At 51.3% G+C, this 122871-nt stretch overlaps 1 protein-coding gene across 4 annotated transcripts; it reads left to right on the top strand.

Moving 5' to 3' along the window:
* The first annotated feature begins 956 nt into the window (after window positions 1-956).
* On the top strand, window positions 957-117022 carry MBP (myelin basic protein). 4 transcript variants are annotated; one of them, XM_057526979.1, is made up of 10 exons: window positions 957-1048; window positions 29036-29111; window positions 56005-56092; window positions 83167-83588; window positions 90227-90304; window positions 106290-106397; window positions 107673-107708; window positions 108112-108144; window positions 111302-111421; window positions 116934-117022. In XM_057526979.1, the coding sequence occupies exons 2-10, from the start codon at window positions 29061-29063 to the stop codon at window positions 116976-116978; spliced, it is 981 nt and encodes a 326-aa protein (XP_057382962.1). In that variant the 5' UTR covers window positions 957-1048; window positions 29036-29060; the 3' UTR covers window positions 116979-117022. The 4 variants fall into 4 exon arrangements, with proteins under 4 accessions (XP_057382962.1, XP_057382963.1, XP_057382964.1 ...); XM_057526980.1 differs by lacking the exon at window positions 108112-108144; XM_057526981.1 differs by lacking the exon at window positions 90227-90304.
* The last annotated feature ends 5849 nt before the right edge of the window (window positions 117023-122871 follow it).

Raw genomic sequence — 122871 nt, forward strand, 5'->3', positions numbered from 1 at the left:
CCCTGAAACCACACTGGGAGCTGGGGCCCTTCTGGCCGGCCCGGGGGGGACCAGGGCTGAGTGTCACCAAGCACCAGACTTCCCCTCCCCCTAATAACCAGGTTGGGTCCCCGCGGGTTCCGGGAAAGCGTCAGATTCAATTCCCTGACCTGGAATCTAAGCCGGGGTGCGGTGGGGGGGACGCCAGGGTCTCGGTCTGTGTCTCCCCTCAACCTCCTACTTTTCCACCATCAGGAGGAGGGTGAGGATGCAGGGGAAAGGACCACCGGACTGCGTGCAGGTGACTAAGGTCCAAACAAGAGGCTTCCTTTGGACCAGGAGGATGACACCGACCACAAGCCAATAGGTGCTTCAGGCCGCAGGCCCCAGGGCCGACCCTGCGAATGCGCGTCTTCTGGTCTGTTTTGCGAGCGCTCTTCGCCGGCCTCCTCGGGGAAGCCTGTGTCCTCCGGCGGAGCACCTGTCCGGGTGCTGGGCTGGACGAGGGCTCCCCGGGCGTTCTCCAGGGGCCAGGCGTCGCTGGGGGCGCCGGCGCCGGCGGCCGTGGAGCGGGGTGTGGAGCGGCTGCTCTCAGGGCTCCCTCCCCGCGCGCTCGGGCCGGGTGCTTCGGAGGCTCGGCCGCGAGCAGAGGCTCGAAGAGCCGCAGTTCAGCCCCGGCCGGAGTCCGCGCCCGCCTCCAGGGGCTGCCCCCGCGCGGGGCCCGTGAGTGCCGCCAGCCCGCGTGGCGGAGCCGCCCGGAGGTGGTCCCGGCCGGCGGGCGGCAGGTGGGGCGGCTCGGCCCGGCCCGGCCCGGCCCGGCCGTGTTTACCTGGCTCGCAGGAAGCCCGGGGGCCGGGGGAGGGGCGGCGGGCGCGCCCGGCGCTCGGAGCCGCCGCCGTCAGTCGTCGCCGCGCGCCAGCGAGGACGAGCCTGCCGCCCCGGCGGCCCGCGTCCCCGACCCGGAAGGCGGCGCCGGCGCCCCGGGACCCCGCGCGCTTGGGGCCCGGGCGGCGAGGAGGCGACCTGGACCCCGCGGCGCCCTCGTCCTGGGAGCGGCGAGCGCAGCGCGGTGGGTGACCCTCGCCGGGGGCGGGAGGGCCCTTTTGCGCCCTCGGAGCGGGGACCGCGGGGACCCGGGCGCGGGGCTCCCCCGGGCGGCGGCGCAGGTGGCGGCAGGTGGCAGCCGGGCGGCCGCCCTGCGAGGGGTGGGCGCGGGTGTAGACGCCGATCCAGAGCGGCGGGGCTGTCCCCAACGGGTGTCCAGGTGTGGGCTCGGCCGGGCCTGGCGGCCGGGGTCGCGGGCAGAGCGTAGGAGAGGGTGAGGGTAGAGTTTCGGGTGAGAGGTGACAGAGGTCAAGGAGGCCGCCCCGACCTCCGCCGGTTGGCCGCACCAACGCGCGCTGGTGGCGAGCTTTCGGGCAGGGGGGGGGTCCCCACCAGCGTAAAGTGCTTTTTAATGACACACCTGGAGCCGAGCGGACGACTCCTGCCGTCCCCCCCACCTCCCCACGAGCCGAAAACCAGTTTCCTTTTGAGCGCCGAGGGCGGCGACAGGCGACTCTCCGGGCTTCCGCCTTCCGGGGGCCCGTCCCGGCTCGGGCCGCGCCGCCTGAGCCCACCTGCGCCCACCTGCGCGCCTGGCCCCCTGGGCGCGAAGCCCCCTGGGCCCGGCGCCGGGTTGGGTGGCCCTTAGGGTGCCCTGTGATCTGCACGATTCCCTGACATTCAGTGGCTCTGGGTCCTTTGGGCTGCTGGTGGCACTGCCTCGTTTCTTTTAGCGTCTCCTTTCACCTCGTTTCAGAAGGCAGAGTGGGGCTGGGAAAAACGTTTGCGTTTCTTTGGTGATCTCAGTAGGAGTCTGGCAGGAAATTGGCGCTTTCTGGTTCCTGGTTCTCAGTTTTCCAAATGCTACAACGTGAGAATCGGCAACGCCTGTTCAGTTTGCCTCTGCAGCCGTGGAAGGCACGGGCCACGGCCGGGATGTGCTGGGAGAGGTGTAAACACGGTGCAGGGGGGCCGCTGGCCGTTCTGGCCACGGATACCCACACCTGACCTAGAAAGAGAGATTTTCAGAGGGAGGGAACTCTAGGGTGCGTCCTATTTAAGACCTGTGGGTTTTGGAGAAGACTTTAGCCCCCCAGCTCAGGGAGATAATTTACAGAGTGGCCCACAAGTCTGGGACGCCCCTGAATCAGGCTCAGTCCTGGCCGGACCACCTCTGAGTGCTGGGGGCCTCCTGGGACGTGGTGACCCAGGTGCAGAGCCAGCGGGAGCCTGGGACAGAGAAGCTCTTCAGGGAGGGATGGGCCCAAAGGACCAGCAAGTGGGCCGCAGCCTCACAGCTGTGTTTTCTCCCAACCCAGGAGAAGTGCCCATCAGTCGTCGTATTTTTTTTTAAGTGGGATAAACCAACACCTGAAGGGAGGGAATTCAGTTCAAAATTATTGTAAAGTGTTGGCTAACAGTCACTCCCAAAGGTTTAACTGTTCTGAAATGACTCCCTTTATTAACTCAGGGTTAAACAAAAGCTGTTTGGTTCAAATCCACTTTAGAAACCTTTTGTTGTTTGACTTTTAGTTTCTCTTTAGATTCTTTAAAAATTTGACACAGTATCAGCCACTGTCTCTGTGCCTTTTCCACCCAGGTGTCCAGGTAGCATTTTTGACCACTTGCAAATTGCCAGGCTGTCTTCTTAGAGCAATATATCACCTCACTGATAGGCAGCATGCCCGGGGATACCCTCATTTGATATAACTACCCTATCAGTGCCCTCATTTTTACTGCCTGGGAAACCAAGGCATGGAGACACCCAGGGCGCCCAGGACTGAGTTCTGGGAACCTGCCACCAGCCCTTTGTTGCTGCCCTGCAGGGCAAGTAGGACACCTTGCAAAACCCACAGGGCTACCTTCCACTTCTCTGTCTGTTAAAATTCCACCGCTAATGAGCGGCCACGCCCAACAAAATATGCTTCCTCTTCAGGATGATTGGCCTCGAAGGCCGCTGTCAGGTCTCTGTTAGTCATCTTTTCCTTCACTTCCTCAGTAAAGTTGACAGTAAAGGAAAGACAGTTCTCTAATTCCTCAGTACGCTTTTTAGTAAGTAGTCATTAAGCAGTAAGACACTTCTATTGGTCCGTTAGAGCCACTGAAGGAAGCTTAAATCAGCCTGAGTTTGGGGCCCCAGGAGGTGAGTTTAATTAATTTATTTATTTATGGCTGTGTTGGGTCTTCGTTTCTGTGCGAGGGCTTTCTCTAGTTGCGGCGAGCGGGGGCCACTCTTCATTGCGGTGCGCGGGCCTCTCACTATCACTGCCTCTCTCGTTGCGGAGCACAGGCTCCAGACGCGCGGGCTCAGTAGTTGTGGCTCACGGGCCCAGTTGCTCCGCGGCATGTGGGATCTTCCCAGACCAGGGCTTGAACCCGTGTCCCCTGCATTGGCAGGCAGACTCTCAACCACTGCGCCACCAGGGAAGCCCCAGGAGGTGAGTTTAAAGCAACAGTAATTATACACAGGGAGACCCTGGTGGTCCCACTCAGCAGAGATGAGCAGAATTCAAACTCCACCTAAACGTGTAGCCGTCAGGCTTCAGCCAGAGAAACGGAATCGATGGGAGAGGCACATGAGTGACTTATCGCAAGGAGTTGGGGCTGGAGAGGCCGACCAGACAGGAGGCTGGAGCTCTCAGGCGTGAGCTGAGGCCGCATCCAGAGGTCACGCTGCAACCAGGAATAGGCAACAGTGCATATTCTGAAGCTTCTAGCAATGTCTCAGAGTCAGTAATTGCTAAAAATTCATAAATATGGATCTGGACTCTGTGAACACCACTGAGTAAGTGTGAGGCTCTGTTATTAAAAAAAAATAGATGGATGCCTAGAGAACGAGGATAAACAGACTTAGGTGAGGTATCTGGGATGTATCAAACATTCTAAAATTCAGCGATATAAAACAAACTGCCCAATAGAAAAAGATGTGACTGAACAGGCTGGCCAGAAGAGAAAACCCAGACGGGCTAGTAAAATATGAAAAGGTGTTCAACCCACTAGTTATCAGGGAATCAAAAATCACATCAATGGGATCATTTTTCATATCCATCATGCTGGTAAAAATTTTAAATTCTGACTATACCAAGTATTGAGGAAGATGTAGAGAAGTGAGAACTCACATTATTGTGAGTAGGAGTGTAAATGAAAACAGACACTTTAGAGAAGAATCCAGAAAAGCTGATGACGGACATTCCCTATGACCTCGTGATTTCACTCCGAAGTGCACCCTCTAGGGAGAACCTGGTCTGAGTGCATAGGGCACATACAAAGGTTGCTCATGGAAGCAATTTTTTAAAACTTTTTATTTTATTTTTATTTTATTTATTTTATTTTATTTAAAATATTTATTTTATTTTATTTTATTTAAAACTTTTTATTTTATTTTTATTTTATTTTTATTATTAATTGTAGATTCACATGCAATTGTGAGAAATAATAGAGAGAGATCCATATATGCTTCATAACCTCTTGCAAAACTATAGACAATATCACATCCAGGAGATTAACATTGGTACAATGTGTTGAGATGTCAGATTTCGCTAGTTTACGTGTGTGTGTCTGTGTGTAGTTCTCTGTAATTTTATCACACATGTACAATCGTGTGACCACCCACCTCAGGTAGGACAGCTCCGTCACAAATTCCCTAGGGCTGCCCTTTATGGCCACAGCCAACTTCCCCCTTCCCCCTCCCTATGCCCTTGGCCACCACTAATCTGTTCCCCATTTTCTGTAACTTCATCATTTTGAGAATGCTATTTAAGTAGAGTCATGCAACCTTTTTTGATTGGCTTTTTTCACTGACTGCAATTCTCTTGAGATCTCTCCAAGTCGTTGAGTGTACCGATAGCTTGTTCTTTTTTTGTTGACGAGTAGTATTCAGAGGAATGGGTGCCCACCCCGCTCCCGTAGTTGTTTGGTTTTAAGCATTTGCCCTTTGAGGGTTTCCAGTTTGGGGCTATTTGAGTAAAGCTGCTATGATCGTCCATGTACAGGTTTTTGTGTGAACACAGTTTTCATTTCTCTGGGATAAATGCCCAAGCAAGAGTGCCACTGCTGAGTCAAATAGCAAACACGTATTCCATTTCATAAGAAACTGCCCTCCTCTTTTCCAGAATGGCTGCACCGTTTTACATCCTACCAGCCAGGTGTGAGTGATGCAGGATCTCCACGACAGCCTTTGACGCTGTCACTATTTTTTATTTGCGCCTCTAACAGGTGTGCGGCGATACTTCACCGTGATTTTAGTCTGCGTTTCCCTCACAGATAATGGTGCCAGTAGTCTTTCCATGTGTGCGTCTGCCATCTGCACGTCCTCTCAACTAGCAGCCTGTTCTCGTCTTTGCCCTTTTTCTGATTGGGTTGTTCGGTCACGTTAGTTCCTTGTATGTTCTAAATACGGCTCCTAGTTTTGGTTTGCAGTTATTCTGTCAACTTAGCTTGACTTCATCCTCTCCACAGAGTCTTTTGCAGGAAGAAAGTTTTTCATTTCGATGAGATCCAGTTTATTAATTTTCTCCTTTTATGAATTGTGATTTGGGTGTGAAATGCAAGAACCCGTCACCTAGCCTGAGTCTGGAAGATTTTCTCCTTTTTTTTTCCCCTACAGTTTTATAGTTCTACATTTTACACTGAAGTCTGTTGTCCATTTCCAGTTAATTTTATACAAGGAGTGAGGTTTAGGTGGAGGGTTTTGGTTTTGTTTGGTTTTTGTTCCTACCTAGGAATGTCGAATTGCTCCAGGACTGTTTGTTGAAAAGATGATCCATCCTCCATGGAATTGCTTTTGCATCTTTGTCAAAACTCGTGTCCCCGTGTTTGTGTGGGTCTGTTTCTGGTTCCCCTGATCTGTGCCCTTTATCGGGGTGTCTGTTGCTGCACCAGGACCACAGTGTGCTGATTTCTGCGGCTGGAGGGTGAACCTTACAATCAGGTAGCATGAGTCCTTCTCCTTCTTTCTTTATCAAAATCCTGTTAGCTGTGCTGGCTCCTGCACCGTTCCAAACGTTTTAGAATAAGCTTGTTTGTGTCTACAAAACCCTTGGTGGAATCTTTATAGGAATTTCATCAAATCTATAGATGGACTTGGAGACAATAGTTTTACCGTGTGGAGTCTTCCACACTGTGATCACAGGTTGTCTCTGTTTATTCAGATGTGCTTTTGTTTCTTTCATCAGTGTTTTGTAATTTTCAGCGTATAGATTCTGAATCTGTGGGGTTTTTTTAAGAGTATACCTAAATATTTCTCTTTTTTTGAGTTATTTTTAAATAGTGTCATGTTTTTAACTTCAGTTTCTACATGTGTGTTGTTAGTTTACACAAATGTGGATGATTCTTGTGTGCTGACCTTGTGTCCTGCGACCTTGCCTAACTCCCTCACTAAGCCTAGGTTTTGGGGATAGATTCCTTGTGATATCCATGCAGACTGTCATGTTACCTGTAAATGGGGAAGTGTTATTGCTTCCTTTCCAATCTCTATCCTTTATAATTTCTTTTTCTTGTTGTGTTGCACTGGAACTTCCAGAGCTCTGTTGAATAAGAGTTGCCGGAGTGGACATCCTTGCCTTGTTCCTGATCAAAGGGGTAAAGCATTCACTTTTTCACCACTAAATATGATGTAGCTATAGGGTTTTTGTAGAAGTTCCTCATGACATTGAGGTAGTTCCCCTCTATTCCTAACTTGCTGAGAGGTTTTGTCATGAATGGGTGTTGGATTTTGTCAAATATTCTTTCAGTCAATTGACAGGCTCCCGTGATTTTTCCTCTTTAACCTGTTAGTATGATGGATTATATTGATTAATGTTCAAGTCGGTGTTGAACCACCCTTGCATGTCTGAAATAAATTCCACTTGGTCATGTGTATAAATTTTTTATATGTTGCTGGATTCACTTTGCTAGTATTTTGTTGAGGATTTTTGCTTCTATGTTCATGAGAGAGATTGGTCTGTGGTTTTCATTCTTTGTACAGTCTTTGCTGGTTTTGATATCAGGGTAATATGAGCCCCATAAATATGAGCTGGGAAGTGCTCCCTCCTGTTCTAATTTCTGAAAGGGTTTATGTAAAAATGACATTAATTCTTCTTTAAATGTTTGGTAGAAATTTCCGGTGAAACCATCTGGGGCTGGAGATTTCTTTGGAAATCTTTGGAGGGGCATTTTCTAATTACACATACAGTTTCATTAATAGTTGTAAGATTATTCAAGTTATATATTTCATCTTGGTTGAATTTTGGTAGTTTGTGGGTTTTGAAGAATTGGTTCATTTCTTGTAAACTGTAGAATTCATGAGTGTACTGTGTTCACAGAATCCTTTATTATCCTTGTAATGCCACAGGATCTGTAGCGATATCCCTAGTTTTATTCCTGATAGTGATGATTTCTGTCTTCTCTCCTTTTATGTGAGAATCTTGCTAGAGCATGATCCATTTTATTGATTTTTTTCCCAAAGAACTAGCTCTTTGTTTAATTGATTTTTCTCTATTGTTTTCCTGTTTTTGGTTCCATTGGTTTCTGTTCTTTACTATTTCCTTCCTTCTACTTTCTTTGGATATATTTAGGTTTTTTTGTTTGGTTTGGTTTTCTAGTTTCGTCAGTTAGAACTTAGATTATTGATTTGAGTACCTTTCCTGTTTTCAATGTCAGCATTTTAGTCCTATAAATTTCCCTCTCAGCACTATTTTAGCTGTGCCCACGTATTTTTTTCAAATGGTTTAAATGTTTATTGAATCGAGATTTTGTGTGTCCAAGATCAGGTCAAAAAGTGAACAAAATGTGGAAAGGGTTGGCTGGTTGATGGCTCCCAGAAAGAGAGCTGAGGTTCAAGGTGTAGCTCTGCCAGGCTCCTTGCGGTGTTGGGTCAGGTCTCAATACAGGTCCAAATCAAAGCAATAACATTGAATGGAAAGCAGCCAAGTTACAGATGAATAAATACAGAATCATTCTATTTATTGAAAAATTTTAAATACACAAAAGAACACACTACCTGTTGTGATCACACAGAGATGGAGTAAATACAGAAATCACGCAAATTGGGCTATCCATCAACCTCAGGAAGCTGCTTACCTGTGTCTAGGGAAGGATGGGTTTGTATGAAGGGAAGGGAATTTGTTTTATTTCTGATACATTTTGAGATTTTAGACAAAGAAAGGAATGTGTCAGTTTTTTTGAGGGAAAAGGTAAGCCAGTTGTGTATTTTTTTCTGTACCTTTTCTTTGTAATAATTAATCACTTATGTTAACAATAAAGAAGCCAATGCCAAGTTTGGGGGGATGACACTAAAGAAGATGAAATGATGGAAAAGCTGGGAAGATTAATAGCCTCAAAGAAGAACCTGGAAGTAGGTTGGGGTGAAGTTACTAAAATTAGGTAAAAGCAAGAGCAAAGAAAAAGAGAGTTGGGGAACTTCCCTTGTCCCCATTATCATTTGTAAACGGGGTACAAACAAGGAAAACTAGAAGTGGAGTTAAGCAGGGTGATCTTAGAAGAAGGGCTGTGCCCTGTGAACCAGCCAAGGGCTGAGATTTCGGGGGGCGAGGGGGGAAGGTGGGCGCCGCGCCTGGCCTCCACTCAGCCTGTGAATTCAACTTGCGATCCGCTGTCTTTCTTTTAAGAACCATTTACATCTGCATAAACATGAAGGACGTGAGGGGGAACTAGCGCATTGGGACCTAGCTGGTTTTCCTTCTTTGCTGCCTGAATTTTTCCTGAGTTCCTCATGTGCATAAGTTTGGCCTCTAAGTACCGTCCAGCGTGTTTTAAATAGAGGTCAGCCAACCAGGGCCTCCCTTCTCGCTCCTCCGCCCGGTGGGAGAGCTGGCCCTGGACGCGTCTGCAAGTCCGCAGGTCCCCCTCCCGTGGGCACCGGACCGCCTCCCCGGCCCAGGGCGCCTCTGCTCCCTTCCACTCACCCCCTCCAGACTCGCCATGTCGGCACCAATGTCTGCGGGCCGGCGACTGGTCTACAGGGGCCGCTGGCCACAGGCAAGTGCAAGGACGCTGAGGTGGCCGAGGAAGGGTCTGTAACTGATTTCCTGTAGAATTATTTCACTTTCTTTAAGAGTGAGGGGATTAACATTCAGCTGACCCTTTTTCCGAGATAAGAGAAGGAAAATGAGGTTTTGTTCACAGTAAGTGATTAACCAAATTTCATGCTTTGTTCTATATTAGAGACTAATATACAGAGCGTGGAAAGACGGGTCCCAGAGGCAGCTGAGGGCCTGGAAGGTGGTCACCCCGACACACTCACACTCACACACACACACACACACACACACACCGCACGTGACGGCTGGTGTGGGGTTGGCAGCCCTGCATGTTAGGGCAGCATCTTGTGCGGTAAGAACTACCCCTCCTTCACCAAATGTAATTATGCCTGAGGTTTAATCCTCTGAACTTCTCAACCCAAGAGTTCATTTCCATGTGATATCTGTTGTTTCAAACATGTATATATATATATATATATATATATATATATATATATATATATATATATATAATGACGTATCTAAAACCCACTAAGAAGCCTAACTAATCTCTCCCACCACTCAGACAGACTTATTTTCTTCCTTTCTCTTTTTATGGTTTTCAGTTTCTTTCTTTTTTTAAAATTGAAGTAAGGTTGATTTACAGTGTTGTGTTAGTTTCTGGTGTACAGCAAAGTGATTCAGTTATGCAGATACAGACATATTCTTTTTCAGATTCTTTTCCCTTATAGGTTATTAAAAAATATTGAGTAGAGTTCCCTGTGCTGCACAGTAGGGCCTTGTTGTTTACCTATTTTAGATATAGTCGTGTGTATCTGCTCGTCCTAAACTCCTAACTTATCTCCCCACCCTCTTTCCCCTTTGGTAACCGTAAGTTTGTTTTCTGTCTGTGAGTCTGTTTCCAGACAGACTCATTTTCTAAAAGGACACAGAATAAATGCAGTGATGATGTCTGGACAGGCCCTGTCAGCGTCCTGGGGTGAGACGGTCTGCCCAGAAGGTGGAGGCCCTCCTGCCCCCGTGCTGGGGGGCCGGGTCAGGTCTGTTCCCCAGCAACCCTCTGAATCGAGTGACATCCTCACCCTGTTGCAGGCGAGGAAACGCGAGTGCTCAGCACTCAGCAGATCTGGGGGGTCGTGTGAAGCCCAGGGCGTCCTCTGCTCTGTCCAGCGACACGTGTGACGGCCAGCCATGCCCACCCTGTGCTCCTGAGCTCTCAGAGCACATTTCCAAATCCAGTCGTCCCTACACCTGTGTCAGACTACACTGTCTCAAGTCAGTGTCCCACGGCTGGGAGGGGCGTTGGGCCCCAGCCAGCCCCAGGCCTTGTCCCCAAGCTGGTCACGAGTGCTGGGGACCAATCAGAAACCAGGGGCTTTTTAAAATTATTATTTATTTATTATTTTTGGCTGCACTGGGTCTTCGTTGCTGCGTGCGGGCTTTCTCTAGTTGCGGCGAGTGGGGGCTACTCTTCATTGCGGTGCGTGGGCTTCTCATTGCCGTGGCTTCTCTTGTTGCGGAGCACGGGCTCTAGGCGCATGGGCTTCAGTAGTTGTGGCGCGTGGGCTCTAGAGCACAGGCTCAGTAGCTGTGGTGCACGGGCTCAGTAGTTGTGGCTCACGGGCTCTAGAGTGCAGGCTCAGTAGTTGTGGCGCACAGGCTTAGTTGCTCCGCAGCATGTGGGATCTTCCCGGACCAGGGCTCGAACCTGTGTCCCCTGCATTGGCAGGCGTATTCTTAACCACTGCACCACCAGGGAAGCCCAGGGGCTTTTGTTTTAAAATGAGCTCCTTTTTAAAGGAAAGAATTGGTATGAAAAGATGCAAAAACGGCGTTTCTCTTAGTGGTGATGTGATGCCGCACATCAAAACTGATGCTGGTTTTGAAAAGGGGTCAGTGGCTGACCCTGGTCTCTAATATAGAACAAAGCATGAAATTTGGTTAATCACTTACTGTGAACAAAACCTCATTTTCCTTCTCTTATCTCGGAAAAACTGATGCTGGTGACGAGGGGGGTGACGCCCTCCAGAGCGTGAGGGAGCTTCTCCGAGGCCCAAAACCGCAGCTTTTTACAGGAAATGAGTTTCTGCTCAGAGCTCCTTGGCAGTTGTTCTCCTTGGTATGTGTTGTAAATTTCAAAATGCAAAAAGAGTTGCAAGAGCCATTCAGTATGTTTTACTGAACACACTGGTTTTTAACATCGTGCTGATTCTGATTACATAGTAATTAGGGTTGGGTTCGGTTTATACCTCCCCACTGTTAAAACCATCTAGAAAACGGAGACTGGTGTTGATGCTTCTTCTGAAAGTGAGTTGACTTGGTTGCACTTTACATCAGGTTTTGCTTTGATCGGTGGCCAACATTCAGTGCTGACCACCCTGACGGCAGCTCTGAGTGACCCCCAGGGAGTGCCAGGCCATGCCCTGCGCCCTGCAGGCGACATCTGAGTGCTGAGGGTTCCGTGGCAGCCCAGGGTCCCAGCTAGTGAGGGTGGCAGCTCAGCTCGGGGGCCCCCGCGGTCTGCCCGGCCCCATGACCAGCATCTCCCCGGCTGGAGTGAGACTTTCTATGAGTCATGGCTGGAAGGGCAGGCAGAGCCACTGGGGTGACACGCCTCACTGTCATTTGGTTTTCTGAAATGTTTATTTCAGAGAGTGACTCCTGCAGTCAGATTTCCCTTTGTTTCATGGGACCTGGGGGCAGGAGGGTGGAAGCAGGTGAGGGTTTGAATTTTGTCAGAGGGTGGGGAGCCTGATGGCCCCATCCTCGATGTTTTGAGTAAAGAGAGGGCTTGTGCTGGCCTTGTTCACCACTGATAGCAGCGCCCGCAAGTGTCGGCCCCGCCTCTCGGGGTGTCAGGCGGCAGAGGATCTCCCCCCCGGCCACATCCGAGCCGCCCCTGCAGTTAGCAGCCCCTGTCGCCGCAGCCCTGCGGGCAGGAGCAGAAAGCCAGGTGCAAGAACGTTCCTCCAGTAAAGATGGGCAGATGCACGGCCTCGCCTACACCAGCCGCCAGACTAACCAGAGAGGAAGGAAGGCTCAGATGGCGCTCACCTCCATCCGGAGTCTGATTGGATACCTGCCCGAATCAGTGTAGCCGGCTGCAGGGCCGGGATTGGCTGGGGGGCAGGATACCCAGCGCCCCAGCAAAGTGTCTGCCGTGGCCAGCGCCTGGCTCTGAGCCTTCCACGGGGCTCTGGACTAGGATGACACCTAACGATCCCCCAGTGGTCTGCCAGCCACCTGCATGCATGTTGTCCAGAATTCTCATTAAATGCAGAGTCCTAGGCCCGGGGCTCTGGACACCACCCCACAACCTCGGGGCCCAGGCCCACGAATGTGTAATCTAGTGAGCGCCAAGTGATGAGGACCACTGCTCAGTGAAAGACAGAAATGGGTGAGGGGTGCCCGACGTGTGTCTTGGTGACACAGATTTACCTGAATGCACCTGCACGTGCTCACAAACATCCGCTTTAACATGATCAAGAAATTATACTTCACTGATAAACTGACTTTATGTTTGAAGAATGACTCATGGAAAATAACGTTCTATACTGATGATATGTTCTTATTTTTTAAATTATTTTTATTTTTTAATTAATTAATTAATTTTTATGTTTGGCTGCATTGGGTCTTCGTTGCTGCGCACGGGCTTTCTCTAGTTGCAGCAGGCGGGGGCTACTCTTCATTGCGGTGCGTGGGCTTCTCATTACGGCGGCTTCTCTTGTTGCGGAGCACGGGCTCTAGGCGCGCAGGCTTCAGTAGTTGTCACTGGCGGTCTCAGTAGTTGTGGCTCGCGGGCTCTAGAGCACAGGCTCAGTAGTTGTGGTGCACGGGCTTAGTTGCTCCGCGACATGTGGGATCTTCCCGGACCAGGGCTCGAACCCGTGTCCCCTGCATTTGGCAGGCGGATTTTTTTTTTAACATCTTTATTGGAGTATAATTGCTTTACAATGGTGTGTTAGTTTCTGCTTTATAACAAAGTGAATCAGCTATACATATACATATATCCCCATATCCCCTCCCTCTTGCGTCTCCCTCCCACCCTCCCTATCCCACCCCTCTAGGTGGTCACAAAGCACCGAGCTAATCTCCCTGTACTATGCAGCTGCTTCCCACTAGCTATCTGTTTTACGTTTGGTAGTGTATATATGTCCATGCCACTCTCTCACTTCCTCCCAGCTTACCCTTCCCCCTCCCTGTGTCCTCAAGTCATTCTCTACATCTGCGTCTTTATTCCTGTCCTGCCCCTAGGTTCTTCAGAACCTTTTTTTTTTTTTTAGATCCCATATATATGTGTTAGCATATGGTATTTGTCTTTCTCTTTCTGACTTACTTCACTCTGTATTATCGTTTGTTTTTGATGCTCCATTTAGAGGATGACATTCTCTTTCCTGCCTGTGAGCGCTAGCGTATCTGACAAGGAATATTTAGGGATACACATCGTCTCCATCCTGGCTTCTTGGTTAGTTGGAACCTAACATTTTTGCTAAACTTGCTTTGAAAGCAAAAAATACAGAGCTGTGTGGCAGGCTTCCCAAATAGAGCAAACGCACAATTGATTCTTTAAAATTCTCTCATTCTCTAGGATGGGCACAAGGCCACACCGTGCCTTTCCAACGCACCCACATAAAACAGACGCGTCTGGGGCCCTGAAAGTGCTGTATAGTATTATTAGGGAGCTCAGAGATCCACAGATAGGTTTCCCAAGGCCCAACATTTGCTGAACACACTGCAAGATGTATAAACAAAACTCAGGTTTCCCGATGAGGGGGCTGTGCTGGCAGAGGGGAGGGGACTCAGTAGCTGCTTCTAATCCCCCCAGCAGCCCCTTGCCTCCCCTGCGGCCTGTCTGGGAGTTCTCTGGGCTCTTCCCGGAAGTCCTGGCTGGGGTTAGGGTTAGGATGGACGGCTCCTTCAGGGCTGTTCTCTCACCCTGTTTCCAGGATGCCCACCTTCCCCACATGGCTTTTCACAGCAGTAGCTCTGTTCTCTGGTTCTGATCACGTTTAGTTTATAAGGGGTTAGATGTTCCATTCCGCACTTACGTTCTGGGATAGGTAAGTAAGTTTTCCTCGCCTCACGTCCTCTGCGTGGTGCTCAGGGGTGGTGTTTGTTGCACCCCCAGATGGCTGCTTCCACTGACCCTGATCATCACCATCCAGCTGACGCACATGAGAGTCTGAATTTTGCCTAAGTCATTTGCCCAAGTCTGTTCTTCAGCAACCAGGAGAACATGGGACATGATTTATTCAGCTCGCTGTGTTGCCTTACAAGACCAGATAAAGCAGGAACTTAATAAAATAAACAAAAATGACTCTCATATTTTAGGAGCTAGGTTTCTCTTGGTGTGGTAGGAGGGCAGGGTGTGCTTTGGTTGTTTTTATTCTGGTTCTTTCGGATGTCTGAAAACGTGATAGCCTTGGGCTACCTGAGACCAGGGATGTATGAAGTGGAATCCCCAGCTGCCGTTGTCTTCCTAGAAATAGAAAGAGGCTAAATTATATTTCAGAGTCAGGCCTAATGCATCTCTACGTTTGATGCATCATTTTATACAGCTCTAGGGAAGGCGCTGTCCCTTTTAAAAGGCAGACAATGATTCTTTTATTCCGTCATTATCTCTGTATGTCAAGGCTTATTTTTGAAGAGAGAAGGCTTTAAATCAGATATTAAAAGCTAGCCTGGGATTTCCTTGGCAGTCCAGTGGTTAAGACTCCGCCCTTCCACTTCAAGGAGCCTGAGTTTGTTCCCTGGTTGGGGAACTAAGATCCCTCATGCTGTGTGGCTCGGCCAAAAAAAAAAAAAAAAAGCTAGCCTTATTCATTTCAGACGTTGTTTGGAAATTGTTATGTGAAAGGACGGAGGGCACAGAGGTGCTGACCTGGCAGACAGCCTTTCTGAAAAGGCAGTGAAATGTCGTGTTTAAAGCCACATTTCGTAATAGTCCTAACACTGTTTTTTTTTTTTTTTATAGCTACTTTATTTATTTATTTATATTTATTTTTTTGGCTGTGTTGGGTCTTCGGTTCGTGCGAGGGCTTTCTCTGGTTACGGCAAGTGGGGGCCACTCTTCATCGCGGTGCGGGGACCGCTCTTCATCGCGGTGCGTGGGCCTTTCACTATCGCGGCCCCTCCCGTTGAGGGGCACAGGCTCCAGACGCGCAGGCTCAGCAGTTGTGGCTCACGGGCCCAGCTGCTCCGTGGCATGTGGGATCTTCCCAGACCAGGGCTCGAACCCGTGTCCCCTGCATCAGCAGGCAGATTCTCAACCACTGCGCCACCAGGGAAGCCCCCCTCTAACACTGTTTACACAGATATTTTTTACATAGGATTAGCAACACCAAAATAAAATGTGGGATGGGAAATTAAAGTGAATTTTAATGTGAAGATAGATTAAAACCTGGACAAATTTTCACACCCTTTTTTTTTTTTTAATTTTATTTATTTTTGGCTGCGTTGGGTCTTTGTTGCTGCGCGCGGGCTTTCTCTAGTTGCGGCGAGCGGGGGCTACTCTTCGTTGTGGTGCACAGGCTTCTCATTGCGGTGGCTTCTCTTGTTGCAGAGCACAGGCTCTAGGCACACAGGCTCAGTAGTTGTGGCACATGGGCTCAGTAGTTGTGGCTCACAGGCTCCAGACGCGCAGGCTCAGTAATTGTGGCTCACGGTCCCAGCCGCTCCGCGGCATGTGGGATCTTCCCAGACCACGGCTCGAACCCGTGTCCCCTGCATTAGCAGGCAGATTCTCAACCACTGCGCCACCAGGGAAGCCCCCACACCCTTTTTTTAAAAACCACATTTGTTCATGAAGGTAGAAAAGGTCCCAGGTGTCATTTCTGTGTGGGCTCATGTGGTACAATCATCACAGAGTCCGAAATCTCTGAGACTCAACTTCATTTGCTTTCATGACTTGTGCTGAAGAAGAGTTTGAAAAATGTGCCCTGGACTCAATCCAGAGTTTGCTCCTGACCTCTTTCCGTGGAGCTGCCCTTAGTTACCGTAATGCCCATAATCCAATGGGGCTCTGAAGGGTGGTTCAAATCCCACTATTTCCCTGTCCTTTTCTTAGGTTAACCTTCCCAGCCGCTCTCTCTGGAGTTTTCTGCACAGAACTGGTGTGGGTTTCGTGACTAATTACAGATGTTCTAGGGTACGTGATGGAGACCCCGGGGAGGCAGGTATAGAAACGCAGAGAGGAAGGAGGCAGGGGGTGTTCATTCATCCCTCAAAGCAGGTGAAGCGCGGACCCAAGTTGGTGCCCGTGGGCTTCATGAAAGAAGGAAAACAACACCAGGCTGAGGTCTGTGCACGGCGTGGGCCCGGCTGTCCGTGGAGACCCCGCGCCTGTAGCCTGTCTGCACGGCTAACCTGGCTGGTAACCAGGTAACCGAAAGGCCAGGCGCCGCGCCAGATGCTGCCCTGGGTTCAGAGGTTTCTATTCCAACCTTTGGACGCAGCTTACATCAGAGTGTAATTCGAAATCAGCGCTTTGAAAAGGTATCTAATTCATTAAGAACCGCCCTCCCCCGCTGCCCCAGGCATCTATGGGTGCCCTGTTTCCACGTATTTTAACTCAGGCTTGTTGTAACTGGTCACTCAGGTGCTGAGCGCAGATCCTTGCTTGTTTGATCACAGGTCTTCCTGCCTTCACGACGGATCCCCTGGCCGCCCGGGGAGGGTCTGCATTTGCCCTTAACGGCGGGTGCCCTTGGAGGGGGGGCACGTGCAACGAAGGCTGCTGGTCCAGCCTCCTGAGGGCCGTGTTCCGGTGTCTGGCGCTCGGGCCTCCCACCCTCCCGTCTGCCTACTGCTCCCCTGGGCTCCCGGCCTTGGAGGCTTCAGCCCAAAGTGAGGGACGACGGGGCACCCCCCCTGCCCGCCGCCCTCTGAGCTCTGCACCCACCCTTGGGGGCAGCGGCAGGGGTGCCGCCCGCGCCTCCCTTTTGTGGTGTCCTTGGTTCCTTCTGCGCAGGGGCTTCTGTTCCCAGGGGACCCTGCCCCTAGAGAGGCCCTCAGCCCCCGTGGCCCCTGAGCGCTCCTCTTGGAGGCCTAGGCTGCCCCCTCCGGCCACACTGGTCCTCACAGCCACGCCACCTCCCCGGTGCATACCTGGCTCTGGCCAGAGGGGGCGCCTCGATCCAGGGGTCGGTCTGGTGGTCTCAAACCCCACGTGTGGTCCATGCGTGTGCGTGTGTCTGGGCGCACGTGGTTTGGGGTGGAGGGAATAACTTCAGGGCTCTATTCTGCTTCTCCCATTCACTTCACAGGTGTTTACTGAGCACCTACTGTGCCCCAGTCCGTGGGGTGGGTGCTGGGGGCACAGTGGTGGACGAGTCACGGGTGCCACCTGTAGGGCCTTCATCCCCAGCGTGCTCCATGGGACAACAGTTCCAGCAGGGGGGGGATTGCGGAGAGGGTGGCTCAGGACCCGGGCTCAGCGAGGGTCCGGCCCTGCCCAGGGAGGGAGCAGTGGTCTCAGGGCTGCAGGAGAGACCCTGCAGGGTCGAGGGGAGGCTGGGGTGAGCCAGACAACTTCCCTGAGTTCCTGCAGGTCCCCTCCCAACCCTCCCTCCTCTCGGTGGTGGGGACAGAGCAGGACCGCACGGCCAGGGGCCCCAGGCGGGCAGCGTGCCCTGTGGATTCTGCTCTCCCCACTTCGGGGGCCTCTCCTGACCCAGTGTACGCTGGTCACATGTGCTCCCCCTGAGGACGGACCTCTGGGGACCAACCTGCTCTGACGGTCCTTACCCCCTGCCCCCTCCGAGAAGGATGGGGGGCAGAGGGGTGTTAGCTTAGAGGAGGATTCTCTCCCAGAGGAGAGTTCTCGTTGTTCTTCTGGCGCCACAGGGACGCAGAAGAGAGGTGTGTGTGTGTGTGTGTGTGTGTGTGGGGTTGCATCTGTGCACACTGTGCGTGCTGGAACCCAGCTCCTCCCCTGCGCTCACTGCATCCAGTAGACACTCAGGTAATGAGTCTGGTCCTGTCTTGTTTGGCCCCGGCCCCCAGCTTCGGGAACCCAGATGTCTGCGTGTCTGACACGATACGGCAGCTTCTCTTAAACTCCCGGGGTTACAGGTGTGAGGCACCCACACCATCCCTGTAGGAGTTAGTGCAGCCGCCCCCGGCCCCGCTCCAGGCCCCTCGCTTCCCCAGAAGGACAGCAGAGCCCGTGACCTGTCCAGGGCCGCCCGGCTGCCTGTGGCAGGTGAGACCAGGACTCAGCCTTCCTGTCCCGAATGCCCCACTTCCATCACCCTTTTTGGTCCTTTAAGTCGGTCCTGCACTGTCTTTGGATGTTACCATCCCTAAGCATCAAATAAGAAGTTATTTATCCACAAATGCCATGCTTTGGGGGGAATATGAGTGATTAAGACACTTTATTATAGTTTCAGCGTGGTCACAGTTTATCAGATAAGCACAATATTGTGAACATTCTCTGCCAGATGTTTTCATTTTTCATTTATTTCCTATAAAAGGCATTCTGGATAATCTTTATTTTGATGGAGAAATAAAATCATAAGGCCTCCACCTTGTGGCAATAAAGCATTGCCTTCTGAAAGGATACTGATCTTTTTTAGGCCTTAAAGGTACCACTTAGAAACTAAAAAGTGTGCAGAAAGCAGGTGAAAAATTCAGGGTCAGACTGCAAGCTTGTTGGCAGCCTCGTGTTCATCACACATGCTGTGCTCTGTAGATGTTTGTTATTTACCTATTTAAAAGAGATTTAATGTTATGATGTATTCCTATAATGCACCGTTGTTTACTGTTGCTCTGTGGCGGTTTCCACGTCAGAGGGAATGAGGCTCAAAGACTCCGTCCAAGTTGTCAGTAATGTCTTTCGAATCGTCAGAAAGTACATTAAAACATGTGATATAGGGCTTCCCTGGTGGCGCAGTGGTTGAGAGTCTGCCTGCCAATGCAGGGGACACGGGTTCGAGCCCTGGTCTGGGAGGATCCCACATGCCGCGGAGCAACTGGGCCCGTGAGCCACAGCTGCTGAGCCTGCGCGTCTGGAGCCTGTGCTCCGCAACAAGAGAGGCCGCGATAGTGAGAGGCCCGCGCACCGCGATGAAGAGTGGCCCCCGCTCGCCGCAACTGGAGAAAGCCCTCGCACAGAAACGAAGACCCAACACAGCCAAAAATAAATAAATAAATAATTTTTAAAAAACAAACAAAAACGTGTGATGTAAAGAAGCTGCTGCCCCTCTATCCTTTCCATGCAGCTCTGTTCCTTTAATAAATCCAAGACCGAATGCATCCAGAGTCCTTTTTCTGGAGAAGTGAAGTGCCCTGCCCAAGTCACCGGGTCAGCTCATGGCCGACCTTGAACCAGTGACTGTGAACTTGTGTTACCTGGTCTTTCTGAACCTCCCGAGTTTCACTGACTGTAAAACGAGGAGCATCTTAACAGCACCCACCTCAGCCTGGGGGCAGCGGGCTAGGAGGCTGGACTTCTGAAAAGGTCACGTCCCGCCTGGCACGGAGGAAGGACCGTCACACTGGCCGCCCTCTGAGGCCTCCAGTCGCGCCCTTTCCATCGAGTGGTGTTCTCTTGGGACGTGTCTCCCTCCCTTTGCTTTAACTGTAATTGTCACCTGCTCCCATCCTGCATCTTCTACAATGTCACACGCCCATGTGACGATGCAGCACCCGTTAGATCAGCTCTGAACCCTGTGCCTCGGGGGACCGTGATGGGCGTGATAACCACGCATGCGTTCTTTTCCCTGATCAGCACCCGGAAGGTTCTGGAAGGAGGTCACCAGGGAAAATGGTGCCAGATGGGAGATGGCCCCTCTCCCGTGGTGATTTGAAGTTGGAGAGTTGAGGTCAACCATTCCAGGAGTCAAATGTCCTCTGTGTTTTCAGGAAGCTCAGGATCATTTTAGTCAAGACTCAGGCTGTAGCTCTTTTGGCCGCAGGCCACATGCAAACCTGTAGTCTGAGTCAACGCGTTCCTTCCCCATGCGCAGCTCCCAGGAGCCGGCATGCCTGACGCCAGGGAACGTGTGAGCAGCTCTGGAGGTGGATTAAAATACACAGAGCTCAGCACGCCTTCTGCCCTTTGATCACTGGCTCTGGCCTTGAGCAAGGCCCACGATGCTCACGTTTCCTCTGCTACCAGCGGCAGCGTCCTGGTTGTGGGCACACGTGACCCCCATTGCAGGCGGTTAATAAAATATTAACCAGTCATTTTCACAACCCCTCCTGGAATTAACATTGGCCAAAACCTCAGAGCAAGCGGGAGAGAGACGACAAGAAGGGGCATGCCCTGGGCACCTCTGGGACCCGAGCTCTGGGACTTTCTCTCCGAAACCCCCACCTGCTGGGCCCCCCGGTGGGCGGCGTGTGCAGGGTGTGGCCAGTGGCACCCGGCCTTCATGCCCATGACTGAGTTAGGCCACCAGGACTGGGCTCTTTCCAGGTGGCCCACCTGGCGAGGGAAGGGGTGCCCTGCGTCCGAGCGTCAGGAAGGCCGTCTCCATGTGACTGCAGGCCTGGCGGGCCGCGGTTACCCAGCATCCCAGCTTGCCGCCACATTCTGTTTTTACACGGAGAACTTCCTCTCTCCTTTCAAGAGCTATGAAAAGCTAAACATGCTACCGAATTGTAGACTTGTGTGACTGTATTAACAAGAAATTCTAAAAGTTAATCTGACTTAAGCATTAATGAACTACTGTTTGATCTGCTGCTTTTTGCCTTCAAGAAAACGCTTTGTTGTAATTGAGAGGGGTGATGTTATAGCAACACCACGAGCTGGAACTCCAGAACGTCATTTGCTGCCCATTTTGGTAATGGCTTTATCTACAAAGCCAGCTGATGCCCCAAGGACCAGGCTCAAGGGACCACAGTCAGACTCCAACCAACTCCATCCGTCTGCAGTTCCGTAATTTTCTTTCTAAATGATTTTTGATAACTTTAAGGCAGTGCTCTTCTGCACTGTAAATCTGATAAGCCTGGGGAAAACAAAGGATGGTGATAGCTAGCTTATGAATATTATGTGATAACCCAAAGCAAAAATTCCCATCCCCGCCAAATCTAGAGGCTGATTTCTTCTGACGCTTTCCGCGTGAGTCCAGATTGGGTGTTCGGGTCTGTTCGTAAACGCCGTCAGGACACCAGCGCAGTGTGGGGTCCTGAGGACTGTTGAGGGGCCAGATCCCACCTCACTGTCTTGGAGAAGCTTTTTCTAGGATAGACATGGACTTCTGAAGTGAACTTTTACCCCGTCCTTCTCAGCACATTATGAGCTGTCTTAGTCCAGACTCAGGCTGCTGTAGCAGAAAACCACAGACCGGGGGCTTGTAAACGGCAGACATTCATTTCTCACCGTCCTGGAGGTGCGAGTCCGAGGTCAGGTGCCGGCAGATTCAGTGTCTGGTGGGAACCCAGTTCCTGGATCGCAGCCAGCATCTCTGCACTGTGTCCTCACATGGGGAAGGGATGGTTTGCTTTCAGAGCATTGTGATAAGGTCTGTGAGGTGCATTGGGTGGGACGGGAAAGCAGACTCTTTCTTCAGGTTCAATGTCGAGTTTGCCATATCGACCGACCGGTGAACTGGCACGTGTGACGTGGGGGGTCTGTGTGCTGTAAGCCAGAGGGCGGGCGGGAGTGTGGGGAGAGCCTGAGCATCTCGGAGGTCAGCTGTCACAGGCGTCCTGAACCTCGGTGTGACTTCTTAAGCTTCCCACCCCCTGTTCCAGTCGCAGAATGGTCTTTCTTTTTGTCTTGTGCACACGAGTGTGTGTGTGTGTTTATTTGGGGGGTGGTGGTTTTGGTGATGTTGGTAGCTGTTTACTACGTTCTGAACACAGAGTGTTACAAGAATGTTTTTGACCTGAGAAATAAAAATGATTGTCTACAGAAACCAGGCATAAACGCTTGGGCCCTGGCGGATGCTGAAGGGATGAAAGTCTCTCATTTAGTCTCATACTTCTCTCTCAGGTCCTTGTTTTATTTTATATGCGAGTTCCCTGCTCTTTCACATTTGCTCTCTGGGTTTTGTTTAAAGGTCAAAGAAGCAGAGTCACACTGTCCGTCCTTCCAGCTCTGTGCTACCCCCGCCCACCTTTTAGGGCTGGTGGCATCAGTTTGGTCTCTGCGGGGAGGATGGGCAGGGTCCACACCCCATGGCAAACCATACCCGGCACGGAAGGGCGGCCCGGAGGAAGCGATCGGCTGCCAGCTGTGGGTTCCCTGGCTGGTCTGGGGGTTGGGGAGGGAGTGCCTTTCAGCAGCTCAGCAGCAGGTTCATTCTGTCTCGCATTTAGTGGCTCCCAGGAAGGAAATGAGGGTGCCCCTTTGGAATGTTCACCGTCTCCTGTTTCATTACCTTGTTCAGTTATTCCATTCCGGGGACACCCTGTCTCATTACCTCGATCAGTCAAATTCTCCAGGTTCCCCTCAGCCTCAGAGGTTAAAGTGGCCCTTTCTGACTGGTGCAAATCCACAAGCGTCTCTGTCTTACTGTTCATTCTTCTAGAAGGTATGGTTAGGCCACCTCTAAACATAAACCATGCTCCTAAGTGCCTGGTGTCTCCTCAGAGGATGCTGGCAGTTGGTATATTTCATCCCCAAGGACCCATGAAGCCCCTTCAGCATATAATTCACCAGTAACTAGAGGCTGAGAGCCATTTGGGTCCAGCTAAGGGGTTAAGTACAAAGTGTAACAGTAAAGTTCATTTACCTTTAAAGCCTGGTAAAAAGCTACGAGGGTTAATGGCAAAGTACATGGAATTTTGAAAACATTGCTTTAGTGATTTGCGAAAGCAGAGAAGCAAAAGTTACCACCCTGGTAGTAGCAGAATTTTAATTCTGCTGCCAAAAGTACACATTAATCCACCTCCTGGCTGGGATGACTGTATGTGGATTAAGTGCGTAGATGTTAAAACACTAACCTTGGGCTCAGTGCTCCTGCGGTTTCTCACCTGACCTGCCTCTGTGACCCAGGGTGACCTCAGCCCCTGGATCTTTCTCAGCCCCTCCCCACAGATGCCATCCCGCTGGTGTTTGTACTGTCAATATTCACACGTACACAGGTGCAAACAGGACAGAGAAAAAAAATTACTCTAAGCTGCTGTACGTGAAAAATTGCACCCGAGACAGATGAGAAAGACAAATTGCCCTCTGGCTCTCTACTGATCATGAAGCAATATATTAATTGAACATTTTTATTACAAGAAAGTTGAACTTTGACAGTTAAGATATCTGTGGATGATTAGCCCTTGGGGATCATAATTAACCCCTTATTCGTCTCATTCTGCAGTCGGTGCCTTATGTAACATACAAGCCATTCTCTAAGGGAGGGAAGAGAAGGCCCTTATGTTGTCGATGGGTTGTCAGGGGCCAGGGGATTTCGAGTCTGTTACCTTATTGAATGCCTCAATATGAATGAATGAATGCACTGCAGGTATCATCATCTGATTTTACAGATGAGCAGTCAGAAGCTCAGAGAACTAAATTTCTAAGCTCTTCAGTAAATAGTAATTGGCAGGCATGGAATTAAAACCCAAATAATTCCTTGCATACACTTTTCACCAGCTGTTATGGCAAGACATTAGGCAGGAAATTAAGAAAGTCGCTGTCATTTTCCTTATTAAACTTGTGTATCCACATACAGGTGTTTATGAAGAATAAGTTATTGTAATTCAGCTATTTTCTCAAGGCTGCTTGTTAGAGCAAAGCCTTCTCTTTATCATGTTGATTAATAATCTAGAAATGGGTGACATCTTAGACCTACCGGAACACTTTTTTCCACGTAAGACATATTCATAATGTAAACAACGTCCAGCTGATCCCTATTTTTACCTATGATATATTCCTAGAGGCGGTGTTATATTCATAGCTAGATGAGTCTTCTAAACTTTACTTTCTCAACTGTAAAATGGGAATAAAGCATACAGGGTTATTCCTATAATTCCGTAACTCAAGGGATAAAGCAAATCACTGTGAAACTAACCCTGTATCTCCATAAAAACATTAATTTTTAGGGTTGCTTTTAGGAACATGGACGCTGAGCAGGAAAAAAAACAAAACAATACTCTTGTACAATCTACAGAATCTTCTGAAACCAAAGCCTAAAGAACTGTAAGTCTGTGAGAATAGTACACCTGTGACCGTTTCCTAGAACATGGGCATAAATACAACCACACAGGTTGGTTCCTAACGAGCCCAAACGTACAGTGAGTGCAGACACCATGAGGAACCCCGCCGCGTCACGCGTGTGACCACTTGTGTGACCACGCGGGTTACCGCCCTGACGCTCCTCCCAGCCCAGAGGTCAGCACTGCCCACGGTGATCCCCTCCCGTTTCCGAGGGTTTGGGGAGGCGGGTAGGATGCTCTGGGGGCCACAGCTATTGAGCAGCTATCTAGGGAGACTTGAACTGAGGCCTTCTCTCTCCCACAGTAAACCTACTGAGACAGATTTCATGATAATCCCGTTGCCTGTGGAAATGCACCCGAAGGTACTGGAGGAATAGCCAGCCTAGCCTGTTAGTGTCTGCAGCCCCCTCCGGGTCTCGAGTCTCCGCCTCACTTTTCCCTTCTCGCCGCCCACCCCACCCACTCTAGTCTGGAAACGGGAGAAGTCACGCTGCTTCCTGTGTGGGCCGTCTCTGAGAGAGCAGGAGCGTTGCTTATGGGCACGTGTAGGACGTCACCTCTGGGCTTCTCGGGCACCGGTGTTCTCACCCCTTTCTCCTCTCTTGACCTGGGAGTTTAAGAGTGGATGTCCACACATGGGGGAACCCACATAAAGGTCTCTGCAATAGGCGTGCAATCATAGATAGCTAGATGGCTAGAAGATGTTTTCTCAGCTGATCACCACCCACCCTGGGGACCCAGTGCAAGGGACGAGAAAGGCAGGAGCCGTCAGCCCTAGAGCTCACCCTGACCCCAACCTTGACCCTAGCCCTGACCCCAACCTTGACCCCAACCCTGACCCCCCCCAACCCTGACCCCCCCCAACCCTGACCCCAACACTGACCCTAACCCTGACCCCAGCCCTGACCAGCCCCTACTTCATTCTCACTGCAGCACAGTGAAGGAGATTTTATTGCTTCCGCTCAACAGGAAACTGAGGTTCAGAGAAGTGGAGTGACTTGCCCCAGGTCACCCCGCAGGAGCCTGGATTGGGACCAAGGTCTCATCTGCTGTGTTCACTCCAGAAGTCAGGACTTCCAGTAGAAAGCATGTGGTTAAAATGCTCAGAGCAAGGTGTTTTCACCTCCATGCCCCCGGCATTTCAGCGTCCCCATTCACACACCTTTCCACCCAACGTGGGTTTTATCTGTGACTCCTTCACAGTGTCCACCAAAGTGATACGAGTGGTCTTAGCTGCATTAGGGGCACATTGTTGAAAACAGATCCAAGCAGCTGTTGAGACTGGATTGCGTTCCAGTGAATCTGGGTTACTAACTTGCACTCACGTGCTTAATTTTTACTGCCCTCCCCACCCCACCCCCTGCCAATAACACAAAGTATGGGTGGTCATGAAAACATTATGGAAATTTTCACTAATCCCAGTGGCTGTTTCCAAATCACATCTGGGATTGAATTTCAACCTAAGGAGTATGGGGCAGGCCCAATATAACCTAAAGTCTATCCTAAAGGCTCCCAGCCCTGGCCCTCCACTTCCCCTCCCACCAATCTCCTGTCTTATTATTTCACCAAAAGCTTCTTAATAACCTGGAGATGCTTCAGAGTCAGCCTGAGTTCCAGGAGCATTCCACATGAATTTTCCTCTTGCTCTCTCTATTTGATTAATTGCAAAAAATGAAATGAAATAAAGATGACCTCCAAATGTCCAGCTCTTCTGTCTGCAGATGGTTCTTTTCAGCTTACTATGGAGGCCAGCTGCCAGGGCAGCCGTCTGTAACCCAACCCTCCCGTCTCTCCACGGCGGAGTCTGGCAGAGTTACCCCAAAACAAGTCCACTGCCCATCATTTTCACTACAGGACTATGCCGTACACCTCAAGTACTGATGATCCCTCTAATGAGGGGCCCTAAGCTGAGAATTGTCACTTTGTATTTCTTGTCTTTCTTTTCCTGCCGGTGCGCAAATTGTGCATTTAAGGCTAGAATCTGCCTACTTGAAATGACACATAAAATAAATTCTCCTTCTGTTAATCTGAGACAGGAGGGAAGAAAAGTCTGTACACACTCAAAAGTTTGACCCGGACTTTTGTTATTTCAATCTATTCTGTGTCCAGTAGTCTTGAGTTTTTTTTAATAGTGATTAAAATAGTTCATGAACAGTCTTCCCAAGTATACCCTAAAGTTGCGCTTTGAGGCGTGATAAAGTTCTGATCAGAGCACACTGGCTTGGAAGACGCGTCCCCTCTCCAAGGAGCAGTGCAAGCATCTTGTGATTAGATCAGCTGTGCCTCAAAGCCCTTGCTCCAAAATCAGCTCTCCTTTTGTCCACAAGCAACCCCCCGAATATTCACACGTCCCACACTATTTTGATTTAGGTTAAATCCTTAGAGATTTGTTTTCTGGAAGGAGGGACCATTGTATTGGGATTTGCCTAATACCTGGAGGGGAGGTGACTGAGGAGGGTGAGGGAAAGATGGAAACGAGAGGAGGTAAGGGATGCTGGGCTTGAGATGCTGTCCAGGTGAGAACAGAGATGGTAGCGTGCGCTTCTCTATGTTGGGGCTGGAAAACCCCAAGAGTCCAAGCTGTCAACTTGAAAAGAAGTTATCTATTTTTGCCCGTGTTTAGTTTCAAATACACCAATTTTTTTTTTTTGAGGTAACTTTTATTTTATTTATATATATATTTTTATTGGAGTATGGTTGATTTACAATGTTGTGTTAGTTTCAGGTGTACAGTACAGTGATTCAGTTTCATATGTACATATATTTTTTTCCAGATTCTTTTCCCTTATAGGTTATCACAAAATATTGAGTAGAGTTCCCTGTGCTATACAGTACGTCCTTGTTGGTTATCTGTTTTAGATATAGTACTGTGTATATGCTAATCCCAACCTCCTAATTTATCTTTCCCCACTCAAATACACCAATTCTTATTTCTTAAACAGGGATGTTTGATGCATTGTTATTCTGTGTATTACATACGCAGTGCAAGTTATCAGTACTTACTCAGAACCCCGCATGGGATCACAGAGAGATCGCAGTTCAGAATGACCCCCTCTACTCCCGGAGTTCAGACCGTCGTCCTGCACAGAGAACGTGCAGTCATGTTCTCCAACTGCAGGTCAGGCCCCAAGAGGACAAAAACGAGTCCCCTCTTTCCCTTTTTGTGGCCATTCTTATCAAGTAAACTACCACATGTGCCCCAAGACCTCCATTTTCCCAGTGAGGTTACCCCACAGAGGTTTTTTTGGGGGTGGTCCCATGTAAGTAAATTGGGAAGGTGGATGATAGAATCGCATTGAATACTGAAATTATCTGCAAAGGTCGACTTGCATTTTTAAAAGCATACATTTTATTTTTTTTTAAGCATAGATTTTATTTTTTAATTTAAAATGCTTCATTGCTAAAAAATGCTAACCATCATCTGACAATGCAGGGTTTCCACAAACCTTCAATTTATAAAATATGCAATATCCACAAAGAGCAATAAAGCAAAGCACAATAAAACAAGGTCTGCCTGTATGCAAACAGTATCGTTAACTATAGTCACCATGTAAAAGCATACGTTTTAAAGTATTGGTTTTTTCACCTTCATGTCATGATACATGGTGTATTCACGTGATTCTTCTAAGTCAGCAGTGTTTTTATCACCACTAGAACCATGTCTTTGATTCACCAGAGCACATAATCCCCACTTTGATCCAAGTCGTTTGAAGTACAGCAGTTTTTAACATCTCCCTCTGCGTGGGGCTCTGCTCCAGTCTCCATTTACAAAATACGAAGGCGGGAAAGGGTTTCCACTCCTCAGGTGCTTGGTCTCCACCAGGTAACAGCTCACTGTACCCCACACACTGGGAGGTGATGCTGTAAGACGCCATCGCTCCCTTTCTCACCAATTTGCCTGGGGAAGGGCATGGTTATCCTTTGTAGTCACCGAGGAGTCACCCAGTGATATGGGAGACTTTGGGAAAATTCAGATACTGGGCAATTCCTTCTTTGCAAAAGAGTGCCTTTGGGGAAACAAAACTTGCCTTTCGTCAGGCATGTGTAATATTTTAGAAATCCTTCCCATTTTTAGAAGACAGTTCATTTCGTTACCTTTCCAGGAGAGCCACTCCTTGTTCAGCAGGGAGCTACTACTTTCAGCTACTACTACTGAAAAGGATACATCGTGGATGATTGAATTTTGCAACGGCCCTTAAAGACAGGTCACCTGTAGCCAGCTGACAAGTGTACGGTGATGGTGCAAGGGTCCTCGTGGTTCATGCAGGTCCAGGGGTGTGTGTGGGATGAGGGAATCTGTGTGGGATGAGTTTGGCTAAATTCTTCAGTTTTGTGCCTTTCTGGAGGAAAAAGAAATAAATTTGCTGCTAAAGTTTGGGTTACAAAATACAAATGAGGAACATGTGCTTTTTTTTTATCCAACTTTATCTTCCTTACAAATTCTGCAGATTCTTGGGATGCTTGTCCGATAAGCAGCCCTTGGTCGGGTCTTGCTGTTTCTGTTCTCACAGGATTCCTGAAGCATCAAGCTTATTTTTATGTTTAGGAGCGTCGGCACTTTTCTGCATCTCTGTTCCTCTCGTTACTGAACATGAGGTGTACCTCCGTCTGTCCATCTGGACTTGTGCACAGTCTGTGAGGTCTCTGGACATGAGTTCATCTTCTTTATGGACAAGGAAACACACTGAACCGTGTTTGTCACTGGACAGAATCCGGGTTTGGGCAGCCGTCCCACTTTCTAGCTTTTTGCCAGGGCTCAGAGGACGGTGACACTCACTCTTGAGACTTTGGGGGCCTCTTGAGTTTGGGGGCTTTCGTTTTCTTTTCTCAGAAATGGGTATAGCACGTGGAACGGGATTGTGCTGATTGAAAAATAGCGTAGAAAACTCTGAAAGGACCAGTTTCAAGGCTAACGGCCTCTCTTTGTCTTTCAGCATCTGAAGACCTCCACGGCTCAGGATGGGGAACCACGCAGGGAAGCGAGACTTAGGTGCCGAGAAGGGAAATAAGGTAAGAAGTGAGCTGGCTCAAAAATCCTTCAAACACACAAACCCGCCTCAGGTACCCTGTGGCTACCAGGGGTTTCCGCTAAAACCATTGGCTTGTTACCCTCCTACCTTAGAAACTTCTAGGGCTTAGAACGCTAGTCCTCAGCAGACAAGCCAAGACCCGAATTCCTCGGCCAGGACTCCAGGCCCACTACGATCTCACTGTGACTGGCCTTTCCGGTGCCATCCGGCCCGACGTCCCTTCCCCCACCCGCATCATAGGGAGTTTGGAAGATACCGGAGAGCAAACAGGAAAAATGCAAATAAAAATCATCCGAGGGCTTCCCTGGTGGCGCAGTGGTTGAGAATCTGCCTGCCAATGCAGGGGACACGGGTTCGAGCCCTGGTCTGGGAAGATCCCACATGCCGCGGAGCAACTGGGCCCGTGAGCCACAACTACTGAGCCTGCGCGTCTGGAGCCTGTGCTCCGCAACAAGAGAGGCCGCGATAGTGAGAGGCCCGTGCACCGCGATGAAGAGTGGCCCCCGCTCGCCGCAACTAGAGAAAGCCCTCACACAGAAACAAAGACCCAACACAGCCATAAATAAGTAAATAAATAAATAAAATTAAAAAAAAAATAAAGCAAAAAATTAAAAAAAAAAATCACCCAAATCCCTCCAGTGACTTAGAATGAATCTTCTATGTATTTCTAGCCTCACATTCGCCCCTTTCCACCGTATTCCACGGACATCAGCTTCCCCTGTTCGATGATGATTCTCTGCATCACCTTTGATTCCCCCAGAGTGACTGGGAAAGTGGTTCTCAGCCTGTTTCCCCCTGAGCTGCTCAAACCGATGACCCGTCACCAGGGCACCTGCTGGCCTCATTCTCTGCCCACCAAAGAATCATTTCAGACTATGAGGAAATAGGCCTGATGTTGTGCACAGAACTGTGAATCCACCCTAATTTGTAGGGGGGAAAGGTTAATTATTCCAGTTCTTTGGTCCTTTAACTCAAGACAAATGACAGTTCATCAGAATGTCACAATGCTGAGGATGGGCCTCCACCAGCCCACACGCACACAGAAGTGCTTCATAAATGTCCACCGGATTGAATTACATTACATTTGAGCCCGAAGACCTCTTTGCTGAGGTTCTGTGCTACGGGTTTTATTTAATAATAATGAACTTTGCAGCCATGGGTCCTTCTCTGATCTGTACTTGGACTCAATTTCCGTATCAGCCAGGTGGGTAATTTTCCATAATTTGCTTTCAAGCCATTCACGTAAATCAGTGATTACATACTGTTTTTGTTCATATCTTATCTTATAAAGTGTTTTAAACGCTTGAGAGAAAACATTGTTTTATCTAAAACAATGTTATGCAGTTTCTTTCCTAATGATGTCAGGCCCAAGGTCAACTAGAAGGAGTTTACCTTTTTATAATGTTATTATTGATTTGGAATTCTCCTCTCCTTGTTGAAAGGAGGACCAATTTTCTAAGTGTGTAAAGTGTTCTGGTGAATGTTGAATGGGGAATCACGCGGTGTTTTCTATACCTCGTGCGTGAACTGTATTACTGGTAATCTCCCTGTGAAGGCACTAGTAACTCTGAGCTGTGAACGTGTTCAGTTACGATACAGACCGTGGGTCTGGTGGCATCTGCACCAGGAGGACAGAGTCTCAGCTGAGAGTGAAAGTGGAGATCAGCTCTTCTCAGAGAGCCCCATCCTATGAGCACGTGGTATTTTAAGGCACTGCTGATTTAAGTGACTGATTTGCAAGTCTGCTTCTGAAAGCCTCTCTGCGGCTTGCAGTGTCTTTCCTGTTGTTGGACATTGTAAAGCACCAAGACATAGTCTCACTGGTTTACTTTTACCAGCGTCAGATTCCTGAGCAGTGGTACAGCCATAGTGACGCTTCTGTCTTCTGAAAGCTAATTTTTAACATTCTGATGATTTTTTTTGAAATTGGGCGTTTAAGGCCACTGGTTCCTGTAAGAAGTTGTTACAAGTAACAGCTCTCTTCTTTTAATTGTTTGTCACTTGACAGAAAATATCTGAGGCCTTGTGGAGGGAGTGCCCTGGGGCAGCAGTCCCCAACCTTTTTGGCCCCAGGGACCGGTTTCATGGAAGACGGTTTTTCCGCGGAGGCGGCGGGGGGGGGGGTGGGAATGGGGGGGTTCAGGCGGAGATGCGAGCGATGGCAAGTGATGGGGAACGACGGGGAGACGCAGATGAAGCTTCGCTCGCTCTCCCGCCGCTCGCCTCCTGCTGTGCGGCCGGTTCCTAACAGGCTGCGCGAACCGGTACCGGTCTGCGGCCCGGGGGGTGGGGGACCCCTGCTTTGTGGTGTTAGCGTGGCGTATCAGCTTAAACCAGAATAGAAAAAATCACATGAGCTCGTGCCCTGCTGTTTAGCAGCCTGCATGTTTCTGTAGTCATTCTGGGAAGCTTGTTTTTCACGTACGAGGGAATGGACAGAAAGCTTTTGCCTGTGTCCGGGGGCTGATTGTTGACCTGCTAACAGGCGGGGGGCTGCAGGGAGCGGTCACCCCACTCACCTCCCCAGCTCTGGCCTCTTTGCGGCCCGCCCCGTACCACACAGGGGCCCAGACCCCTCCTCTGCTCCCCCCTCGCGTCCCCCATCAGCCCCGTGTCCTCACGCCCTCGCCCGCTGCCTTCCTGGGACCCGCAGGCCTGCGGAGGACGTGAGGAGGCAGTGGTCCTGCGTCGTGACCCCCTGCTCTGCCGCCCTCTCCCCCGCCCCGCTCGGCCCGGCTGGGGAAGGAGCCGCGGCGGCCAGGAGCACACAGCCTCCTGCTCCCAGGTTCCTCCCCGTGACGCCCCACTCTTCTCTCACTGGCTTCCCTCTCCTCCCAAAGAAGACGTGTCGCGATGTAGCAAGGAGCCTGTGGTGGAAGGGACAGCTCTGGCATTTCTCTGTCCCTGTTCCAGCCTTGCGTGTTAACGTGGACAGACTCACGTCCAGGCAGCGATGCAGCTGCGAGCGCGTCCTCGGGGCCCCGCCAGAGAGCAGGGTGTGGATGGTGGAGGTCAGGGAGGCCCATTCACAAGGGGGACCAGTGGCATTCAGGGAAGTTCTCATCCTCGGACACAAAGAAATCCCTGCTGGCCCCCGATTCCCTGCTTTTCTGAGCGTCTTGGTGGACTTGTTTCCAGAAAGCCCCGCTCACTAACTTACCAGCTCCTTGTCAGGCAGTGCATTTTCACAGTGGTCCTTTGGCAGAACCGGGGAAGGACGCGTCCCAGCTGCCACGTCCCCGGGACACATGGTTCTCAAATAGAGGCCCCGCCCTTGGGCAGGCTGTGCCCGGGCAGCCCTGGGAGCCCGGGGACCCCGCACAGGTGGATGACACGCTTGGCCCCTCTGGCTCCTGGAGGGGAGGGTTCACTTCCAGGTCTGCGCAGGAGTGGAGCTGGAGCCCTTCTTCCTCAGGAGAACCGACTGGGACTTAGGACGGTGTCCACACCCTTTACTGAGGCTCTGCTGGGCTTCTGTCTCGTTCAGCGTTGCTCTGACTGTTGTCAGTCTCTGACCTATGGGTTTGCTTGTTGGGGTTTTCTGGTGATTCTCTGTTGGACACCCCAGCTGCTATTAGCGCCCGCCGTGCCCCAGGCATCCGCGCCGTGGCTGTGTAGTTGCCAGGGCTGCTGTGACAAAGCACAGACCCGGGGGCTGAACGAGAGACGTGTATTCGCTCTCAGTCCTAGAGGCTGGAACCTGAGGTCCAGGTGTCGGCAGGCAGGGCTGGGTCCTCCTGAGGCCTCGCTCCTTGATGTGTAGACGGCCGTCTTCTCCCTGTGTCTTCAAGTGGTCATCCCTGTGTGTGTGTCTGTGTCCTGATCTCCTCTTATAAGGACACCAGTCCTATAGGATTAGAGCCCATCTTAGTGACCTCATTTTACCTTAATCACCTCTGTGAAGACCCCACCTTCAAATGCAGCCGTATTCTGAATTCCTGGAGGGCTAGGACTTCGACACGTGGCTCTTTGGGGAACACGAGTCAGTCCACAATGTCCATGGATGCAGCCGAGAAGTGACTGGGAGGTTTGAGAGGCCAGAGAGAGGAGTGTCCCCAGCCCTGCCTGGTGATCGCCACCAGAGTCTGAGCCTCACCCTCAGTGGGCACTGCCATTGCCCTGGACTCTCCCCATCATGAGATTTCGGCATTCGCTTCTCTCCTGTTAACGCCTCCCTCGCAGACCCCTTAACCTCTCAGGCCCCAGATCCATAAGCCAACACCCCCGCTGCCCCTTAGGACGTGGGGCTTGTCCAGAACCTTCCATGCCCGTGTGTTGCCCGTGACCATCTGTCCACATGGCACGGCGGCCTTGAGATTGTGTCCTCCATGTGCTGGCTGCACTCACGCGTTCAGCCCTTCTCCGCGCCCTGACCCTCTGAATATCATCTTCATTTTCCCCGTGATGGACTCTCAGAGTGGCCTGTGTGGTTGGCCCAAGGCCAGGTGGGTAGTGGAAGGAGGAGCTAGGCTTTAGGGCAGCTCTGTGTCCCTCTAGGTCGGCACCGAGCAGCAGAGATGGAAGGAGAGCCGCAGGTGGACGTTTAAATTTTCTAGTAGCCACATAGAAAAGTAAAGAGACAGGAAGAAATTAATCTTCATATATTTTCTTTAACTTAATATACTCCAAATATCATGTCAGCATATACCAACTATCAGTGAGGTATTTTACAATTCTTTTTGTCTCAGTGAATCTTCAAACTCGGGAGTATATTTAGCTTACATCCCAATACGGCCTGGCCACTTTTCTGGCCCCCAGTTGGCAGCTCCAGACCGGACAGCAGGCTCTACAGCCAGGCCCATCCCTGTGGGCCCTGCTGCCTCGCCGGGCAGTGTCCCAGGACACCTTCGTGGTGTCCTCCATCCAGGTCACGCCCCCCCACCCCCTGCCCACCGTGCCTCTCCTCCATCGCCCGATGAAGAGGAAAGAGAATTGTGAATGACCAGTATTGTCCGTTGAGAGATGATGATGGGTCTGATTTTGCCCTCGGATGGAGCGAGCTGGGGCTGAGGAGGAGAAGCAGGAGGGGGCGGGAGGGGCTGGGGAGGGGTGTGGATGAACGGCGGCCCTCTGTACCCTGGCTGGACCAGTAACCGCAGAGCAAGGGCAGTGATGAGTGAAAGTCCGGTGCAAAGGAGAAAGCAGGAGCGTCCTTTTTAAATCTGCCCAAATCCAGAGACCGTTTAGGACATCGGGAGTGCCTTCTGGTCTCGCGGCTTCCTCTGCCCTCCCCTGAATCACCCCCTAAGCCTCTGGGGCACCTTGAAGGGTCCGACCTGGGAGTCAGCCCCGGACTCCACACCAGGTGCTTCGTGGTGCTCCCACAGACACGTCAGGACACTCGTCACTTTGTGTTGCCCCCAGTTTTCTCTAACAAGAGGCAGGCTGTTCTAACTCGTGTGTGCACTCTGTCCCTTCAGAGTTCACAAGTAAGTTAGCTGTTTAGTTAGCTGTCTCAAATCTTTTAAGTTTTTAAGTTAGCTGTCTCAAATCTTTACTTATTCCTACATCCATTCACCCATCCATAGGCAGGTGCAGACTTTTATTAAGCACCTCCCCTGCGTAGGACTGGGCTGGACTCGGTGACGAAAGCCTGGCTTCCCCACCAGCTGTCAGGTGACCTGGGGCAGTTACTTCACGCCCCTGGGCTTCGGCTCCCTCGTTGGTTACAGAGATGAGAAGAGGGTGAACATTACATGAGCCAATGGATGTAACACACAGAGCAATGCCTGGTACCCAGCAAGTCCTGTGTGCTGTTGCTGCTTCCGTTCCTAATGTTCTTATTCTTGCTGTTGTTTTAAGAGAAAAGGTCATGCATCTTCTGTCAGAGTAGCTCCGAGTCTGATTGGAGAGACCAGCAGAATTCTGACCCTGTGCCCAGCGCAATGACGGGATACAGGAGGGAAACCGTGGGGACCGGGGGCCCTGGCCTGCCTGATGGTCTTTAACCAGCGTGGAGAACAGGCTGCAAGGAGCAGAGGGAAAGACCAGGAGTGGTCCTTCCCTGTGTCCTCGGGATCAGGGAAACACGGGCAAAATGTTTAAATACTGTAAACAGGATTTGACCTGGGGCACCCATTATACAATCCCTTTCTGCAAATCTCTCCCAGTTTCGGGCCCTCCAAAGGCTGTGGATTCTGAGTCCCCCAGGTACCAGCCCCACCATTTCCACAGCCTGACTCTGCCTGTCAATCAAAGTGTCCCCCTCACAGTGATTGCTGGGAAGAGGCATCCTTTTTGATGAATTTGCGTCACTGAGGGGAGGGCCAGTGGCCCCTTAGACATTCCATTGGTGTTTCCACTTCTGACACCATGCTGGACGGCCTTGGAACTTACTGGCACAAGTCAGAATACTTTCTGGCTACGTAGAGATAACTTTGGCTCAGCAGGACGGCCCTGGCCCCAGGCCTGTCGCCTATGCTCAGCAATTGTAAGCTGCTTCCCTCTTGAACCCGTGGGTGCCCTAAACACCGTGATTTCTGATGACATCTCCCAGAGCAGCAACGAATGTCCTGCGGGAAAGAGCTTTTGTGCCATTTTTTGTTGTGCAGAGGAAAAAGACTCCCCGGCAGAGACCGATATCAGAGAGGTAAGAGGAAAATCGGGAGAGCCACAGATGGGAAGGGTTCAGGGAGAGAGAGGGGTCCGAGGCGGGCAGAGCTGACGGCTGCCCCGCTGGACGCTCAGGCCCCGCCCAAGTGTCAAGTGTGGAGAACCGGGGCTCCCAGCACCTACAGACCAGGACCTTCAGAATCCACCTCAACACCTGTCACCTGGGGCTTACTAGTGCTGCCTGGCAGGGGTCAGTGGAAGGTTCTGGAACAGGGCTGGTCCCTGGGGACTCTGCCTCTCCTGCTTCCAAATTTCCTACTGACCTTGAGCGAGTGGGATTTCCAGCGTCCCTGAACTATTTCTTCTCACCTGAATTCTTCAGCTTTGTTTAATTTTCTTGTTTGGGCACTGACCTCAGTCCACACGGGAATGAACTTCAAGAAGTTTTCATATGAAACTAGTGAGACCATTGCTAATCAGAAGCATTACTACCAGGAAACATAAGAAACAAAGAGCAGTTTATATTGGCATCCCCACAGATTTTCCAAAATGAGTGAAATCAAGGGATGATGTATTACAATTTTCGAAAATCTAACAATAATAATTTTGAAAGCCTGCTTTTCACCTGTGGGATCTCTATACTTTTCTTGGCAGTGGTATCTGGCTCACAAAGTTTCTCCAAAGGCGCCCAGCCATGTTTCTGGAGTTTTCTATTTAATCAGCTTAAGAAAAAAGATACCACACTGAAAAACAAGGTCTGAGAGCAATTGCAGAATTTAGACTCGTGTCTGATTTTGCAGCGGGGAGTAACCTGTTAGTCTGTTTCGTGTTTCCGATTAAATCGGTTCGCTCTCTGAGCTGTTCTTCAAAGCCCAGTGTGTGCTGGCCGCGTCTCCGGGGATAATCACGCCCCGGGGAAGCCGTTCTCGTATTTACTCATCACGGACCCCGCTGTCTGATGAGCCCCTGGGAAGCTGTACCGGCAACGCTCTGAGGCATGAGAGGTGTAGTTTGCACATATACACAGAGGCACTCCGTAGCTCAGCCCTGCCCACCAGCATGGAGATGGAAAATGTAGATTTGACGGGAAAATACGTTTCCTTCAAAACGTCTGACGTCCCAGCTGTGGGACAGGCTGACATTTTCCCCCCGGGGGTTCACTCCTCTGCAGAACCGTAATCCAGCGTCCTGTTGCCCCAAGTGTGGCGTGTTGTCAGCAGTCTCCCTCGTTCAGGAGACCCCGTGCTTTTCACGCCAGCCTCGGGAAGGAGGAATCTTCCTACTTTAAACCACAGCCAGCTCCGTGCCATCCTCTGTCCTCCCACGTGGACATTAAGTGCTGTGAGGGCTGCTCGCGGATATTGTGCCCTTGTCCCCCGCCGCCCCCAGTGCTGCTGTTTGGGGGACCCTAACTGCACAGCCTGTCCGGGTGTCCAGGGCGCCCCCGACACGGCTGGCTCCAGGCCGGCTGGCTGCTGGCGGCCTTCACCTGTGGGCCCCAGGCCAGGGCAGGGTGTCGTGCACACGCCCTGCGCTGCGAACGGCACAGGTGGGCCCTTCAAACCCCAAATTCAGCGTTGCTTTTGCCCCACATCACGCTTCCTCCTGCAGTTCCTTGTTAGCACCGACCGCCGTCACCACGGCTACTTCGCAGAATGGGAAGCGGGTTTGCCAAGAAACTCACTTCCATCCAGTCGCCCAGACCCACCTGATAGGGCTGCCGCTGCCGTGTCTTCGAGCAGGGACTCCACCTGGAAAGTTAACGTTTCTGATTTGATTTTGCAGTGTGTTGGCAACTGTTAGACCCATACATGTGTCATTCCATTTTCTTAGGCCGCTTCCATGAACAATTTTTTTTGAGAACTCAGGTACTTAAGTTAATCAAATAATATACGTTTCAAAGTTTAGGGGGCTGAAAAGTAGAAGGTATTTCCCTGCAGACACTCACCAATCTAGTCGGACACATGGAAAGACCTAGTCAGCATCTAGTAAGGCCTTAGATTGCGAGGTGCAGGTGGACTTTCCCTTGTATCTGTCTTCAACAGTTGCAGAGTCCTTTCTCTGTCTGTCTGTCTCTCCCTCCATCTCTATTTGTATCTCCATCTCTGTCTCTCGCACACACCCATAAAGAATTCCCCTTCACCTCAACTGCACAGCATTAAACCGCCTTCCAATAGGCAGATGGTGCGCTGTACCAATAGCTGCCACGCGTCCGTTACGCACTGCGGACGCCCCGCTGCAGCGCCGTCCCGCAGGACCTTCTGCCCTGTGCCCCTGCCGCCCAAGAGGGCAGTCACGTGACACACGTGGCTAATGAGACTGGTACAACAGAAGAACCAAATCCTTAAACTTTAGATTTAAATAGCCGTGTGTTTTGAGGCTCAGTGCAGTTCCACTGGGTGCTTGGTGTGTCCTCCTAGTTCTAGGGTCCCCAGAACCCTGCCTGATAGGCATCAGCTCCAATTCTTGTTAAGGACAAAAACTGGGTCTTTCTCAAAGTCATATGATTGCGTACAAAAGTGAGCATTGAGTTCAGAAGGTAAAATCCTCTGGAAACACACCCTTATAAATACCAGCAACTGCAGAGGACAGCGCTGTGAGCCATGAGCTCCAGCAGGTGGAGCAGGTCTTGCCCTCACTCACCTCCCTTGGCTGGGAGGGTCTCATGGCCCATTGCTTACTTACAGCTCCCTCCGAAGGGGGCCACCTGCTGCAGGGTTGGGAAACGCGCATTGCAAACAGCATGCATTTATCTAACTGCTTCTGAGTTTCATGCACACACAGACGCCTACCCACCTGACTTGCTTAGTGCCTCCAGAAGAATTTCAGTGAGCTTCTAAAAAGAGAAATAAAGCAGTGTAGAAAATGCATCCTTTTAAAGAGGCTTCCCAGAATCAGTAACCTTCTGATTACAGTCATGGAGAAACCAACGTGGGATCTGTCCCTGACTTGAGAACGAGCCACGAGAATATAAAATGAAACATCTCATTAAGGGTTGGTTTGTGAAATTGCATTTGTATTTAAGAACCCAGGGCCGCCTCTGAAGGGGGGCTGTCTGTGCCCCGAGGGATGGCTGCGGTGCCCCCGGGGGATGGTGAAGATTACCGTGTTGGAGATGCAGCATTTCTCACCCACAGGCGAGCACGGTCTCACTAAGTCTACCTTTACAGCAGGTTCTCGAATGTGCTGAGTCAGCACTGATTTGCTCTTGGAAGGTACTAAAGACAAAGTCTCTCATCACGGTTCTGCACGGAAAGCACGACCCTAGCTTGATTCTGATTTCTAAGGACTGAGAGTGGGCATTTTGCTTCCTCTGGTAAACTGAGGACACTCACACCTTTGTCAGTCAGGTGGCAACAGGCCTCACAGACACACATGTGAGTGAGTAGTAAAGACGGGTGTAATTAGCCAGCAGACCCCGGCCCCTCAACAACCCTTAATAAAAATAATGGGGCACTTATGAATAGGTGCCCCAGGCAGCATAAATCCAGCGGGCAGGCCACACAGCAGCACGTGATTTATGAACTTGCCCGCTGCCTCCAGGCCCGGCTTCACTCCGCCCCGTCCCTGGCCCAGGCCCAGCCCCTCCCCATCCTAGGGATGGCCTCGTGGATCCCTGCTCGGGGGCCCCTCCCGGCTCAGCTGCTAAGGGAAGGGCCCCAGCAGTCAGTCTGCGGGGACCTCGAGGCCTCCGACTTAGGGTTGAGGGCTTGAAAACCCCAGGGGCCTCGGACTCCCGTGAGATGTGCAACTTCTGTGTCCTTTCACCCTATTTATTATAGGGTTTGTTAGGGTTGGGAGTTAGTTCGCAAACTTAGTTTTTATCAGAAACCGTGACCAACCTTGCAAGCAGCTGACTTTGGGCCACGAAAGTCGTTCAATAGAAGTGATATGTTTAACACTGGTCATTAACGTTATAAATGACGTGACAATAAAATCATTCTCTGGGTAAAACTACAGCAACAGTGGACCGTGCCCCCGAGGGGACGGCTCTTGGATATTCAAGCCACCCACACACGAGGCTTCTATCCTTACATCATGTTCTTGGGCCCCGGGCAGCTGATCACGTGGAATCCGGTGACCCTGGAACACACCCGTTCATCGTCTTGTTTTCAGCGGGACTCATAAAGCGTTCCTTCCGCATTCCTTCCCTCACCCTGTCATAGCCCCTAATTCCTCCGTCCCCGCGTCTGTAACGCTAAATCACTTATGAGAGCTGACAGGACGGGGGAAGGGAGGCCAGAAATGTTGGCCTGTCATCAGATGCGCAGCACAGAACAAGCAGAGGCAGCGCTGACTTCCGTGAATAGGTTTTTTTTAAGCTGGGGAAGTATTTGAGCTCACGGTGGATACGCTTTACGTGAAATAGTTTTCAGGCTCCGTTTGCGGTTTACGTTTGATCGAGAACATGATTCCAAGGGTGGCACGGCAGATACGTATTCTTGAATTCCTACTGGCTCGAATGAACGTGTTTAGATGGAAACTCTCCTTTCCAGGGGGTGGATGAGTTAGATTTGCTGGGAGTGGAAAGTAGTGCCCTCCCGTAGGTGGTTCAGGTTGACGGGCTGGGGAAAGGGCTTAGGTGGCGGATTGTTTTAAGCTCCAGTCGTTTTAGGGCTCGCCGCTTGGTGTGCCCATGAAGGCTCCCGGCCATTTCTCATCCCCTGCCAGGTAATTTCAGAAAGGCCACCATGTAATTTTATCTTTGAAGACAAGTTTATTTCAGACTCTGAGAGTGAAAAGCGTGTCACCGCGTATGAAAACTCTGTGTTTGTTTTGTTATTAAGGAAGAACTTTTTAAATATTTAATCAAACCCTCTTACAATGTTTTAAATGAAACAAAACCTAAAAATCCAGGTTTCAGAATGATGCTTCCTGTCTTTTCTCACTCATTACTAAGGCAATATGGTTTTTTTGGTTAACTTTTTTTTAAATGATTGCTTTTATTTATTTATTTTTGGCTGCGTTGGGTCTTTGTTGCTGCGCACAGGCTTTCTCTAGTTGCAGCAAGCGGGGGCTTCTCTTCGTTGCGGTGCGCGGGCTTCTCATTGCGGTGGCTTCTCTTGTTGCGGAGCACAGGCTCTAGGCACGTGGTCTTCGGTAGTTGTGGCACACGGGCTCAGTAGGTGTGGCTCGCGGGCTCTAGAGCGCAGGCTCAGTAGTTGTGGTGCACAGGCTTAGTTGCCCCGCGGCATGTGGGATCTTCCCGGACCAGGGCTCGAACCCATGTCCCTTGCATTGGCAGGCGGATTTTTAACCATTGTGCCACCAGGGGAGTCCTAAGGCAATATGGTTTTAAAACTTTAAATTTGGAAGTGAGAGATTTTATAGGCTGGAATAGATTTGTGAAAATTTATCTGTCTGTGTTTGTCAGTGTGTGTGTGTGTTTGAGTGTGTGGCATTTTTCTCACCCGCCAGCCTCCAGCACTGCAAAGTGCCCATTGGCAGCTGTGAGGACACGTTCTCAGGCTCAGCCCACGCTCTGCACTTGGATGATTCTAACACACCACTCTCCTAATTGAGATTTGGTACCCACATTAATTTGATTATCATACAGTTAAACAAAAGCCTCGATAAAATTCATTATTGTTTCTGTGGCTTTTGATACTTGCAAAACAGACTCTGTTGTTCAATACGTCCTAAATTATGCTTTAGCACAAGTCATATGTAACCAAACACAAGCCGTCAGTAAATAGATAAGGCAATTTGGTAGTTACATTAATTACCCGTGGCGAGTGAGGAAGACTGCAGCCTGGGTTATTCACAGACGTGCGTGCATTCATACTCTACTGTTTCAGAGCTGCATTAAGTCACTTAACAAAATACCAACATCTTGAAATTTAAAAGTAAAAGGCGAGCTTAAATGTTGGTTTCGACTGTTTGGGTAGGAATTTGCCTCTTTCAGGAATCAGTCTGAGACGTGTCCTTGCTGGCAAAGCCACATGCTGTCTCCATATCTGGGGGGCCTGGCCTCTGCCACCCGTACCTGCTGCCCTGCCCCCCTGCCCTCCGCCCTCGCCGCCCGGCCCCTCTCTTCCAGCGGCTCACCTTACTCTCCTCGAGCTGTCGTCCCACCCAAACCATTGAGTCATTTTCCTTCTCTGGCTGGTTTTGCCTCCTCACCCTGGAATGCAAACCCTGTGGGAACGGAGACTGACCCACTGGCACCCACATGTCCCAGGGCACTGGACACTGCACGGCCAGTGGGTGCTATCACCCCAGGGTCAGCTTATGTGGCATCTGCTCAGGGCACGGCGTCCAAGTTGGTCTTGGTAGTGAACTTCACACCATGCTGGGGCTGGTTACTTCTGCTGGAAATACCCGTAGGGAAGGAAACTTCTTCAAATACATCCCCCCAAATTGCCTCCTTTTGATTAAGTAAAAATAAAAGGTGTCACCTACCAAATGTAAAATAGCTAGCTAGTGGGAAGCAGCTGCATAGCCCAGGGAGATCAGCTCGGTGCTTTGTGACCACCTAGAAGGGTGGGATAGGGAGGGTGGGAGGGAGACCCAAGAGGGGGGAGGTATGGGGTTATATGTATATACATATAACTGATTCAAATTGCTATACAGCAGCAACTAACACAACACTGTAAAGCAATTACACTCCAATAAAGATGTTAAAAAAAGAAATAAAAGGTGTCAGGAGGCAACTTATTAATGTAGAGTCACATTCCGTTGCACTTCCTTTTCTGGAACGCAGGTGCCTCCCAGGAACCAGGAAAGTATCTAGAATGTCGAAAGCAGGTCCCATCGGTCGTATCTGCTCACCAGGGCCCCGCGGCGCTGACTGCCCACACCGGCAGGTATTTTAACTGGGGAGACAGATAATAAACACATCAACATGCGAATTAGGTACTTCAGATGGTGTTAGGGCTCAGAAGAAATATGCGGGGTTGGCGGCTAAGGAGGGCAGGGGTGAGGGCTGCCGGAGAGCCACCGTGATGGGACGACATAGAGCAAAGGCCGGGAGAGTGGAGGGTGGGAGCCGCGCGGCTCTCTGGGGACAGATGTTCCAGGTGGAGGATATCGCACGTGCAGAAACCGAGCCTGCCACTTCCTTGGTGCATCGGGAGAGGCAGGGCTGGAGGGGGTAAGATAGGAGGCCAGGTAGGCAGGGAAAGGCCTAGATCACTGAGGGCCTAGCTGGCTGTCAGGAAGCCCCGGGAGCTGTCCTTCTGAGAGATGATGGTGCCCGGCCGGGGGCAAAGGTAGATGCCTTGAGAAATGGTCAAGTTCCAGTTACCTTTGAAGCGAGAGCTGGTAGGATTTGCCGATGAACTGGGCGTCAGAGGGAGAAAGGGATGAAGGGTTGGGGTCTGGGCGTCGGGGGTACACCTGTGCACAGGTGAGGAAGCGTGGGCAGGGTAGGTTAGCGAAACAGGTGAAAAATCGCTGTGAGCTTGAGATGCCCCTTAGGTGCTCACCTTGCAAAAAGCGTGGGCAGAGACGTCCAGGATTCATAACTCTCAGATCAACTAAGGAGACGGGTTTAGAGAGGAACCCCAGGCTGAGCCCTGGGCTTCAACGTTTGGGGCCAGGAGGGTGAGCGGCCCCCACAAGGGAGACCAGGATGGGGTAGCCACGAGGTGGGGGGATGGACATGCGTTGTTGGGTCCGGCAGGGAGTGCTAGAAGCATTTCACGGGTCAAATAGCACTGAGTCCAGGTCAGAAAAGGATGGAGCGTCGACCATTGGATGAAGCAGCCCCAGGGTCCCTGCTGCCCGGCGCCAGAGATGCTTTGGTGGCATGGTGGCAGTGAGACCCGATTAGTATTGGGGAAGGAGACTGGCAACAGTGGCCCAGAAACCTCCTTGAGAAGCTGTGTGGACAAGAGGAGCCAGACCCAGGGCGCAGCTGGCAAGGGCACGGAAGCCAATCGGGGCCGTTTTGCTTTTGACGTTGGAGTTGTAAGAGCATGTTCGTCAGCTGATGCAAATGGTACTCTGGAGAGGGGACCATTGCTGAGGGTGGCAGGGGATGCCTGCTCTGATAAATGGTGGTTTTCTTTGGAAAAGGAGAGAAGTAGTTCATCTCAGCCTCAGGCAAGCGCAGGCCAAGCTTTAAGATCTGACCCCATGTCTGCAGCCTCCTTTGCGATGGCGAAGGCCTCTTGGCCAGCTGCCACCACAGCGTCCCGTGAGGTGAGAGACAGTGGGACAGCACTACGGCCACCCGGACACACTGCCTCGTGTTCAACTGCTGCAGGAGAGTTGCAGCTCGTATTCAGGAAAGCCTACCGAAGTTTGGAAGCATGCCGGCCGTGCTGTTGTGTCTGGAAGGATATACCTGGCTGTAGGGTGGACGCCAGAGACCCAGCTAAGCAGCTGCCCCCCACACCTGGGGAATCACGTTGCCCTGCAGGCGGAGGTGTCCAGGGTCCGGCGCGAAGGGATGAGGGCCTGGAGCGGTCCTGTGGTCACCTGCCGTAGGTGTTTCAGGCAGACGCTGCAGCCAGACCCTCCAAGCTGCATCCGTGCCCCAAGGAAAGTATTCCTGAGAGGCACGGTGCGGTGGTACCTTCCAGCCTGAAAGATAGTGGCAGCTTCCAGGAGCATCGTCCTAGCTTCCCGTGGTTGCCGTGACACATCATCACACACGGGGTGGCTTAAAGCAACAGAAACTGATTTTCTCACCGTTCTGGAGGCCAGATGTCTAAAATCAAGGTGTCGGCTGGGCCGTGCTCCCTCTGAAGGCTCCAGGGAGGAGTCCTTCCTGCCTCTAACAGCTGCTGGCGGGCAGCGTCCCACAGAAAATGTTTATTTTATTCTATTCTACTTTGTGACAATTTTAGTCTTTTTAAAAGATGTTTATGGCAGTGTTTTTCAAGGTGAAATATGACGTGGTATTTAGAATATAGTCCAGGAGTTTATAATGCTGCTTTTTGGTGAGCCATTCTTAATAAGAGATTCCTCTCATTTCATTATTGGAATACAAAATATTTAGTTACTTACTCTGCTTAGGAACATTGTATCTTTTGCCTTTCTCGCCTTTCTTTCAGTGTTTAAGAGAAAATCGACCTTTGATTTTATGATTTTGTTCTTGAGCATATAAGCATGCTCTAAAACATTAGGAGACTGAGCATGATTGTTTTAGGTCACAATTCCTATGGTACTTAAAATAAAAGGATGGTTTCATTAATATACAGAGAAACCCATTTGATCTGCATTTTCCTGGACAATTTAGTTGCCACCTGACCTTCCATAAAGAGGTTTTTCAAAATATTTTTGTATCTTCTCCTAACTATACCCTGACTTGATTATATTGTCAATTATGGAGCAAGAGAAGGTCTGTGGCCTGAAGAACCAAATTTCCCCTGAATGTGCATTTGCAGAGAATGTCGCACGCACACTTTTGAGGAATTGATCGTATTGGTCTTGGTGGTCGGCATCTATCAGCACTGTGTGTAGGACATTCTTGAGATGCACTTGGTCTCTTAATCAAGTTCCCGACCTTGAACAGGTGGAAACCAGCTTTGGCCTGACTGTTTCTCTAGCTCCTGGAACGAGTCCGAGCAGGTTTCTGTTTCGGTGATTCGCCTAGGTGGTCACAGGTACAGAACTCAGCTACGAAGAAAAGCACCTGCAGAGGCAAGTGACAATTCCATTTTGCAAAACGAGTTTGTTCCTTTTGAGCAAGGGAACCAGAACTCAGGTACAATCAGAGTTCGCTGTGAAATCTCTTTTTCTTTCACTTCTCAACCTGATTGCATTGACGTGCACCTTAAAACCTGATTTTTACTTAAGAAGATTTTATTTCCACCTTTACTAAAATGTGGAAATTAATCAGAAGATGCATAAGAGTAAAATAAATCATGATGATGTCCAGCACCGACTGTGCTAGCTGAGGGTCAGACACTGTTACAATCACTACACGTATGGACCCATTTCGCGTTCAGAATAACCCCGTGAGATAGACGGTATCATTATGCCCATTTTACAGTGAAACAGGAAATGGAGGTGGTTGAAGAGATTGGCAGAGCTGAGGTATATATTCAGAAAAATGGTCAGACTCTGATATATCAACATGTTTTTCCTTTGAGCAAAGATTCATCTTCCATTACTAGACTTTTGCCACTTCTACCCTGTCTGTATCACAGGAAGCAGTTAAATACCCATGTGTAGGCATAGGGTGATGTGTTCAGGGAAATTAAGTAGGAGAGGTTTTCATTCTATAAAACTAAAGGAAATGCATTTACTTTCAAATTAAGAAAAGCAGAGTTTTCCACTGCCTTCTTCTGTTTTCAGTAATGTAGAATATCTTTTTGAACTGAATGAATGCCCTTCTGTGAATTAGCTTTAAGTGCATTTTATTTAAACTTTCCATTCACAGGACCATCAAACTCTTTTTAGTAAAAGAGATACACAGAACAAAGCCCACCTCCCTCTCTCCCACCACCCGTGCCCTTCCTTGGTCACCATCCTTCTCGTTCTACTTCAACAGCTGATGGAGCAGTAACTTCCAGGAATAAATAGCAGGATATTTGTGTTCCTAAAATAGATGTTAGAACATCCAGTTACGTAACAGGTCTCAATAAACAGTTTTACTGTGACACTAGTTAATACTTATTTTGCTCTGACGAGTGTTGAAAATAAAGTCCTGAGCTCCTTTCTTTGCATTCATTATTTAAAGAACACTGTGATCTTAATTACGCTACCAAATGGTCTTGCAGAGAGTGTGGCTTTTAAACTAAGTAGTAAAAGGACCATTTCCTAATCCAAGCTAAGGGCTTCACAAGCACCTCAAGCAGGTAGTTCTAAACTTCCTTTAGTGATGCTACAACGTTTCATTTTAGCTACCCGCAAACTAAGCATTTATGTTTTTAAAAATATCTTTATTGAGGTGTGATTCACATGCCATACAATTCACCCGTTTAACGTGTACAATTTGGTGCTTTTTTTAGTTTAGTCATAGATACGTGGAACCATCACAACAATCAATTTTAGAACATTTTCATCACCTCACAAAGGAACTGCACTCTTCTGCTGTCACCCGCGCCCCCCGCCCCGGGACCAGCCTCCCAGCCTGCAGCCCTAAGCAACCACTAATCGACTTTCTGTCTCTAGATTTCCCTATTCCGGACATTCTGTGTGAATGTAATCATGTAATATGTGGTCTTTTCTGTCTGGCTTCTTTCACGTAGCCTAATGTTTTCAATGGTCATCCATGTTGTAGCCTGTGTCAGTGCTTCATTCTTTTTTAAGGTCAATAATATCTCTTTGTATGGATATACCACATTTTGTGTATCCATTCATCCATTGATGGGCAGTTGGGTTGTTTCCGCCTTTTGGCTATTATAAAGAACTCTGCTATAAACAAAAACTCATAGACAAGTTTTTGTGTGGACATATGTTTTCGTTTCTCTTATATAACTTCGGAATTTTAAAAAATCCTGGATTTTCGTATACTCATATCATCAAAAATGCTTCCTATGTTTTCCAGACAAATCTAGAAAAGGAGTCCTGGATTTGAAATCTCATCTCATTGAGAGTTGTAACATCATGGCTCTTTTCCTCTGGAGTCCACAGTGCTGAGTGGGAAGCATTTTCAGTGCCTTTAGTCATAAATCTATTCAAGTTAATCATTCTAGCCATCCTCCCACCCCGCCTTACCCGCAACCCCAGGCCACCACTAATGTACTTTCAGTCTCTACAGATTTGTCTATTCTGGACATTTCTTAAATATGCAATCATACAACAGGTATGTGTATATGTGTGTGTGTGTGTGTGTGTGCGTGTGTGTGTGTGTGTGTCTGGCTTCTTTCACTTACATAATGTTTTTAAGGTTCACCCGTGTTGTAGAATATGTCAATACTTCATTACTTTCTACTGCTGAATAATATTCCATTGTAGGAAAATGCCATGTTTTACTTACCCGTTCATTAGTTGGTGGACATTTGGGTTGTTTCCACCTGTTGGTATCACAGATCATGCTGCTATGAACATTTGTGTATGAGTTTTTGCACGGACATATGTTTTCACTTCTCTTGGGCATGTACCGAGGCTGCACCTGCAGGGTCACATGGCGACTCTATTTCTGAGGGGCCATCAGAGTCTCTTCCGCAGCGGCTACACCATTTCACTACAGCGTACGAGGGCTTCCATGTCCTCCCAACAATTCTTGTTATCAGTTTTTTTATTTTATCCAGCAGTGTCTTGTGGGTTTTGATTTGCATTCCCTTAATGGATAATGTTGATGAGCATCTTTTTCTGGGCTTATTGGCCATTCATATGCCTTCTTTCTAGAAATGCCTATTCAGATCCTTGGCCAATTATTTTAATTGGGTGATTTGTCTTTTTGTTGTTTAGTTGTAGGAGCTCTTTATGTATTCTGGACACTAGACCCTTATTAGATAAATGATTTGCAAATATTTTCTCCTATTCTCTGGGTTGTCATTTCACTTTCTTGATCATACCGTTTGCAGCCCAGAAGTTTCAAATTTTGACGAAGTCCAGTTTATCCATTATTTCTTTTGCTGCTTGTGCTTTTGGTGTCACATCTAAGAAACCGTTGCCTAGGCAGCACTTGCTTTAATGACTAAATTAAATCTAATTCTCAGTCATTCTCTAATCCTTGTCATGTGGTCCCTGCTTTCAAATTATTCTTTAAAAGTGGAGTTTTGATGACTCACAAAATGTCTTCATGAAAAACTCATCACCGTCCTATATGTTTGTGAACAGATTCACGATTTTCACCCCCTCTCTGTTGCTTCTCTTTGTTTAGACCAGTGGCTCTCAACCAGGGGACCCCCCCCATCCTCCGGACATTTGTCAATGTCTAGAGACATTTCTTGTCACAACTGCAGGGGCTACTAGCATCTCCTGGGTAGAGGACAAGGAGGGAGCTAAACATCCCATGACACACAGGACAGCCTCTACCCCACAACAAGGCTTATCCAGCCCAAAATACCAATAATGTAGCATTCAGAAGCCCTGGTCTAGATGAGCAAAGGTCACACTTTTGCCTGAATATCTCCATCCTGCTCTGACGCTGCATAAAAAGGGACATGCCATTGAGATGAGTCAGTTTATATGAGTCTGATTGTCATTTTTCTTCATATTCTTTACATTGATCCCGTAAGCTTTCACTGTTTTGCTAGTATCGTCTGTTACTTGTCCAAATCCAGCCAAGAGCAAGACTGTGATCCTTGTTTATTTTAAGAAATAAACCAAAAATGCTGAATAATAAGTGCAAAGTAATAAGAACTATTTTTATATACTTCTTATTACTTTGTACAAACAATACACTTACACAGGCATACACACAGGCACACACACACTCATAGACATACACACGTATACACATAAACACATACACACACGCACACGATTTTTTCTGGTGTTGATACTTTAGTACTTTAACAGTTTCAAACAAAGTTTATCACCAGATTTAAATAACAAGAACACGCAGGAGGATTTCTTCAGCCACAGAAAATACCAGTAGATTCGACCCTCCCCGCATGCGTACTGGTCCCTGAAGCACCCGCACCGCCCTGGGCTGATGGGCTGTTGGCCGGGACGGTCTCCTTGCTTCCCTCTCCCCCTCCGGTGGCAGCTGAGATCTCTGAGATGTGATTAGAGAGCAGTGCTGTAGGAATTTAAGCTAAACACGTACAGCCAGCCCATATGGGGCCTAGATTTATTCTGAGCGTGAAAGGAATGATTTGCTTCTTAAAACAAAAAGAGAGAGAGTTTCCCTTAGAGAGATTCCACAGTTTTCCTTGACAGCACAAAGTGTTCCCAGAGCGAGGCACTGCCTGGAGAGCATCCCGGCCTCCACCCCAGCTGCCCACACCTCACGTCTTGGCTCCCGCTGGCTTATCTCCTTCCTGGGAAGACGCTGGACCGGGGTGTCCCAGCGACCCCAGTGGCGGAGCCCATGCTAGCTCCCGGGAGTCAATGGGCAGGACCGGGAGCTGAGGGGGTGACCACCCCGGAGACGGGCGACATTCCAGCACCCTGGATGCAAGTCAGCCCGTCAGGATTCCCATCGGGGACACTCTGCCTTCAGACTCTGCAGCTGCTGTCCACACTCTGCTTGAGTCCCCGGGTTGACACCTCCAGGGAGAAATGAGTGGGAAGAAGGATTGTGTCACAAAGCGTGTATCAGAGCAGCGAGTCCACAAAAGATGTCCAAAGATGCTCGCTTGTTGCCATCGCTCCTTCTGTTTCTTCTTGGAATTATCTCCCCAGCGTTATGGGAGGGCTTCTCTGCCTTTCCTCTGATGAAACCAGAATCTTAAAAATATCTTCAATTCACAGGAATTTCCTAATCAGACAGCAACAACCTCTGAGTTATGACGCTCATTTCACACTTAAGCAAACGAAGTAGAGGAAACTCCGATTGTTTTCCCAAAGTTACCCAGCTAGCAGGTGGGGTACCTGGAGTCAAGTCCAGGAAATGGGCCTCAGAGACCCAATTCTTAAGCTTTTGTGCAAATAACAATTTGGTGCGGCATACTATGTATGTCGCTGATCCTATGCCCCCAAACCATTTTCAGCGAATTTCTAGGTGGATTAAATCTATCAGCTACGTGAATATGGCAGAAAAGAAAAGAAAAGAAATATTTGTATTTTAGTAACATCCCCTCCACGGTGACCTCAGGTCAAAGATACGTGTGGTGCCCTGAGAAACAGCAGACAGACTTACGTGGCACTTAGATGAGGGTCATAAGGCCAGACGGTGACTGGTACCCAAAGCATCTGACCAGCCTGTGTTCTGTAAAGCAAGCCCGTGAGGCTGAAACGTGGATGAGGAGTGTGATGGATGAAGGTGTCCCTGGTGAAGCCGTAATGAAATCTCTGCTGGGTTTCTTCTTTCCTCTTTAAGATGACATCAGTCAAGCATCAGATGCAGAAGGAGCACAGTGTGGGAGGACAGATGGCCGTGACCAATGCAACTTATCTTGCTAAACATCCTAAGAATTAAAAACGGTGAATCACTATGTACTTTTTTCCTAGGGTGTCTCAGAAAAAGTAAGTGTGATGCCGGCTCAGTAGGCTGGCTCACCCAGTACTAGTTTAAATGGCACTGATCTGATAGGAGTTGGCTTGATGGTTCTCTGATTTTCTTTGTGAAACGTCCATTTTGTTTACTGCATGTGAACATCCCGAGGAGGCCCCACGTCTCATCTCTCTCTGCATCCTTGGCTCCTACTACAAGGTCCGCATGGGAATTAATGAGTGAATGGGAATACAATTAAGGAAACAGAACCAGATAAGGCTGTCCCTGCGTCTAAACCCATGATGTCCCACTCAAGTTTTATGGCATCTCAGGAAATGTCTTTTTTTTAAGGTACGGCCAACTTCTCAAAATCAATTCTCACTTCTCCTTCTTTTTTTGTTAAGCAACCTGTGGTGGACCGTGTCTCAGATACTAACATGTAACTGGTTTTTCAGTTTAGAATGTCACTTGTTAAATGTTTCACACCTTTCCTCTCCTGATATGTGTTTTCTAGTTTGAATCAGAACTTTTGAAAACTTTTTAACTTTTTAAAAATGTGACTGCGGTGTTTTCTTTTCCTCTCCCAGAGCTTTCTTGTTATCTTTCAGAAGTTTCTACAACGATTAGAAACTTATCCTCTGGGCCATTCATTCCTCCTAAAATTGCTACCTTGAGACCTTCAGTGTTTTAAAAAGGCAAGGCTGATTAAAATCATATTGTCCTCTATACTCGTGTGTGTGTGTGTAAATAGCTGTACCAAGTAGAAGAACATCTCTAAAAATGGCAGTGAAGCACCTGAATGATGGGGTCTGTTGCCAGAGGTTTGGGCAAGATGGTTAGAAAGTACGGCAAATTGCTTAAATCATAATTCATATTCTGCCAATGTTGGTGGATAATGAATCTCACTTATACTTAGAAGTATTTTAAAGTCTACATCAATAACTATGGGAGTTTTGCTTGTTGTATTTACCTCTAAAATTCATAGGGAGAAGTAAGTGGATTCTTACATATTTAGGCTGATGGAAAGGAAAACAGGCACAAATATTTTTTTTTAACATCTTTATTGGAGTATAATTGCTTTACAATGGTGTGTTAGTTTCTGCTTTATAACAAAGTGAATCAGCTATACATATACATATACCCCCATATCTCCTCCCTCTTGCGTCTCCCTCCCACCCTCCCTATCCCACCCCGCTAGGTGGTCACAAAGCACCGAGCTGATCTCCCTGTGCTATGCAGCTGCTTCCCACTAGCTATCTGTTTTACATTGGGTAGTGTATATATGTCCATGCCACTCTCTCACTTTGTCCCAGCTTACCCTTCCCCCTCCTGTTCCCAAGTCCATTCTCTACGTCTGTGTCTTTATTCCTGTCCTGCCCCTAGGTTCTTCAGAACCTTTTTTTTTTTTGATTCCATATATATGTGTTAGCATACGGTATTTGTTTTTCTCTTTCTGACTTACTTCACTCTGTATGACAGACTCTAACTCCATCCACCTCATTACAAATACCTCCATTTCGTTTCTTTTTATGGCTGAGTAATATTCCATTGTATACATGTGCCACATCTCCTTTATCCATTCGTCTGTCGATGGACAGTTAGGTTGCTTCCATGTCCTGGCTATTGTAAATAGAGCTGCAATGAACATTGTGGTACATGACTCTTTTTGAATTATGGTTTTCTCAGGGTATATGCCCAGTAGTGGCATTGCTGGGTCGTATGGTAGTTCTATTTTTAGTTTTTTAAGGAACCTCCATACGGTTCTCCATAGTGGCTGTATCAATTTACATTCCCACCAGCAGTGCAAGAGGGTTCCCTTTTCTCCACACCCTCTCCAGCATTTGTTGTTTGTAGATTTTTTGATGATGGCCATTCTCACTGGTGTGAGGTGATACCTCATTGTAGTTTTGATTTGCATTTCTCTAATGATTAGTGATGTTGAGCATCCTTTCATGTGTTTGTTGGCAATCTGTATATCTTCTTTGGAGAAATGTCTATTTAGGTCTCTGCCCATTTTTGGATTGGGTTGTTTGTTTTTGTGCTATTGAGCTGCATGAGCTGCTTGTAAGTTTTGGAGATTAGTCCTTTGTCAGTTGCTTCATTTGCAAATATTTTCTCCCATTCTGAGGGTTGTCTTTTCTTCTTGTTTATGGGCACAGATATTATGAAGAAATCATAACGGCTTGAATGCACTCAGATACTTACAGTCACGGACACAATTTAAGAATCAGAACACACTGGGACAAGGACACTCAGGGAGGGTCCAGGTCATAGGCCTGACTGTCTTGTATGTCTGAGGATTTTATTGCATTTTATAATTTACAGGACGCTCTTATTTCTTTATCATGAAAATTCCATTACCTTGGACACATCACCTTGATTTTGTTTGTGTTGCTTTTGGACATTTTGCATATTGAAAATGTGTTATTTATGAGGATTTTTTAAAATTAATTAATTAATTTATTTTTGGCTGCGTTGGGTCTTCGTTGCTGCACGCGGGCTTTCTCTAGTTGCAGCGAGCGGGGGCTACTCTTTGTTGTGGTGTGCGGGCTTTCCATTGCGGTGGCTTCTCTTGTTGCAGAGCACGAGCTCTAGGTGCCCGGGCTTCAGTAGTTGTGGTACGTGGGCTCAGTAGTTGTGGCTCGCGGGCTCTAGAGGGCAGGCTCAGTAGTTGTGGCGCACGGGCCTAGTTGCTCCGCAGCATGTGGGATCTTCCCAGACCAGGGCTCGATCCCGGGTCCCCTGCATTGGCAGGCAGACTCTCAATCACTGCGCCACCAGGAAAGCCCTGTGGCCACTTTAACGTGTGGATGTTCTGTCACCTCAGCCCAGAAGGCTGTGTAAGGCGTGGGCGTAAGACGCAAGATGCCTCTTCGCCACGATGCCATTCCAGCCTTTTTTTTTTTTTTTTTTCAAGTTCTGCACAGAAGGTTTATTGGTTCCTCTTGGAAAGGGCCCCCTCCCACCGTCTGTCCAGGAGCTGCCTTTGAAGCCGGTTCTGGCTTCCCCCAGCTCTGGGTCGACCATTTTGTTCCCCGAGCGTCTGAGTCCCTGGCAGACGGCGTTCACTCGGGGTCGGCGGGCACCAGGTTGCTCTGGAAGTGTTTAAGGATGTGGTTCTCGATCACCTGTTGCACTTTCCTACGTCCCAGTGCCACGGCGATGTGAGACGCAAGATGTCTCTTCGCCGTGATGCCATTCCAGCCTCAGCAGTGGAGATGGGGAGGTTGTGTGACCACGCTGTCTGCCTCCACTCACTGAAAGCAAAGTGATTTGCTTTAAAGACCTAGCTTTTCCTCTGAACCTGAAGCACCATCATCCCTGACACTCCACGCTGTTTCACTAACCACCGAGAGAGAGAACACTGTCGGTTCTAGTTGGAAGATGCTGGTGATTTGTAAGGAGCATCCTGATTTTAAAATGTGGAAAAACATATCCACAACGATTTACAATGGCAGCTAAATTGTATTTAATTAATTACTTCTCCAATAAAGCTTATTATTTTGTAGTTAGTGAAGGATATGATACTGACACCAGCCTAGAAGGGAGATGTGAAACAAACACATATGATAGGAATTTATGATGATGAAAGGATCTACCAAGAAATTCCTTCTCTTCCAAGTTTTACTCTCCTCTAAAAATAAATAGGTAGACATGAAAAAATACATACTACACCACCTTTGGCTCCCTCTGCTGAAACAGAAGTTATCTATTTTAAACTATTCTTAAACAGCATAAAATTGAAGTTTTCTCTCCAGCACTTGCTAGATACCAGGCACTGTGCCCGGTTTGGGGCTAGAAAGTTTTATCAGGCAAGGCCCCCGTTCTCAAGAAGTTTACAGTGTGGTGGAGAGACAGAGAAATAAACAGACGGGGCGTTTGTGATGGTGTCTGCAGTAGAGACCAGCTCAGATCTATGGCTGGGGGGACAGGAAGGGGGCTGGGGGCAGGGAAGCCACTGAGGCGGGGATGGGGGCTGGGTGAGGTCAAAGTTCCCAGAGGCTCTGACCTCTGCCTGGACTGCCCCCCCCCCAAGGTCAGGAGGTAGGGTGTGGTCCAGACAGAGAGATTGGTCTGAAAAAAAGTGATGCAAAGTAAGCATGGAGACCAGAGTACAAAGCGGCGGACCCTCTTGTGGATCTGGCCAAGTTAGGCACTGTCTCTAAAAGATTATGGTGTGACTCGTTCAACCTCCAGAAATGTATCTTGTACAACGTTGAGTAGGCGAGCAAGGCTTAAGGCAGCATTGAGCATAACTGTAGACGAGGCAGCAGGGTACAGGGTCCTCAGAGGGAGGCTGGTCACCTGGCAAGAGAGATGGAGAGAGGTGCCAGGTCCCTGCCGACCAGGGCAGCGTGGGCAGTGCTGCGTGTCCTGGGGGACACGATCTCCAGGACTCCTGCTTAAGTGACAAAGCAAGAAGCAGAGCAGCGTCCAGAGTGTGATGGCATTTACGTAAAGGTAAAAAGGAGGAAGAAGGGAGTGAACTTGTGCAATGGCTTAACTGTGCCCAGACTGTTTTGGAGGAAGACAGAAGCTGGAAGCACATCCACAGGGGAGGTGGGCGGCCGGGAGGTACCCAGGGATCCCGCCCTTGTCACCATGACCCTCGCAGTGCCCTCTGAATTTGATGTCAAGTGCAAGCGTTCCATATGAAAATATTTAAATAAACTTGATTTAGAGTAGAAACTGAACCATATCTACTCTGTGCACTTAAAATTTTAAACTCAAATAGCACCCTGGGGTTCCACAAAAAAGCAGAAGGGAGTCGGGTGGGAGGGGAGTGAAGAAAGCTCACCTCTGAGGGTGCAGATTCCCAGAGGAACGAGGGCGGAGGTGGGTGCCCAAGCCCAGGCCTGTGGCCCGGCCCAGCCCACGTGGCGCCTGCCACTTCCCTCAGCTGGCCAGCTGGGCCGAGGACGTTTGCATCATTCCTGCCCCTGCAAGGGGCTCTCCCCCAGGGCCGTCCTGCCCGGCTGCCACTGAGCAAAGTTGGAACTCAGGGGAGTCAGGTTTGGTGTCAATTTCATCCCACGCTTTAAACTCACAGCCCAAAACAGCGACCAAGTGGACAGGCTCCTGAAATACATGGGATGATGTTTAGCTCGTTTAGTTTAATAACTTCGATTTCTTTTGTTTGAAAGTATATCCACTGGAGCAAGAGAATGCTTGCGTGCTCAGGCAGAGAAAACGAGCCAGAATTCAGAATCCTCCACAGAACACACACCCTGAATTGAGATTGCATCTCATACCTTGAAGACAGACATGAAAATGTGTTTATTGGCTCCAAAATGTATCAAGAGAAGAACGCATTAAAGCTTCCTGTTGATAAAACACTATATCTTAAGAAAGGGCTGTGTTGTGTTGTTTTTTCCAGGATGGTGAAACTAACAGAGGAGAATCTGAAAAAAAGAGAAACCTTCGTGACCTTTCCCGGGAGACCTCAGAAGACAATGACGTGTTTGGTACGTAATATAATAATTAGAAGATGTGATTTCATATGAGAATCGTGCGCAAACACTTTCTCATTTGGAGAAGGTCTTAATTTTTTTAATTACGTGAGTAATCCGTGAATCTGTTCTCATTATTAGAAATGCAGCCTCTATAGAAACCTGGAGGCCAAGCCCACTCCATCGGCCTTCTGGGAACGTCCATTCGTTCTCCCCGATGGGACCGCCCTGGCCGCCCATGGCAGCCGTCCTCATCTTGTTTTTGCTTTTGGTTTTGTTTCGCATGCCTTTTTGTACCCACAGACATCGGACATTTCCCAGATTTTCCCTTGCTATATGCTATGTCTCTAATCATCTACTTGATCAATTGGGTGTGGGCATTGGGAGGCCAAGCAGTTCTGGTAAAAAAAAAATAGCTAACAAGGACGGGAGATAGTCCCAGAGCCTGGATACGGTGGTGTTTATTTTAGCTACGAAGAGTGACTCAGGAGGTGTTGGGAAATGTGTTTTCTGTAGAAGTTTACTTTTTCATCATCCTAGAGACAGAGGTTGCCTCTCACCCCAGGAGTGAGCGGGCAGGTGCCACCCATTCCTGTATTAACGCTGTTGGGTCCACCTCTGCCGCGTGACAGTGACCCTGGATTACTTGCCCAGCGTCACAGGCCAAACTGGAACACGAGCAGACCTGCCCGTGGGCATCGCTCTTTTCTCCACGTATTCGTATTCCTGGAGTGTGAGGACCCAACGCCAGACCCTGAGGTCTCATTTATCAAAACTAGAGGGCCCGGTTTTCTAGCTGCTAAGATAAGCCTTGGCCACAGTCAGCCCAGCCTGCAGGTCTGACACTCAAGGAACAAGGCCTCCCCACCGTATTCCTGGCCTGATCTCTGCTTATTTCTGGAAAGGGTTTCTTTACGCTTCCCTTGTCAGGCAGGAAAATCCATCCCAATTTTCTTTGTTCCTGATTTACCTGCTCTTTTTGAAAAATCCTTTCCTTCTCTATAATTCCTTCCTTCTTGAGCAGAACACATAATTACAGAAGTACCGCTGCCCGCTTTTTCAGTGTCATAAGCTTCCATGAAAATCAGCGTAACCCCAAGGCCCAGAGACAAAACACTGAGGATTAGTTAGATGGAAATCAGACAGGAAATCAGTTACTCTCTCCCGGATTCTACCTGCTTCACGATGATTTCCATAGGGATTTTTTGGACCTGAACACAGTCCAGCGCCTCTAGGTAGTGGGGTTTCCACTCCTTAGGGGCAGAGGAAGGAGTAGAGGATGGCATCCTGGCTTGGAGAGTAGCGTGTGGCCTTTGCACTATAGAGGGAGGTACGTCTGTCAGTGACTTTAGCGCTAAATCTGCCTGTAAACCTCTAAGATAAAGGTGCCTTTAGCCCTGTATTCCAACTGCATATGTGTATAAACACATAAAAGAGAATGACAGAGTAGAAATGTCCATAGTTAGGTTCTATATATGAATAAGAGTCAGTTTTAGATTTTTTTTTTGGCTAAGCTTACTTATTTTTAAAGCAAGCATCATATTTATCATTCCCCAGGTTTACCACTTTTAGGATTATTCGAAACAATGTCAGCCAGTCTTTTACTGTCAGATACACACACACACACAACACAATTATATTGCATGTATATAGTACCTGTATGACATAGCATGAAAAAGATCTATAATAAGCCTTTTCCTTAAGTTATAAACATGGTGTAATTCCTGAAGAACTTTTAAAGGCAGCCCTCTTTAACCTTCTCAAATGCATACTCAATTTGGAGAAATTTTTTATTATCTGGAGTTGAATGTGAAAGCCAATGGAAATGCAGATGTTTCAGTCCTGTCACAAAGTTAGATTTGCCTTTTACTGGGAAGAATAATGCCACAAGCCAGCTTCTGCCTGTCTTGTCTACTGTGACTTTGCGGTGCCTTGAACGCTAAGACAGGCTGGAATATCTGCTGATTGGCGGTACCGCTCCCAGGCCAAGCTCTCAGCCCATCAGCGCGATTAGGGAGTAGTTCCCTAATCGTCACCTTCAGGGCATTGCAGCTGATGCCGCTGAGTCACAGCAGAGGGGAAGCGTGACCACGAGTGAGGGTGACCCGGGACACCTCCTGGGTTCCACTGCTCTGTGCTCTGCCATCCTGAGTCACACGGACGTGGGCCCTGCAGAGCCGTCGGGCGTCTGCTTTTGAACTTCATAGTCTCCCACTCCTAACGCTTTCCTGGGGTCCAAAGCCACCGCAGTCTAAAGGTGCAGAGTGATGAGGGGAAAAGAGGCTGAAATAATCTTGGCTCTCCATCTTGACAATCTACTTTCGGAGGAAATATGTACGATTTCCTTTTAAATCCTGAAGTGTTGTACAAATGTCACTCGACGTGAAATCAGCGGCTCCCTCCCACTTTACAAAAAGGTCTTTCCCTGACTAGACAGAAATTCCCCGAATCTAAGAGGAAACGACGCTTTCGTGATGTTCCATGAACCACGAGTCACCAGCAGGCACTTAACGATACTCGTCAGGCTCCTGGTCATCATTCTGTCCGTGTGTCAGCAGAACTGGGGGCAGGTGAGGGATGTGGGGAAGGCCATTAGCCTTCCCCTAACCCACGTCTTCAGGACACTCGTACCCAGGGTCTCGGTGGAGGTTGGTAAGGCCAGCTTTGCGAGAGTCCTGCAAGGCGTCCCGACTGGGGACTGTTCTGGAGAGTCCAGAGGCTCTGTGGGCGGCGCTGAGCCCCGCACAGGTGCCTGAGTCACTGGCTCACGTGCCTGATGCATGAGTTGCATAACTTAAACCAGGGGAACTTCCTCCGTGTGTGGTGAACGCCTTAGGACTGACTTGGCAACGTGCTTAAGAGCTTTATTTACTTTTTCGTTCTCTGGGAAAGTTTCACTGAAGGATTTAGATCTAAGTAATAACTCATTGGAGCGCACTTGTAAATCTCCTCCTGTAATTTCTCCTCTGACTCTGGGGCATTACACTTGGGGAGTTTTGCCTGGTCACCCAAAGAGGAAGGAGACATCTTAGGGCTCGGGAGCCCTACAAGAACCGCGTGCTGTCTGGGCTTCAGGGAACCAGGGTGTTCTGCGGTGGGACAGTTGCTGAGCTTTTTCTGGAACCTCACAGCCACACACATGGCACAAGCTAGCCCTGCCATTTGAAATCCAGGTAGGAAGGAAGGTGGGCCTTCACCGCCAGCCCCCTCCCCCTCCCCCAGAGCTGAAGCAGGGGGCTAAAGCAAGGGCAGGTAATTCAGCCGAGGTGAGCAAAAGCCCTAGGTCTCCCTAACTGTACCCACGAAGGAGCAAGGTCTCCAAGAGAGGGCACCCCTGCTCTTTCCAGAGCAGCTGTGGATCCTTCCAGATGCGACCCTCATCTCAAAAGTCAGAGCGGAGGGCTGAGTGCCTGTCACGTTGGGTGAACGCTGGTGCAGCTCCGCAGGGTCATAGGATTGCGAGAAGCGGCCGCGCGTCGGGTCAGAGCACTTTACACAGCTAAGCCACGTGCGCGTCGCAGGGAAGGGCAAAATCCTGTGAAAGTCACTAGTTCACTGCTCAGATAATGGAGGGAGAATTGTCGATGTTTAATGTTTAGGGGGAAAGCATTCATATTAGAAACATTTGCGTGTATGTCTAAGTATATAATTATAAAGTATATAATATTATATATTATTAATAATTATATTATTATATTTTTAAGTGGATAGAAGTATATATATATGAATGCATATATGTGTGTCTTTATTTCACAAGACTTGAGTTAACTTGCAATAAGAAAAAGAAGCAAAATACAAAAACACGTAAAGCGGAGATGAAGTAAGGCCGCACGTACATTTGTTGACTGTACAGCAGTTGCTGTGTTGAACTTATTTAACCTGTAGTTTCCCAGCTGCCCGATGGAAAGTGAGACCTTGTCAGCTTTTCCTTTTACACAGGACGTAGCCTCCCCCTTCCCCCATGATTTAGCTCTGTGGTTTGGGGCAATGTACTCCCTCATCTTTCTGTGTCTTGGTTTCCTCACCAGCACGTAGGGGTGATAACAGAGCTGCCGGTGAGAAATAAACAAGCTGACACCTGTGTGTCACTCCCGTCTGCCACGGTGACAGCTGTTGTTATCAGACAGATGCCCGCATGTGCTCCTCAAAGGAAGCAAAGCTGTAGTTAACACACTGTCAGAATGTTTTCTTGTTTAAATTTTTATCACAGATGATCACTTGGTCGTCAAGGACCTCAAGGTGTTTTTATGGCATATTGGTGATTCGTTTCATATGCAAATTGAAATAAACTGAATGAGCTTCCTTGCAGCTTGGAGCCCATTCAAGGCTCCTGTCTCTACCTGTGACCTGGTGTATCATTCCCGCCACACCCCGAGGCAGCTCAGCCTCCAGGGAGGAGAAGTGGGTGCCCCTCATGATGGGGAGGACCTGTGAGAACGTGTGTGGCCTGAGATAATGCTCGGCCAAGTTTGGAAGATACTCTGCCACAGACAGATCTTTTCCCTGAGAATTTTCATGTAGCGTTGGAAAAAAAGAAAAAAGAAAAAAAAGAAAAAAAAAGTTGCATTTTTTGTTTGCTTGTTTGCAAGAACCTTCCACAAGGAAATCTTTTTGAGATGCTATTTTAGGTAATATTTTATTTAATATATTCTGATTATTGGATTAAGTTACAAAATCAGTAAGTAGCAGTCATTACTGATGTAAAATTCTATCTCAACTCAGTAACAAACGTAGGCGAGGGACCCACTCTGTCTTGCCCTGCAAACTCCTGTTTAACTGTCCCTCCCCAGATACAATCAATGCCCTTCAGAAATGATCATTGCACAGCCTTTTTCCTGAGAATATTTGATGGTAGCCTTAATGTATTGCTAATTGTGATTCAGCTGTTGCCTGAGGTCTTCTATTCTTATCTAGACAAGTGATAGAATCGATACTGTATAAGGGCGTCTTTGGGGTGGATAAAAATCATAGAATCAAAACCACAAGTTGAGAACTTGAAGGAATATTAGAATCCATCTTATCCGCCTGGTCATTGTGTCGATGAGGGTCTGACCGCCAGGACAGTGAAGACAGAGGCCTGGGGACACAAAGGCAAGGTTGCCGCCCAGGGTCCCTGGCCCTGCTCTGAGCCCCACCAGGAAAACAGTGGCTTGTCCTGGATGGCCCTTGGGGAACAGAGACGCCTCTCATTTGACAGATAGGTTAAAACAGTGGAACATCGTAACCCGGTATTATCTCTCTGCACATTTGAGTGAAAATGAATGACGCTTTGTGTCTTTCAAGTACGCCTTTGCCTATCTGCGCTGCCTGGTTGTAGTTCCCGCGCAGCCCTCCGGGGGCGCACTCTTCCCGCTCTCAGCGTGTGTATTTCCGGCCGAAGCCCCCCTGCTCCCAGCGGTGCTCAGGTGGTGCTCCCGCGGTGCGCCGAGGCGTGTCCACGGCCAGCGGAACGTCGGCTCTACTCGGCAGCCTCTACCACGGCAGGAGCTGCCGGACAGATGTCTTGGCGTCTGGGATTATCTTGTTTCTCGAGTGAGGCCGTAACGTCTAGTAGCTGGGAGCGTGGACCCAGACCTCCGGGCCGGGTCCTCAGCCTTTCTCTCTGCGCTTCCGGTTCCCCTGTGTGGATGGGGATCCCGGTACCGCTGAGCTCCGGGCTGTCGTGAGGGAGCATCGGAGTTACACCGTCCAGGGAGCGGCGGTGCGGGTGAGCAGGGCAGGTGCAGAGCGGGGGCAGGCCGCGTGGCCCTCAGCCCCTCCATCGCGGCCGGGGGCGGGGGGTGCCTGTCCGGAATGCTGCCTTCTCCCAAGGGCCCGGCCTCTCAAGTGAAGCCCCCGGTGACCTTTAATAGTCCACGTACATATATGGTATTCGATGGTGCGTACAATGTTTAGATTAAATGTGCGTACCTGCGCGCTGCTTTCCTCTTTCTCTGGATTTTCTGCTCTGAGCCTCATTTTCCTGAAGATGAAATAGATCATCAGAGGGAAACGGCAGAAGGGAAGGGCCCAGTGAAGACTCACCGACGTCTCAGGAATCTGAGCGCTAATGTCTCCTGGCCCTTTCCCGCGATGGGGTGTGTTGCCGGTGTGGTGCTCTGGTCCCTCGCGTCCCAGCACCTGAACAAGCCCACCTCACTGAGCGGACACTGACCCGGCACCTTCCACGTCATGTGGTCCAAGCCACCATCAGGGCTCACCTGGATTCCCTCAGGAGCCCCGGCTTCCATCCTGACTGCCGCGCGCACGCCCACCGTCTGTTCTCAACGCCCCTGCTCAGAGCCCTCCCGCCCTCCCCGAGGTCTGTAGGGCCCTGCGGGCCAGCACCCCTCTGACGGCACCTCGCACCCTCCCTTGTCTCCTCCCCCACCTGCTTGCTGTTCCTGGAGCGCAGGGCCTTTGCACGGGCTGTACCCTCCTCCTGGGATGCTGCACCCGCATGACCAGCCCACTTAGAAGAGAGCTGCATTAGGACAGTTAGGCTGTGCCGACCTCCCAAACGAGCTCCCAGGCCTCGGAGCTCCATGTCGTAACTTGACCCGTGTCCCGGCCCAGCAAGGACAGGCAGGAGGCCCCCTGTCAGCAGTGACTCGGAGGCCCGGGCTGCTTCCTTTTGTGGGGCGGGGAGCCAGAGGCACGTCCCCTGAGGGGGACAGCGTCCATCACATCCGCTGAGGTTCCGTGGGCCAGAAGTAGTCACGGGACCCCACCGCATGACCCAGTCTGGCTGCCAGGGACCGAGAGGAGGGGAGTGGAGGCGGCCTCAGCTCCACCACCTGCTGCGGCTCTCGAACGGGTGTCTGCAGCTGGTGTGTTGTCTGCCCCCCCGACTGCCCCGGTCCAAGGCCCTCGTAGGAGCTTGTCAGCATCTGCCGATGACGGAGGGATGGGTGGGACGCCACCTCCCCCTGCAGCCCGTCCCCTCCTCTCACTAAGACACCTTTGCAAACTGCTGATTTTCACCAGAAGTGCCCCCCAGATCGTGTGACCTCAGGCCTGAGCTCTTTCTTCCTGAGAAGTTCTGCCTCTGGGCCGCTGCTGAGCAAGAGGTGTACGGAAGAGGGCCAGGTGGGTGGGAGGAGCCCGGGGTCCAGTTGCTGCCTGGTGTCTCCTGGCACGGCTGAGCATGTCCCCTGGGGACCCGCAGCTCCAAGACCGGGATGAGGGCTGTGGTTCGCGAGGGAACGAGGCTCCCAGTGCACGGCGAGCTGGGCGGGCATCAGCCAGCGCCGGCGATCGGAGTCGCAGAGGCCACAGCTGGCCGTCCAGGCGCTTCCCCCACTGGTCCTGGCCTTCAAAATAGAATGTGCTGCCGAGAGTCACTTGAGGCCAGCAGAGTCACAATAGGGCAACAGAACCATTTCCAGAACAAAAGGGGAATACAGGCCGTAGGATAGCACAAACTGCAGCTGTGATGGGCTTGGCCAGCAGAAGGCACCGTGTCCCAGCCGGGACCCGGGGACTCGGAACCCCCGTGGCCCTGCCCGTGGACCCTTCCCCTCACCCGCTGCCACAGGCGAGCCTGCTGGGTCTTGGGTCCCCAGCTTGAAAGCACCCATATTGGCTTCCATCAGGAAAAGTGACTGTTTCCAATTTCCACCTCAAGCCAGCCTGAATTTGTAACGTGGCCCTGGGAGCTGGCGTGTGGCCGGGGCGCTGTCACCTCCGAGTCCCCGGCCAGTGGCCCCGGCAAACCCCAGGACAGTCCGCCTCGAGGGCGGAGCAGGTCGAGGGTACCTTTCCCAGCCGGACCCTCCTCCTCCGCCTTTGGCCAGTTCAGGAGATGGCCGTGGCCTTGCTTGTACTTATTCCAATGGGGGAGGGGCGCCTGCGTCCTTCAGGAAGCTTTGAAGGGTGAGCCTCACCTTCCCTCGTTCCCACCAAGGCCATTACTATGAACACTGTCTAACTGAAGAAAGAACGTCTTCCGAAAGGCGCGTGAGGCATCTTGCCGCGCTCCGGTCCTACGGGCGCCGCAGGCCAAACGCAAGCCGCTCCCTCACCTCCCCCAGCCCTTACCCGTCGAACCAAAACTGGCCCTGCCCCGTCCACACCCGCATGACTGAGTCCTGCTGGCCACGTGCGGTCTGCCCCGGGGATGTTAGGTGGGACCGATCAGGAGGGCTGTCACTGGCCGTCACTGCTCACCTCTGTCTCCCAGGGGTGAGGGGACCGTGGTGGCCGCCCTGCCCCTCGGCACCTGAAGGGTTAAGGGGAAATCGGCCCTGGGTTCGGCCCAGGCTCCTTGTCCTGGGTCACCCTCCCTGTATGAGTCCAGATCCAGGGATAGAGACACAGCCCCACACCTGTTCCTGCAGGTGACCTAGCCGTACCTGAGCTGGGGCGACAGTGGCAGGTGGGCTTGTACAGTAGACCCTGGATATGACTCAGCTTGGCAGCTTTCATGTTGTCATTAGAGAGGTGACAGGCGGTCAGAGGTGTTCCTGTCATTCCCCAGCAAGTGAGCTCTAGGTAAATTGCTGTGATTTAGGCACATGAATATTGGAATGTTTTATTAGTAGACTTTTTGCATCCAGGCCGTTTTTATTTCACGGCTACAATATAATCGTTTTCCAAGTTATATAAAATTTACATTAAGAAGGTACTCCTTCTGCCTTCTTTCCTGTCTCTCTAACAGCCAGGGCCCTGCCTGGATAGTTGAATTTTATACACTATCTTAATTAACTTGAAAATTGCCTCTAGCTGAAATTTTGTATTTAAGTTGCTTCAAAAAATCGTGTCTTAATGTTTCCTTTCTCTCTCTGGAATCTTTGATAAGAACCAAAGACACTGTGGCCCAGGGTTATAAGCGGAGGTCCCGTAACTGGAAGGCAACTGTGTACCAGCATCTGATCTGCCGCAGGTGGGGGGACAGGGCGACAGGAGCCTTGCCTCCAGGTGACAGATAACCTGTGACGCCCGCTTGCACAGCAGCTGCCCCGGTGCCTTGCGGTCTCTAGGGTAGGCCTCGTGAACGGTCTGTCTTTCTGGGAAGCAAGTGCAGTTCCAGCCACAGAGGAACGGAGTTTGACTCACATGCACGTCCACTCACACTCATTCCCATAAACACTCTCCCTGTCTCACGCTCATGCTAACGCACACACTCACACACTCGGTCAGGCACACTCTCACACACGCACACAGGGGAAGGCAGGGCCGGAGGGAGGGAGGGGCGGCCCCACGTCCGGGCCCCGGGGTGGGCGCACTGCTCGGCTGCAGGCTCGCCGGGTGGGGACCCTGGGGACCACACATCTTCACTTGCGCGTGAGGAAGGTCGGGGCAGCTGCGCCCGGCTGGGTGTTGTTGGCAGAATCTTCCTGGCACTTTCCTTGCGGGCAGTTGTTTGCTTGTAACTAAAGATGGGAGGGCTGGGTACCTTCAGGAAGATCCGGGGAACCGTCTCCCGCGGGTGGGCTTCAGGGAGCGGGGAGTGTAGCATTACTGTGCTTGCTGAGATGCCTGTAAAGCACGGGGCGGCGCCTTCCGGGGGCACTTGGAGATCCCGCCAGCGCGTCTCTCTTGGGCCGCAGTTTCCGGTCCTGGCTCCTCTGGTCCCCAGGGGTCTGCCTCGTGGTTTCGGGGCTGCTGTCCAGTCCTCAACGTCGTTCTCACTCACCTTCGGTGACATTGAATTAAAGAAGTGAACCCCTGAGATGATGAGGGGTGGGACGCCAGGCTGGGGGCAGCGGGAGAACAAAAAGGAAAGTTTCAGAACCAATTCGGGGAGGGAGGGATGCGTGGGTCTGACTCTGAGCCTCGGGGTCAAAGGTGGCCCCAGGCCCCTGGGCAGTGAAGGGTGTGACCCGACCCTGGGAGCACTTTGGGTTCCATACTTGCCCTTTAAAGGATTAGGCGCCTGGGGTGACCAGCTGCACTCTGACGCACTCACAGAGACATCCCTTGAAATACGGTGCAGAACTGGCATAAGTTCTTCCTACGCCGGAACTTCTAAGCCATTCAAATAGGAGCATTTATTCAGAAGTAGCCAGGAGGTGTATGTGCAGCCGGGTCCCAGGACCCAGACAGCTGCCTCTGAACAGAGACCTATACTCAGCAAAGCTCAGAGAGGGGATACTGTGCAAGCTGACATGTAATAAAAATTAAAGAGAATGCCGTCGTTGTGCTTCAGAAAGCCAGTGTCTTCAAAATGATAAAATATCATCTACAGTTTTCAAATCTCTTATATTTTTGCGACCGCTTCTCTCTTCAGTGCAATGCTTGAGGCAGGAGAGGAATCTAATGTCCCAGATCCATGTCAGTGAGTAACTCCCAAGTCTGGAAGTATCTCCCTGGGACAGGAGTGCCCTGGGGACGTGTAACTTCTGGAGGCCAAGAGAGGAGCTGGAAGATGGACACACTGCTTATCAAAGTCTGTCACTTGTGTCATTGCTGCTGTCACCCCACTAAAGAGCGTCAACAAGGACAAACCCTGCCCTTAGCAAGAGGGCAAAACAGCACTCGCTTCCATGGCTACACAAGAGAGCGTCCTTTGGTCGCTAGTTAACCAGTGACAGTAACTCTAGCACATCCCAGGCCCCACTGAGCCACCTCAGGTGGTTTTTCCTCTAAACTTGTAGGAACGTCAAGAGACAGAAAATAAAACCAGCCTTTACTTTGTTAGGGTTTGAACAGACACCAGACTATATATTAAACCCTCCATCTCCGTAATGCATGGCACAGGGATTGTTTTCTTATTTTGAAATAAGAATTACTCATTCCACAAATATTTACTGAGCCATTTCTATGCGCCAGGCGTGGTCTCAGTGCACGGGTGCAGCAGTGAGCAAAACAGAAAACCCTGCCCTCGCGGACATGACTCTTGACCTGGGTTCGCATCCTGACTCTACTGCTTAGTAAATGTGTGGGTTTTGTTTTGACCTCGCTGACCCTCAGTATTTACAGCTGTAAAATGGGGATCGTGATGGCTGTGATGTAGCGATGGGGGGCCGGGGCGAGTGGCGGGCGCAGGGGGTCCAGTAGAGGCAAGTACCAGTAAAAGACCTCACACAAGAGTCTGTAAGGATGAAGCTCACTTTTCCTCCTTTCCGTCTTCTTCCGCTTGGCGTGGAGCCTCTGTGTCGCACCCTGACTTCCTTAACCAGGAATCAAAGCTTCTGAGGATTCTGCTGTCCCTGTCTTTCCTTTACTGATGTGTCAGCCCCCGACTGTGGAGGCAGGACGCACAAGGGACCCTTCCAGGTGAGCGACGCTGTGAAACCAGAGAGCATTGAGCGAACCTTGCATCAGCTTCTTAGGCAAGTAGCATGTCCCCCCAGGGGAGTTGACATGCGTGGAAGGGCCACTGGTCCACGTGCAGAGTCAAAGGGGCTTAAAGAGAGAAGAGGCACCTGTGACCCTTAAATCTATAGTTCTGCACTTTGCGGCTGGCATATTTCGTACTGGCATTGCTTAACGGTCACGTGTTAGAAAATTAATTTTTAGACTTCTAGCTTTTCAGTTCATTGTTTTCATCAGCACTATAATTGCAGCTTTTGCACAGAATTTTCCTCTGAAGAGTGATAGACCTAATTCCTTTATGGCATCGTATATACATTATTCATTGAGATGTTCTGATAAATATGTAATCATCATAGATACATTAATTCTCTGGCATTTGGCATTAAATATTATACGTCTCTTTGCTTCTCCCAATTGCCTTAAAAATATGATTGAATACATCCCCTCGCATCTTCTGATTTCTGTTTGGTTGAAAAGCTCTGTTGAAGCAACAAATGAGTAAAATGAAGACTTCCTTAACTGCTTTTATTTTTAACACCTTTTTTGAGGTATAATTTACATACCATCAAGTTCACCCGTTTTAAGTGTACAGATGAATGATTTTTAGTATTTTCATAGAGTTGTGCGACCCTCACCGTAATCTAACTTTAGAACATTTTTTCACCCTAATAAGAAAACTTGTCCCATTATTGGTCCTTCTCTGCCCTCCAGCCCACCCCCCTCCGCCCCCGGCGACCACGAACCCACGCTCTGCCTGTGGATTTGCTGACTCCACACGTGACAGGTGGCCTTCGGTGGCTGGCTTCCTTCATCGAGCACCGCATTTTCGAGGTCCATCCATGTGGTGTGGTGTGCATGTGTCAGTGCTTCATTCCTTCCTCCAGCGGCCCGCCTTTTGCTTGTCCACCCATCGACTGCTGGCCGTTTGCGTTGCTTCCGCGTCCTGGCCACTGCGAGTGATGCCACCAGGAGGCTGGTGCTCCGGGCTTCGGGGGGCAGACGCCTGCCAGGCTGCCATTATTTTGTCTGTTACGTTGAGCTCCAGAGGGCAGGGCTGTTTGCTTAGACCTTCATTTTTATGTCTGTCCTTTGCAGTTGGGTGTTTAGTAAACATCACCCCCCGGAGCTGAAATCCATCCTAGTGCCTGATTCACTTAATCCACGACGCAGTCAGCCTTGCTGGTGGCTGAGGCATGCGAGACCCTTGGCCTTTCGCTGCGTCGGAGGTTTCTTTTCCTGCCTCTGCAGACTGTTATGGTCTGGATTAGCAATCAAACCGGAGTCCACTGACCCACCTTGAGAGTTCATGTCCCCAAGCCCGTACTTACCTGCACTGAAGCAACCCTCTCCCGACGCCCATCTTCCAGAAGCTGCCTCTCCCTGAACTGAAGGAAAGGTGGGAATTCTAAAGAGAGGCCCCGAGACTGGGATGAGCCACAGAACAAAACCGATGGTCATGGAAAGTCTCGGCTTCCCCCGGGGGGAACGTGTGGAGGGTCCGCCTGCCCCAGCCGCTCTGCCCGGCCTCCTGGTACACGGAGGACCGTGGCTTTTAGGGAGAGCTCAGAGGCCAGGGTTTGACAGGATGAACTTACAGGCCCAGCACGTGTTCCTCTGAACACGTGTTCCATCCTGAGCCTTTTCCTCAGGATGGGGGACGTTTGCAGAGCAGGACGCACTCAAAGTTGCGGAGAAAGGGGGGCGGTGATCTGAAGTGCTCTAGCAGAGTCGGCTGTTTTTGCTTGTGCGGAAGTACGTGTCCATCTCTGCGAATGTTCCCGGGGAGCCGTCATGCCAGCCTCACTAGCAGACATCTCTGACGCTCCTAAGACACGAAGGGACCCTGGGTTTCCACACTACCACTAAATAGAAGTGTGATATTTAACAGATACACACACACACTGTTATCTGTACTTAACCTGCAATGTGGTCCAGCAATTTGAATGTGTAGATCATTAAGTATTTCGTACATTCAGTTAATAGCTTACGTCAGTGAAATGCTCTCCCTCCTGTGTGTCCCTGACACAGACGTCAGATCTACTCACAGGCTGGCCACTGACCCGTGCTTCAACTCTGCAGCTGAATTTTTCAAATGGTGCCTTCCTGCCCCGTGTGTCCTGAGAAATGCTCCCTCAGAACCAATGTGTGGTCGATTTCATGTCTCACAGTCGTGTGGGAGGCGTGGTTCTTCTTCCTGTGTGTCGCCTACTTGCCATTATTCAAGCAATCTCACTACTAAGTAGCACTTTTTCTGATAGAAAGAAAAAGAGGTTAGATTCATAATAGTAATTTTTTAACTTTGGAAATGTCTTTGCTACAGGAGATGGAACGTTCTGAAAAGTGTGGGATTTTGTGATTGTTTATCACCAATGATCCCAGCCCTTGTGGGTAACATTCTAACCTGCGGTGGTTTGCAGAACTGACCCCGGACCGGAGGTCGGCGGTGATGGTGCAGGCGCTTTCTGTTAGGAAACCTGTCATTTAAATGTCTCTGCTGGGCATCTGTCCTCAAGCGATGATGCTGATTCGTAATCAGTGTGGCATTATCCGTGGTCTGTGATATTTACGTGGAGATTAGGGAGGCCGGGGCAATGCCCTCTGTCCATTTGCCGTTCTCAAAGGCTGCTTTGTTACTATCTGTCATCCGCCTTCTCCAGCCAACGCAATGTTCCTTTTCTAATGGGAAAGAATAAGCAGATTAACTCCGGACGCATGACCTGATTACTTAGAAAGCAAACCTCAATCATAATATATCAAGATCATATTCATCCATTGATCCATCTATCCGGAGGTATCTTGTTACCAAGGGCAGTCTTTAACCATAGGAGTGCCTGCACACACACACACACGCACACACACACACGCACACACACACACACACACACAAAGATGACAACAACCAAAAAGGCTTACAACCATCCTAACCATCGTTGTTAAGGAAACAGACATTTCCATTTCCTAGAAGTAAATTTATTGAAAAAGAAAAAAATCACAATTGTTTTTAACAAATGTTTTTCTTCTGCTCTTTAACTTGATTTTAGCGTTACAGATCTGGTTTTGTCTATTCACACAGCACATAATCCCTGGGTGCCCTAAGGTGTAAATGAACAAGGAGCCCCTCAGTGGGGACAGACTGGGGACAGTCTGCTGCAGACTGGGTGGGAAGGGGAGCACAGCCCGGCGGTGCGGAGGCCACCGGCCAGGGACAGTCCTGAGCAGGGCCCGGCCTCTGTGGAGGCTCCAGGGGGCCTGGGGCACGTGGCCGCTGAGCCGCCCCTAGCGGCCGTTACCGCATGTCCCCGCGGGGCTGCCTGGGGCCGGGAGGCCGTGCGGGGTCCCTGGGCCGGAGGGCTGGGCGCTGAGCGGCAGGGCTGCAGGAGAGCGGGCGGAGCTGACACTTGGAAAGCAGTCAAAGGGGAGTTTGCACGCAGTGCGAGTTTTGCCCTCGGCCCGTCAGCAGTGGGCAGGCACCGAGGGTCCTGAGCACGGCGGACGGTGACTCTGTCCTCGAGGCTCTGAGAGGACGGCCCTCGGGATGCAGCACGTCCGAGACGGGGCTCGCAGGCGTGGAGGAGCTGGGATGGCAGGGTCAGCCCCGGCTCCCACACTTGCCTCTCCAGACGTTTCCCCGGGTCGTGGCCAAGCCCCCTGCTCTCAGGCCACACAGAACCACCGTCCGGGACCTTCCCTCCCTCCCTCCCTCCCTGCCTCGTTCAGCTGCCCTCCTGCTGGTCTGCGTGGGCGTCGGCCCAGCTCAGCGTCCACGGGGCCCAGGGGGAGGCACCTTGTCCCGAGGAGGTCACGGGCGGGTCGTCAACGTTAAGACCCTGAAACCCTTCCGTCACCTCGACTTGAAACTGGGTGGAATAGCAAGTACAGGGGGCATCTAAAGATCAGCCCCGGCTGCCAGCGTCCAGGGAGGGGATTCACATCCTGAAGGAGGGGGGGTTTGCCTGGCCAGGAGGGCGGAGGGGAAGAACAGCAGAGTCAAAGATTCAGAAATACGGATGCACCTGATGCAAGCGGGTTACCACGACGGTAGCAGGAGTTGGGGTCAGGAAAGTTCAGGTAGAGTGACTGAGATCCAGATCCGGACCTGGGAGCCCTTGGAAGCTGGGCTGGCTGACCTGGGAGATTCCAGCCCCAAATGCCTGGGCATCAGAGTGGCACACATTAACATGGGGTTTAGACACATGTGGACAGATCAGCCTCCGCGGGACCGACATCCCTTCTCACTCTGCTCTGGGTACTCTTGGAAAGCCCTGGGATGAACTAATACTCCTCACACCACGGCACTGAGTGATAGCTCGGCGCACCACAATGCACAGAGCATTCGCAGGGATTAAAAGCTTTATCCCCAGGCAACCACTTTCTAAGGACCACATTTCACGCCCTGCATTTCGATATGTGTAGACCTTCAGGCCAGAAGGGACTTTGCAACCTGCTCCAGCCCTGCTGTGAGCGATGCTGGCCTCGAGTGATCACAGGTGAACAAGCAGCGACACCGCCTCAGCGCCCAGGACCTGCTCCAGCACCTGGCAGGTTACACTGTGCAATCGCATCCTTCAGATTCCTCAAACCAGGGTCCCTCGGAAATAAACCAGGACTTGTAGCAAATGATGCCAAATTGTCTCTGGGATAAAAATGTAAAATGTTACAGTGAGACTCAAGGAGATCAAATTTTCTTCAACTTTGGAGAACTTTGTAATACTCACACATCCATGTGTGTGTGTGTGGATTTATTTTCATGATGTGGAAATGCTGACTTTCTACGTTTGATAGTTTCCTTATGAAATTATCTAATTATTCAAAGTTCATGCAACAAAACATAAAAATAGATTATTAGAGGGAGGCACCCATTGTGTTTAAGTTAGAATTTTCATAAATCAGTCTTTTAAGGTGTCTACCTCTACTGCATGGGAAGATAGGGAATATTTTCCATTTCTTCAGTCGGATACCTTATAAAATGTACATGGTGTCTGATTATATGATCATGATAAATGGTCTCAAAACGATTTCTAAAAAAGAAAATAAACAAACCAAAAAAAGCATGAAAATATTAGCATGCGCTTGACTAAAGCCATATATATCTGGGAACAGTTAAAACAGCGGATAAAGAGAGTTTACCTGAGAACATTTTTATAGTTGATATCTTGGAATGTTTCCTTTATTTCCATTTATCTAATTGTTACATCACCTTTTCTTAAGCTGAAAAATCATGTTTTACTGCCTGAGGGTTTTTTTTAAGTATTTCACTGAATATTTCTTCACTTGCAGAGTTTTCAAGTTATTTTTATCCTTAAGAAAGAGCGGTAGCTGACACTGGCTGGTCCTGGCACTGCGTGGGCACTTTCTCAGTGCTGGGAGGCCGCTCGTGAAAAGCAGACATTGTGTGAAGGGCCCCCATCTCTGCCGCTAGACATTTGACACCATTGTTCCTGCGGCTTCCAGGGACAGACAGCGCTGCAGGACAGATCTGCAACTGTGCCCAAGAAAATATCTAAAAATAACGTTCTCATTTACTAAAACGCCCGATAGCAAATGTATCAATTATTTTTTTACATTGTGAGCCATGGACCGTGCCGTCCCCTCAGCTCCTGGAGGCCCGTCTCCAGACCCTGCGCGTGGTCCTTCCGTTTCTACAGCCAGCAGCTCGCTCCCCATCCGTCTCATACCTGGGTGACAGTCTCCCTGACCTCGGCTTCTGCTACCAGCTGGAGAAAACTGTGCCTTCCAGAGGCTCCTCCCTTTTGCCATAAGACATAACATGATCACAAGTGATACCTCATCATATTCACAGGTTCCACACACTGAGAGAAGTGGGAATTGTACAAGGGGTGAGGATTATTGGGACCCATTCTTACAGTTCTGCCTACAGAGGCATGAAATGAATATTGAATGGATGGATGGGTGGATGGATGGATGGATGGATGGATGGACGGGTGGATGGATGGATGGGTGGGCTGATGGGGGAGTGGATGGATAGATGGATGGATGGATGAGTGAATGGATGGATGGATAGATGGATGGATGGATGAGTGAATGGATGGATGGATTGATGGGTGGGTGGATGGATGGATAGATGGATGGATGAGTGAATGGATGGATGGATGGATGGGTGGATGAATGGATGGATGGATGGATGGATGGTTGGATTGACAGGTGGATGGATGGATGGATGGTTGGGTGGATTGACAGGTGGATGGATGGATGGGTGGGTGGGTGGATGGATGGGTGGATGGATGGATGGATGGATGGATGGATGGAAGGGCTGATGGGTGAGTGGGTGAGTGGATGGATAGATGGATGGGTAGGAGGATGGATGGGTGGACGGAAAATGTATGGGTTCTTACACAAGGTATTCCCAAACTAGTTTTATAAATATCATAATAATAGCAACAATAATAAAAGCCCCCACTGAGAGTTCACTGTGCACCGGTGCTAAGAACATTTTATTACGTGCACCGCAGGTGCTCGTCAGAACGGTGACCTGAGGGAGCTCCACGTATTCGTTCAATCTTGCCAGTGAGGCACCCGAGGCGTTGAGAGATTAGATCATGTGGTCAAGGTCACATAGTAGGTGGTAGAACCAAATCAAGGTCTGCTGGGTTTGACTACAGCAGACTCTGGTCCTGTAGTCCAAATTCAGTTTAACGCCACCAGCATTTGTTGAGCACCACTGTGTAAAATTGGCCTAGAGGTAGGAGTACCTGTTTTAGCTCGCTTGCTCCCCACGGGAAAGCAGTTGGTAGTGGTGCCCGTGGTGCCACCTTCTCGGGGCATCCTGCAGCCTCCGCGAGTCTGTGCAGAGTTACTGTGAGAATCCCCAGAGGCTGCCCAGGGAACAGAACCGTGTGAATACCGGGCTCTTTGGAATCTCATCATCTTGACACCAGCTGGGTTTGGGAGGCCGGGCGTTCGGCCTGTCACCACTGTTGTGCGATGGAGAAGGTGCAGACTCGGGGGGCAGCCCCTCGTCCTGCTCCAGCTCCGCGCGGGGCTACCTCGCCCGTGACCCCATCCCCGCTGTGGGAGGGTTTGAGGGGCCAGCTATTTAGAGCAAATAAAAACTATATGTTCTGGGTCCACAAAGGAGGCATTCGTGTGAGATGGGTGGGTTGGTAAGATTCGTTTGTGGCGAAGTTTTAAAGAAATCTCTGCAGGCAGCCTGCGGGCGGCCGCATACCTCTCATAGATGCAGAATTTCTGCCGGAGCAAATCCACAGGCCACAACCATGGGCCTTTTTGTTCCTTCGCCCTCCCTGGTGACCCTGAGTGCAGCGTGCCAGGAACAGAAGTATTCCACAAACAAGGAGGGTCCTCTTCCCCCTGGCCCACACTGGCAAATTCCAGGGCTCCACGGGCCCAGGGGCGTGGCCAGCTCCTCTGCAGAGAGGGGCCCGGTCACATCGGAGATGCGCACGTACCCCACCCAGCGCCCCTCCTGCGCAGAGGGTCGGCCGGCCAGGGGCAGCGGGTGCTTGTAAGGAGCGGCTCCCTCCTGCCCTCCCCACCTCCGCCCCGGACCGCGCGCTTGTCCCTATCGCTTTAACGTGAGGTTCTGTCCAAGGCCCTGAGCTCACAGCCTGGTTTGTGGCCGTCGGTGTAAGGCAGCCCCTTGAAGGTCAGGCGCTGCAGAGCCCGCGGGCTGCTCCCCGCAGCCGAAGCCTGGCCTTTCCGGGCAGGCTGCTTCGGGAAGAAGGGCGCTGGATGCGTGTTCAATCCGAGCCCAGCAGACCCCATGCCCGGCGGCCGGTGCAGCGCCTCCACCCCCAGGATGGAGAGGGGCTGACGGTCCACAGACGGGACAGGCACGGTGCTTTCTTATGTGGACGGTCACATGAGATGGCACAAGATGTTCCTCTGTCAGGTAACGTGTATCAGCAGATGCAGAGAAAAGTAACCTGGAAACTCGACCAATTTCATACCATCACCCAAAAATGAGAATCCCGGCCAGGACTCAGGTCTACCAGATGAAACGATGTCTACCTCCTTTTTCTGTAGCTTCCCTGCTGCAGAATCTCTGCTTGGCGGGCGGTTGGGCGGGGGTGGGTGGAGCTGGAGCCTGTTTCTGCAGAAGGAGGCCAAGGTTCTGCGTGGTCGCTGATGGGCCGGGAGGGGACGGCCAGGGCAGGCGAGGGTCAGCAGGAGGCTCTGCGGAGTTACTGCCCGTCTGCAAAGCTGCCTCGGGGAAGAATCCTGCAACAGCAGATCCAAACCATCTCCCCACCACAGAAGCCAACTGAGAATCGAAATTTACAAAGGCCACTTGAGGACAGTTGTGTTGTCTATTTCAGTTTTGAGTTCTGAGCTTCTGCCTCGTTTTTCCTGAGCTGTAGGAAACCCAATCACCTTCTCTTGGTTTTTGGGAAATAAGACCTCTTCTGCAATGGACTGAAGTATTGGATAACTTTTCTTTAGTTCTTACAACCATCTCTGTATCCCTTAAGTTCTTCTTGACTCTAAAGAAGGCCGTGTGACTTCAGATTTCCTCTCCCCTTCTGATTCAGGTCACCCGCCCTGAAGGGCTTGACCTTGGGGTCACACATTTGCCAGGTCAACTTGTCCCAGTGAGAGAGGGCCTGAAATAGTGTCAGTCGTGCTAATCTACATTTTACAATGGTGTCGATGGTCTCATTGATCTTTAAGATGACATCTGATGGAAAAAATACGGAAGAACAATATAAGTTATAAAGCATGAGTTTAAAAACAGCAAATCGAAGACCAAAAAACTGAAGATTTCCTCCCTTTTGTGGATTCCACAGTGATAGTTCCTTCCATCTGTTCCTTAGAAACTAAGGATTCCTATGAACAGTTATGAAAGTAGCACCTTTGGTGCTTTCGGGCTTATGGATTTCTTTTTGGATAATACTTCCTCAAGCGACTATAAGCTGGGAAACCAGGTTGCGAATCACTTTAGGAGGAAACTGTGCAGTGCGCCAGGGCAGCGGGGCTCACAGCCGCTCTGACTTCTGCCCCTGTGCGTCTAGCGGAAAGTGCGCAAGTGCCCCAGAGCCCCGTCCCCACTGTGGCTCAGTGCCCTCCCCACCCAGGAAGGTGACCACCCCATTCCATGCGAGGTCGCTGGGATGCTCAGGCTGTGGGTAGCTTCTGCCTCGGGTACCACACGACGTTACGGCAGGTAAAGGACTGGGACGGCAGGGTCCCGGTGACCTCGATGGGCGTCCAGAGCACTGCCTGAACTTCTAGGAGCCCTGGTGCTAGCAGCCTGGACATGAACTTCACGAACCCCAGCAGTTCCTTAGACAATCGTCTCTACTTCAGGCCCTATAAAAGGTAACCAGGAAGCGCTTGGGGTGGGCTTCCATGGGGCATCCATAGGAGATTGTAGCCGGGTACACTGTGTATGTCACACCCACCAGGAAGAAGTGGCAGAGACAGCAAACTGGAAATCCATGGTTTTGAGCCAGGAAAAATCCCTGTGATGGGAGACAGACCTAGCAAATCAGTTCAATTGTGACTTTAGTTTCTGGGTGATTTTTTTTTTTTCTGTAATTTAAAATAGTCAACTAAAATTATAGTCTGGGCTACAAACCTAATTAGATAGGCCACCAAAAACAATTGTTTTTAAAACCAAGCAAAAAAAAAATGTAGGTACAACCAGTGAGTCTGATCCCTCAAAATGAAGAAACAGATTTTATTTTCTATCAAAATATCTGAATGGATGTCATGCGGGGGAAAAGAAAAGTATATATGTATAGTATATACCAAAAGCCCCCCTGTGGGAGGCTGTTAGAGGTTGGTGGCAGAGTGAGAAGCTCTAAGGGGTTCAGTAAAGGCAGCATGGTGTTCGGGTTTTGGGACTTTTGCATGGGTCAGGGAGAGTCTGTTGGAACCCTGGGACTTCCTGGTATGTCCCAGCCCTGCCCCGCCCAGGAGGCCACCAGCAGCGCTGGACCCAGAGCCTCCACTCGAGGTGGGCCTGTGAGGCGTGTGTGGACAGATGCAGCCCCTTGGGTCAAAAAGTGACCTGAAGACGTGGCACGGCCCTTTATTCTGAGGTGATGCCTTTCCTGTTCTTTTAATACCCAAATTCCCTTTCTTTCTTTAGTGAAATATAGGCTAGTACATGGTAGTTACTTGTTTTCTCTTTATAGCTTAGCTATAAATAAAATAGAAGCTTCTCGAAGTTCTGGATATGCCAGTATGAAGACCTCACCCCTAATTTTTGCTATTTTACTGGTCTGTGAAGTCTGGGAACCTCCCGTTGAGATGGGAATGATACCTGTAAATAAAACAAACCAGCAGTGATGATTTGCAGTGGGCTAAGCCTCTACCACACATTTTTAAAGTTTGTTATTGGCAAAACCTCTGACTGGGTGAGTGATGATCATTTTTATTGTTTCCAATCTGATCAGCCGTGAAGATGAAATCTTATTAAACTTCCCTGATGAAATTATAGTTGGATGATCCGTTATGGAAGGATGATCCCTTATGATCGATCCCTGTCTAATCATAGGAAGAAACATTAAATTAATTGTAGTGAAAAGAAGAACACTATGACTTATATCTTACCGATAGAAGGTTTTCATTTTGTCGTTAACTTTAATAGGCTGACGCACTCACAGAGGGGATTTCTGTATTATGTGTTATTCTGGTTTGATGAGCGATACGGTCCTGCTCTGAGAAACTGAGTACATCCTTTCTATTCTTGTTGACCTGAGAGCCTGTGGCATTTGGAGAAACGGGCAAACTCAGAAGGTGAAGCCGCAGCCCGTGCTCACGCTGACCTCACCTGATAGACTCAGGATGTTCCCATGGTGGTGGGAACAGAGCTGCCCGCCTGGGTAGACTCAGGATGTTCCCATGGTGGTGGGAACAGAGCTGCCCGCCTGGGTCAGCTCAAAGCCGGGAAAAGCCCTGAGTTCCAGCGGGACAAGTCATCTCCCCGCAGGCGCGGCCTCCCGACAAGAGCACTCAGGGCCACAGGACACCGAGGGTGGGAAACACCCGACACCACCACGGGCTCCAGGTCATCAGCATCTTTGACACTGAACTTCCCTGATAATCACGTGCTCTGAGCTTGGGTGAACAGGAGGTGTCACTGACCACGTACAATGCTCGGTTAAAGGGCAAAAGCCAAGTTACTGGGAGAATGAATAACTCACTGCCCACTCCACCCCGGCCTGTTAAAAAAAAAAATGCAGAAAGGGGGGCCATCCTCTGGTTTCTGACTATTTGGGTCTGGGGTGTGCCTCGGCATCTGTGTGTGTTCTCATGTTTGCACACACACACGCATGCACTCACACATGAGGTTTTGATGAAAGTTGGTGATGGAATATGATTTCCATGGCTGTGATGGAAAAAAGCATAAGACACACAGTCTAGGTAAAAACAGTCATATTTAAATATAGAACAAGATTCACTTCAGCATCACAATTTCTTTGAGATGATCTTATATGAATATGTGATGTGTGTCGTTTTCTGGTTATAGCAAAAATGATATGGAATCATAGAAAATAATGATTTTCAGGATTCCTCAACTCAGCCTTTTTGGGTGTTTAACAGTCATTAACATATTCTGCCAAGGACAGCGGATGTAGTCAATTGTGAGCAGACGCTTATGCGTGCAGGTCGGGGGAGGTGGGCGAACAGAGCCCTGCAGAGCGCTGGGGGCTTCCAGGGCCCTGTGTCTTGCAGGTGGGGCCCAGGCTGGGCTCCTAGCTCAGGATGGCAGCGCTCTAGGATGTCCCTCCGTCTCTCCCGGTCAGTCCCTCTCTGTTAAACAGAAACGTTTTAGCCATCGGTCATCTGCAGTTACATGTGACCCTGAGAGGCAAAACCTAGTGCCAGTTCAAGCCAGCAGGGGCTGGCTCAGGCTTGCGGGGCGCCCATAGCTGGGGATGGTCTGCAGTCGGCAGAACGTAGCTGGCAGCTGGGGACCCAGAATGCACATCACCGCCTCCGTCGAATCCTGTTTCACTTTTCTCTGCCTCGGTTTCCTCACATGAGTAAAAGGGCTCGTAAAACGACCTGCCTCGCGGGGTTGCTGGTAACGCACAGAGCATCCAGCGAGCGCTCGGCTTTGCCTCCGGGCTGTGACCGGGCACTGCGTTTACCGGAGGGGTGGCCCTGGGGGGACACCCAGCACGCCTGGTCCCTGCGTGTGCTGCTGAAGCAGGCTCGAGGTGCCGGAGGCCAGCGCATGGCTGTCCCTCCTCATTGAGGACCGCAGATACCACAGGCGGCTCAGGGCCCTCGCTGCGGAGCACGGGGGGGGGGGGGGGGCAAGCTCAGCCCCCAGGGCCCTCCTCGGGGACGCCCTGCAGGCCCTGACTCTGGGCAGGTGGGACGCTGAGGACCCACAGGCCCAAGTGGTGCTGCCAAGACCTTGGGCTGGAGTCTCCCTCGGGTGGTGACACCTGTGAGTTGCTCTAAAGAGTAAACACTGCCCCAAGGTCGCCATCCTGCTCTGCGGTGGGTGGGGGGGGGGGGTCTCTGTGCCCCAGAAGCCACCCTCCAGCCGGTGACGTCCTCGGCTTCTCAGAGACGGTCCAGGGAGCAATTCGTGATTTTAATATCACCACCCCCAGAAGTCCAGTGCATTTCCCTAAGTTTCCTGGGGTCATTTTAGCCATTAGATGGAGGTGGGGTTTTTTAAGACATTTTTGTGCAATTTCCTGTAGAATTTGTACAATAATAGAGAGAGGATTATAAGTGCATGTTTGGGTAGAGCCAGACGTGTGCCCCTCACATTGTGCACTAGAGGCTTTGCTCCAGACAGAGTCTAGAGAAGAACTCTGCCCTGGGCTTTAATTCGATTAAAGCTGTTATTAATTGACAAATTGAAACTGCCCTTGTCCTTACCCAAAATGCTGCAGAGCCACAGATTTTAGCTTCTCCCTGTGCTCCTTGCGTCCTGGGAGAAGCTACTTTCAGGACACAAACGCCCTTCTCTGTGCCTCACAAATACCCATATTCAGAGACACAAAAGCCAACTGTTGTAAAAATATTAGTATTCAGAGGCGCTTGTGTTTCGTTAATGCATTTAATCATGTACAATATAGTGCCTGTTTCCCCTTTACATTTGCGTTAATTTATATCAGCCACAGAATCTAAAGCACAGCTTGAAAATCAGACTCTTTCTGTTGCAACCTATAAATCAGGATTGCATCCCTGCAAAAATCTACAGCTTTGTGCCGGCCACAGCATTCTTCATGGTGCTTTTTCACGTTGCTGCGATACAGTGAGGGATTTGATATGTGATAAATATTGGTGTTCTCATGTGGTTCAAGTAACCAGTGGTCATAAAAGATGCACCATATTCTAAGTGACATATTTATAAGGCCTGTAGCATGGCCGGCGTTGGGCACACCTGAGAGCTGTGTGCACCCTCTTAGGAGCAGAAAAAAGACCGCAGGATCCCAGGGTCTGGCTGTTTGCCTGGTACTTGGTCTCCGGCAAACATTTATGATATCCGTTGGGAGTCAGTTACTCTGCTTTGGAAACATAAGTCAGTATACTGACTGCACGATGAGTGTCACCCATGGGACAGTCTCTTGACCCCTGTGATTTTGTTAAAGGAGTGTGGAATCACTCGGTTTTTGTTATTTATATATTTGTGGAAGTAGGGGTTGTAGATATAAAAACTCCCCCGCATACATATAACAAAAGGAAAGACCCTCCTTGCAGTCATCCCCCAGCCATGTGCTGTTCCTTCCTGGCACCCCAAGGACATGAGCTTGGCCCTGCACCCTATCTCTCCCTTGACCATAGCCCCTCCCACCTGTGCTCACCTGCACCTGTGCTCACCTGCAGGCTGAGCCTTCTCCTCCCTTGAAGTCTGGTCCCACCCACACCCCATTCCTTGGCTGTCTCTGGGCACTTTCTGCGAACAAAACCCTTTGCCTCAGCCCTTGAAACCCTGCACGGCCTGGCTGGCCTGTCTCTTGAATCATCCTCCTCTCACCTCTTCCCTCCACCATCCCCCCTCCCCTTTCCTCCATCATCCCCTCCCCCCCCACCATCCCCCTTCCCCATCTACCCCCTCCTCCTGCTCACCGGCCAGCACCTTAAGCCTTGCACCCTCGGGCTCCAGGCCTTCCTGCTTCTCCCCGGTGAACAAGCCAAGCTCCTTCCCGAGGATGCTGTCCTGGGCGTCCTTCTCTGCAGAAGTATGTCCCCCCACCCCGGCCACCCCGCCCTCGGCCCACACTCCCGTGTCATCCAGCGGTCCCCTCAGGGGGCCTTCCTGACGCCCCTATCCTGCGGTTTCCTTTCATGTCGTTACTCAACATGAAATTACACATTGCATCTGTTTCCTGCAGCAGCCGCACAAATTACCACAAACGGGGTGGCCGAAAACAATAGGGATTTCTACCCTCTCGGGTCCGGAGGCCAGGAATCTACACCCAGATGCGGGCACCCAGGTGTGGGCAGGGCAGCGCGCTCCCCAAGACTCGGGGGGAGGGTCTGCCCCGGGTCACCCGCCTCCCCGTGTTCCCGGCAACGCTGTCTTGTAGACAAACCAGGCCACGGTCGGCTTCCATGCCACGTGGCCTCTGTGTGTGTGTGTCTGCATCCAAATCCCCCTCTTCTCACAGGGACACTGGTCATTGGGTCGGGGCCCACTCTACTCTAGTGAGACCCATCTTAACTGGATTACATCTGCAAAAGACCTAACCCTCAAATAAGTGCACATCCACGGGTGCTGGGGACTAGGATGTGGACACACCATCTGGGGGGGCATTATTCAACCCGTAACGTTCATTTTCATCTGTGTTCATGCGACAGGGACCACATCTTGTTCGCCTAGTTCAGGGGACATTACACTTGCTAGGTGCCTGGTAAGGATGGGTGGCTGGGTGGGCGGACGGACGGGTGGATAGTGGACGGACGGGTGGATAGTGGACGGACGGGTGGATAGTGGACGGACGGGTGGATGGTGGGTGGACGGGTGGATGGTGGGTGGACGGGTGGATAGTGGGTGGATGGGTGGATAGTGGGTGGATGGGTGGGTGGATGGGTGGTCGGATGCTGTTGGTAAATGCTAGTAAATAGGTTTCTGGGCAGTTTGATGGATGGATAGTGTGAGTAAAGCCACATTTGCCGTAGAAAAGTAATAAACTTTGGAGAAGAGCCTAACTACATGACATTCATTTATGCCCGCCTGTGGTAACTGAGAGCAAGATGGAGGTATTGTCATTCTCGAGAGAAATGCTGTGTATTTTTGTAAAAAGCTAAGGGGGGTGGTCTGCCACATGAACCACCCCGTTTCCACTTAAACTGTCTGAGTGTTGCTGCTTACAGAGGAGAAGCCGAACCAAAATGTCCTGAGCAAGCAGCTCTCTCTCATGCAAGAGGCCTCTTGTGGACGCTGGGGACTAAAGCATTCTAAATGCCCCATGTCTTTAAGGCATGAATTGCAAAAGGTGTGGGCAGTTCCACTTTTACCAAGAATGCTAAAAATACCTTTTGTCAAATAAGTGCTCCCAACACGCTTTGCTCAGGCACCAGTAGCCTTTTAGATGATAAACGTGCCATCAAGGCCCCTGCAACCCTGGAGCCCCCCCACCCCCGCCCCCCAGGGCAGGAGTGGCAGCACCTAGGGGAGATTGTGTGCCCGGCGGCCCTGTTTGCTCGGGAAGGCCCCGTGCCGGATCTGGAGCACCTGAGACAATTCCCAGGGCCTCTGAGACACAGAGCCGCCGCCAGGATGCTCGGGCCGGATGGGTCCTGCCCAAGGCAGTCCGGGGCCGCGTGGAGCTCCCTGGCGCCTGCGCACCCTGTGGATTTGCTGGGAGACGGCCGGTCGCCCAGCCCGGGAAGAAAGCGGCATTGTCCGCGCCCCGCTTTGCACAGCCGTATTCATATCTCACTGTTGTTTGCAGATGTGGACCAGAACAATGGGACCCCCTTGCAGGACACAGCGGTGACAGACTCCAAGCGCACAGCGGGCCCGAAGAATGCCTGGCCGGATGCCAGCCCAGCTGACCCCGGGGGCCGCCCCCATTTGATCCGCCTCTTTTCCCGAGATGCCCCAGGGAGGGAGGACAACACCTTCAAAGACCGGCCCTCAGAGTCAGACGAGCTCCAGACCATCCAAGAAGACAGCGCGGCTGCTCCCGAGGGCCTGGATGTGATGGCGGCTCAGAAGAGACCCTCCCAGAGATCCAAGTACCTGGCCTCGGCGAGCACCATGGACCACGCCAGGCACGGCTTCCTCCCCAGACACAGGGACACGGGCATCCTCGACTCCCTCGGCCGCTTCTTTGGCGCGGACAGGGGTGCACCCAAGCGGGGCTCGGGCAAGGTGAGCTCTGAGGAGTAGAGGCGCGTGCAGGTCGTGCCTCCCAGGTGGTGTAAGCGGAAAAGGAAGGGAAACCGCAGGTGAACTCAGCCGTTGGAGGGAGTACAGCCTCTGTGCTGTCTGGGGAGACGTGTTGTCCTTGCTGGAGATGCTTACGGGCTCCTGGGAGGGGCCTGGGTCACCGCTTTCGATACTTCACCCTCTCTCCCCTGCTCACCAGGGATGCGGTCAGGATGTGGTCCAGGAACGGAGAACGTTCTGAGTTCACATCTCCTGGGCGGTGTGGATGTGGGCACTGTGGTCTTTTGTGTCTTATGCTTGGGGGCTTTAGGGCTGACGTGGCTTCTGCCGCCCACGCTTCGGGGCTCCACGCTGGGCTGTTGCCAACGTTTTCCCGGACTCAGCGCCGCTAGCTTCGTGTTGCTTTGCAACAAGGATGTGATTGAGGACTTTTGAACAAACTCGAAATTTAAATTCGCCTCGAGCAGACGTTCTCTTTTGTCTGAGTTGTTTAGGGAAATAAATGAGTGTGAGGGATTAAATGAGTGTGTCTATGAATCAAAACTGTATTCGTTTGTTATTCCATTCATTTGAATGTAGAATTTGTGAAGTTTCATTATTTAAATGTTCTGTGGATAAAAATGTATCACAGGAGAAAATTGCTCCTATTGTGGTCCGGTTTGTGAAAGTGGCTTCTGGACTAGGTTGTGAATAGATCATCTGTGCTGATGCTTCATTGAAAAGCTAACCCCCAAGTGGCATTCCGATAGCAAATACATCACATGCGCGGCGCCTGATTTTTAGAGCGTTGGATAGCCGGGTGATTTTGGAAGGACTGAGGTTTTTCAAAAAAGCCCCTGGTTTATTGGGTGTGCTCACAAAACACCTAGGATGCAGCCTTGCTTCTGGCTGTGCCCTGTGCTTATCCTAAAAGGCCTTTGGGAAGTTGTAAGGGGCTCTGAGTCGAGTGTGGAGCTGAGGCCCTTGTCATCGTGGTCCTATAGCGTCATCAACACCGGGGCACTGGGAGTTCAGGAGTTTCTCGAATTTGCTTTAGTCTCTAACTACGGTTCTTAAAATTATTGACGATCCTGAAATTGTTGGAGATAAACACAGACGTCAGCTGCGCCTTTTGCGTGGTGTTAAGGAGCGTTGAGCGTTCGGGGACCTGCTGGGAGCTGAGATCTGTCACGTGACACTTGGCAGGACTTCCTGTGAATAACTCCATGTACCTTTTGTGCTTATAGAATTCATTTTCTGATTGGTTTCTTCAGTGTCCTGTACTTTGGGGCAGTCTTCCCTCACCCTGAAATGTGGGTCTTCTGACCTATTTCTAATGCTGATTTCAATCCGAGATGCTTTATCAAGCACAGCTATCAAACCACACCAGACCCTGACTGCCTAATTGAGTCTTGCTGTTATGCAAAGCACCCCGTATGCATGCAGCGTCGACAGTTTTGAAACCTTAAACTATTCTGCTTAACCCAAAGAACAGGAAAAATATATTTAAACTGTGCAGAAGAGATTAAGCAGCTGCATAGCATGTATTACAAAACAAGCTTCATTTCGGTGGTAATGGGTTAAGTTAAAATAAAATCGTGAAAGCGTTTATATCAATTGTTGTGACCTCATCTCAAAATGAATATATATTAGACATACATGTTTTTCTTCCTTTAGGTAAAAGTACAACCTTGATTGCATCAAGTCTGATATTCTTCAGCATTTTCAAAGAAAAGATTCCAGCCTCAGAAGTAGGCATCCACTTCACAAACTAGTCTTGCTAGGTTATCAAGGATTCAGAGAAATCAAAACATTTTCACAGGATTTTTAAACATAAAAACAATGTTTAAATAATTGATTTAGAACTTCTGAAGTATCAATTCTGTTCACTACTGGATGTTGAGTAAAGAAGATTTTCGAATGAGCAGCCTTGCCCTTTGATGCCAAAGAAATCCATTAGAGTTCGAACGCAAAATCATATCCGTAGTTGCTTATTACAGACACAGGCTAGGGATACATTCCTGTCGAGTATCTTTGCTGAGAATATGCAGCGGGCCTTACTGGCAATCTTGCTCAGCTCACCTATCTTACTGTGGATTCTTTGTTCACTTTTAAACTCTGGAGGTGTAAGCATAATACACTCTACACCCAGTGACACACCCGCAATGGCCTAGAAGCCTGGGGTATTTATTGGTGTGGGCTTATTTTTTGGTTTTGATCTTATTTTTGCTTTGCTCTGTTTATAAATCAGGAGAGCCCTCATTGTATTAGGTGCTAGAAAGGTCCTTTGGGTTGAAGCGTGTGAAACTGATGGGAGCCCTTGGCTCCCAGAAAAGGGGCTGTTTGTCGCCTGCCCCCCTCCTCCGAGGGCACGTGGGGTGGCCCCTGGGTGAGCAGTGCGCGCCCCCTGCCCTGGGAATGCACCAACACACCCACCCTCTGCGGCCGGGAGTTGACATTCGAGCAAAGCGCACACAAATTCCTTGAGGCGGCATATTCTTTCGAGAGCCATAAATGAAAAGTGCATTCACGAGACCACGCGCCTTTGTGGCAGGAAGAAAGAAAGGCGGAGTTGTTGCCTTTAAGAAGCAGGTTTCCAAGTCCCTGGAACCTGGGGCCCTGTGAGGAATGGGCGGGTGGTCAGGACGGAGATGCCACTGCGTTTGGTCAGTTTTAGCGGGTGGAGGGGGTCCCCTAAGCTGCCCCACCTACCCACCCATCAGACCCGCCACTCCGGGGCCAGCGCTGTACCCTCAGGCTTAACCGCAACATCGTGACCTGTTAGCTTGGACAATAGCCAGGGTGGCTACAGTGATGTGACACCCAGACACCCCCCAGTAGGGACGCAAGGGGACAGGCCTGTCTCACCGTCCTCTGCATCAGTCTACTTTCCTACAGCTGTTTCAGAGCAAGTTTCTGTACTGGTGGTTGTACCTGTTTTCCTCTGTTGACTACAGTCAGAGCTGCATTTACAACATGCTGCTCTCAGCGTCCATCTGTCCTCAGCATCCAGCATGACTTCCCTGCCGCTAGTCTTGATTGTGTGGGATAAGAACGCTTGCTGTCATTCAGTGCCCTGGGGTATAAGCAGTCTTGCAAATTAATCACAATGTTCTGTTTCCTGCCTTTTTTTCCACTGCATTTCAATTTCATTTAACACGTTTTAGTTCTACAGTAACTTAACTCCTCATCGTTAACGTGCCACCCTAATGTTAGAGATGTATTCTGTAATCCCCTGGGGAGGGTGACAGTTGGAGGTGACATGAAGGACACGGCAGGCAGTGTCTGAGCAGGGTACCCCACCCCGTGTGAGTCTAGCCCTGAAGTGGGGGGGGCCGGTGGAGCTGCACTCGCTCATTTCAGCCGAGAGTGTGTCCGCTCACGATGCAGCAATGCACGTAACATGGATCTCAGCTAACGTGAGTCTACGTGGCCACGACCCAGCCACTCAGTACATGTTTGCCAAGAGATTTGGCCAGACATCTTTCTAGAGAAAAATCCCTGTATGCTGAGCATATGTGTTTCTGCACCCAAACAAACACTTTTTGAGATTTCCTACAGGAATTCCTTCTGAAGTATCATTCCCCTGATCAATTGTGGATCAATTATTGATCGGCTCCCAGCGCTGTGCTGTGTCCTCCTGAGGTCTCACTCCTCCGCTGTCTTTAACCAGGCGAGAGGTAAATCAGAATGGTATGCCCCTGTGTTGGCAGCGATTCTGCTGCGTCCTCTGAGTGAAACGTTTGTAGATTATGTTGATGTATTTAATGCCGATTGCCTTCTGGTGATTGTATTCTGATTTGATTTTGTGATGACCTTTTGCTTTTTATATATTTCTTCCTTTTTATGCACTTATTAAACATTTTAACAGACTAATTGCATGTGATTTTTTTAAGTTGTCTTTTTTGGTGACCCTCCCTTTACTAAGCACACGGTGTAACTGGTATTTTCATGACCTTCTGACACAGCAACCAACCAACAGGTGAGTCTGGGGGCCCAAGCACCCCCCTTCTGCACACAGTTTTCACGCCTCTGCTTTACACACAGACGTTCTGTTCTTTTCTCTCCACTGGCAGTTCAGTATCCCGGTCTTTCTGTTAGGACTGTTCTCGTTCTGCCTCAGGTTTTTAGTGTTTCTCTCAAAGCACCGTCCTGTACACGTTGGGGGAAATGACTGTATTCTCCCCTGTGTCTGGGACACGGGACCCTCAATAGCATTTACCGAGTGATTGAGCACAGGAAAGACGGCCCCCGCCTGGGCTCCCTGGGAGGGTACATACCAGGGGGCAGAAGAAACAGCGGAGAACCTGAACGTAGAGGCAGGCTGGCTCTTTTAAGGATGACAGTTAGTTTGTGAAATTGAGGGTAAGTTTGGGGTCGCTGGTAAACTAGAAATAAGCGCAAAGACATGGAATTAATTTTGATCTGTCTTGCATTCGTCTGTGCCCGTATCCTGCCATCAGACCCTGTCCTAACTCATCTCCTGTTAAACTCACTTCCATTTTATGTTGTTGCTTTCCATCATTGTTAATGTTCCTTTTGGTAGAAGGAACAGGCCGTTCTTACCGGTTGATGGAGAGCTTAGCTTGACATCTGAGGGAATATCTCATCATTAAGGGAAAAAAACACTCCCTCGATCTCTCGTGGAAATCACTAAGTACGGACTTAGCATTCCAGAACTGGAGAAATCTCTTCTCACACTCTGGTTTGACAGGTTATCTTAGAGTTTTTCCATTATGGACATCACCACACTCTTAAGCACTCGGAAATCATCCTGCTCCATGAGAAACAGTAAAAGGCGGAGAGGGTGACACATGACTTCCGGAAGAGGCCTTCCTGCCTTTTCTCCTCCCGCCCTGCTGGTGCCCCACTCCTGCTGCTGGAGACGCTCTCCCTTTTGATCCTGTGCACGTCTGGACGCGAGGTGGAGAACCTTCCTCTGCCCTCACACAGACGGAGAGAGCTGTCTTCCCTCCTCCTGCCGCCGCAGGAGGGGCAAGCCGTCAGGGAGGCATCCGTGGGCCAGTCTGTCGCCCAGGGGGCCACCCCATCTCAGAGCCGTGGGCCATCCCTGCCCCAGGCTGCGTGGCCAGCGCCCAGGAAGCCGGGGTGGCCGTAGAGGGGCCTTAACACCAGCCCCCAGAGCCACCTGAAAATGTCGCAGAGAGATTGACCTCTTCATTAAGAAGGGATGTGGTCTTAAATAGAGGACTAGAAAATTCTTCTTTGCCTTTGGACCAAGTGTAGGCATGGACCACAGGCCATTTTTGAGGGTTTTCACCCTCAGCGGGGACAGCCTGGCCTCATCAAGGCAGAGAATCCACAGGCTTATCCACAGAGGTGTGCTTCTAAATAAGTACTCAGGGGTCTTATTTAAGTACCCAATACCATGCATTAAAGTCGCCAGTACTTCTTGCTAGTATAGAAATAGCCTCTCCCACGCGGAGAAAAGTGATTGTGAGGTGTACAGCTAAGTACACGCTCGCCCGGACTTGCCTCTGGAAACCCTAGTGTGTTCACTTTACGGTAATATTTCTAGAATGCGTTGATATTTTCCTGTGTCCTAACTACTGCTTATTTCCATGCATAACCAACTGTTAACCTGGTTTTTAAAAATCCATTTCATCTGTAGCCAATATAAGACATGTCTTGAAACCTATTACACTGATTTCATCTCTTGACCCCTATGAGGCTCTCCCTGTCTCTCTCTCTCTCTCTCTCTCCCTCCCCCTCTTTCTCTCTTTCTCTCTTGCCATTTTGCTATGGCAGGTCAAAAGAGAGGAACTTCTTGCAGGCCCCTTACCTTGGTCCTGTAATAATATTCTCTCCACCACATCCCTCAACGTTGGTTGATTCGGCAGAAACTGTCTCGTAGCCGATAGAACAGGGAAAGCGCGCTCAGTTAGGAGCAAATACTATTTAGGAAGACATAACAATAGAGTTCAGGTTCATTCGCAGCTCATGAAGGAGTTTCAAGTCCCTATTAATATTACGCTCCTAAATGTCACCAACAGCAAAGAAGAATAGCCATGAGAACGTATAACTCCAAGTGGTCGGCTAGCATGACTTCTGAACGCTCCGTTGCTCCTGACGTGATTCCCTTTCACCCTGGAGCAAACTGAGAGGACCCAACTGTGAGAGCCACAGTTAACCCCACAGAGCAGGAAAGACTCCTACTTGTAAATCCAGAGCGGAAGCGAACACGCTTGCTCTAAAAGAAAAACACAATAAAATAAAATCTATTCCATTACAGACTCGGAAAAGCCCTGTCAGCTCGTCACGTGAAGGTGTCTTGGAAATCTTACATGTCTGGTGCTGGCGACATTTTTAGGGAAAGTTGGTCACATAATGAGCTACAGGCCCCCAGAATAGACTCCGGGAAATAACTGTTCCCTAAACCTTTCTCCTTGTTCCTTTCTCTCTGTCGTCCTTCCTTCTGCCCCCAGGCCCTCAGGGGCTGTCCCCTGCCATCTTCCCTCCCCGTGTCGCCCAGCCCCGGCCATCGGCTGGTCCATCCTCCATCCCCCTCACGTGCCGCATCCTCTAATCCTCCCTCTCCGCTCGCCCGCCCCTCGTCCCCGCCGCCAGGAGCTCGGCCGCTGGAGGACGTGGACTCAGTGGCCGCTCTGTCCCTCTGGCAGGTCGCGTGGCTCAGGCAGAGCAGGAACCCCCTGCCCCGTCATGCCCGCAGCCCGCCCGGGCTGTGCAACGTGTGCCAGGTAAGACGGCGCCTCCCGGCGGCCAGGCCATACGGCGGGGACGGCGCAGGCGCTGCCGGGGCCTCGCCCCCAGCCCGGGAGCCTTGGAAGGTCACGTTTGTCGGACTGACCAGGGCAGCTCCTGAGGGGAAGCGAGCAAAGGAAAACGTGCAAAGATGGAAGGGGGTCCTGGCGAGGTATGTGCGGCCACGACTGGGGGCCCCGCCCAGACGGAGGTGGGTCCAGGGTGAGGACAAGCTCCCGGAGCGAGCCCGGCCCCCGAGGTGGCCGGCAGCCATGGCCTTGGCCCGCCTGTGGTCCCGTCTCCTCGGAGGACCGGCGCCTAAGGGACACGGAGCGCGCGCCGAGTACGAGGTGAGTGAGCTCTTCCAGGCGCCAGCCCAGCTGAGCTCCCCGGGGCAGGACCCCCTTCGCGGCTGCCCCTCGGAGCCCGTAGGGACCGTAGGGACAACCACGGGGACGGCGGGCTGGGGCGACCCCCGGGGGAGGCGTGCGATCGGCCCGGGTCAGACTCAGCTGGTGGGGGGGTCACAGCCCCGCCTAGACTTGTGCTCTTGGACCCCAGCCGGCGCTGTGCCCGGGCATCGACCGGCCTTTCCAACCTGGGAAAGCGCAGGAGGTTGAAACCACGTGGCACGCGACAGGAAAGCTAGTTCCGACTGAGCCCCGAGGGTGAGGATGGGGCCCCAGGAGTCTCGCTTTGGATCTTCCTCTTCAAACGAAGCAGAGGGGGCCGGGGGAGCGGGACCCAGGCAGCCGGGAGCTGTGCCTGCCGCTGAGACCCGCCGCGGAGCCCTCCGCCCCGCACGGGACGGTGTGACCGCAGGGGGCCGCGGGACCGGCTGGTCCCAGGGGAGGAGCGGATCCATACGACGTAAAGGGTCGGCTCCCGCACGTCGGTCCGGGGAGGCTGGCAGAGCGGCCGCAGAGCCCAGGGCCTGACCCCGTCGTAGGACCCGGCCACGGGAACGGTGCCGGGGCTGCTGGCTGCGGGGGGGGGTACTTGCCGTCAAGCCCCCTGGGGTGGGCAGGGGCTCATCTCCAGGTGACAGCTGCAGGGGGGCTGGAGGGGGGCTGCCGCCGGAATCGTGTTTCAGTTGTGACCGTCGTGCTCACCGGTGCAGAGGGCCCCTCGGTGGCTCCTTTTCAAAGCAAACACCCCCCCCCCGGCCCCGGGGAGGTCGAGAGGGCCCCGTCTCCCTGGAGGCGCATAACCTCTGGGGCCCTTGGGCCTTGGCCTGGTCCAGACTCAGCCTCGAGGAAGCCAGGGCTGGGCCCCAGAGGCCTTCTGGGGGGCCCTGGGCTCCCAGGCCGAGTGCGGAGAGCCGGGGCGGACGCTCGCTGTTTCCTGGCAGCGGGGATGCGGGCGGGCAGGCGGGGAGGGCAGAGGCCCCGACGGGGACCCACGTGCTCCCTGCGCCCTGAAGCCACCGGGACCCCCGTCCTCTCCTCCACGGGACACGTCGCCATCAGAAAGCAGGCCCGCTCCACCGAGAGGCAGAGACATTGCCAGAAGTCCCAGATGCAGTGCAGAGCGGGGAGGGCCAGAGGCCAGGGCTTTGGCATTTGGGGATGTTAAGAAACTTACAGCAGAATGATTTTCCTCCGTTGGTGGAAAAAGAGCAGCAGCCCTGCCCTCCACAGCTTCATCCCAGACAGACCTCTGTGCCCACGTGTACAAACCTGGCCAGAAATGCACGAGCTCCACACAGCAGCCCCAGGGACGCAGCATGGGGGCCGGGCGTCCGTGGCCTCCAGTTACGGGCCTTTGCCTTTGCCGTTTGTTCACTCTGTCTTCCTCCAGCGCGCTGGATTCTTCAGTATTTCAAGAAAGAGCTTATGTTTCTCGGAGCGTTAACGGCCCCGGACACGGGAAAGCACTGAAGGGCCAGGTGGCACGAAGTGGTTTCAAAATACGACAAAGGGCGCGTGGAGTAGGCTTGCGGAGGGGACAGGAGCCGCGGGGTGAGGCCACGGCCGAAGGGATGGCGCAGGGGCTGGGGATGGCGGTGCAGGACCACCGGGCGGCTCGGGACCGAAAGCATCCTCCTCCTTCCCCTGCGGTTCAGAAACGTAAGGTCGGTGAGCGACGTCAGGCTGGCGTCCTGCACCCGGACCTCCTTCTCTCTGTCTGTCTGTCTCTGAACAAACACACCAGGAAGGGTGAGAAAGCCCCACCTACTACACGCCAAGGAACGAGTGGGCTCAGCACTGTGGCTGCGCTTCCAGGACTGGGTCCCCTGCGAGGAGTCCCTTGATCCCAGGAGCCTGAACACTTCTCTTGATTCTGACACAGGGCTGACCTTGAGGGCTGGAAGAGGACCATGGAAGGTGGGAAGCCCAAGGCCACGCATGAAATAATATTTGAGGACCCAAAAGCAAGCTGGGAAAGCACGAATTCCAAGGCAGAATCAAGGAGCAAATATACAACAGGGAAGACAGCTCCGTGGGGAGACAGGCAGAGCCTTTCCTCTGGTTTCTCCATCATGTCACCCTGGCTCCGCGTGGCTGGGCCTCTGGAAGCTGCGTGACCCAGAGCGCCTGGCACCTGCGATGGAAGGAGCTGGAGAGGTGCCCAGGGCGGGGAGCACGGAGCAAGTGCCTCGCCCGAGTGACCCCCGTCCCACCCACACCTGCACATCTGGGCCCTGGAGATGCAGGAAGAACAGAGGGGGAAGCCCGTCCCCACGCCCGTCAGCTGCTCTCACTGGCTTCCTTAAGCCCCTCTGCCTGCATTCCACAGACCCCGGGAACCGGTCCTCGCGGCCTGGAGAGGACACTGCCTGGACGCCCGGCCCGGGAGGTGCCCAGAGGTTCGCCCAGAGCCACCCTGCCCGCTGTGACCCCCCAGCCAGCTGTCCCCAGGATGCTTGGGGGTTAAGGAGTGGGACTCCTAGCCCCTGGAAGAGCTCAGGGTAAGGACGGAAGCCCGCGTGGTAGGTCTCATTCACTGCTCAGCCTCTGTGTGTCTGCTCTGAGCCTCCTTTCCTGGCCTGAAAAGCACACGACAGCAGAAATAACCGCCTGCCCTGCCGACGCCCCGGGCCCCCGTGCTGAGGGAGAGAAACATCCGGAAGCCGCCGGCGCGTCGAGGGCGCGTCAGGCCCGCTTCCCGCAGGGACCCTGCGCCCCAGCTCTGGCCGTCAGCTCCGGGGTTCCTGCTCTCAGGCCCCAGTTTCCTCACCCAGAAGGCAAAGGGGTCAGAGTCGGTGACTGCAAACATCTCTCTGAAGACTAAGACTCCATGGTTCTTTCCTCAGGTCTCCAGGGGCCTCTCGTAAGCCCGGCCCCGCCAGCCCCGAGGTGCTCGGGGTGACTCCGTGCCTTAGGCTTGTGGGCTCTTGTTCTGCTCCCGGGAAGCACGGCCCCCAGACCCCAGGCATCACTCACATGGAAAGCCTTCCAGAGGCTTCCCTCGTATTTAGCCGTCAGGTTTTCTCAGTCGATTTCTTCACGATGCCCAAGCAAATGGCTCCGACCAGAGGTGGGTGGTTTTGATGGGCCCTGGAGGTCTGGCCATGGGGACCCAGAGCAGAGCAAATGGGGCCCTGCCCACCTGGGCGGAGGCCGACTGGCGGTCCTGGGGCCGGGCCTCTCCTGGGGGACCGTGGTCTACTCCCCCCCCCACCCCCGCGACGGGCTGCCCCCCAGTGCAGCTGCGCCCGGGCCCGCGGCCTTCACTTACAGGAAAGCCTGTTGCAACTTGGCTTTTCTTCCAAAATAATCTTCCAGACTCTGCATCCCTTAAACCACTGGCTGTCATTCTGCGCAAGGAGACTACTGAATTCTAAGCCAAGCAAAGGCTTCCGGGCGATTGTTTGGTTTACGCCTCTTCTGAGCTGATAGTTTGATGTTTATGCTGGGAAGTCTTCTGCGTACTTTCCACACATTGAGGTCTTTAAACATGGGTGCCTGGGCGCAAGGAAAAGAGCCGGAGCGGTTAAGGCCGACATCTAGCCTGTTCTCCCGCCGTTGTGGAAGGAGACACGGGAGGCCTCCGCACCCACGTTCAAGAGCGTCGCTCTCAGCACCAGCCCGGCCGGCGTTGAGTTCGGGAAACAGCGGTGAGCCTGCCCTGCGGGGACGGCGAGCCCAGGCCCCGGCTGTGAGCTCTCCCGGGCTGCCCGAGACGAGGAGGGAGGAGCTGCCCATGGGACAAGCGCGGGTGGCCTGGGCACCAAAGAGGGAGCCTCACGTCCCTGGCGGGACGGCCCAGGGGCGGCCGCGCATCCCGTCTGGACGAGAAGACGGAGCTGTGGGTGGAAAACACAACGGTCCGCGGGGTCCTCGCCGACGTGGCGGCAGCTGCCAGCTCTGGCAGGGGCCCTGTCACCGCGCCGCCGCCTCCTCCACCATCCTGGCCCGCGAGCGGAGGCCGGGCCTCGGAGCCCCGCCCGAGGTGCGCCCCCCTCGGGCCACGCAGCCACCACACGCTCCCTGAACGAGCGGACGCGCCGGCTGTGACACGTGACCCCGACTTCCCGTGTGACCTCATGACCGCATCCCAGCTTTCGTTCTGCCCTTGCCAGGAGGCCTCTGAGCCCGGTCTGTGGACGGCCGTCCCGTGGAGGCAACGCCATCGGCGCAGAGGCAGCGGGGGCTTCGGTGTCCTCGTTTCCGGTGAAACATCACAGAGGAAACCAGAAGCCGCCGTGCTTCCCGCAGCCCGCCGCCTTCGGCTTCACAGGCTGCTAAGAGGGTAAACTCTCCAACTTGGAAACCGGCGCCTCTAATCACGGGCCAGGCAACAGCCCCAGCTGAGCGGAGGACCAGGGACGACCCACACCTCCGCACAGACCGCGCCCCGCCGGCCTTCTCACTTGCCAGTATCTGAGAAGAAACGTGTCATCAGAACAGGCAGCAGGCCACCGAACATCTCCACCTCATCGAAGGTCTGCCTGTGAATCTCTCCCGTAACTGAGAAAAGCCCGCTGCTGATACTGCACGGCTTTCTCTAAAGAAAGAAAAAGCCCACGGCTTTAATTAAACTCCTTCGAGTCAATGATTCAGGAACAAACATATTCTTAAACTTGCCAAGGGCAAAAACGTAGGGCAAAACTGCGTAGGTCATTCAGACAGCAAAGAATTCTCTCCAAATTGCAAAATCTAAATGCCTTGACCTTGCCAGAAAAAAATCTAATGCTCTCTCTTGAGGCGTATTAGAAGCTGTTTGACCAGAAATGGAGCAATTGCTTCCTCTGAAAAACATGTATACACAAAACTAGGAGCGCGCCCAAAAGGCCCAAGATAACCTCGTGATCCAGTGATTTCTGGGAACGGCCAGAGAGCATCGTGCGGTCAGGGTGTGGGGATTAAAACACGCCGTGTTCATCAAGACCAGCTCTGAAAGGGGGAGACTCATAGCTCGAAGAGTTTCCAGCTAGATGTGTCATGTCTTCTACAGGCCTGTGACCTTAGGGTCACATGCTCTAGTCCAGAGTACTTATTTTACTGGCAGCTAGCTCAGCACCTGGGCCAGTCGCCACAGGGGCATAAAGCTGCCACAGCCCGTCCTTCCAAAGGGCTACAGAGAGGTAGAAGGGCAGACAGACAGGGCAGCCATGGGCAAGAGTCATTCAGCACAAGATATGCTGCTGCCTCCTTCAGGAAGTCCTTAAGGAGGACAAATCACCGAAACAAGATTTCTGAGGGCGGTGAAGGAGTTTTATAAACCATTGAAAGAAGTGTGAAGCAAGAGGAAAAAGGCAGAAAAAGTATATCCGTTTCATAGTGAACTACGTGTCGTGGTTCTTAAATAATAAAGAAAACAGTACGGAAGAAGCATATTTGGTTTTCTTAGCACTTTCACAAGAAAAAAAACCATTTTATTGATCCCAAGTCTTACTCTGTTGTTCTCCCTTATTGTCGGCAGTTCAGAAAAACAGTGACACCGTTAGAGTCTGAGGTTCCCAACAGGTTAAAGAGATGAACCGCTTAGCTGCCTGGATCTGGGTTTCTTGAGGATGCCACAAAATCAAAGATTTCTCCGGTGGAAGAAAGGAGAATGCAAGTTCCTCTGCTCCCCGTGTCTCTGGACCACTGGTGAAACCATCTACTAAAGGCGTGTATCCTTAATGCCACTTGGTGGATATGTGCACAATTCTGTCGTGTTCAACCTGTAAATTGAAGGATTAAGTATCAAAGATGTTTGTTCGTTGGATGGCTGGTTAGTTGGATGCTTTTAACCACATGAACAAAATAGAACGTTGCAGACAGTACAGTCTGCTTGGATTGAGGCATAACTTTTCCATTGAAAGAGGGAGCTGATCGAGCCCCAGTTTTAATTACGTAGAACTGCATCCTTCCAAATAACAATGAACCTGAAAAATCTCATCTCTCTCAATAGATGTGCTGCGCATTTGTCGTATCCAGTTACCAGTATTTACCAAGATAAGTAGGAACTCGTTTACTAGTAGAGCAGTGATTACAGCTTTCCCAGTTCTCTAGATATTAACCGACATCTCTGATTGATGCCACCGAGAGACACTAATTTGTTTTTCTTATATCTGAGCACATTTTTGTTTCTAGCGCACCACACCTTCACAGCTTAACAGGAGGTAAGTCTGCAAACTTGGAAAAAGTTCTTCTCCATTCCCTTTGGTCACGTGGCTGGCCCGTGATTTCTCCACCTGCTGCTACTGTTCGGTTTGGGACATTGCTTCTCGTGCACGTGGAATCCACAGGAATCTCGGATGACGCAGCAGATTAAAACATGGAGCTGGGCCTGAAAGGAGACCGCAGGCCCTTCACTTAACCCCTTTGAGTATCCATTTCCACATCTGCAAAATAAGGTGGCCACACAGAGCAACATTTTTGGTCTATGACCAGCCGGGGTGAAAATAATAATGCGTCCACCCCGTGTTTTCAAAGCAAGTAGAACCACTTTCTTTGCTCCTTTTTTTATATTGTATCCTTCTAGGGACACAGGGAGAAACGTGCGTTCCTGGAACTTGTATGATTGACTTGACTAAGAAAGTGCCAGTAAGAAAATGGTCACTGCTTTTAGCCACTGGATGACCATGTGGACATATTTGAGGCAGATCCACAGAGAGGCCACTGCGGCCGTGTCATTCTGACACAGCACCAGGACCTCTCACTGAGTGAGGCGGGCTGCACAGGGCCTTGGCCGCCTCAGGTTTCCCTTCACAGGGTTAGGAGTTTGCTGATGGGCCAGACCCAGGGCACCTCGGAGGTACCCGTAGCCACAGACCCCGACGGATGGTGGGTTCAGGTGCCCTGGCATGAGGGCACCTGCGTCAGTCACCTCCGTGAAAATGCTCGATTTCAAGTTTAAAAAGGGCAGCAGTTTCCAAATAGCAGCTCCACGCAGAGCTCGTGTCTGCTCACATCACATAGGAAAGATGGAGCAGGTATTACCAACACTAGTTATCAGACACACATTGTCTTTAAAGGACCAGTTTCTCCCAGACTAGCACACAATAAGACAGAGTAAGAGCGCAGGAAGAGAACATGCTTCCTGTTAATGCCTGCGATCTGAGGGAAGCCAGAACACAATTATGATATTTAAAAGACGTTCTCATCTTGTAACGAGCCTCAAATCGTCACACCGGGTTTTAAAGTACCAGGGAGAGAGCTGGTCCTATAACAGGCTCGTAGTCTCCTGTGTAGCTACTGTAAGCCATGAGTCTACACCTGGGCGGTCCTCAGATGCTTTTCCTTACGCTTGTGTATCTAACGATTGTTGTTATTCTCCTGGTCCCTCCTTTGCACTCATCCAATGTCATTCATCCGGAGGAGAGAGGCAAGCAAACTAAAGCCTGGGCAGAGAGAGGGGAGACCGCCTGGGCTCGTAGGGTCCAACAGGCAGCACACCGGTGCCTCTCAGGTGCAGAGCCTGGGAGGGGTGGACGCAGAGGGGGGAAGCGTCCCAGAGCCACGGATTCGCTCTGATTTCCATCACTGGCGTTCTGATGGTGGATTCAGGAAAGAGTTTAAATTCCTCTCACAGACAAGAAATAAACGCTAGAACTCCTTTTTTTTCCCCCTAAGCACAAAACCCCAGACACAGTGAATACTAATTTTTTCAAGAGGCAGCGTTTTCTTCTGAGAGGGACCGACTCTATCCATTTGTTTCTAATCAAATGCAAATGCAAATGATGATGCTGGCATATATCTCATCCCTATTTTCAGAAGACAGCCACTGGAGTCAAGGGAATGAATCTTTACCCAATCTGATGTCCACTGATCTTCAGATGTGTCAGGCGAAAACTAATCCCCTGCTATTACTTGCAAGTTTAAGGACTCCCAGCTCTTCAGCAAATTGGAAAAACAGTTAAAAAATCCTTCCCGTTATCTGGAGACGGGACTGGAAAGCAGCCGGGAAGCCAAGTGCACGAGCCCCCCCTACTGGTGAAGGACATTATCACAAGTAGAGGGAAAATTAATCAATTTTTCAAAACCAGTACAATGAAACAGGCTAATGGAAAAAAAGCAGTTTATGTTAAAAATTCATGAAATGGTTGTCCTTTATCCCATGGCTTTCCTCCCGCAGTGTTTAAATTTTTTAGCATAATGTTATTTTATTTGCCACCAAGAAGTTTATTGTTGTTTTGTTAATCATGATGCCAAAAAAGAGTAAGACGTCAGTGCCACGTAACCCTGCGCGTGCTGTGATCACGTGCCGAGGCCCCTACACGACTCACGTGTTCACGTGTGCAGACAACCAGGTCTCCACGTGGTTCATCAGAGTGTGAACCAAGTCACCCCTAAGAGGTAGGATTTCTTCTACAAACTTCTTGTTATTTGAAATCCCTATGTAATAAGCACTATTTTTCTAAACAACCTGAGTTTTCATTTTTTAAAAACTGGACTAATTTTCTAATTTCACTTGTCCCAAATATTCAGCTCCACGTATTTTGGAGAGAGCGTGTTGACGTCCTAACCTCAGGTGTAGACCGGCACGTGGGGCGGGGGCTCTGTCTGCGGCCCCGTTTCCTTTTCTGATTGCTCACGCTCAGAGGGGTGGCCGCTACCCACCCCGCCCCGGCTTTGGGGTGTCGGGTTCTGATTTTCTGGTAGGACTGACCTTCGAATTCCTCCTTCGCCTTTTAATCACTTACAAATAGATGAGCTACTTGGATCAGGATAGACACGGACAAAGAGACACCATTCCTGGCAAATAACTGTAAGATGTGAGCAGTTCTGGCTCGTCTATCCTTTCTGGACACAGACAAGAAGGGCTGCATCGGAGAATCACTGACCCTTCCTGAGTTGGGGAGCCGAGTCCAGCGGGCTCCTTAAAGGGAAACTTGTGTGTCCCAGGTTCCGGGGACAGAGGCTGGGGACCCAGGGGTGAAGGGAGGAGATGCAGGCAAGGGACTGGCCGCGGCTCCGGGGGTGTCGACAGCCTCACCCGCGCCCCGTCCTCCCCCCACCGGGGTCACCTTCGCACCCAGACGGCCCCGCCGTCATCCCCCGTCCCCTGCGGCCCCTTCCCTCCCCAGACTGTTTCCTCCAGGACAGAAACGGACCCCCTTGTTAACAGTGAGGTATGGAAATAAGTACCCACTCCCTACAAATTGTGAAATATAACAAATAAGCCAAAACGCACTGTTTTTAAGTGCCCTGCCGCTCCTGCCAGGGGCTCCCACCGCTGCCCGGGAGGCAAAGGCTGGCCCTGCTCCGCCCGTGAACTGAGCAGCGACAGCAGAGGTGCCCTGCGCGGCCGGAGCCTCCCCGCCCGGCGCCCCTCGAGGTGGGCGTGGACCCCTTTCCTCAGCGCAGGCCGGCCTTCGATATGGCCTCAGAGTCACGACCCCCCCCCCACCCCCGCCAGGCTCCTTCAAAGAATAAAGGATGCTCTCCAGGCTGTGGGGGAGGAAGCTGGGAGCCGGCATCCCCGCAGCCACCTGTCGGAGGCCGGACCACATCAGCACCACAGGGTCCGAGTCAGAGCACGTGACTCAGCACAAGAGCCAAAGGGTGGAAGCGACCCAAGTGTCCATCCGTGGATGCATGGGTGAACAAAATGTGGCTTACACAGGCAATGGGGTATGACCCGGCCTTAACAGGAAGGAAATTCTCACCCAAGCGACAGCATGGCTGAACCCTGAGGACGTTACACCAGTGAAAGAAGCCGGTTGCCACCGGACAAACACTGTGTGATTCCACTTGTATGGGGTCCCCTGAGCCGTCAGATTCATAGAGAGAGTAGGATGGGGCTTTCCAGGGGCCGCGGCAGGGGATGGGGAGTTTGTGTCTACTGAGTACAGTCTCAGTTTGGGAAGATGGAAAAGTTCTGGAGGTGGATGGTGTAATGGATACACAACATTGTGAATGTACTTAAGGCCACTGAACTGCGCACTGAACGACGGCAAAATGGTAGATTTCACGTTACGTATGTTTTACCACAATAAAAAAAAAATTAAGGGTGACAGATGCAGCACTCCCCTCCCCTGCCACTGTGGAAAGGCGTCATCACCATGGCAACCGAGGCGCGCATTTCTCAGCTCTTCTTCCTGTGCTCACCACAGAACTTTTCAGTGATGCGTAAATAAACAGATTAAGCAGCAGCCCTCGAGTCTTAGGAAACGCCCTAATACGTAAACCTCGCTGGAGAATTATTTTTCTTTCCTTGGCTGCTACTCAGAGGTGGCCTCTTAGTAAAAGTTGAGAGCTAAAAATTCTCTCAGCGAGTCTCTGTTTCAACCCCGTGCTTTCACATGTGAGGAAACAGAAGCCCCAGCGCTTGGCATGCTCGGTTCGCAGGGGATTTTGTGTCAGGACCAGAGCCCTCCAGCCCCCAGAGGCTTGCTCTTTCCAGGAGGCCCCAGTAGAAAGAGGGTTTCTTTGTTCCTTTGTCCACTTCTGTTTGCTGAGCCAAACTGCCAGAAGCTTTGGGGAATCAAGTAGAAGTTTTTCTTTTTTCCTCCAAAAACTTAATATCTAGCTGGAGACCTGGAGACGTAAGATGGATGTAGGGAGAAGGCCAGACTCCCCTACGCGGAGATCTCCAACTGGGAAATTCACGGAATGACATAATGTTGCCATCACCAACTTTGGGCCAAATAATGATAGACCGTGTTAAATGGACTTATTTTATTTTATAAATTAACATACAGTAAAATTGGGTTGTTTCTGGTGTACACGTCTGTGAATTTTAACACACGTGTAGTTTCATGTGGCTGCCACCACAATGAGGGTACATCACCCCAAAACCTCCCTCCCACTTCACACCACACCCTTCCCTCCCCCATTCCTGACCCCTGACAACCACTGCTCTGGTCACCCTCCCTGTAGTGTACTCTTTTGAAGAAAGTCACATGTATGAGATCATACTGTATGAAATCTTTTTGGAATGGCTTCTTTCACTCAGTACAATGCCTTGGAGATGGCTCTGAGTTGTTGCTCCTTTTTACTACTGCGTAGTATTCTGTTGCACGGATGTACCACAGTCTGTTTATCCCTTTACTCAGTGACGAACATTTGGGTTGTTTGCAGAGTTGGTGATTACAAATTGAGCTGCTATAAACATTCATGTACAGGTTTTTGTGTGATCGTAAGTTTTCACTTAAGATTCAAATTATTTCCATCAAAAGATTGGAGACCAACATATTCATTACAAAAATCACTTCCAAAACTATGTAGTTTTTCTTTTATCATTCAAAGCAGGAAGTGGGATTGCTGGGTCATATGGTAAGTATTGATACATGGTTAGCTTTATAATAACTGTCAAATTGTTTTCCAGAGTGAGGGTACCATTTTGCATTCCCACCAGCAAAGCATGAGAGTTCCAGTTGCACTGCATCCTAGGCAGCACTTAGTATTGTCACTATCCTTTATTTTAGCCATTCTAATAGGGGTGTAGTGGTGTCTCCTGATGGTTTTGATTTGCATCTTACTAAGAGCTAATGATGCTGGGCATCTTTTCATGTGCTTATTTGCGTTCTGCTCATCCTCTGCAGTGAAGTGTTAAGTGTTTTGTCCAATTTTTTAACCTGGTTGTTTGTTTTTTTACCATTGATTTTTGAGAGTTCTTTACAAGAAGGACTTGTGGTTTCAAGTCTTTTGTCATATATATGATTGGAAATATTTTCTCCATCTGTAGTTTGTCTTTTCATTCTCTTAAAGTGTCTTTTGCAAAACAAAAGTGTTAAATATTGATCAGGTTCAGTTTATCAATTTTGTTTCTTTTATGGATCATGCTTTTGGTGTCAGGTCTATAAACTTATTGGCTACCCTCATGTCATGAAGGTTTTCTTCTATTTTCTCCTGTTTTCTTCTAAAATGCTATACTTTTACAGTGTAGATAGAGATCCATGATCCATTTGGGGTTAATTTTTGTATAGGGTGTGACTTTGGATTGAGGTTCATGTTTTTGGATATGGATGTCCAGTGGTTCCAATACCATATGTTGAAAAGACTATGCTTTCTCCATTGAATTGTCTTTGCACCTTTGTCAAAAATCACCTGGTCCTATTTGTGTGGGTCTATTTTTTGACTCTACTGTGTTCCATTGAGCTATGTGTCTACCCCTCTTCCAGTACGACACTGCCTATAGCTATGTAGGAAATCTTTAAATCAAGTGATGCAGTTCCTCTGATTTTATTCTTCTTTTTCACAGTTGTTTGGCTATTTTGGTTACATATAGTTTCAAGGTTAGTTTTTCTATATCTAAACAAAATCCTGCTAGGATTCTGAGTGGCAGAGCATTACATCTGTAGATCAGTTTGGGAAGAATTGCCATCTTTACTATTCATGGTCTTCTGACACAAGAAGATAGTATGTCTCTCCACTTAAGTCTTCTTCGATTTTCTTCCACCAGCATTTTCTAGTTTTTAGCATAAAGATCCTATACACGCTTTGCTAAGTTTATAACTAATATTTTGTTTCTCTGATGCTATTATATATGGTAGTGCTTTTAAATTTGGGTTTTTTTAACTGTTCATTGCTAATATATAGAAATATGATTGACTAAATGTTCTTCCAGCAACAGACCATTACAACTATAACAATATAGCTATAACTCTACATTAAATTATCTGTGACAACTTATAGCCAAAATTCCAAGTCAGGGTCCTAGTTCAGTCACTCTTCAATGCATATGTTACAAAAGGATTCCATGATGATTGTTCTATTTACTTAAGATCTATTGCATGTGTTGGGCTCTGTATTAAAAGTGATCTAAACTGTCGATGCGTTAATTCAACAGTTAATGCTCATTGCATGCTTAGTCCTGTGCCAAGCGCCATAAATACACTAATTGACTTTTTCATGAACCGTTCTGACCCCAGATTCTGAGAGGTAGAACACAACTTACCAACTTCATGTGTTCCTTAAAAGATTTAAATTACTCTTCCCTCAAAAGATTGGCGACCAATGTATTCATTATAAAAATCACCAAAATATATGCTCTTTCGTTTAGCGTTCAAAGCTGGTACACATGATAAACATGTGAAACGTTATTATTATCTACACGATACTTCATTAACTATGTCACAGCATAAATAAGTTTTAATAATATCAGACCTGCATATAGGACTGAACGTTCATTTATTTAAAAACCTTTTTGTAAAGTTTAAGAAATCTTTCTAGTTTAATCACAGAATGGGTGAATCAAAGTGCACGATGTTTCTGTGACTCAAAATCCAACACAGCCTGCAGAAAAATGGTATATAAAAACAAAAGTAAAGGGACTTCTCCAGTGGTCCAGTGGTTAAGACTCTGCGCTTCCCCTGCAGGGGGCGTGGGTTCAATCCCTGGTCAGAGAACTAAGATCCCACATGCCGTGCAGCGCGGCCAAAAAACAAAAACAAAAACAAACCAAAGTCAGGGCAAATTGTACTAAGTTCTGAGCTGCTTTAATTATTTTTGGCCATTAGGGTGGTATCTAATAAATAACTTCACTTGGCAGATACATTAGACACAGATATTTTTCTTAAAATAAGTAATTTAAACAGTTTCCTAGCTCATCTGTTTTCTTTTATCATTCTTAATTTTATACTCTCTTTTATTGGAGAAGAATGTGTAAGGTGGGCCAGCAGTGACCGAATCTGATTGGTCTGTGAGCTCAGAAAGGCGCTGGCTGAGAGACAACATAGTACAAGGAGAACCAGATTATTTATGTTCTGGCAACCCCAGCAGAGGGAATAAGAGTAAGAAGGATGGGGGTGGGGGTCACCAGTTCCTGAAACACTCCAGCGCTTCCCCTTGAGGGTGACATCTTCAAGTTCAAGTGCGCATGGCGTCCGCTTCTGCCCACGCCATCGTGCCCACATCATAACTCAGTCCCTCGGGCTTCCTCTGTGGGGAGCCAGAATCCTGTGAGGTCCCCGGCCCGGCGCAGGAGAGGGAGGCTGTGACCGTGCCACACGGAAAACAGGTCACGTGCCGAGCCGGCCCAGGTGAGCTGAGAAAGCCGTGCCCAGCAGAGGCCGCAGGAAGGGCACTGCAGACAGCAGAACGCGCGGCCGGGGCGTCGGGAGGGTGGGTGTCGGGCAGCGGGGGGAAGCCTGGGAGGGGCAGGGAGCCACAGGGAAGTGGGAGGGGGCCTTGGCTCCAGTCAGGACCCACAGAAGGATGGACTTCGAGCTCGAAGGCTGAGCAGGGCACGAAAAGTCACAGGGAAGCAGGAGGCCTGGAGGATGTCAAAGGACATTGAGGTGGCTGGTCTACTCAGAGCCAAGACGAGGTCTCAGCAAGTGGAGAAAACCTGGCCATGCCATATGGTGCCAGGTCTCGGGGGCCCCCCGGCTGGAGAAAAGATGTTCAGTTTGTGAAGCAGGCGCAGGGAACGGTTGTGGGGAAGGAGAGGAGGAGAGCATCCTTTGCAAACCCGTCTGGGCTGGAAAGGGAGGGGCCCGAACAGGGCTACCCCAGCCTTGGCCTTAATGTCAATGTGGGGAGAGGACAAATGCAAGGAATATTTTAAAGAAAAACCTACAAGGTTTGTGAACCGAGTCAGTGGGGGAAATAGAGCAGAGAAAGAGGCCAGGGTGACTGCAGGGCTTCAGCCCTGGTGGATGGGGGTAGGAGGACCGTCAGCTGGGGACAGTCATAGACATTAACAGTAACTAGTACCAGAGATAATGCACCTGTAACTACTACTGGGGACAATGCACCTGTAACTAATACCAAGGACAATGCACCTGTAACTAGTACTGGGGACAATGCACCTGTAACTAGTACCAGAGATAATGCACCTGTAACTAGTACCAGAGATAATGCACCTGTAATTACTACTGGGGACAATGCACCTGTAACTAGTACCGGGGACCATGCACCTGTAACTAGTACCAAGGACAATGTATCTATAACTAGAACCAGGTGCAATGTACCTATAACTAGTGCCGGGGACGATGCACTTGTTACTCCAGTGACAACCAGTCAGGGGTGCAGGTATCACCAGTGAAACTAAGCCCATTAAATGCATTAAATTCCCGAGAAGCCCAATTTAGACTTTTCGGTGGCAACAGTGTCTTCTGAACGGGAAGGGTCCTTCCAAACCACAAGCACCGAGCCGGTGATGGGGGAGGTGTGCACGAGGCTTGGCGCATTTACCTGACGGGCTTTCAGGAGATTCCGCTGACCCTCCAGACGTCTCCCGACCCCCTCACGCTCACGACCTCCCACACTCCCGTAGCAGGGGCTGTGCACGAGCACCGTCCTCTCTGCCAGGGCTCCGGGCGAGGCCCCCTCCTCCTGGGGCCACCGGCTCGCAGGCTCTGTCGGCGCTCCTGAAGGTGGAGCCGCGTCCGGGGGGCTGGCGGTGCTCCCTCCGGAGCTTGGCCTTCCCGTCGGGAGGGCTCCCGAGGGGGCGTCTGCAGTGGCCAGGAGGTCAGCCGAGGTGGGACCTGTGGGGACAGCACCGCCCAGACCCCACCCGCCGGGCGGCCTCCTGTGACGTCGGCCGCTTCCTAGCATGAGGTCTCCAAAAGCGTCCGGATCCACAGACGAGCGGAGGGAGGCAGCCTCCCAGACGGCAGAGGGTCCGGCCTGCCCTGAGACCACGCGCTCTGTCTTTCAGGACGGACACCACGCGGCCAGAGCCACCCACTACGGCTCCCTGCCCCCGAAGGCGCAGCACGGCCGGCCCCAAGACGAAAACCCCGTAGTGCACTTCTTCAAGAACATCGTGAGTGGCAGCCACGGGTGGGAGGGGGGGGATTAGAGGGGTGAGGGGCGCCCGGCCCTGCCCCAGTCCACGAGGGCCCGAGTGTGTCCCCAGGTGACACTGAGCTCTGATCCGCAAGGGGTCTGAGTATACCTCCATGTGACACAGCCGTAATCCATGATGGGGGGGGGGTCTGAGTATATCCCCAGGTGACGCCTCCCACTTCCTCAGGGTGAGGTTGGCCTCGGGAGCCCAGGGCCAGCACCGGGTCCCAAGGTCTGAGCTGCATCTGCAGCTTAACTTTGTGTTAAAACTTTGTGTTCTACCAAAGAACTCACTCCTTTTGAGACTAAGCTAGTAGGAGATGCTTAGTTCAAGAATACAAGCTTTGCAAAACTCTGGAGACGGTAAGAAGATCAGGGGTGCGGGGGCAGAAGGGATGAATAGACTAGGAGTGCCCGGGATTCGGGGGCAGCGAATCTCCTCCGAATGGTCCCGTGACGGCGGAGACACCTCACACATCTGTCAAAATCCACGGAATGTACAACACGGAGTCCACACACTTTGGTTAATGTATTGACATTGGCTCAGTTGTCACAAGTGGACCACACGAAAGCCTGGGGTGCTGGGCTCAGGGCAGAGGGGTCGTGAGAACTCCCTGCAATTGCTGTGCAATTTTTCTAGAAGCCTAAAACTGCTCTAAAAAATAAAATCTTAAAAACAAAAGCAAAACCACAGGCTCTAATTATAAACTTTCTGTGCAGCAGACATCTAAGATGGTATTTTCATGTTGATTAGGGAGCTTTAGGAGTCGCACACCTGAGGGTGTCCCTTCTCAGGCTCGAATACCAGGGGCCCTTGACTGCCCACCCCAGAAAGGATGGTGGTGACATTCACTGTCTCCATCACCTGCGACAGGGGTTGTGTCACGGGAGCACACGCCAAGAGGAATCGCCTCTGTGGCTGCAGAGCCTTTGGTGTGTTTCCCATCCTCTCAAACACTTCCTGTGTGCTCTGGAAGATCTAGGTAGCATTGGATACTTTCAAATTCTCAAATCGTATATTCCCCTCTCAACTAAAACAGAACGGGGACGCCGGGCAGAGACTGAGTGGGTGGCTTCTTATACCAATAGATACTAGACCCTCCCAGCAAGCAGGAGCTAGCAGGGAACTAGCAACAAGCTAGGTGACAACAGGAGGTGACATGGTGACACCAGGAGGCTCTCACGAGGAGGGTCAGGGCTGCTGTGACGGAGGGACGCCAGCCCCGCTCACCATTCTCCTGTGTCTTTGCAGGTGACGCCTCGCACACCTCCTCCATCACAAGGAAAGGTAAGACCTGCAAATGTGTTGAGTCATCATCACTTTACAGCCCTTCCCTGAAATCCCCAAACGGATCAAAAAGAGGGCTGGACTCAGAGCTCCCTGACTTCATCCCAAAATGTCTTGCCACGTGGAGCCCACGTAGGACAGGCTGAGACGTGTGTGACACCCCTTCCCGCCTGCTGCCGCGCAGACAGCGCTCGCCATCCCAGCTCCCTTCCCTCTCAACCCCAATCTGAAATCCTCCCTGGGCAGCTCCCGGGGGCCACGGCCAACCACAGGATAGGGCGCGTGTGCCGAAACCTGTTTGCCATCTCAGCACTGTGTTGTCCTGACTGTGTTTCCTGTTTGGTGGAGAGAACGTTTTTCCCACACTGATCACCATGTCCCTCTTTTTCTTTTCCTCACACAGGGGCGAGGACTGTCCCTCAGCAGATTTAGCTGGGTAGGTGACAAATGCACGTCCACCTGTTGCCTCTCCTTCCTCACGGCCACTCAGCTGTTCTGTTCTGCTCTGTTTCAGTTGCTCTCTGGGCCCACCTTCCTTCCCATCCCACCCAGCTTGTCCCCCGCTGCTTCCGCCGCAGCCGGTCCTTCCTTCCAGCTGGGTTCACGCTCCTGTTTCCATGACCCAGGGCCCAGGCACCAAAGGGCTCCTAGGAGACTCCCCTGGGCTCCTCCCCAGGGAAGGAGCGACCCCATGTATGAGAAAATTCCTGATTTCCTTCCAAAACGGCAGATGAGGAAAAATGGGTCCCTGCAGTCCACGTGTGGACCTGTCCAAATAGCCAGCACTCCCTCCCCTGCCAGATGTTGACATTTTGTGGAGAAAAAATGATTCTGCTAACGAGACAAAAAGATGCTAAATTCAGTCATTCAGTTTATAACCTAAGTGATCCAAAAGATTTTGGCTTGGGTTTTGATTTAGTCATAACTAAAGCTTGGATATCAAGCCATCCAGGAAAACCTTTTTAGGAGTTTCTGAGAAGATTTTAAAGAAAATTAAAATCTTCGTTTAACCCATGAAGATTTTAAATGGCTGATTTGTTCACTTCCTAGTAAAATTTGGTGTCTGAGCCAACTTTAAATGCCTGTCTGTATTTTAACTAAATCTATCGACCATACTTACTAGCAAATACTAGATAGAGTTCTTACTTTATAAAATTTCCAGAATAAAAAGAGAACCACTAACCTATAGGCCAGGAACTGTGTGTGTTTTGGAGACACAGTATCCTTAGAAACACATCCTCCAATATTCTTGGAGACACAATATATCTCTAGGGCAGAGCATACATATCCTTGATACCCAATTAATAAGCATCATAGAAATGAATGAATGACTTTAGAAAGGAAGGAAGGAAGGAAGGGAGGGAGGAGGGAGGCGGGGAGACACCCTCAGAGAAAAGGCAGGGAAGGCTTCCATAAACTGCCCCAACACATCATTACGTTGAAGTATGAACTGAGATATTTGCTGGAACATTTTATACAAATACGCGTGAGCGTTTTCCTGACCTAATGAATTTGCCGAAAGGTGACGATAACGAAGGGAATAGACACAGGCCAGCCCTCAGGGACAATTAATGATTGACTTTCTGTGCCAGCAGGAGACAAAGATGATGTTGAAGAATGAGATCCATTTTTGACCCAGAAATCTGATTTTAGTAACCTCTTGAGCTGCCTCCTAACCTTCTAGGCGTGAACCAGGGCGAAGCCATCGGCGAACGTGGAGTGATGGGAGGGGAAAAGACCATGTTTCTTCCAGTCGTTTAAAGGCCACTTCAGCCCGGCAGCTAACAGCACGGCCTTTGCATGCCTCTCACGTCTCCGTTTGGTCCCACTAATGTCTGTTAATTTTCTCTTTTTTTCCAAAGTAAAATCCTGCTCCGTATTCCGTGAGCTGGTTTGTCGGTTTCCTAGAGCCACAGGACTGTCTTCCCGTTTGGAGTTCCTGAAAGTCCCACCATTTTTCTAAACTTATGTTGCATGTTTTTTGGTAAATTCTAGGTTGTCCAAAGATATAAGTGACCAAGAGTTTGAAAGGAGAAAATTTAAGCAGATTATTAATCTGAAAACCAATCCTTGAATTTCATTCTCAGAAGCTCTTTATTTTTGGAGAAAACAACAGAGTAAGAGAACGATTTAGCACTTGCATGGGAAAGCATGGATCTCTACAACTCTTGTGTCTGTCCTTTGGCTCAGTCCTCTTTAACCATCCCCCGACTCTGGACCACGATGGAGCGAGCGTGTCCATGGAAACCTCTGGGATTCAAGGGCAGTTCTGGGCTCCTCTCCTACGTGGTCTTGGATCTTCACTGCCCCTGTCCCTTGCACACTTGATAACCCTTGACACCAAACCTTCACATGAAAGTAGCTGAGTGGCCAATGTCTGTTCCCAAACCTGGGCTGAAGAGAAGTAGCTTGGGGGTGCAGGGCAGGGGGTGTGCCTGGACAGATGGCCCTGGTCCAGCTTCAGTCCAGACACGAGAGCGGTGGACTGGAGGAATCTGGAAGCTTCTGGAGCCTAAACCAGAGGGAGAGATCCCATGGTTTCCCAAGCTCCTTCCAGCCCTAAGGCACTCTCATGAAACTGGAAAGCGCTGCAGCCTGAGGCAAAGGGTTCTGGCGTCTGGATCAGGAGACGGTTTTATTTTGTGTATAGGATTCTCAGGAGAGGCCAGACAGAGAGCTTCCTACTTCTTGTTGGCGAAACGTGAAGTGAGACCTCAGAGCCTGTCCGTTGCATAAGATCCGTGACGCAGACAGGATGTGTGGTTCGCCCCCCGAGGAATGTCGCACCCCAGGCTGGACACCCGTTACCCCCAAAGGCTAACATTCCTTGTGTCTGAGCACCAGAGTTTCCCCCACTCCTTTTTTGTGTTCACAGTGGAAGTTTCCCTTTGAAGCTAAAGCGCATTAGAATGCAGACTGGTCCTAGAGACACACATATCCTTACCTTTCAGTAATCACTTGTCATTGCTACGTGTCACGAAGACAACTTTCTCCATCTTCCCTGAAGTGAGAGGGGGCTCCCGGGGCAGCTGGAGACCGGGCTGGGGGCTGCTGGGGGAAGCCCCCTTCCCATAACAGCAAGCTCGAAAGTTCAGAGCCGCAGGCTCCATTCTCAGAGCAGAGCATCCATTATCCCCATTTTATAGAAGAGAAAACCGAAGCTCAGAGAGGTTCCGACACTTGCCCAAGGTCACACAGCCAGGGCGTGGGGTTGCTGAGACCCATCCAGGTGGCTGGCTCTGGGGTTGTGCCCAGGTGCACGGCCTGGGGGACAGGGCTTCCCATCTGGGACCCACCCCCTCCCCTCTACGGTGACCAGCTCCCAGCCCAGAGCCCCGGGAAGGACCCTGGTCCCAGTTCACCATCCACACTCAGGGCACCCAGGCCGCGGCCAGGGGAGCTGGTCCTGGTCGTCCTGGAGAGGCTCCTCCAGGCTGGAGAATTGGGAATTTTGCCTTTGCACGTTAGAAAGGTAGGAGCCCCCAAATTTCACAAAGTCTGAAGGCTGCCGACGCCTCCAGGGAAGCAGACGGGAAGGGTCTGTGCCGCCCAGGCCGGACGGACGGACTGAGAGCGGCCGTCCTCTCTTGCAGGGAGCCGAGGGCCAGAAGCCGGGATTCGGTTACGGGGGCAGAGCTTCCGACTACAAATCGGCTCACAAGGGCCTCAAGGGGCACGATGCCCAGGGCACGCTTTCCAGAATCTTCAAGCTGGTAAGGCACCTTCTCAAGGCGGGCGGCACGGGGCGGGTTCGGGGACAGGGCTGGGACTGCCAGCCTCTGGCCCGTCCCCGCGCCGCTTCTCCGCAGTCAGAGCCCCACGTGCCATCCCTGCCTGGGCAGGCGCTTCTCCAGGGCCCGCCTGGCCAGGTGCGGCGCTGGGCGCCAGGCCGGGGCTCCTCGGGGAGCTTGCGGACGACGGGGTCGCCGTGGTCACAGCCGGGCCCGGGAGGCACGGGGCCTGGAGGGTCAGGCGGCGTCCTGGCCAGACAGCAGCACCTCCGTCCCTGAGGGAGCCGACAGCAGCCAAGGGGACACGAGGGGACGACGGCTGGATGGGTGAGAGGCCCCGGGGACCACGGGCACCCGTCCCAGCGGTTAACACGGACCCAGGTCCCCGTCCGTCAGTGAGTGACCTGGGCCCCCGGGCTCCCTGAGGCTCGGCTTGTGCTCCGGACGACGGGGTGACGGACGTGTGGCCGGAGCCGCTGTGACGGTGGGGCGGGTACAACGCCCTCTGCCTGGCCCCCCCGCTGGTGACAAGACGGCCTCGCTCGGAGCGCCCGACATCTCAGGAGGGGCTCTGACGGGACGGGCGCCATCACCCCGGGCCGGAGCCGCACGTTAGAGGGAAGGGAAGGTCTGGACTCGGGGTGGGGGGACCGGCAGTGGCCCTTCCCCCCAGGCCTCTCAGAGCCTCCCCCTCGGAGACGCGAGGCCGCAGCTCCCTCCCGGGGGAGGTCGGGGCGCCCACGTGCAGGGCTGCCTTCTGACCGAGGCCAAGCTCACCCGTGAGGAAGCCGGGCAGCCCGGAGCCGGAAGGGCCTCGAGAGACGGGCTGAGGGCAGTGGGCTCCGCCCCTGCGCCCCGGGCTCCGCGGGGTCCCCTCCTCGGGCCGCCGTTCGGAGCGACCCGCTTCTGCCCCTCCCGGGCCATGACTAAGCCCGAGGCGACTTCCAGGTGGCAGGAGGGGCGCGTGTGGCCCCCGATCGCTCGCTCTCTGCCGGTCGCAGAAGCGTCCCGGGCCCGCTGACGGCTCCTCGCAGGAAGGTCACAGAGCCCGGGGCACGGGGCGCGTCCTCGGAAACGCGCCGCCACCGCCTGAGGCTTGGGGCCCCGAGAGCCGCGGGAAGGGGCTTCGCGGCGGTGGCGGAGGCCTCGGGACTGACACAGTGACGGGCTTGCTCCGGGGGGGGCGCCGGGGGCCCTCGGGCGGCAGCCCTGTGGTCCCGCGGGTTCTGCCCCCGGCTTTGCTGAGCGCCCGCTCCGTGCGGTGTCACGTGCGGGCGAAGCCTTACGCGCAGGCCGCCGCCTCGTGAAGGAGCCGTGTCGTCCTGACGGGCGGGCGACAGAAAACACACGGTGCCTGCTGGGGGGAGGTGGGGGGGAGGCGGGATGGGCTGAGCGCGAACGTGCCCCTCTGTGTCCTCCAGGCCACCGGGATTCCAGGCGGGGCGCCAGACACGGCCCGGCGGGGCGGGTGGCGGGCGCAGGGACGCGAAGGGGCAGAGGGGCTGGCCTGGCACGGGGACAGGGCTCCCGGTGGACCGCTGACGGAGCACGGGGAGGCCTGACCGGGTCCCGGAGGAGGGAGGCGGCCGCGGCCGCGGCACCGAGTGAATGGTCGGAGGGGTAAGGGGCACCCCCCACAGAGGGTCCCGCGACCCTCCTGAGCGCTCTGACCTTGGCCCCGAATGGGGAGGTCCCCGGGATCTAGTGACACAGTGTGACTTATGTTCTAATGTTGAAAGACCATCTGGCAGAAACTAGCAAAAACGGGACCGGATTTTGCCCTTCCTGGACCGGAGAGCAAGGAAGACCGTGTGCATTTCCGCGGCTGCCCATCCAGGGCTTTGACGGCTGAGCCCAGGTTCCAGCCACGTGTCAGCTTTGCAGGCTCAGAGCTGGAAGGGGGTCGGGAGTCGGGATGACCCCGTGGAGCCATGGTGAGCCTACCGTGCCGCCGGGGCCGTGTCCCCGCAGATTTGAGGCGCCAGGAGGGCACCTGCCATCCCTGGCACAGAACCGTGTTCACAGGGCAGCTGGGCAGGGACAAACGTCACCGTGTTCGGGTCCCGTGTTTTCTCGTCAGAGTAACAGCCCAGCCGCCACTTCCGCTGACTCTTCATCCAAACAGGCCATCACTTCCCTGCCGACATCCAACTATGACCAAAGCCCTGACCGCTAAGAGGGTCCAGTCAACTCCTCTTCCAGCTGGAAGAAACGTCATACGGAAGACGGACGCCAGTGAGGAAAAGGTAGAGCCCATCTGTTATGACAGGAGCGGCGTTGTAAGCACATGACACCCACGATGCGCTCAGCACCGCCGGATGCTCACTGCGGGTAAAGGAAAGCCGTGATCCGGCCGCAGGAGGGGAGCCAGATGCTCGGTCCCCGGACTTGGACCGTCCTGCGTCCTCGAGCATCATGGTGTCAGCATCGCAGGCAAACGCAGCCCGATTCTCACCCCGTGTGGCGGCTTCCTCCCCCCGTGTCCTCAGTCTGGCGGCCACCTGGGGGAGGCGGGAGTTTCCTCGGACTCCTGTCCCAGGTGTTTGTGGGCTCGGATGAGAATGGGAGCGTCTCCTGGGGAACACCTGCTGGGGTCACAGCAGGTCACAACGTGATTTAACATGAGAAGCTCCCGCGGTACGTGGCGTGGTCGTGTCACCAGGAGATATGACAGCCCCGTGTGCCCTGTCTCAAGGGCTCAGTCACCACCAGCAAAGCACAACGGCTCCTCAACCTGAATCACCTCTGACCTCTGACCTGCAGAAGTGGGCTTCCGACTTGGTTCATTAAAACGTCGAGATTCTACAATTTATGGTGGAAAGATTTGGTCAGGAACCCAAAGACTCATTGATTGGTCACCTAATCTTTAATTCAATATCGAGTCCCATGTGTGGTGTATCTGGTGGTCGGGATATACACACGGCACGGATGGACCCCATGACCCAGATTCTGGAAGATGCTGGACACTTGTGGGTGATGTGAAGCAGGACTCAGCTTTGAGGAGCCTTAGTCTCCTCAAGAAAAACCTTAAATACGTGAAGTGAGTGATGAGTAAACCATGGCTAAGTTGGTTAATGTCAGATAAAATGCAGGGACTTCCCTGGTGGCGCAGTGGTTAAGAATCCGCCTGCCAATGCAGGGGACACGGATTCGATTCCCGGTCCGTGAAGATCCCACATGCCGCGGAGCAACTAAGCCCGTACACCACAACTACTGAGCCTGCGCTCTAGAGCCCGCGAGCCACAACTACTGAGCCCATGTGCCACAGCTACTGAAGCCCATGCGCCTAGAGCCCGTGCTCCGCAACAAGAGAAGCCACCGCAACGAGAAGCCCGCGCACCACATCAAAGAGTAGCCCCCACTCGCCGCAACTAGAGAAAGCCCGCGGAGCAATGAAGACCCAATGCAGCCAAAAAACACAAACACAAAAACAAACAAACAAACAAATAAAAAAACCATAGGCAGGACCCACTCTTCAAAATGTCAATTCTGAGGCAAATCTGATAAGGAAATAAATTCTACCCCAAACGTCCAAGCAACAGAGACCATCACGATCTACGTGTCTCGATTCTGAAACGTAGCAGCGAGACAGCGAGGATGCAGACCCCGGAGGAGCTCTGGGTCTAAACCCGGAACTGCAGGGTTTCCACCAGTGACCCAAGCCTGGCCAGGAGGTTGCCTGCAATGCCCAGACCATTTCTGTGTCCCCCCAGACTTCTGAACAAGAATGTCCCAGGGCTGAACCCAGACGTCTGCAGTTAGGACGATTTCCCTCCTCATCAGGGGTTCTAACCCCTTTGGCTGGCTGACTTTGGGGAAATCACGCAACCTCTCTGAGCTTTGGCTACTTCGACCAGGCAAGGGGGATGCTAACGCCGCCTTCCTCCAGGCTGGCTTGCTCGTTCACAAGAGGAAGCAGATGTCACGGATTTAGCTCGCGGGAGACGCTCAATAAATTGTAGGCACAATGATAGAAAATAAAACCCCCAAATTTGCCATTTTTCATTTCACAAGGAGCCCCGAGGACATTCAGTGGCGTCTCCCGTGAACTGTCTGGCCAAGGGTGTGGGGAACTGAATCCGTCTCAGCACAGGTGTACTTTGTCAGATGGGGCCGTGGTTCTGCTCCTGCGCAGGAATAATTCACACTTTCGAGGGAGCCCTAACAGGTTAATCTGCGGGAAATTCAGGGCAAGGTGGGCCAGGGCAGACTGGATCAGGGCTTCTCTGGCAGCGGCTCTGAGGACCAAGCACGCAAAGCTGAGCCGGGCTCACACGGGACTGGACCCGAGTCCCTGCTGAGGAGGGTGGCCCTGAGGCAGAGGTGACAAAGCCCCTTCCCTGGGAGGGAGCATCTCTGGGTGATTCCTCATACCTTCAGAGGCTAGAATTCCACAAACCTTCTCACTTGTGAAAATAAAATTCCTCCGGTGAGTTGTTCAGCAACATAGGGATGTTTCTGGAAAAAGCAAAACCCCAAGAAATCAGAACTACCATCTCTCTGGCTGACTGCGTTAATTATAAGGATCTGGGGCCCTCGTGCTTCCGTCACCTTATTTCTGGTAACGTGAGGGACGGAGGCGTGGACGAGGTCAGGTCAATCGGTGCCCGTCTGTCATCTGGTCAACAGGGTATTTCATGTCTATCTTGCTCTCTGGGGGCTCACAGTATCAAGGGAATCTTTGAGAGATCAAATTTTCATCCATAACCTAAGAGAAAAGGGAAATCCAAAGAGACTAAAATTTGAATGAAAATTCAAAGGCAAAAAAAAAAAAGCGCCCTTTTCCGAGTTAATCTAAGTGACATCTGGGGTGACAAGTGCCACCTTCTCCAAGCCGATGCCCGGCCACGCTCCCTGGACGCAGTTGTCCCCGCCCAGCCGTCTCCACCTCCACGACTGCCAACTCTTGTTTTTTTTCATTGCAAATTGTATTTGTCCAGAAAACATGTCAATTCACATGTTTTAAGACCCTGAGCTCGGAGTTAGTGGCCGGCCCCTCCGGGAGGCTGGTTTTCTTGGTGACGCAGAAGAGGGCTCACGGGAGGGGACTGTCCCCGGGGAGACCAGCTGAGCAGTGGCCCCTCCCTGGCAGCCCAAGCAAGGGTGTGCCCGTCACGTCAGCACCTCAGCTCCCACAGAGGGGCTTGTCCCTGTCATCGTTCACGGGCCGCTTCCCTCGGTCCCCGGGATCTCAGCCGAGGAAACGAGCTGCTTCGAAACCTGGGAATATATCAGCTGAGATTTTCACGCCCAGAAAATGCAACGTTCTCAGACGAGACCCCAACTCTCTGCGTCCTGTTTGCCCTGTGGCACTTGGAGGTCCGACGGGCTAAAGGATGCTGGAGACGTGGGGTCAAAGACTTGCCCCGTGCGACATCATTTCCAGCAACAGACCCAGAGGAAAGAGGTCCCATGGCTGGCGACCCGGTGACCGCAAGGAAGCGGGGCGGCCGGGCGGCGCGGGCCCTCCTAACCCTCTGTTTCCTTTTCTCAGGGAGGACGAGACGGCCGTTCGGGGTCCCCAATGGCGAGACGCTGAAGCCCTGCCCCGTGTCCCGGAATCCCGTCCGTCCCCAGCTTCTTAACACAACTGCCTGGAAGTTAACCGCGAGCCATAGATCCCTAGTGTAGCCGCTGCCCCCTAACCCTGGCGACAGCGCACAGCAGGCCCCGCGCGCGGCCTGCCGGCTTCTGGCCGGCCGCCCCGCTGTCCCCTCGCCCTTGGAGATCAGTGACGTCCCCCGAGCGCCGGGGCCGGCGACCCTCCCCCGTCGCCGCCCCCCGTCCCGCGATGGCCCGGGGCGCGGCCCTGGGGACCACCGCGCGGGGCGCGCAGACCGTGCGGCTCCGAGCTTCCTTTGGTTTCTTTCCCGGCCTCCGCTGCTCGCCCCCCGAAGCCCTTCCCCTTCTAACCGATCGGCTGGGCGCGGAGCGGCTTGGCGGCGGGCGCTTTGGTACGTGACAGGCGGGCGGGCAGCGGGGACTGTCCCGCGTGGTGGCCGCGGCTCACACACCCGGATGAGCCGGATCGGCGCGGGCGGAGAGGGCGCGCGGGGGCAGAGTCGGGCCGGGCTCTTCTGGGAAACCGGGCGGCGACGGCACAGGCTCGGCGGGCAGCAGAGCGGCCTCGCCACGACCTGTTTCCACCTGAGCCCGGCGGCCGGCCGGGAGGTGGCGCAGCTCGGAGCGGTGGCAGGAGTTTCCGGGGAGCCTCGCGGTGGCAGGCTGGTCACCGTGAGCGCGAAGGTGACAGGTGGCGTAGCTCAGCACGGCGGTGCACACGGCAAACACTAACCACCCCCCCAACCCCCGGCGGAAACGTAACCGTCCCGCCCGCTTCCTCCCGGAAACCCACTGACGACGAGTACGCTGGCCTTTCTGGAATCGCCAGCCGAGCACGTGGGGATGGGCAGAGGTCCTCCAATCCCGCTCTTTCCTAACGCGAGCTGACATCTGCGCTCCCCCCGGCCCCCCGTAACCTACTGATTCCCGCCTTTTGAGTTCAGCATCTCTCCCACAAGCCCTCCAAGGAGCCCCGCACACTGGCGTCAGCCCCCCTAGGACGGAGATGAGGACTAGTCAACGTAACGCCCAAACGCGACTCTTTAATCCGCTTCTAATTCTGAATGTTTCGTGTGGGTTTAATATAATGTCTATTAATATATAGCCTCAATGATGAGAGGATAAGAAAAAAAAAAAAGGAAGAAAACTTCCGAAACAAAACCTCCAAACTGCTCCACACACACACACACACACACACACACACACACACACTGCATCTTTGAGCTGTTGACTGAGTGACCTCCATTTGTGGCTACACCCAACAGCAAGAGCTGTGACCCTGGGTCTCGTGGAAAGTAAGCACTGTTCTTGAATATTGAAATAAAATAATACACTTTCAATGATACTTGCATGGCCGTCTTCTTTGGCTTTTATTCTGGTCTGTGGAATGCGGGCCCACGTAGAGCAAAACTCAGAGCTGATGGGAGTAGGCGTCTTACTGTCACAGGACAGAGCTGCCTCTCGGCACCTGTTTGAGGAGGTGAGTTACCATCAGATGGTTTGTGTATCAATAAGAGAAAGTGGAGTAGAGGCCGCTGTTAGGACACTGAGTCTCTGACTCACAAGGAAAATAATTTTTAATTTACCTTTAAACAATCCTTTAGAGTATATTTACATTTCACTATCTTACCAGCATACCAGTCCCCGTTAACTTGAACTGAAGAATCTTTGAAAAATGACTTTTTGCCACGCAGAGACGATGACAAAGATAAGTGATACTGGAAATTTTATGTATAGTTGCTTTTCGTTACAAGAATCATCTTTCAAAAAGGTAAATGGAAATCTTTTGTTTTGCTTTTAACAAACCACTGGTTCCATTCCGTCTCAGGAGCAGCCCTGAGAAACTCACAAATCCCAGCAAGGGAAGCGCCCTCCCCGTCGACTGTGGGGTGACACCGGCCATCCTCAGGGAGCACCCAGGCTCAAGCGTGCCGTGCACTTCCAATCCGACAATAAAAGCCCCCCCCCCCCCGCCCGGTAGCCTGAGGCCCCATCCACGGGGTAGATAGACTCCAAGCCATGCCAACCCCCAAACCCCTTCAGACGGAGGAATTTGGAAAAGCATGCAAAGACATCACATCTTTTCAGTTCTGCTCTTCCAGTTGGCAAGTCTATTTTAGTGTTACATATATAGAAAATGCATTAAATGGTAAACCAAGGGGTGTCCTAGAATAACAGCGTTTCCCATGATAATGTGATACTAAAATAAAACGACGCAAAATAGGAAATGAACCACGGAAGGGGTGTTCTCACTGAGCATTTATCCAAAGCGGTCTGCATTACCCGCCCCCTCAAGTTGAAGGAAATTAGTTTACCAGGCGGAGCGCCAAGAGAAGGGGGTGCTGGAACCCCAGCCGGGACACTCTTCCTCATCTCACTGTGCTCACCCCGAGGACCATCGCTCGCAGGGTCTAGAGGTATCGGGAGGGTCTACTGAACCAAGAAAGGCTCTTCCCACCAGGACAGGAAACCACAGTGATCACGCTTTCCAAGATATCGTATCAATCTGCACAGCCGCCTCCATGCCACTCGGTCCAGACCGAGAACCGTATGTGGCCTGCTGTCCATCCGGGCAGAGGATGGTCCGAGGAGCTGGCCCAGGGTGCCCAGCCCAGCGGGAACAACCTCTGGAGGGAGGGTCGAGGTCGGGAGCAGGTCAGAGGTTAGCGGAGAGGATGTCGGCTCAATCCATGGGGCTGGCTTTATAACTCGGGTGCAGGCTGTAAATTGGAATTGGGATTTTGGGAGGAGAGAGAACTGGGGCCTGAGGAAAACACTGAAATAGGGAAAGAAAAGCCTTCCTGTAGCAACTGAAAACGAGAGACCCAAGCCTTTAATTAAGTCTATTAGGGCTGTCTTAACACTATACCACCGGCTGGGGGGCTGAAACAATATTTTCTTTGCTCGGGGTTCTGGAGGCCGGAAGCCCACGGCCAAGGTGCTGGCAGGGCGATTCTGGGGAGGCCGCTCTCCTTGGGCCACCCTCCAGATGCCGCCTGCCTGCTGGGTCCCCGCGGCCTCTCCTCTGGGCACATGACACGCTGCTGGTGTCTCTCCTTATGAGGGTACCAGCCCTCACCCTGATGACCGCCCTTAAACCCTAATTAGCTCCTAGAAGTCCTGTCACATTGGGAGTGAAGGCTCCAACAGATGGATTCGTGTAGGGAGGGACACCAGTCAATTCACAGCAGGTGTGTGTTTCTCGTGCAGCGACAAATATGTCCGAGACCCCCACGTGGCAAGAATTTTAATTAAACCACAGGACTTTGCAGTGAGTATGCTTCCTTCTTTCCCCAAAAACGTAACATGAAGTGAAGCATCTCAGTGCATTTTCTATGGCGATTTTTCTCTTGTAAATAGCAAATAGTCAGGGAATCCTAAGCAAAGCGGCGTAAGGAGGAGGTGAGCAATCACAGCCCGGTGAAGCCGAGGGACGGGTAACCACCGCGGGGTGTTCACTCCAGTGCACGACCCTGGAGCAACGTCCTTTGACGGCATTTGCCCTGGAAGCAGAATCAACCACCTAACTTTCGAGAAACATGCTGATTTCAGTCGGGCTCTTGCTTGCCTCCCAGACAATCTTGACTTTGTCCCCAGGGGGGAGGGTGACAGGTCCTCCTCTCACAGCCTCCTCTCAGCTCGACTTCCCCCCCACCGTGAATGAACAACCGGAAGGCACGGCAGGGCGGGGGCAGGGCGGCTGCTGAACCGGCTCCCAGACGCCAGGGTAACGGGAGCCACGGGGACATGGGGAGGGGCGTCCCTGGTGAAGAGGGTGGAGGTGCCGGCATGACCCTGCGCCTGGTCTGCTGCGTGAAGATCTTATCCTTCCCACGTTCAGCAGCACCGGAAAGGGGTCTTTGGCGAAGAGTATATGAAGGTTTCTTTGTGCCACTCTCGCAACTTGTCTGTAAATCTGAAACTGCTTCGAAGAGTTTACACAAGAAGGATAAAGATTTCGGACTACTAAACCTGAGAAAGAGAATTCAGAGAGAACCTAGAGAACAGTGCGTGGTGACGAGGGGGCAGAGGGCCAGCTGCTGTCCGCCTCTGGCCGAGATAACATCAAGATGAGCTACTTCGCGTTAACCTGTAAGAACTTCTTCCCCTGAAGCCGGTTAGCAGGGTGACCTGCAATTTCTCTGTTCTGATACTGAACTAGTGGCGCAGAACCATCTCTTCTGGTCGGTCGAGAATTTAAAAATCAGGGAAGCCCCTGCTTACTGGCAGAAAGGAGAGGGTGGGGCCGTGTGCTGCCCCGTTGTCCACTTCTTCCTTAGAGAGCAGAGGGGTTTAGCACTTTAAAGGCGCTGTGTGACAGTAACGCATCCTCAGTGACAGGGACAACACTGTGGATGATGCAGAATAAATTAATCATTGACACGTGTAAGAACAATTTTCCATTCATAGAGTACGCTGAGCCAGGAACACACTGCCAACAACTGCGAAACGTGGGAAGTTCTCCCCACCTGCCGGCTTAGAAGAAGACCCGCCGGCTTCCCGGGCGCCGGCAGGAGACCGAGGCTCCTGGGCCAGAGAGCAGGGGTTGGCAACTCACAGCAGGAGGAGGCACCAGAGCTCCGGCGTCTGTGTGGACACCCCAGGCCCCAACCTCCACACGCAGCCCAAAGCGGGCCAGGTGATGCCTGCACGCAGGGTGTCGTGTCCTGGGAGAAGAAGCAGGGCTTTGGGAACCCGAGTCTCCAATAAACACACAGCAAGCCGGCCTGACCTTTGCCTCGGTGAGACATACCTTGATTACACGGGTCAGTAAGAAAAGCATCGCTTGGCTCTGGAGGAAGACGTCCTCTCTCCCGAGGTCGTATTCTCTTCAAACTGCCTTGAAGAGATCGTGGGGCAGAGGTGGCCAGTGCTTTACCCCTAAGACTTGCAGAAATGAGACAGACCCCTGGAGAACTACCTCCCGATACACCACAGCACACTGGCTAAGAATAGGTCCTCGAGCTGGGAAGGAAGACATCTAATCAACTAATTTTACAGACCAGAGAAGTGAACCGAGCTGCCCAAAGACAGGCGGCCCGTCAGCGCCCTGGCTGATCTGACCTGAGGCCCCAAGGCCTGACTCCCCAGCTCTGCCCAAGCCCAAGACGCACCGTAAACTCATGCCCTTGACTGTGTTTAAATATCAGCAGCAATCTTACACCACCAAAAAGCCACGCATTCTGGAAAAACTCGGCTGGGCCATTTTAAATAGTTGCAATCCACAGCAGAGGAAACAAATGGGCCACAATCTGATCATTTCTGAAAGAACAGCCTCCTTCCCCCACCTGCCGTATTCTAAACATTAATAGAGCAATATTCTTCCTACAAACAAGCAATAAGAACTGCAAACTTCTTACCATTCTCTGAGCAAAGCCCAGGAAAAAATAAAAATCACCTTAGCTATTTCATATTTAGATAAATATTGAGTGACCATCTTTTAATGTTAAAAATGTGTATCTTCATGAGTTATCAATATTCTTCTGCAAAGAGGAAACTCCGTGGGAAGAACAAAAACCCACCTCCTTTTCCGAGTTCCACCCCTGTACTAATGCACGCACCTCTTACGCATAAATACTGGTGTTCTTGTAAAACTCAAGCTCACAAACGGCAATGGGCAGGAATTACAGAATACTGTTCTGGAGAAACACTCGCTAGTTCAATGCTGACACTGGATGAGACGGAAACTTGACGGAAGGATGGGAACTACTCACTTTAGGACCGATTCTCCTCGTTCTGTCAGTAGCGTGCTGTCAGAGGATAAGAAGACGTTTGAGGGACTTCCTGCTGAACTGACAGGCTGAGCCCCATTCTTGCAGGACCCTCCAACCACACGCCTGCCTTTAAGAGGGACAAGGAGAGCCTGGGGC

This window comes from Balaenoptera acutorostrata, chromosome 13, assembly GCF_949987535.1.
Source record: "Balaenoptera acutorostrata chromosome 13, mBalAcu1.1, whole genome shotgun sequence".
In the NCBI taxonomy this organism is placed as follows: domain Eukaryota; kingdom Metazoa; phylum Chordata; class Mammalia; order Artiodactyla; family Balaenopteridae; genus Balaenoptera; species Balaenoptera acutorostrata.

Excerpts from the sequence above, each read along its gene's own strand:
- MBP (XM_057526979.1), top strand. The coding sequence starts at position 29,061 with ATGGGGAACCACGCAGGGAAGCGAGACTTAGGTGCCGAGAAGGGAAAT. Across the intron at positions 29,112-56,004 it reads GTGCCGAGAAGGGAAATAAG|GATGGTGAAACTAACAGAGG; the intron begins GTAAGAAGTGAG and ends TGTTTTTTCCAG. Across the intron at positions 83,589-90,226 it reads CCAAGCGGGGCTCGGGCAAG|GTCGCGTGGCTCAGGCAGAG; the intron begins GTGAGCTCTGAG and ends TCCCTCTGGCAG.